Source organism: Dendrobates tinctorius, unplaced genomic scaffold, assembly GCF_039654945.1.
Source record: "Dendrobates tinctorius isolate UK_male_01 unplaced genomic scaffold, ASM3965494v1 ptg000082l, whole genome shotgun sequence".
NCBI classification, from domain to species: domain Eukaryota; kingdom Metazoa; phylum Chordata; class Amphibia; order Anura; family Dendrobatidae; genus Dendrobates; species Dendrobates tinctorius.
Window position 1 is genome coordinate 10361033 of NW_027361750.1, and position 126468 is coordinate 10487500.

The following is a 126468-nucleotide window of genomic DNA, read 5'->3' on the forward strand; positions in this document are numbered from 1 at the left end:
ATGGGCGGGCCTCTACACTCAGCCTTATATATATAGATATAATCATTATAATTTGTAATTATACTAGCTCCGGGCCCTTCAGCTAGTATATTTTAATGTGCCCCATAGTCCCTACTAGTGATCGTTCTGTTCCCATCATTCTTCCTCAGCAGGTGTAAACAGGGTCGGTTTTAGGCAAAGTGGGGCCCTAGGCAAAAGTTTAAAATGGGGCCCCAAATGCTAACATATTGCAAATTACACAGAAGCATTTCTGTTGTATTTACATGCGCTGAGTTCAGGCCGCTAAACGAGTGTGATCAACAATATTGAAGTTGTTCGACGCTTGTTTCCCGGCCTCTTTCCACCAGCTTAGGAATAATGATGGGGACAGAACAATTACTAATAGATCACTAATAAATCCCAATACAGTATCATGTTATCAGCAGCACATCTACTGTTTACACCGGAGATGTGCTGCTGAGAAAAGTGATTTTTGTTCCGGCATAAACAATCCAATCACTCGATGAATATGCAGCATTTTGGCTGTTTAGCAAACCAACAGAAACACACCGGAGTACAAGGTCCATAATTATAAAATTTAATGAAATTTCTTAAAATAATTTAAATTGACAATAACAATGAGTACAGAAAATACAATATAGTACAAAGATCAGGCAATCGTGGCTGGGGTCAGATAATAGAATTAGAGCAAATTTGCATAAGGTGCAGACAACATATGAGGAATAATAGGCTTACACCTCCTCACAAAAGAGGTAATTATATAAGTATACAGACAATAATCTGAGGTGTAAAAAAGTGCTCAAGCAAAGTGCTTACCCATAGTAAAGCTGCACAGGACCACAGACCGCCGCAACCAATGCGCTTTTCGCTCGCTCTTTATCAAGGTGCAGTGTGCCACAACGGGCCACTATTAACCCCTTTCTGACATGAGACGTACTATCCCGTCCATGGGACCCGGGCCCCTATGCCCATGGACGGGATAGTACGTCTACCGCGATCAGCGGCGCCCACGTGGTGAGCGCCGCTGATCGCGGCCGGGTGTCAGCTGATTATCACAGCTGACACCCGGCACAATGTGTCACGGACCGCCCCCGACACGTTAACCCCTTGCACACCGCGATCAAACACGATCGCGGTGTACCGGGAGTTAAAGGGAAGCATCGGCAGGGAGGGGGCTCCCTCCGTGCTTCCCTGAGCCCCCCACGGCAGCGCAATGTGCAGCGCTGCTGCGGGGGGCTCCTTTCCTGCAGGCCCCCGAATCCAAGATGGTGACGGGGGCCTTCGGGGGCCTGCAGGAAGCTGGCTTCCTCAGTGCCTGCAAAGCGCAGGCATGAGGAAGCCTTCGGCACTGCCTGTGACAGATCGCTGATCTGTCACAGTGATCTGTGATGTGACAGATCAGCGATCTGTCACAGGACAGTGATGTCCCACCTGGGACTATGTAATAAAGTAAAAAAAAAAATAAAAAAAAGTGTAAAAATAATTTAAAAAAAAAAAATCGCTAAATAAATTAGTAAAAAAAAAAAAAAATATTCCCCAATAAATTCATTTTTTGAAAATAAAAAAACAAAAAAACAATAAAAGTGCACATATTAGGTATCGCCGCGTCCGTAACGACCCGCCCTATAAAACTGTCCCATTAGATAACCCCTTTAGCGAACCCCTTAAAAAATAAAAAACGAAGCAAAAAATAATGATTTATTATCATACCGCCAAACAAAAAGTGTAATAACGCGCGATCAAAAAGACGCGTATAAATATCCATGGTACCGCTGAAAACGTCATCTTGTCCCGCAAAAAACAAGCTGTCACACAGCATCATCAGCGGAAAAATAAAAAAGTTAATAGTTTTCATTGCATAAAACCGACAAAACATAAAAAAAAACTACCTAAATGAGGTATCGCTGTAACCGTACTGACCCGAAGAATAAAACCGCTTTATCAATTTTACCACACGCGGAACGGTGTAAACGCACTCCCCCAAAAGAAATTAATGGAACGCTGGTATTTGTCCATTCTGCGTCCCAAAAATCAGAATAAAAATGTCACGTGCCCGAAAATGGTACCGATAAAAATGTCAACTCGTCCCGCAAAAAATAAGACCTCACATGACTCGGTGGGTCAAATTATGGAAAAATTATAGCTCTCAATATGTGGTGATGCAAAAACTATTTTTACAATAAAAAGCGTCTTTTAGCGTGCGACAGCTGCCAAACATAAAAACCACCATAAATAGTAAATCAAACCCCCCGTTATCACCCCCTTAGTTTGGGAAAAATAATAAAATAAAAAAAAATGTATTTATTTCCATTTTTCCATTAGGGTTAGGGCTAGGGCTAGGGTTAGGGCTAGGGCTAGGGTTAGGGTTAGGGCTAGGGCTGAGATTAAGGTTAGGGGTGTGTTGGGGTTCGGGTTGGAGTTAGAATTGGGGGTTTCCACTGTTTGGGCACATCAGGGGCTCTCCAAATGCAACATTGCGTCTGATCTCAATTCCAGCCAATTCTGAGTTGAAAAAGTCATATGGTGCTCCTTCCCTTCCAAGCTCTGCCATGCGCCCAAACAGTGTTTTACCCCCACATGTAGGGTATCAGCCTACTCAGGACAAATTGCAAAAAAATTTTTGGGGTCCAATTTCTCCTGTTACCCTTAGGAAAATAAAAACTTGGGGGCAAAAATATCACTTCTGTGAAGCACTTGGGGGTTCAAAGTGCTCACCACACATCTAGATAAGTTCCGTGGGGGGTCTAGTGTCCAAAATGGGGTCACTTGTGGGGAGTTTCAATAGTTTAGGTACATCAGGGGCTCTCCAAACGCACATGACACCCGCAGACCATTCCATCAAAGTCTGCATTCCAAAATGTCACTGCTTCCCTTCCGAGCCCCGACGTGTGTCCATACAGTAGTTTTCTCCCACATATGGGGTGTCAGCGTACTCATGACAAATTGGACAACAACTTTTGGGGTCCAATTTCTCCTGTTACCCTTGGGAAAATGAAAAAATTGGGGACTAATTGATCATGTTTGTGGAAAAAATACGATTTTTTTATTTTCATGCCTGGGCATTATAAACTTCTGTGAAGCCCTTGGGGGTTCAAAGTGCTCACCACACATCTAGATAAGTTCCTTAGGGGTTCTTGTTTCCAAAATGGGGTCATTTGTGGGTGTTTCCACTGTTTAGGTACATTAGGGGCTCTCCAAAGGCAACATGACACCCGCAGACCATTCCATCAATGTCTGCATTCCAAAACGTCACTACTTCCCTTCCGAGCCCCGACTTGTGCCCATACAGTAGTTTTCTCCCACATATGGGGTATCAGCATACTCAGGACAAATTGGACAACAACTTTTGGGGTTCAATTTCTCCTGTTACCCTTGGGAAAATAAAAAAAATGGTGACTAAAAGATCATTTTTGTGGAAAAAATACGAATTTTTTATTTTCACGCCCAGGCGTTATAAACTTCTGTGAAGCACTGGGGGGTTCAAAGTGCTCACCACACATCTAGATAAGTTCCTTGGGGGGTCTAGTTTACAAAATGGTGTCATTTGTGGGGGGTTTCCACTGTTTAGGTACATCAGGGGTTTTCCAATCGCGACATGGTGTCCGATCTCAATTCCAGCCAAAAACGTCAAATGGCGCTGCTTCCCTTCCGAGCTCTGCCATGCGCCCAAATAGTGGTTTACCCCCACATGTGGGGTATCAGCGTACTCAGGACAAATTGCACAATAACTTTTAGGGTGCTGTTACCCTTGGAAAAATAAGAATTGAGGGTGAAAAGATCATTTTTGTGGAAAAAATATGATTTTTTAATTGTACCGCTGTACGTTATAAACTTCTGTAAAGCCCTTGTGGGTTCAAAGTTCTCACCACATATCTAGATAAGTTCCTTGGGGGGTCTAGTTTCCAAAATGGGGTTACTTGTAGGGGGTTTCCACTGTTTAGGTACATCAGGGACTCTCCAAACGTGACATGGCGTCTGATCTGAATTCCAGCCAATTTTGCATTGAAAAAGTCAAACGGTGCTCCTTCCATTCTGAGCTCTGCCATGCGCCGAAACAGTCGTTCCCCCCCACAAATCAGGTATCAGCGTACTCAGGACAAATTGCACAATAACTTTTGCAGTCCAATTTCTCCTGTTACCCTTGGTAAAATAAAAAAAATTGAACCTGAAGTATTTTTTTGTGAAAAAAAAGTTAGATGTTCATTTTTTTTTTAAATATACAAAAAAATTCCTGTGACGCACCTAAAGGGTTAATAAACTCTTGAATGTGGTTTTGAGCACCTTAAGGGGTGCAGTTTTTAGAATGGTGTCACTTTTGGGTATTTTCTATCATATAGACCTCTCAAAGTGGCTTCAAATGTGATGTGGTCCTAAAAATAAAATGGTGTTGTAAAAATGAGAAATCGCTGGTCAACTTTTAACCCTTATAACTTCCTAACAAAAAAAAATTTTGGTTCCAAAATTGTGCTGATGTAAAGTAAACATGTGGGAAATGTTAGTTATCAAGTTTTTTGTGTGCCGTATCTCTGTGATTTAAGGGCATAAAAATTCAAAGTTGGAAAATTGCGAAATTTTCAAAATTTTCACCAAATTTCCGTTTTTCTCACAAATAAACGCAAGTTATTTGAATGAAATTTTACCACTAACATGAAGTACAATATGTCACGAGAAAACAATGTCAAAATCACTGGGATCCATGGAAGCGTTCCAGAGTTATGACCTCATAAAGGTACAGTGGTCAGAATTGTAAAAATTGGCCCGGTCATGAACGTGCAAACCACCCTTGGGGGTGAAGGGGTTAAATATCTCCGAGACCAGCTGAGTACAATAGCGGCGCGTGTGTCCGGGAGCCGCCCCCGGAACTTGCATCACCAGTAGGCATGGAAACACAACGCCGAAAGTTAGCGCAGACAGGAAGTCGTCACCGACATGCATTCATCATTTTGCCTGTTTAGTATAATACATCCCATAGTCCTCCATATATTATAATGTGCCCCATAGTCCTCCATATAGTATAATACACTCCCTATAGTCATTCATATAGTATAATACACTCCTCAGTCCTCCATATAGTATAATACACTCCTCTGACCTCCATGTAGTATACTACACTCCTCAGTCCTCCATATAGTATAATACACTCCTCATAGCCCTCCATATATTAAAATACACTTAGTCCTCCATATAATACACTACTCAGTCCTCCATACAGTATAATACTCTCCACTTTGTGCTCCATATAGTATAATGCACCACCATAGTCATCCATGTAGTACATTTCACTTCCCATAGTATAATGCACCCCATAGTTCTTCATATAGTATAATGTATTCCCCATAGCCCTCGATACAGTATAATGCAGCCACCCCACAGAGTATAATGCAGCCACCCAACAGAGTATAATTCAGTCCCTCCATAGAATACATGGTAGCCCCCTCATAGAATATAATGCAGCCCCCCACAGAATATAATACAACCACTCCATAGAATATAATGCAGCCCCCTTACATAGTATAATGTAGCCTCCTCATAGAGTATAATGCAGCCCCCATAGAATATAACGTAACCCCCATAGAATATAATGTAGCCCCCCATATAATATAATGCAGCCCCCCATAGAATATAATGCAGCCCCCCATAAAATATAATGCAGCCCCCCATAGAATATAATGCAGCCCACACATAGAATATAATACAACCCCCATAGAATGTAATACAGCCCCCCATAGAATATAATGTAGCCCCCCACAGAATATAATGTACCCCCCATAGAATATAATGCAGCCCACACATAGAATATAATACAACCCCCATAGAATATAATGTACCCCCATAGAATATAGAGGGGAATGATGAGAGAGGGAGCGCCATCTGACTCTCTCTCCTCCATCATTGCTTTGAACTGTACCGGCGTCTATGATGCCGGTATAGTTCAATGCAGCGGCAGCGGGGGGGAGTCGGTGCTGGCAGCAGGCGGGCCCCTTGCCTCACGGGCCCCATAGCGGCTGTGTGATGTGCCACTAGCTGGGGGCCCCTGGGAAAGCAGCGGCCCTAGGCAGCTTCCCGCTCTGTAAACAGACCGCGAACTCAACCTTAGGACAGCATCACACTTACTGTATGAAAAATCAGTCCGAGTCTTCCTGCCGAGAGTCGCAGGGGTATAATGTGATTGTTAAGGCTGGTTTCACATTTGCGTTTTTTTTCGCGGTAATTTAGCGCTAAATAGCGCATGTGGTTTTTTTTCCTATACTTTGCATGGGATGCGCTTATGTGCGCATACACATGCGTTTGTACGCGTTTTACCGCGCATGCGTTTTTTTGCGGTATGCGCTCGGGCGCACAAAATGCAACTTGTTGCATTTTTTGTGCGTCCGATTTGCCTCAAAAAAACGCATGCGCGCGCAATGCGTTTTTTTACAGCAAGACACCCATTATAAGTCTATGGTGAGCATATGTGCGCATTGGCATGCTTATGTATGCGTTTTTTTGCACATGCGTTTTTTTTTTTACCATTAGTTTAGACAATGGAATTTAGGGGTTTGGGTAAAGTTAGGGTTAGTTAAGGGGGTTTAGGGTTAGGGTTAGGGTTAGGGTCAGGGTTAGGGTTAGGGTTAAGGTTAAGTATGGTTTGGTTAAGGGTTAGGGTCAGGGTTAGGGTTAGGGTTAGGGTTAGGGTCAGGGTTAGGGTTAGGGTTAAGGTTAAGTATGGTTTGGTTAAGGGTTAGGGTCAGGGTTAGGGTCAGGGTTAGGGTTAAGTATGGTTTGGTTAAGGGTTAGGGTCAGGGTTAGGGTTAGGGTTAGGGTTAAGGTCAGGGTTAGGGTTAGGGTTAAGGTTAGTTAGGGTTTGGGTTAGGGTTAAGTATGGTTTGGTTAAGGGTTAGGGTCAGGGTTAGAGTTAAGTATGGTTTGGTTAAGGGTTAGGGTTAGGGTTAGGGTCAGGGTTAGGGTTAGTAAAGTCATGGTTTGGGTTAGTGTGAGGGGCCACCTTATGTTGGAAAAAAACGCAAACGCGGTAAAAACGCACTAAAAACGCATACAAACGCATAAAAACGCTGCGTTTTTTCATGCATGCTCATAAAAATGCTTGAAAAAAACGCAGCAGTTGTATGCTTTTGTATGCGTTTTTCAATGCGTTTTTTTGCGGGAAAAACGCGCTGCAAAAAAAAGCAAGTGTGAAACAGGCCTAAGCAAGTATAATCCAATTTCTCACACCTAGCATCTGATTTACAACTGAATGCAGTTCAATGTTTTCTAGGTGTCTGTGTTTTCTTACAATGTGACTATGGGGTTAGTAAAGGGGTGACATCAACCCCCCAACTATTACCCCACTTGCCACCGCTACAGGGCAAGTAGGAAGAGCGAGGCTAAGTGCCAGAATTGGCGCATCTTAGTGATGCACTTTTTCTGAGGCGGCTAAGAGCTGATGTTTTTAGCCGAGGGGGCCAGTATCCATAGCCCCTTCCTAGGCTATTAATATCAGCCTACAGCTGTCTGCATAGCCTTTGCTGGTTATTAATTATAGGGGGACCCCACATCATTTTGTTTTGGGGTCCCCTATTTTAATAGCCAGTAAAGGCTAAGTATACAGTTGTGAGCTGATATCAATAGCCTGGGAAGCTCCATGGGTATTACCCTCTTCCCTGGCTATAAACATCTTCCCCCAGTCATCAGCTTTCCCTCTGCTGGTTATGAAAACTGCACGGGAGCCCACGCCATTTTTTTCTGAAAAATAATTTTTTATTAAATACATGTACAGTAAGCTGCACACACACTGTACTAATTGTATTTGTCACTGACATTATATATATATACCTATTCTTTTTGTATTTACTGTACTTAATCCATCACTTCTATCTTGTTGGCTTCTGCAGTGATTTTACAGAACACTGCGGACGAATTACTGTCTTTTCTTCAATCTGTCTCTCTATGCAATATGAATCCATATATATTACATATATACATATATATATGTGTGTGTCTGTGTTACCACGGCTGGTCAGGAGACAAATCTCCAGGAGTGGACCCTCTGGACTGTGGCACCGAGGGGCCCCGGGTGAGCTGCCAGGTGGAGCTGACCCCTATACAGGGATTGTTAGGAGCAGGCCAAGGGGTCCGGGTGCCACGATAGCCGGTACCGAGAGGGGCGGCTCAGGACGGACTGGAGTAGGGGTGCGGGACTGAAGCGTAGACAACAGAGCGGGATCACTGGAGACTGGACCGGAGTAGGACTGCAGCATAGACAACAGGACGGAGCAGGAACACGGGAGGCAGGACTGGAGTAGGACTGAAGGACTGGAGTGTGGATAACAGGATGGAGCAGGAACACCGGAGGCAGGACTGGAGTAGGACTGAAGGACTGGAGTGTGGATAGCAGGATGGAGCAGGAACACCGGAGGCAGGACTGGAGTAGGACTGAAGGACTGGAGTGTGGATAGCAGGATGGAGCAGGAACACCGGAGGCAGGACTGGAGTAGGACTGAAGGACTGGAGTGTGGATAGCAGGACGGAGCAGGAACATAGGAGGCAGTACTGGAGTATAGATAGCTGGACCCACGGAGCACCGGACTGCGGAGTTACTGCAGGGACCACGGAAGGCAGGACTGCGAGGCTGCAGAGAGCACACGAGGAAGCAGGGCCCGGTGTGCTAGCAAACACAACGATCAGGTGCCTCCCTCAGGGGGGAATGGCCTGATATGGCCCTGTCAGGTCTGCCATTGGTCCGTAGGTGCTTCCAGGTCAGGGCATTGCCGGAGCACAAGTAACAGGAGGGAGGTGCAGCCGCGGCCTATGGCGCATGCGCATTGCATGCAGAGACCCCGTCGGCCGCGAGCCTGTCAGAAGGGACCGCCGTGGCTGTCGGGCGGCGGAGAGCTGCGGCGTGGGAGCGGAGGCCGGGTGAGTATGCGGAGGCAGCGTGACAGTCTGTCACTGACATATTATATATATATATATATACACATATATATATATACACTGCTCAAAAAAATAAAGGGAACACTTAGGCTGTGTTCACAAGTTGCATTTTTTTCACGTTTTTTCCGCGTATTTACCAAAAAAATCTGCTCAAAAAACGCCTAAAAGAAGCTTCCCATTCACTTTAATGCATTTTGCACTTTTTGTGCATATTGATGTGTTTTTTACCGTGAAAAAAACGCTTCGCGGTAAAAAACGCAGCATGCTCATTAATTTCGCGGTAAATTACGCATTTCTGGCTATTTTCTATGTGTCTGGGGACACTCCGGAAAAAATCGCGGCAAAACTGTGCAAAAATCGTGGCAAAAACGCGCGGAAAAAACGCCCGTTTTCATGGAAGGATTCCGGTTTTTATGCAGAAATTTTCTGCATACGTGTGCACATAGCCTTAAACAACAGAATATAACTCCAAGTAAATCAAACTTCTGTGAAATCAAACTGTCCACTTAGGAAGCAACACTGATAGACAAACAATTTCACATGCTGTTGTGCAAATGGAATAGACAGCAAATGAAAATTACTGGCAATTATTAAGACACCCTCAATAAAGGAGTGGTTCTGCAGGTGGGGACCACAGACCACATCTCAGTAACAATGCTTTCTGGCTGATGTTTTGGTCACTTTTGAATATTGGTTGTGCTTTCACACTTGTGGTAGCATGAGACAGACTCTACAACCCACACAAGTGGCTCAGGTAGTGCAGCTCAACCAGGATGGCACATCAAACGAGCTGTGGCAAGAAGGTTTGCTGTGTCTGTCAGTGTAGTGTCCAGAGGCTGGAGACACTACCAGGAGACAGGACAGTACACCAGGAGATGTGGAGGGGGCCGTAGGAGGGCAACAACCCAGCAGCAGGACCACTACCTTTGTGCAAGGAGGAACAGGAGGAGCATTGCCAGAGCCCTGCAAAATGACCTCCAGCAGGCCACAAATGTGCATATGTCTGCACAAATGGTTAGAAACCGACTTGATGAGGATGGTCTGAGTGCCCGACGTCCACAGATGGGGTTGTGCTCATAGCCCAACACCTCTTCTATGTGTATATATCTATTCTAACTGGTCACTCTATGATTCTACTGTATGCGGCAGATGATTTTGCGGCTTTTCTTCTATCTATCTAAGCAATATAAGTACATATATACATGTGTGTGTCACTGACTTCTATATGTATATATCTATTCTGTTCTAACCAGTCAGTGTGATTTTACTGTACATAAATTGCCAGCTTTACAAAGGATATCGGTGCGTAAACATCGGACAGCACTCGCATGGTCCGTGTGGTGCCCGATTTTTTTTCTCGCACCCATAGGCTTGCATTGACGAGACTCGACTGATATACACGTAAAATTACAACATACTGCAATTTTACACGCACGTAGAATACGCCCGAAAAAAAAATATGGCGATGTGAGCTGCCCCATAGATTAACACTGGTCCGAGTACTATGCAATGTTTTCTCACATAGCACTCGTTTGTATTCTACGCTAGTGTGACTCTGGCCTTAGGCTGATAAACACATGATGAGCCTGATATAGCTTTTTGAGCCAACATCCTATTTTGCTGCCTCTACTTTTGCCAGGAAACTGCATGTGTGGACCCTAAGATGTTTTTTTTCTTCTTTTCAGAATATATCAATTTTCTCTGGTGTTTTGTAAACCTGATTTTTTTAAACATTTTTTTAAAGTATCCAGTATTTTTAGGGCAACTTTTTTTTTTCTGAACTTTTTTTTATTCTTCATTCATCAATGTAGAAATAGCAAGAAAACACTGACCAAAGGCTCAAACAACAAATATGGTGTCTTTTCAGCCTTCCCCTTGACTCATATTGTAAGTATAGAGCATTTTCAGAACAGAAGATGCCTGAAGAATGACCTAGTCACTTATTTTAATCACTTGGCATCTTCCAAACCTAAAGTGGTTAAAAATGCTCAAAAGCCTGAACATATGAGCAGAAAGTCGTTTTTACACAGGTATATGTTTATCCTTTTGAGCGTATTATTACCACTTTTTCATGAAAGTTTCTGATGGTTTCCCACCATCTCTAAGTAGGTAACACATTTAGAATAAAGTAAAACGTGAGAATAAAACCAGTGGATAGAAGATGATCTCAACAACATTGACAAATTTAATTTGAGGCAATAAATAATTAGTGCTAAATTCTACATAAACACAAAAGGAGAATCTGATGGCCTTTTGGCTTTGTGTGGGTGACAAGAACAGCCCATGAATAGCAAACATCGGACTCATCAGACAACTAATATTAATCTTCTCTAGTTCAGCGCCTATGTAGAGATATTGGAGACAATCGGTTTCAAATGAGATGGAAGAAAATGCACCATATGGCCAGACACAGAAATGTGGAAATGCCACAAAGTGCAATTTCTCAAATTTGGCAGGCTGTGTTTTCACTAATGATGAAAAACTCTATTTTTTGACCTGGGGCATTGCTGATTATTAGGCTTCTCTTTTTACTAAAAATCCCAACTATAATTCAGAATCATGAAGGCCCCAATTCATTATTTTTTATCTTGTCTCCATTTGCGCTGGTGAACTTTGCATCAATACTAATACTTCCTATCCTGGAGGAAATCAAGCTTTATTACAAGACCAATATTTCTAATAATACCAATAATATTGCTATATAAGATTAAATAACTATATCAAAATAATAATATTGCAATATTACAGACAAATACCAACAAACCATAACCAAATATTACAAGCATATAGTTATAATAATACCACCATACTGATCGTTAAAGGGGTTGAGGTTAAAGTCTATGTAACTTCAGACTTCTGACTCCTCATAACACACACAGTGAGGATTCTCCGGTGCCGGTATTGGGACCGGGTTGTCATGGCTTTGCTAATTTCACTTGTATTGAGCGAGGCCGTGCACATCTTGTCAGCACGTTACCACATTTATGCAAATTACATACTTATGGGAAAATGATCATGGGCAAAACTATAGTAAGTGCAAGGGTTGCAATCGCACCTGAAGCCTAGGGGGCTCCAAAAGTCCCTTTGGCCTATATAAAAAGACTAATCCTATTAAAGGCTTGCAATAATTGGGGGCCCCATTAGAGAATTTGCTGTTTTGCCCAGGAGAAGTGACATATCAGGACAGGGACCCAACTTTGAAGGACATCTTGGCAGTTGGGTTCACATAAATTGGCCATTCTACGTGCTAAGTACCTTCTTGTTTTCTTTATTTTTCATAGCAATTTTGCTGATGAATATTTCATATACAAATATGAAATCCATTTGTCACCGCTACAGGGTAAGTGCGAAGAGCAAGGCAAAGCGCCAGAATTGGCGCATCTAATAGATGAGCCTTTTCTTTGCGGTTGCGGGCTATTTTAAGACTGGAGGGGGTCAATATCCGTGGCCCCTTACCAGCCTGAGAATACCAAAACCGAGCTGTCAGCTTTAGCTTGACTGGTTGTCAAAATTATTTAATTATTTAAATAATTAAAAAAACAGCATGGGGACCCCTCTATTCTTGATAACCAGCCTTGCTGACAGCTGTGGGTTGCAGCCCGCAGCTTTCAGTTGTGTCTGGTTGGTTATCAAAAATACAAGGGGACCCATGTTTTTTTTAAATTCATTTCTTTGTAGCACAGGTGGCTGCTGATGGGAGTATTCAACAGTCGCCACGTGCTCTCACTGTTATCACTTGAATATAACTCTCATCATTTTCCCCTGGTAGCATTGATCGCCGACAGAGCAGGGTCAAATGATGTGAGCCATCTTCAGCACCCAGCGTCGGCGAACAATAGAGTTAACACAGCCCGTTCAACATATAGCATTGATGGGCTGCGTTAACGCGATATGCGTTATGCTCTACCGCTAGCGCTGATGATTTATCAGCGCTAGCGGTGTCGGAGCGTCAGACGCTGCAGCCCGCGTCCGAGGCTCCATCAGTGCTTGATGGCATATCGCGAACGTGTGCCACTTTACGACATGCGTCGCGATGCGCCACATAATGGGGCTGAATGGCAGCATTAACGGACTGCCTTACACCGCGTTATACCGCGGTGTAACGCAATCCATTAAATGGACTGCCTAACGCAGTGTGACCCCAGCCTTACTGCACCACATCTTCCCTGGCGGCGTCGGTGCATGTGGTACTAATGCGGCATACAAGCAGCACACGGATGCCATACATATGCCACAAGTATTGCACACATGGACACGGATATCTCCGGTCCGGTTTTTCTGGCACCGGAAATATCAGGAAGTGTGAAACAGGCCTAAGCCTAAGAGAGCAAGCAAAATACGCAGCTTAACTAATGGAAAAGTAAAAACATAAATAAAAAATAACAAAAAAAATGTAAAATTGGTATCGTCATACAATCAGGCTTTCAGGCCATTTTTGCCATACAATCTACACCATAAAAAATAAAGTTGGAATTGCATATTTTTCACCATTTCATCCCACTTTAAATTTTGTTCACATTATTTTGTAAACTGTATGGTAAAATGAATGTGTTATTCAAAACTATAATTTGTCTCACAAAGAAACAAGACCCCATACAGCCATGTTAACACACTCAAAAAAAGTTATGGCTTTTGGAATACAAGGGGGGGAAACTGAAAAGGTAAAAAAATGAAAAATTGGCTGATAGTGAAGGGATTAAAGAGACTGAGTATGGAGTCAGTTTTAGATTTTCAGTGGGGTCAAAAACAATAAGTTTTCTAGAATAAACCACTGAAAGGGATTGTCCGGTCTACACCGATAAGTCTGTAGTCACCACTGGTTGGGAGTATGTATAACTCATACATGAAAATAGGGGGGGAAGCCAGCACTGCTTAAGGTTAGAACGCATAAATTGAAGTGCATATACACATAATATCCAGCTGTATTCAAAAATGAGATATTTAGCAAAAAAATTGATCAATTCAATTGAGACACCCCGCCGCGCCAAGGCAATCTCATGTGGGGGGGGCCTACTCTACACTTTTAATAATTACTGTGCCATTACGGCCTCCTAAGAGCATGACCACATCAAGTGTAATCTGTACCTGATCATTACTGGATCGCTCCCATGAAGCAAGTGCAGATGAAGGCCAACCAGGTCTGAACACAGACATATCAGGATTGACCTCCACACATTGCCCGTCCAGCAAACATAGATGAAGGGCGATGTTGGCCCAGACACAGGTGCACAATTAAATAAAGCTTGGGGCAGGGCGGGGCTGCCGTGTGTGTGCACAGCAGCCTAGATCCATCATAATGAACACAGAAAAATTATAGCGGACATAGCCAAGCGTGCACGGCAACAGTGGTGGTGAGCCACAAACCAACAACAAGAAAATAGGGGGGGAAGCCAGCACTGCTTAAGGTTAGAACGCATAAATTGAAGTGCATATGCACATAATATCCAGCTGTATTCAAAAATGACATATTTAGCAAAAAAATTGATCAATTCAATTGAGCCACCCCGCCGCGCCAAGGCAATCTCATGTGGGGGGGTCCTACTCTACACTTGTAATAATTGCTGTGCCATTACGGCCTCCTAAGAGCATGACCACATCAAGTGCAATCTGTATCTGATCATTACTGGATCGCTCCCATGAACCAGATGAAGCAAGTGCAGATGAAGGCCAACCAGGTCTGAACACAGACATATCAGGATTGACCTCCACACATTGCCCGTCCAGCAAACATAGATGAAGGGCGATGTTAGCCCAGACACAGGTGCACAATTTTTAAGTCCACGATTTTTAAGTCCTCTTTCTGTGCCGTGCTGTATTAGTATTTAGTGTTAGGTACCCGTAAACGTGGAGATCTTTGACGCAGGTTACGGGCTCACGTATTTTGGCCAAAATATCAGCTAATACTCCACATTTTTTGTAAATGTGTTTTTTGCACTTTTTATTCAGGGTGCAGTTGGGCCCATTTGGTCTTGTAAACTGCAGTGTCTGTGCCCATGGCATGCATTTTGATAGTACTGGGCCAGCCCGCCTCAGCTAATAGAAGAGTGTCACTACTAGGCTGGCCTGGATGCTGTGCGGGCCATGGTGTGAACAGCGCCGCATACAAGTTTTTTGTGCATCAATGTACCAGGCAACCGCCCCCTCCATGTATTGGTAGGCTGCGAGCGGTTGTTTCATTGGTATTTTTGCACCTGTGTTATCTTAATTATATGGGTCCACTGCATCCTGATAGTGCATTTGTCTGGAGGCCTGTACGGGTAAACTTTGTTGCTTTATTGCTGTTTTCTGCTATTGGAGGATTATTAAGTCCTCTTTCTGTGCCGTGCTGTATTAGTATTTAGTGTTAGGTACCCGTAAACGTGGAGATCTTTGACGCAGGTTACGGGCTCACGTAATTTGGCCAAAATATCAGCTAATACTCCACATTTTTTGTAAATGTGTTTTTTGCACTTTTTATTCAGGGTGCAGTTGTGCCCATTTGGTCTTGTAAACTGCGGTGTCTGTCCCCATGGCATGCATTTTGATAGTACTGGGCCAGCCCGCCTGAGCTAATAGAAGGGTGTCACTACTAGGCTGGCCTGGATGCTGTGTGGGCCATGGTGTGAACAGCGCCGCATACAAGTTTTTTGTGCATCAGTATACCAGGCAACCGACCCCCTCCATGTATTGGTAGGCTGCGAGCGGTTGTTTCATTGGTATTTTTGCACCTGTGTTATCTTAATTATATGGGTCCACTGCATCCTGATAGTGCATTTGTCTGGAGGCCTGTACGGGTAAACTTTGTTGCTTTATTGCTGTTTTCTGCTATTGGAGGATTTTTAAGTCCTCTTTCTGTGCCGTGCTGTATTAGTGTTAGTCTAACATGACCCCCAAGAATTTTATTCTGGGCTTGGGTATGAGATCTGATTTTGACCAATTTATGATCCATCCTAAACTCTGCAGCGTGGAGATTGAGGATTGACAGTCGACCCTGAGCTGGGTTGCTGAATCGGCTATAATTAGGAAGTCATCTAAATACGGGACCACCGTTATATTTCGGGCTTTTAGGTAGGACACTACCTCTATCATTACTTTTGTGAAGACCCTCGGGGCTGATGCTAGGCCGAAGAGTAGGCAACGAAACTGATAGTGGTATATTGTGCTGTCCCTTTCGACCGCGAACCTGAGGTATCTTTGGTGATCTGGGTGGATAGGGACATGATAATATGCGTTTTTTAAATCTAACGTGCACATTACCACGCCCTTCCCCAGAAGAGGAATCGTGGATTTTATCGATTCCTTTTTTAAGCGCCTGTAAGATACCCATCTGTTTAGGGGTTTGAGGTTTATTATGGTTTGGGTTTCCCCCGAGGGTTTTTTTACTGCGAAGAGGTTCGAGTAGTGTCCTCTGCCTTCTTCCTGGGCGGGAACCGGAGTAACTGCTTCCATGTCTAGGAGATCTTGAATGTCCAACCACATGGGGGAAGCTGAACTGAGATGTGAACTTGTCACTAAAAATCTGTTCGGGGGCAGGGAGTTGAATTCTATTTTGTACCCCTTCGAGATGACCTGTAATACCCAGGGGCTGGAGGTGACTTTCTGCCCTTCTCCCGTGAATTTGAGCAATCGCCCCCCCTACTCAGGTGGTGTCGTTTCTTCCGGGAGCTGGACCCTGGGCCGGAAAAAATGTTCTCTCTGTTCCTATCTCTACCCTCGCCTCCTTTGGGGTAGCTCCATCGACCCGACATCCCCTTCCCCCTGTAGTCCATTCTCTGGTTGTAACGGGGGTCTACGAAAGGGCTGGTATCTTTTACGTTTCTCCTCAGGGAACCCCTTTTTTTCATCTGATGCTTTCTCCAAAATGTCGTCGAGCACAGGCCCGAAGACCCTGCCCCCCGAGAAGGGAATTGAGCAAAGTTTATTTTTTGACTGCATGTCGCCCATCCAACTCTTAAGCCAGATAGCCCTTCTGGCTGTGTTGGACAAGGACTGGCTTCTGGCCGTGAACCTAACCGATTCTGCCGAGGCGTCGGCCAAAAACCCCGTAGCTAACTTAAGTAAGGGGATAAGGGGAGGGACTTTAGGATGGTTTCCCTCGGGGTTCTATCTGACAGATGCTCCTCCAGGTCATCTATTCATAGATGCATGGAGCGTGCTACCGATGTCGCGGCTATATTTGTCTTTATGACCGCTGCTGAGCTTTCCCAGGCCCTTTTTAAGAGCCCGTCTGCTTTACGATCTAGGGGTTCTTTCAAACTTGAGGAATCCTCGAACGGAATTGCCATCTTCTTTGATACCTTAGCTACGGGAATGTCTATTTTGGGGATCTCCTCCCAGACTTTGACCTCCTCAGGGTCGAACGGCAGACGCGACCTAAAGTCTCTGGGAATAGTTAACCTTTTCTCTGCCTCCTCCCACTCCTCCAGTATCATCACCCGTATGTGGATGTTTACTGGGAAGACCATCGAAGTCTGGGAGCGTAATCCTCCGAACATTTCGTCCTGTATTGAGAGGGAAGGAGGGGTTCCTCAATCTGCATAGTCTGCCGCACCACCCCCAATAGTTCGTCTGTGTCCCCAGACAAAAACAGGTATTTTCTTCCCCTTTCAGAGTGCTCTCTAATCTCTTCCTCTTCTGCGTCTGTCGGACAGAATGCCTTCAGATGACGTATCCGACTCCCTCTGTCTTTTCCTGGATGACTGGGGGTTCGCCTGCGGGGTCTGGGAAGTGGCTAGGCCGGATACCGAGGCTTGCACTTCTTCCCTAATTATCGCTATCATGTTAGACATAAAAGTAGCCTGTTCCTCCCCCATTATACGCCTTGCACATGCGTCACAGAGGGTCTTTTGCCACGTGTCCTTTAGCTTCTTAGAGCAAACCGGACACTTCTTATCCTTCCGCTTAGGCTCCTTTTTCTCAGAGCTAGAGGTTCCCCCCCTAGAACATATAAAATATGGGTTCTGAGGGGTCTATCTTTACGGGTGTCTGCAGTGACCTCTTTTAGAGGTTACTCACGTGACCCTGGCACTCTGCTCGTGCCTCCGTCTTAGCCTGGTCCTCCATCTTCCTGGTGGCGATGGAAACCGCTGCTGTCTGCTGACCACTGTGGAGACACAGACCTGTAAGCGGTGACGGGCCCCTCCTGCCACCTGGCCCTGTGGAGCAGAGCCTGCATACTGCTCTGTTGCACTGCCGATCCGGCCTCCGGATGCCTGCCCTTCTCCTGATGGGCCTATGCCGCAGCGGTGTGCCTGGTACCGGGTGGTCGCCGTCTGAGGCGCCTTAGTGGCTACGTGGCCGGAAGTGACGTGTCCGACCGGAAGTGATGTGCCCGTGATGCGCGCGCCGGAAGTGACGCGCCCCCCGGTCTCAGACGCGCGCCCTGGCCTGCGCGTTCTCTTTCGGTGGGGCGGCCGGCCCTGGGGCACCCCCGGACTATGATGCGGGCCTGCTATTGCGCGCTCCTTCCTCCGGGCATAGTGGCTCCTCCGGGCAGTAATCTCCTGTCAGTGGACCGCTTGTCGGCCCTGGAAACCCTAGAGATGGTCTGGCGGTGGTGGCGTCCAAGGTCGAGAGCCACCGTCAGGAGGAAGCGACCCGGCGTCCGGGAGCAGCGTTACACCGGAGTAGCTGAGGGACCTTCCATCGGGTGTCAGCTGCAGATCTCAGCAGGTAGGAAGGGTAAGGCTGGGCCCCCCGATCCTGACCATCTGCCTGGAACAGCTGGATATTCTCTCGTCGTTCCTATCCGCAGTGGGACAGGAAAAACACTGAGGGATGGGAAGGGGAGGAACCTTTTAAACGCTCGTGGTTTCCTGTCCCACTATGGATGAGAAGGACGTCCTCCAGTGTGCTGTCAGGTGGTGACCTGGAAAAAGTATTAAAATAATTGTAAAAATATTTACAAAAATTAAAAAAAATCTATATTTATTGCAGCAATAAATAAATTTTTGAATTAAAAAAATCTAAACAATAAAAGTACACATATTTGGTATCCCCGTGTCCGTTACGAGCCGACCTATAAAACTGTCCCACTAGTTAACCCCTTTAGAGAGAACCGGTAAAAAAAAAAAACTAGCCAAAAACCAATGCTTTATCATCATACCACCGAACAAAAAGTGGAACAACACGCAATCAAAAAGACGGATATAAATAAACGTAGTACCACTGAAAACGTAATCTTGTCATGCAAAAAACAAGCCCCCATTCAGCATCATCAGCGGAAAAAAAAGTTATAGCTCTCAGAATAAAGCAATGCAAAATTTCATGAATTGCTGTTTTTTGTTCATTCTGCCTCCCAAAAATCGGAATAAAAAGCTAACAAAAAAAAGTCATGTTCCTGAAAATGGTACCAATAAAAACGTCAACTCGTCCCGCAAAAAACAAGACCTCACATGACTCTGTGGGCCAAAATATGGAAAAATTATAGCTCTCAAAATGTAGTGATGCAAAAACTATTTTTTGCAATAAAGAGTCTTATTGTGTGTGACAGCTGCCAGACATAAAAACCGCTATAAAAACCTGCTATAAATAGTAATCAAATTCCCCTTTATCACCCCCTTAGTTAGAGAAAAATAATAAAATAAAAAAAATGTATTTATTTCCATTTTCCCATTAGGGTTAGGGTTGGGGCTAAGGTAAGGGTTGGGGCTAAAGTTAGGGTCAGGATTCGGGTTAGGGGTGTGTTGGAGTTAGGGCTGGAGTTAAAATTGGAGTGTTTCCACTGTTTAGGCACATCAGGGGCTCTTAAAATGCTACATGGCGTCTGATCTCAATTGCAGCCAATTTTGCATTGAAAAGTCAAACGGCACTCCTTCCATTCCGAGCACTGCCATGCACACAAACAGTGGTTTTCCCCCACATATGAGGTATCAGCAAACTCAGGACAAAATGCACAACAACTTTTGGGGTCCAATTTCTCCTGTTACCCTTGGCAAAATAAAAAATTGGGGGCGAAAAGATCATTTTTGTGAAAAAATATTATTTTTTATTTTTACGGCTCTACATTATAAACTTCTGTGAAGAACTTAGGGGTTTGAAGTGCTCACCACACATCTAGATAAGTTCCCTAGGGCAGTGGTCCCCAACCTTTTTTGCACCAGGGACCGGCTTGAACCAAGACCATTCTTCCATGGCCCGGCAGGGATGGAGGTGTGACAGGGGCGGGGCTTTGGTCATAAGGGGGCGGGGCTATGGACGCGGTTGTAGTTTAGCAGTGCATATTTATCGTTTAATTATAACATTTTTAATGTGACTCAACTCACCATAGGTTTTGAATGAGTGGGAGCACCTGGCTTGTTTCTGTTTCAGTGGGAGCACTGGGATACTTCTACTGATGACCGTCACTGCTAATGATGATTGGAACCTACAAGGAAATGGAGCATTGAGCACTTAAGAACAATTGTACTGGAGTACTGTACATGCTGATTATTTTCTAATCATCAGAAAATGTATGTGTGGTCCCACCCTCCCATCCTGTATACATGGCTCTGCTCCCATTCTCCCATCCTGTATACATGGCTCCGCTCGCATCCTCACATCCTGTATACATGGCTCCCCTGTCCCATCCTGTATGCATGGCTCCGCTCCCACTCTCCCTCCCTTGTATACATGGCTCCGCTCCCACTCTCCCAGCCTCCCTTGTATATATGGCTCTGCTTCCACTCTCCCTCCCTTGTATATATGGCTCCGCTCCCACTCTCCCTCCCTTGTATATATGGCTCCGCTCCCACTCTCCCTCCCTTGTATATATGGCGCCGCTCCCACCCTCCCGGCCTCCCCTGTATATATGGCTCTGCTCCCAGTCTCCCGGCCTCCCCTGTATGTATGGCTCCGCTCCCAGTCTCCCGGCCTCCCCTGTATATATGGCTCCGCTCCCAGTCTCCCTTGTATATATGGCTCCGCTCCCAGTCTCCCGGCCTCCTCTGTATATATGGCTCCGCTCCCAGTCTCCCGGCCTCCCTTGTATATATGGCTCCGCTCCCAGTCTCCCGGCCTCCTCTGTATATATGGCTCCGCTCCCAGTCTCCCGGCCTCCCTTGTATATATGGTTCCGCTCCCAGTCTCCCGGCCTCCCCTGTATATATGGCTCCGCTCCCAGTCTCCCGGCCTCCCTTGTATATATGGCTCCGCTCCCGGCCTCCCTTGTATATATGGCTCCGCTCCCAGTCTCCCGGCCTCCCCTGTATATATGGCTCCGCTCCCAGTCTCCCGGCCTCCCCTGTATATATGGCTCCGCTCCCAGTCTCCCGGCCTCCCCTGTATATATGGCTCTGCTCCCAGTCTCCCTTGTATATATGGCTCCGCTCCCAGTCTCCCGGCCTCCCCTGTATATATGGCTCCGCTCCCAGTCTCCCGGCCTCCCCTGTATATATGGCTCTGCTCCCAGTCTCCCTTGTATATATGGCTCCGCTCCCAGTCTCCCGGCCTCCCCTGTATATATGGCTCCGCTCCCAGTCTCCCGGCCTCCCCTGTATATATGGCTCCGCTCCCAGTCTCCTGGCCTCCCTTGTATATATGGCTCCGCTCCAAGTCTCCCGGCCTCCTCTGTATATATGGCTCCGCTCCCAGTCTCCCGGCCTCCCCTGTATATATGGCTCTGCTCCCAGTCTCCCTTGTATATATGGCTCCGCTCCCAGTCTCCCGGCCTCCCCTGTATATATGGCTCTGCTCCCAGTCTCCCGGCCTCCTCTGTATATATGGCTCTGCTCCCAGTCTCCCGGCCTCCCCTGTATATATGGCTCCGCTCCCACCCTCCCGGCCTCCCCTGTATATATGGCTCTGCTCCCAGTCTCCCGGCCTCCCCTGTATATATGGCTCCGCTCCCAGTCTCCCGGCCTCCCCTGTATATATGGCTCCGCTCCCAGTCTCCCTTGTATATATGGCTCCGCTCCCAGTCTCCCGGCCTCCTCTGTATATATGGCTCCGCTCCCAGTCTCCCGGCCTCCCTTGTATATATGGCTCCGCTCCCAGTCTCCCGGCCTCCTCTGTATATATGGCTCCGCTCCCAGTCTCCCGGCCTCCCTTGTATATATGGTTCCGCTCCCAGTCTCCCGGCCTCCCCTGTATATATGGCTCCGCTCCCAGTCTCCCGGCCTCCCTTGTATATATGGCTCCGCTCCCGGCCTCCCTTGTATATATGGCTCCGCTCCCAGTCTCCCGGCCTCCCTTGTATATATGGTTCCGCTCCCAGTCTCCCGGCCTCCCCTGTATATATGGCTCCGCTCCCAGTCTCCCGGCCTCCCCTGTATATATGGCTCCGCTCCCAGTCTCCCGGCCTCCCCTGTATATATGGCTCTGCTCCCAGTCTCCCGGCCTCCCCTGTATATATGGCTCCGCTCCCAGTCTCCCGGCCTCCCCTGTATATATGGCTCCGCTCCCAGTCTCCCGGCCTCCTCTGTATATATGGCTCCGCTCCCAGTCTCCCGGCCTCCCTTGTATATATGGCTCCGCTCCCAGTCTCCCGGCCTCCTCTGTATATATGGCTCCGCTCCCAGTCTCCCGGCCTCCCTTGTATATATGGCTCCGCTCCCAGTCTCCCGGCCTCCTCTGTATATATGGCTCCGCTCCCAGTCTCCCTTGTATATATGGCTCTGCTCCCAGTCTCCCGGCCTCCTCTGTATATATGGCTCCGCTCCCAGTCTCCCGGCCTCCCTTGTATATATGGCTCCGCTCCCAGTCTCCCGGCCTCCCCTGTATATATGGCTCCGCTCCCAGTCTCCCGGCCTCCCTTGTATATATGGCTCCGCTCCCAGTCTCCCGGCCTCCCCTGTATATATGGCTCTGCTCCCGGCCTCCCTTGTATATATGGCTCCGCTCCCAGTCTCCCGGCCTCCCCTGTATATATGGCTCTGCTCCCAGTCTCCCTTGTATATATGGCTCCGCTCCCAGTCTCCCGGCCTCCCCTGTATATATGGCTCTGCTCCCAGTCTCCCGGCCTCCTCTGTATATATGGCTCTGCTCCCAGTCTCCCGGCCTCCCCTGTATATATGGCTCCGCTCCCAGTCTCCCGGCCTCCCCTGTATATATGGCTCCGCTCCCAGTCTCCCGGCCTCCCCTGTATATATGGCTCCGCTCCCAGTCTCCTGGCCTCCCTTGTATATATGGCTCCGCTCCAAGTCTCCCGGCCTCCTCTGTATATATGGCTCCGCTCCCACTCTCCCTCCCTTGTATATATGGCTCCGCTCCCAGTCTCCCGGCCTCCCCTGTATATATGGCTCCGCTCCCAGTCTCCCGGCCTCCCCTGTATATATGGCTCCGCTCCCAGTCTCCCGGCCTCCCCTGTATATATGGCTCCGCTCCCAGTCTCCCGGCCTCCCTTGTATATATGGCTCCGCTCCCAGTCTCCCGGCCTCCTCTGTATATATGGCTCCGCTCCCAGTCTCCCGGCCTCCCCTGTATATATGGCTCCGCTCCCAGTCTCCCGGCCTCCCCTGTATATATGGCTCCGCTCCCAGTCTCCCGGCCTCCCTTGTATATATGGCTCCGCTCCCAGTCTCCCGGCCTCCCTTGTATATATGGCTCCGCTCGGCTTCCCCATCCTCCCCCATCATACTTACCCTCACATCGCTGACCTTCCTTCCCGTCGCTGCACGTCCCTGCATCTCGCGGCGCTTCAGCTCCTGTGCGGAGCGGTCACGTGCTACCGCTCATTAAGGTCCATGAATATGGACGCCACGCCTATGGGAGAGGAGTGGCGTCCATATTCATGACCTTAAATGAGCGGTACACTCGACCGCTCAGCGTTGGATGAAGCCGCCGCGGGATGCAGGGTGAGTATCAGCTGCTGCACCGCCGGCGGCTCCCCTTCTGTCCGCGGACCGGCAAGGGCACTGCAACGGCCCGGTGCTGGGCCGCGGACCGGTGGTTGGGGACCCCTGCCCTAGGGGGTCTACTTTCCAAAATGGTGTCTCTTGTGAGGGGTTTTCAATGTATAGGCACATGAGGAGCTCTCCAAACGTGACATGGCGTCCGATCTCAATTCCAGCCAATTTTGCATTGAAAAGTCAAACGGCGCTCCTTTCCTTCCGAGCTCTGCCATGAGCCCAAACAGTGGTTTACATGCATATATGGGGTATTAGCGTACTCAGGAAAAATTGTACAATAACTTTTGGGGTCCAATTTCTCCTGTTACCCTTGGTAAAATAAAACAAATTGGATCTGAAGTTAATTTTTTGTGAAAAAAAGTTACATTTTTATTTTTAAACATTCCACAAATTCCTGTGAAGCACCTAAAGGGTTAATAAACTTCTTGAATGTGGTTTTGAGCACCTTGTGTGGTACAGTTTTTAGAATGGTGTTATTTTGGGTATTTTCTATCATATAGACCCCTCAAAGTGACTTCAAAATTGATGTGGTCAAAACAAAAAATAGTGTTGTAAAAATGAGAAATCGCTGGTCAACTTTTAACCCCTTTAGCTTCCTAACAAAAAAAAATTTTGGTTCCAAAATTGTGCTGATGTAAAGTAGACATGTGGGAAATGTTATTTAACTATTTTGTGTGACATATTTCTCTGTTTTAAGGGCATGAAAATTCAGATTTGGAAAATTGAGAAATTTTCAAAATTGTCGCCAAATTTCCATTTTTTTCACAAGTAAACGCAAGTCATATCAAAGAAATTTGACATCTATTATGAGGTAGAATATGTCGCGAGAAAACATTGTCAGAATCACCAGGATCCATGGAAGCGTTCCAGAGTTATTACCTCATAAAGGGACAGTGGTCAGAATTTTAAAAATTGGCCTGGTCATTAACATGCAAACCACCCTTGGGGTAAAGGGGTTAATTAAACTGATAGGACTTGATTTGTAAAGGCATACACCTGTCTACATAAGACCTCACAGCTCACAGTGCATGTCACACAAAATGAGACACAAATCATGAGGTCAAAGGAACTGGCCAAGGAGCTCAGAGACAGAATTGCGGCTGCAACATCCGGAGTCTAGGACTCGGTACAGATACTACAGAGTTCCTTATTACAGAGGAAGTGGAAGTGAAACCGCGTTAAGAAAAGGTAAGGAATCCCCGTTGTACTGCGGGACTGGACAGGAAATCCCTGGAAACATAGTCCAGGAGGAACAGAGAGCGTACTGTACTAAAGAAACAAGGAATAAGAAGCGTTGTGCCCAAAACTGCTTGTTCCTTTCTGGTGAACTTGGACTGCCCAATAAATGTTTGCTTGTTACAATGAACTGGGTGTTCCCTGAGTTGTGTGCGGCGTCTCCTGAGGAGTGAGACCTGGAGAAAGCAGAGGCTTGCAGTCTACAGGTGAATGTGATGCACCCCACACTGGCCAGTAAGTTGGGACTGAGACATGGTTTTCCTGTAAAGAGCCAGGGTGCAATGGAGCATCAGCTCGACCATGGCTACCGTCCGCAGGCACGTTACATCAGCATTGCAGTGTGATCCTTTGTGAAAGTTTAATTAAATTTCTACCCACCTAGACAAACTGACAGCTCCTCAATGTCCCTTCCCCCTGTTAAAATGTTGCACTGCTCAGTACAAATTGCAGCGTCGTTCAGACTGGGTCAGTTTTTTTTTTCTCATCTGAAGAGCCCTATTGAATACCATTGGGCAGTGTGATACATAATTTTAAGTTTTTTTCTTTTTTCATTTTGTGTTATTTTTACACTTTTTTTTTTACTTAGTCCCTCTATGGGACTTTAACTTTCATTAATATGACAGCTGATATAATGCATTTCAATGTACCAGCACTGTAATACATTATACATGTCAGTGCTGCACTGACAGTAGCCTCTTAGACCATGCTCACAGCATGGTCTAACAAACCCACCGTAGCTCATAGACTCGGATGTCGCTATGACATCGCATGTGTGCCGATTGGTACAGAAGAGAGACAGCCCCCTCCCTCTTCCAGCCTCCTAATTGTTGTAATTGTTACCAGCCTCCTAATTTTTGCGATCGATATCAATCACATCATTTAATGGGTTAAATAGCCCGGGGCAATGTGGGTACCACTCCTGGCAGTGACAACCAGGTCTAGGCTATTACTTACACCAAGCTAGGGGTGTAAGTAGAGAACTTTCCACCAACCATGAGTGGGTTCAGATCCAATATAAAGTACTTTGGTGCCCTAAGCAGATGAAGCCAATGGTGCCCCCCTATCCCAAAGCAAAGGAATGGCTCAGAAATTAACGTAACAGGACCCTTAATGCACATCCCCATTTCCCCTCCGATGTGTTAGATAGCCAAATCTGATGACTACTTCCACTAGAATTGTTACCTTTTTCCCAAAAAATGTTATCAAAAGTAAAAAAAGTGGTGAAATGTAGAACCCATGGATAGTTGTGGAAACTAATAAAGCGTAACTACAATTGGGGCTGTTTGGATTCAATTAAGGTATCCAGCATTTAGCAAATACCCTAATGAAAAATTAACAGACCCCCATTTTAAATAAAGGGATACATCTGATGGTTTTTGTGCCAGTCATGCCACAGCTTGCACATTATCAGCTCTAAAAGCCACACCATCCTCCCTTATGAAACACATTCTATATCTCCACACTATTCTCCCACCATGCTAACCCCTCTCCATATTGTGCCTCCATTTTATGCTCTCCCCTCTCCATATATCCGTTCTGTGCCCCTTTTCACACTATGCCCTCATACTGCCCACCATGCTGCTGTAGGGAAGATGGACTGATGTACGGACCTGTCTGCAGTGGAAAGGTAAAGGTATAGTGTGCTTTAGGTGGATTGTTGCATTTATAGATGGGAGACAGCTGAAATAGTGGAGATGGGTGCAATACTGAAGTTTGGCCATAAGATGGGAGCAGAGAGAGTTGTGAGAAATGGACTTAACATCAGCTTATGGCTATGAAACCGCATAGTCATGGGGGGTGGGGTTACAGGAACTCTGGGAGGAAACCTCAAGGAGGGGGATAAAAAGCAGGAAGAGAGTTCTAGAAGGGGTCAGTCAGTCCAGGGAGAGGAGCTGAGAAGAGTAGACCTGAGGAAGAGAAGCACAGTAGTGAAGCTCCAGAAGGAACAGACATCTGAGACATTCAGGGGGGGTGGCCCTGAAAAGAGAAGCCGCAGACGGAGAGACAAGAGATGCCGCAGACTGAGAGAGCCTGGGGTGTACCACAAGACAGATGGACTCGGGCAGACGAAGCGCTGTAGTGGTAGGCCTAGGGCAGCTGCAATGAAAGAGCTGCGAGGGCCATCATGCAGAAGTAAGAAGGAAGCGAAGGTATCCGGGCCTGTGTGCGGAGAGTGTCTAGCTGCTGCTGTATGTTGCTGCGGTCGTCAAGAGGCCGGCCAATAAAGAGGACCTGTTGGACGCACTTCTGTCTCCGTCTCAGTCTGTTCGCGGTGGTAAGAGGACCACCCCCCAGCCGGTCACCTTACTACATTTGGCATAGTCGGCAGGATCACTGCCGCAAATACATCATCTTCTGCGGTAAGCCTGCACCGAAGAACCAAAGGACCCCAAGCTGTACAGGTTGAAGATTTGTCTCTGTGGATTACAAACCTGGACTGTGTTCCGGATTGCTGGTTTCTGTCAGTCGGATCTGGAGTGGAAAAGGCCTTGTCAAAATGGCTGTGGCATTTCAGCGCCAAAAAGAAGCACAGGAGTTTGCAGCCACATTGGACAGTCTGGGACTGTCCCCTGGGGGGAGCAGCCTACATCTGGAGACAGCAGCCCCCTCATGCTGGACCCTGGAAGATGGGTGGAGAGGCCGATCAACACTCCACCCAAGAATGGGTGTGACCCAGGTGAAGAGACTGGGTGTGCCTGCTTGGTGCCATTGAGCTTCTGGAACTCAGATGAGATGCGAAGCTGCAGCTGCCGTGACCTCGGATGCCTGGAAAGGAGATGGCGTCAGGAGATCGAGTCCCGTCGGAAGACCTGCCCCTGGGAGCCACTCAGTACCCCGGACCCTGTTGGAAGAGCAGCTGAAGGAATCTTCACGAGTACTCCCCGCGGAACCATCGGGCCTGAAGGCTGTCCCTGCCGGACGGCGGGGTGAAGATCAACGGCTGCTGAAGGAGCTGCGGGAAAGCCTGCCGGGAGCCACGGCGCCGGGGAAGGTGAGCGTTCCCCCGGCCCAGCCGGCGGCACCGCAGGCAGATCCCTCCCCCACGCCCCGTGCACAAGACAGGCCCCAGGGCCCCGACACCGGCCCTCTGCCTCCCCGCCCAACCTCCCGCTCTCCAGCGACACCGGCCCCGGATGACTTCGCTGCTCCTGTCAATGATCCTGAGCCCACCTGCGGCCGCCCCTGCCACGCTCCATCTTCCGGTGGCGGCCTATCCATCAGGGCCTGCCGCCACTTCGGTCCCGCCTCAGATCACTGCGGCCTACTCACCGGCATCTGCGGCGGCCGCTGCACTATCCGCAGCCTTGGCAGCTGCCTACTCGCTGGAGCCCGCCACCGCCTTGGTCCCGGCTGCGGCCTACTCCGCGGACTACCCGTCGATGCCTGTGGCCACCTCTGTCCCGTCCGTGACTCCAGTTGCGGCCTGCTCCCCAATGCCTGCGGCCGCCGCTCCGCTGCTCCAGGCCCCGGTTGCGGCCTATTCATCTGGACCCATGGCTGCCCCTGTCCTTCATCCGGCCACATCTGTGGTTGCCCCGCCGGCACTTGCCAGACCCCGAGGCCTACACCGGACCCTCCACCTGGGTTGCGGAGGTCATTGAGCAGAAGAAGGCCAAAGAGCGGGAGGTCTGGGCACTGCTGCATGCCAAGGGGGAAGCAGCCATGACCGTCCCCCGGTCTACTGGGCAGCTTGTGCACACCAACCGGGCCAAGGGCTATGGCTTTATTCGGGACCTCGCAACCGGCGACAAAATGTACCCGATTGTGGCTTCCATTAAACACGGGCGGGCTCTGCGGGAGGGAGACCTGGTCTCCTACTACAAGGAATACTGCCCCCGCGGCTACTATGTGGTGGCGGTCATCGCTTACCCCGAGGGGTATGAGCCCCCATAAAAGAGAAGAGGACTCCTGGGTCTCGGGCATCAGGGACACTCGGGGCCCAGAGACACTTCAAGCATCCCGGGGACTTCACGGCTGTGGAGTTCTCTGCTGATTGGCAAAACATCGGCCGCCAGGAGGTGGCCCGGAGTATCTTTATCAAAGGACTGCCGGGACAGTTGTGCGCTGTTGCACATCCTGGGGACAGTTCGACGTCCCCAAAACGGGTAGAATATGCTCGCTCCTGTTGTGGCAGGGATGCATATGGGGGAGTGCTCTCTTTAAAGGGGGCGCACCAATGTTTATGTCTTATTTTATCTAAAAAAGGAAAATGTTATGTTTTACTTGATATGCAAATAAAGTCCGTGGAGCCTCATTTAAGAGTCTCAAACACGGGACTAGCCAGATCTTTCTCCAGGGAAGGACCCTGCCAAGGAGTGGCTCCTTTCGGAAACCACCATTACCACCATATTAAGTGGCCCTTTAAGTCAATATCCAGCTCTTTACGAGTTTACAAATATGACATCATCAGGGAAGAAGGAATCCGTGTTATTCTGAAACGCGTTGGATTTTGGCTCCTGCATCACTTCGTAGCCAGGTATGACGTGACTGCGCGCGTCACGTGACCGCATCTTCAGCAAAGGACCTTTCAGGCATACACAGCGCTGATCGCGCGAGCCTGCATCCAGCAGCGTGGTTAGAGCGGCTGTTGCTGCTCACCACCGCCAAGTCTTGTTGGCGTCTAGCCACCTCATCCACCTCCCTGCACGAACGCGACCCGTGGAAGGCCCGCTATTGTTACCTGTTACCGCAGGGCGCACCAGACGTTTGGCTGCAACGGAAGCCTGTCACCGGCCGGGACAGAGCTCCGGGACTTGTTTTTTAAACAGCCAGGACTCTTCTTAAGATAAGTACCCGCCATTGGTATCTATCCATTGACACACAAGTGTCATTATTCAGGTAGCCACTCTCAAGGGGGACTTATTTAATCATCCCAGCTGCATTTATCTTCTTGGAGGCGCCTGGTGTATTTTTAGTCAGGTAATTAGAGGCCCAGTTGGGGTTAAATTAATGCACATGGTGCACATGTTTTATATGTATTTTATGACTTTGTTTAAAAATACTAGCACTGCAGAGCTATTATTATAGCTAGCTTCTAAGGTATTGTAGCGCACTCATACTTTTTTCCCCCCTTTCTGTAGTTTGATCGACTAAGAGTTAATCTACACATTCTCTGTTTATTGAACATTTATGAACCAACTGCATCAGTAACACAGGTATTTATAGAGCTGTATTGATTCATAGCGCAAGTATAATTTTATTAATTTTATTATTTAATTTTAACCCTTGTGGTATGGGGTATTACTTGCAGCTGAATCAATCATAATACATTAGCGCCGCTGGTTTACTATTTGCTTTATTTTAGTATTAAACATGGCATAGTTAAAACTATAGATAGTTGTTGAAATGTCATATGTATAAAAAAAAAAATGAAAATGTTCAACAGGTCCCGGGTACTGAGCGTGAAGAGAAACGCCGACCATGACTTATTTAATTTGACAAGACAAAGAGACGAGTGGAATAGAAACAGACAGTGGTCCCTAGGTCAGGTCTCCAGTACCATAAACACCCCAAAGCAAAGGAGGGAAGCGGTCTGTGACCTTGTAGGCTACAGCTCGGTCATTGCGCTCCAAATGGTACGATGTTACAGAAGGGGAGAAAAGTGGGAGGTACGCACCCGTAGAGAAGTCCGGGTGGACCTGGCTCAACCAGTGGGAATTGTTTTTAAAGCGTACGCGCTGGCGAGTGAGCCGTAAGCTACTCAGAGCATGGTGCTCCTGGTTTGGTTCAGCCCCCCGCAAATTGCGGGCGTGGCTCAACAACCAGTCCGACAAGACAAAGAGGGGAAGCTTCAGAATGACAAAGAAAGGGAAACTAGATTGTCGAGGACGACAATGGTCAAAGGAAGGGAGAGTGTAGGGGAGGTGGACTGACATACGGACCTGTCTGCAGTGGGAAGGTAAGGGTAGTATAGTGTGCTTTAGGTGGACTGTTGCATTTATAGATGGGAGACAGCTGAATTAGTGGAGATGGGTGCAATACTGAAGTTTGGCCACAAGATGGGAGTAGAGAGAGTTGTGAGAAATGGACTTAACATCAGCTTATGGCTATGAAACCGCATAGTCATGGGGGGCGGGGTTACAGGAACTCTGGGAGGAAACCTCAAGGAGGGGGATAAAAAGCAGGAAGAGAGTTCTAGAAGGGGTCAGTCAGTCCAGGGAGAGGAGCTGAGGAGAAGAGTAGACCTGAAGAAGAGAAGCACAGTGGTGAAGCTCCAGAAGGGACTGACACCTGAGACATTCAGGGGGGTGGCCCTGAAAAGAGAAGCCGCAGACGGAGAGACAAGAGAAGCCGCAGACTGAGAGAGCCTGGGGGTACGACAAGACAGACGGACTCGGGCAGGTGAAGCGCTGCAGTGGTAGGCCTAGGGCAGCTGCAGTGAAAGAGCCGCGAGGGCCGTCATACAGAAGTAAGAAGGTAGCGAAGGTACCCGGGCCTGTGTGCGGAGAGTGTCTAGCTGCTGCTGTATGTTGCTGCGGTCGTCAGGAGGACTGCCAATAAAGAGGACCTGTTGGATGCACTTCTGTCTCCATCTCAGTCTGTTCGCGGCAGTAAGAGGACCACCCCCCCAGCGGTCACCTTACTACACTGCCCACTTGAAACTTCAAATGATGGTCTCCATAGCTGTCCATATGGTATTATATCCACAACAGTCCCCCAACATATAGTATAGTCACCACCACAGCCCCCATATGATGTCCACTAGAGACCCCCATAAATAGTATGATGTTCTAAACAGCCCCCATGTATACGAAGATGATCTCCACAACACTACGTAAAGTATAATGGCCCATAAACAACACCCCAAATATTCCCCATAGCCCCCTATCCAGTATGGTCCCCACAGCCCCCAGTATAACGACTTCTACAGTCCCATATACAGTATGGTCACCACAGATACTGATACACTTTGCTATCCCACATTCACTGCCACTCATTTCATGGCCAAATCACACATTTCCTCATTTCATGGCCCAAAGGGACATCCCTTCATTAGATGGCTCCCGCACAGCAGCACTTTTCATGTCCCCCCTCCACCTCACTGTCTATCATGTAATGCACTTCTCCACAGACCCTCATTTTATTCCACCTGCACAGCCCCTCATTTTATCCCATTCTTCACAATCCCTCAGCTTATTCCCGAATCTGCACAACCCCTAATTTGATTTCCCCATCTGTGCACAGCCTCTCATTTTATTTCCCCTGTGCATAGCACCTCAATCTACCCCACCTCTGCACAGCCCCTCAGCTTATTCCCCAATCTGCATAGCCCATCAGTTTATTCTCACCCATCTGCCCAGCCCTTCAGTTTATTCCCCCATCTGCGCAGCCCCTCAATTTATTTCCCCATCTGTGCAGCCCCTCATTTTATTCACCCATCTTCATAGCCCCACATTTTACCCCCCTTGCACAGTCCCTCAGCTTAAACCCCCATCTGCACAGTCCCTAACTTTATTCCCACATCTGCACAGGCTGCCACTTTATCCCTCCATCTGCACAGCTCATCAGTTTATTTCCCCCATCTGCACAGTCCGTAATTTTATTCACCCATCTGCACAGCCCCACATTTTACCCCCTCTGCATAGCCTCTCAGCTTATTACCCCATCTGCACAGCCCATCAATTTATTCTCACCCATCTGCACAGCCCCTCATTTTATTCCTCATCTGTCCAACCCCTCAGCTTATTCTCCCCATCTGCACAGCCCTTCATTTTATTCCCCCATCTGCACAGCCCCTAAGATTATGTCTCCCATCTCCACAGCCGGTCAGTTTATTACCCCATCTCGACAGCCCCACACCTCATTTAATTCCCCCATTAACACAGCACCTCACCTAATTTTATTCCCCCATAAGCACAGCCCATCCACTCATTTTATTCTCCCCATATGCACAGCCCCTCCACTCATTTTATTCCCCCATTAGCACAGACCCTCACCTAATTTTATTCTCCCATCTACACAGCCCTTCACCTGATTTTATTCCCCTATCAGCACAGCCCTCACCTCATTTTACTGCCAGTCTAGGTAGGTGCCTACCCTGTCTACCCCCCATCCCAGCCCTGTATGGGTTATATCACTCTCTGCCTGCCCTCCATGTGGAGTCTGTCACCAGGGACAGACTGAGACTGAATTTCAGTCCTGGCATTTGAAATCGCAGAGGCCCATGCTGTCCCTGTCCATGAACCCCAGATGGGGAAAAAGCCAGATTACTTTCCGGTAATGCTCTTTTAATGAGTCCATGACAGCACCCACTGGACAGAGGGATCCACCCATAGGAACAGGAAACCTACAGAGATAAAAGAGGGCGGTCCGCCTCTCCTCCTCAGTTGGATTTCAGAGTACCCGGAGGACCGGCAATTATTAGGCCATATTATTATTCAAAGTTTTAGTTTATCAGTTTTATATCTAAAAAGGTGTATATACATTATGTTAACTTCTAGGGACGGTAGTGAGCGGGTGCTCTCGTGGACTCATTAAAAGAGCATTACCGGTAAGTAATCCGGCTTTTTACCGTTCGCCACGACAGCATCCACTGGAGAAACTTTCAGAGACCTCACCTGGGAGGGACCACCGTGTTGAGGACCGGTCTACCAAAGGCTAGGTCAGATGAGCATGATAAATCAAGCCTATAGTGGTTATAAAAGGTAGAAGGCGCCGACCAAGTTGCGGCCTTACATACAGTCATATGTTAAAGTATGGGCACCCCTATTAATGTTAACCTTTTTTCTTTATAACAATTTTTGTTTTTGCAACAGCTATTTCAGTTTCATATATCAAATAACTGATGGACTCAGTTATATTTCTGGATTCAAATGAGCTTTACTGTACTAACAGAAAACGTGCAATCTGCATTTAAACAAAATTTGACCGGTGCAAAAGTATGGGCACCTCAACATAAGTGACATTAATATTTTGTAGATCCTCCTTTTTGCAAAAATAACAGCCTCTAGTCGCTTCCTGTAGCTATTAATGAGTTCCTGGATCCTGGATGAAGGTATTTGTGACCATTCCTGTTTACAAAACAATTTCAGTTCAGTTAAGTTTGATGGTCGCCGAGTATGGACAGCCCGCTTCAAATCATCCCACAGATGTTCAACGATATTCAGGTCTGGGGACTGGGATGGCCATTCCAGAACATTGTAATTGTTCCTCTGCATGAATGCCCGAGTAGATTTGGAGCGATGTTTTGGATCATTGTCTTGCTGAAATATCCATCCCCTGCGTAACTTCAACTTCGTCACTGATTCTTGCACATTATTGTCAAGAATCTGCTGATACTGAGTTGAATCCATGCGACCCTCAGCTTTAACAAGATTCCTGGTGCCGGCATTGGCCACACAGCCGCAAAGCATGATGGAACCTCCACCAAATTTTACTGTGGGTAGCAAGTGTTTTCCTTGGAATGCTGTGTTTTTTAGCCTCCATGCATAACACCTTTTTGTATGACCAAACAACTCAATCTTTGTTTCATCAGTCCACAGGACCTTCTTCCAAAATGTAACTGGCTTGTCCAAATGTGCTTTTGCATACCTCAAGCGACTCTGTTTGTGGCGTGCTTGCAGAAACGGCTTCTTTCGCATCACTCTCCCATACATCTTCTCCTTGTGCAAAGTGCGCTGTATTGTTGACCGATGCACAGTGACACCATCTGCAGCAAGATGATGCTGCAGGTCTTTGGAGGTGGTCTGTGGATTGTCCTTGACTGTTCTCACCATTCTTCTTCTCTGCCTTTCTGATATTTTACTTGGCCTGCCACTTCTGGGCTTAACAAGAACTGTACCTGTGTTCTTCCATTTCCTTACTATGTTTCTCACAGTGGAAACTGACAGGTTAAATCTCTGAGACAACTTTTTGTATCCTTCCCCTGAAAAGCTATGTTGAATAATCTTTGTTTTCAGATCATTTGAGAGTTGTTTTGAGGAGCCCATGATGCCACTCTTCATAGGAGAATCAAATAGGAGGACTACTTGCAAGTGGCCACCTTAATTACCTTTTCTCATGATTTGATACACCTGGCTATGAAGTCCAAAGCTCAATGAGGTTACAAAACCAATTTAGTGCTTCAGGAAGTCAGTAAAAAGTAGTTAGGAGTGTTCAAATCAAGAAAATGATAAGGGTGCCCATACTTTTGCACCGTTCAAATTTTGTTTAAATGCAGATTGCACATTTTCTGTTAGTACAATAAACCTCATTTGAATCCAGAAATATAACTGAGTCCATCAGTTATTAGATATATGAAATTGAAATAGCTGTTGCAAAAACCAAAATTGTTATAAAGAAAAAAGGTTAACATTAATAGGGGTGCCCAAACTTTAACATATGACTGTATAGACTCAATTGCGACGTCTCCCCTCTCCGCCCATGAGGATGCCATAGCTCTGGCAGAATGTGCCCTGATACCCTCCGGAGGATCGTCATTTCTCGCGGAGTATGCCAGACAGATCACGTCCCTGATCCATCGAGTTAGGGTACCCCTTGTGACTCCATAGCCCCTCTTTTGGCCCTGGAAGGAAATAAATAGAGCCCTACTCTTCCTCCAGCTGCTAGACCTCTCAATGTATTGTAATACTGCTCTTCTCATGTCTAGTGTATGGAATTTTTCTTCTTCTGGAGTAGAAGGGTTACTAAAGAATGAAGGGAGGTGGATCTCTTACGCCCTATGAAATTTCCCCTCTAATTTTGGCAGATATGAGGGGTCTGGTTTTAATATCAACTGATCCTGGAATGTTAATAGGAACGGAGGTTCTATTGAAAGTACCTGTATGTCACTGACCCTCCTGGCTGAGGTTAGTGCCACTAGCAGTACCGTCTTAAGAGATAAGTGCTTAAGGGAAAATGAGTCTAACGGTTCAAAGGGGGACCGTGTAAGGGCATCTAGTACCAGATTCAAGCCCCAAGGAGGTACTCTGGGTATGTGTACTGGTTCGCTCCTTTCACAGGCAGAGATGAATCTGGCTATCCATCTATTGACTGTCACGTTATAACTATAGAGGACCCCTAGAGCAGACACTTGAACTTTTAGTGTGTTGACGGATAGCCCTAGATCTTTCAACCTATTTGTAGAAATTCTAGAATGGGTGTTATCGGGATTTCTCTAGAGTCTGGAGATGTGTGGAACTCTAGGAACTTTCTCCATACCCTGGTATAAATATTTGTAGTAGTCAATTTCCGACTCTGTAGGAGGGTATTGACTAACCTCTCCGTGAACCATCTTGCTCTCAACATTTCACTCTCAAGTTTCAAGCCGTCAAGTGGAGATTGTCCTATTGAGGATGGAAGAATGACCCCTGAGAGAGGAGCTTGGGGGTTGAGGGGAGCACCCAAGGGTCTGTCACTGACATTGCTTGTAGACATGAAAACCATGGCCTCCTGGGCCAAAATGGCGCTATTAAGATTATTCTCTCCTTTTCTGCCCTGATCTTCCTGATGACCTGCGGCAGTAGTATGATTGGGGGAAAAGCATATGCCAGTCTGAACTGCCACGGGGATTGGAGGGCATCCAGAATTTCCGGACAGTCTGCCACGTTCAGGGAGGCGAACCTTCGCACCTGTCTGTTTTGTCTTGTGGCGAAGAGATCTATCTGGGGAGTGCCCCACAGTGACACGATGTGTTTGAATATTTGCCGGCTCAGGCACCATTCTCCTTGCCGTAATGTGTGGCGACTTAGGATGTCTGCTTCCGAATTGTCTCTTCCTTTTATGTGGCGAGCCGAGAGAGACAAAAATTGTTTTTCGGCTAAGATTTGTCTTGCGGAAGACATTAGGCTGTCCGATCGAATTCCGCCTTGCTTGTTCAGATATGCTACCACTGTGGTGTTGTCTGAAAGGAGTCTCACGTGTTCCCCTTGTAGCTGCGGAAAGAAGTGATATAATGCATGACTAACAGCATTCAGCTCTTTTAAGTTTGAGGAATCCTGTCTCTCGCTTATATCCCACCGGCCTTGGGAGAAGGTCCCTCCCATATGAGCCCCCCATCCTGTAGGGCTGGCATCGGTAGTAACTACACGGGAAGGTGTTATCACCCATGGCACTCCTCCCGATAGATTGTTGTCTTCTAACCACCATGCTAGGGAAGTTAGGACTGTTTGGGATAAGGTGATTTTCTTTGCCAAATTCCCTTGGGCACAAGCCTCCTCTGGGAGAATTTGGTGTTACAGTTCTCTGGTGTGGAACTGGGCCCACTGAACCGCTGGGTTACAGGAGGTAAGGGACCCTAAGAGGGACATTGCTTCCCTCAAGGACATGCATGGTTTGTCCATTGCTAGTGTGATCTTTGTTTTGATCATTGCAATCTTTACCTGTGGTAGCAGACATTTTTGCTTTATGGAGTCTAGTTAGAGACCTAGGAAGGACTGGACGGATTGTGGCTCGACTCTGGACTTCTTGAAGTTTATTATCCAACCTAGAGCCTGTAGGGATAAGATTGCATCAGCAACTCGTCTATTACATTGTCGAGTTGAGTTCCCCATTATTAAAAAGTCGTCCAGATAGGGTATTATCAAGGTATCCTTCTGGCGTAGGAAGGCCATTACTTCTAGCATCACCTTTGTAAAGACTCGTGGTGTGATGTAGAGGCAGAATGGCATGGCTGTGAACTGGAGATGGTGTATGGTGCCATCGAGGGAGACCGCGACTCTGAGGTATTTCTGATACCTGTAATGGATGGGAAGATGATAATAAGCATCCTTTAGATATAAGCCAGCCATCATACAATTGGGGAAGAAAAGCTTAATTGTAGATCTAATAGACTCCATCTTAAATCTATGATTTTTGACAAATGTATTTAGCTTTTTCAGGTTGATGATTGTCCTAAAAGAGCCATCTGGCTTAGGTACCAGAAAAAGAGGGGAGTAAAATCTTCTCCCTTCCTACCCTTTGGGTACATGGACCAATACTTTTTTGTACAACTTAGAATCTCAACTTCCAGGGCCTGCTGTTGGATTGGCGAGTTGAGAGATGTTATAATAACCGAGTTATGGGGAACATGATGGAACTCTATCTTTAGCCCATTTCTAACAATGTCCAGGACCCAAGAACTGGCTGTAATTTTTTCCCATTCTTGGAGAAAAATTTTAGTCTTCCTCCTACTGGAGGGACTGGCTCTTTAGTTTCTGTCTCTACGGAAGGAGGATCCTTTAAATATGACACCTTTGTTTTTGTCCTCCTTTGTGGACCAATGATTCTGGTTTTCCACTGGCTTTCCTCTGCCAAATGGCCGTCTCCTAAACACCCTCCTATAAAATGGGAGAGGGGGGTTAGGGAAGCCCTTTTCTCTATCTTTCACCTTGGTGAGGATCTCATCTAAGGTTTTCCCGAACAGAAACTCACCCTCACAAGGGATGGCACAGAGCTTTGCCTTGGATTGGGTATCGCCTCTCCAGCTTTTAAGCTACAGACTACGCCTGGCGTTATTAATTAAGCCTGCTGTTCGGGCTGCCAAGCGTAACGAGTCAGCAGAAGCATCTGCTATAAACGCAGCAGCGCCACGGATCAAGGGAATAGCGGCTCGTAGTTTGTCCCTGGAGGTCTTTTGGTCTATTTGCTGGTCCAGTTAATCAATCCAGACCAGCATAGAACGGTCCGTGCAAGTGCTGGCTTAAATGTGCCGGTAGCTGCCTCCCATGCCCTTTTCAGTGAGGCATCGGCTTTATGGTCGAGTGGATCTTTTAGTATGCCTGCGTCCTCTACCGGTAAAGAAGATTGCTTCGAGGTTGAGGCGACCGTAGCGTCCACTTTCAGGACCTTAGACCACGTTAACAACTCCTCGTGACTGAAGGGGTATCTTCTCTTTGAGGCCGAAGGAAGGTAACCTCTCTGGTCCTGTTTCTCCCATTCTTCCTAACCAGACTTTTTATGGCTGGTATAACAGGGAAGGCTCTCCTCTTCCTATCAGTTAGTCCTGCAAACATTACTTCTTGTGTTGTTTGCGGTTCCCGTGTCTCTGTGCACCCCATGGTGTTTCTCACGGACTTAACTAAATTGTCCATGCTCTCTAAGGGAAAACACGAACGTCCCTCCATATCTGAGGAGGATGGCGATGTGCATGCATTGGAGCTATCAGAGATCACAGCCTCGTCCTCGTCAGAGTCTGAGCTGACCAGTCTTTTTTTGGTTTAGTGGGTGTACTACTAGACTGGGTTAGGACCTGTAACTCTTCCCTTATCATTGCCCATATGCCTGTGGCCGAAACCGATGCTTGTTTCGCAGTGTCACTAATGCATCTTTTACAGAGCCTTTTAGTGTAAGTGTCCGGTAGGAGGCCTCTACAAAGGACACATTCTTTATTTTTGGATTTTTCTTTTTTCTTAGTCTGAGGGAGGAGATGTAGCGAAGAAGAGAGAGAGAGAGAGAAAGAGAGAGAGGAGTATTTGTCAGCTTGATGGGCAGAGAGTCGTCCACTCACCCAGAGAAGCTGTAGGAACTGGATCAGGAGGCTGAGATGGAGACTTGTTGTTGGCGTGGCTTCTGTCCGAGGAACCTCTGCCAGAGTGGTCCTTGGATGCCGCCGTATCACCTGCTGGGGGATGCGTGCCTTGTCCTGGGGAAGACATGCTTGCACGCTGGACCCCCTGTAGCAGGGTTTTTTATGTGCTCCACCATTTGCCTTCCTGGTACCTCCCCCCCGGGGCACCTCCTGCAAGTGGGTGCGGCTTGATTGCGCGTGCCTGGCCTGTACATAGCTGCCGGGCCGAGCTGCTAAATGCCCCCTTTTTTTGTGAAGCTGACCCGGAAGTTCCCCCCTTACCCGGTGTCAGCGCTGCATGTGTGCGGCCCCTTCGCTTCCTTATGGGGCCGCGCTGAAGCCATGGGGGAACGGATGCTGCACCTTTTTCTTCTGGTTCCGCTCCCCCACACGGGCCAGGACGGCCATCCCCGGACCCAGGCGGCGTGTGTCTTGCAGAAACCGCGGGCGGCCTCACCCGGACCCGTTGTTTTGCCAGTGCTGCTGCGGCTGTTCAGACGAGGAGGGAGCCGGATTACAGCACTCCCCCGTCACTGCTTCTGGACCGGAGCCCCTGCACTTCCCACAGAGACTGCACAGGTGGCTCCCTGGCCCAGGTATGTCTGTAGAAGAATCCTGCGGTTTCCCATAGGAACAGGAAACCAACTGCGGAGGAGAGGCGGCCCGCCCTCTTATCTCTGTAGGTTTCCTGTTCCTATAGGCGGATCCCTCTCTCCAGTGGGTGCTGTTGTGGCAAAGGGTAAAATATTACTAATATTACCCTGTCTGACAGAAATCAAGATTTATTAGAAGACCAATACCTTTAGTAATACCAATAATATTGCTATATAAGATTAAAGAATTATACCAAATAATAATATTGCAATGTTACAGACAAATGCCAACAAACCATAACCAAATACTACCAGCATATACAGTTATAATACCACCATAGTGAACGTTAAAGGGGATGAGGTTAAAGTCTATGTAACTTCAGACTTCTGACTCCTCACAGCGCACATGGTGAGGATTTCCCCGCTGCTGGCATTGGGAGCGAGCTGTCATGGCTTTGCTAATTTCACTTGTATTGAGCGAGGCTGTGCACATCTAGTCAGCACATGACCACATTTATACAAATCGCATGCTTGCGGTAAAACAATCAGGGGCGAAACTACAGTAGGTGCAAGGGTTTCAAAACCCTTCTGCAGGCACCGGCAGTGGCGCCTGCACTGTAGCTTGATCGCATGTGTAATGTGTAAATAATTTGCTGTTCTCCTGATATTTATAAAAAAAAAAATTAGTTTGAAAATGGTGCCAGTCGTGCCTGCGTAATAGCAGCTATCGGAGATCTGATAGCTGCTGCTGTGCAGGTGCCGTTATCTTGCTAGAGAAAAAAAATGTCCTCCTCCAAAATGTCGCTGCGGGCGCCTGTGCTGCTATTGTGCAGGCGACGCCTTTTTTAATGAATATCAGGAGAACAGCAAACAACTTGCATCACACATGCAATTATGCTGCAGTGCAGGTGTTACCACCAGCGCCTGCCTGCCTGGAGAAGGGTTTTTTCCCCAAAGATATATATATAAATATTCAAAATGTAAACTAGTCAGTGATGGATCAATGATCGGTCAGCAGTCTGCATTATGAAAATATAAACTCTGAGCACCACATGAAGACCCCCACAGGCCGCCCCGGAGCATATCATTAACTCAAAACTGAAACTAAAGAACAACCACAAGACAGATTTCATCACCGAGGTATCATTGTAATCAGTATAACAGCGCTGACCTGACACTGTCTGTAGGTTACACAGCACAATCCTAAAGACAGGTTCCCTTTAAGAGGATGCATGAAAACACAACACTTGCCCAGGAGCAGTGTCTTAGATTGCATTTTACAATACCAGTCACTACTTATGTATAAGAGTGGAGCTGTTTCTGGAAAAAGGCAGCCCAATTTTATGTTAATGTCATACAGCTATTGATCAATAATTCCCAGATAAAATATGTAAATTTGTTTATTTTAGCATTGTGTTGTAGCTAATAGGATTAGAATAAGGCGGCTAATAACATGCCTCATTCCACTGGCAGACACAGACAGGAGAGGGCCCCTTACCTCTTGGGCCCCTGCATAGTTTGCACCGATGATATGTCAGCCCTTGCTTCATTCTGTAAGGCATTGATCTCTCTAACTTTTGCTACAACTTCCAGCATACCATGACAGTCATAAAGGTTGGAGCCGTCATAGGTTGGAGGTCAATATTGCAAGACTACATTCAGCCTATTGGTAATGGTTGATTCAATTTTCGCTGCCTTCTAGAAGGTAGTGAATTCTAGCATAGTACTATACTAGGCAATGGCTATTTATGGAATTTCCTTATTTAGTGTCCTCGTTTATACAGTTACAGTGAAAATAAAAAAGTCTACATCACCCTGCAAAAAATGCCAGGTTTTTGTCATGTAAAAAAAATCATACCAAGAAGAATAATTTCAGAACTTTTTCAACCATTAATGTCACCTGTAATCTGTATAACGCAATTGAAAAACAACCAAAATCTTTTTGAGTGTTGAAGGACCTTTTGAATTTATGACACCATGCAGTCTTTTTGGGTAGGAGTTGATCAGCATGGCACAACTAGAATTTCCAATCTTTCACACTAGCCATTCTTTTGTTGATTTGGAGGTATGTTTAGGAGCATTTTCGTGCTAACAGGATAAATTCCATTATTGTATTCAGATTTTTAGCAGAGGCCTGAAGATTTTGTTGAAATTGACTGATATTTGGAAATGTTTCTCAATTCCATACACCTTGACTAAAGCCCAGTTCTAGCTGTTGAAAAACAAGTGCAAAACATAATGCTGCCTTCACCATACTTCACTGGGGTTATGGTTTTGCACTGAACAAACCATTTGGAATTATGGCCCAAAAATTTCAACCTTGGTCTAATCAGACAATAACATGTTTTCTCACATTCTTTTTTCAGACTTGATGTAGATTTGGCAAAACATAGCCAGTCTTGGAAATTTAAGAAAAGGTATTCATCTTGCCACCTAACCCCACAAGTCAGACATATGAAGAAAACGGGGGACTGTTGTCACATGCAGTACACAATCAGTACTTGCCAGAAATTTCTGCAGATCCTCTAATGTTGCTGTGGCAGCCTCCTAGACAACTGTTTTTCTTATCTTTTCATCACTTCTCGATGACCATATTCACAGTGTTCCATGTTATAGGTAATGTCTTGGAAATTTTTTGTACACTTCTGACTGAAAACTTTTAACAATGAGATCCCTTTGATGTGTTTCAAGCTGTTATCAGACTATAACTTTTGCTATAAAATGCAACTAAAAACATGTCAGAAAAATCCAATGGGAATATATATACTATATGTAGGGTTACTCAGAATCACTGTAAATGATGACAGTAGTATAATAACTACTATTTAACATGAGTTTAGATATGATAGGATAATTCTGAACTCGACCACACTGCCAATCATAAGAGGATATTAACACGCATGTAGCCATAATATTTTAGATTTTGTCATTTTCATTTCCACCCTCAAAATTATTTATAATGCTGTAGATAAACCCCCGGTCCGACCTGAAAGATAAGAAAAATAAGTTTTATTATATTCACCCCGGGGAGGAGGGGTGGTCCGGTCCGATGGGTGTCGCAGGTCCGGGTCAGGCGCCTCCCATCTTCTTGCGACGTCGTCCTCCAGTTTGCTTCATCGCTCCCCAGCATCGCGCTCCTGCGCAGGCGTACTTCTGTGCCCTGTTGAGGGCAGAGCAAAGTACTGCTTTGCGCAGGCGCTGGGCCTCTCTGACCTTTACCGGCGCCTGCACACTGCAGTACATAGGCCGGTTTCACATTAGCGCTTTTTAAGCGCACGCACGGCCGGGGGTAGCTCCGCCCCCGAGCCGGCTCTCTGCCCGGCGTGCCCGCCCCTTGCTTGTAGCGCCGCCTCCTAGCGGACAGCGGCGCCTGCGATCGGCGCACCCTATCTTTAGCATAGGGTGCGCAGATCGTGCGCAGGCCGTGCGCTAGTTGCGCTTTGACCTGCGCTGCACACTTTTGACGGTGCGCCGTGCGCGCCAAAATCAGAAAAGTTTGATTTTGGCGCGCACGGCGCACCGTCAAAAGTGCGCAGCGCAGGTCAAAGCGCAACTAGCGCACGGCCTGCGCACGATCTGCGCACCCTATGCTAAAGATAGGGTGCGCCGATCGCAGGCGCCGCTGTGCGATAGGAGGCGGCGCTACAAGCAAGGGGCGGGCACGCCGGGCAGAGAGCCGGCTCGGGGGTGGAGCTACCCCCGGCCGTGCGTGCGCTTAAAAAGCGCTAATGTGAAACCGGCCTTACTCTGCCCTCAACAGGGCAGAGAAGTATGCCTGCGCAGAAGTGTGATGCCGGAAGCGAGGAAGCAAGCAGGAGGGCATCGTCCCAAGAAGATGGGAGGAGCTGGACCCGGACTTACGACACCCATCGGACCAGACCGCATCGGACCACCCCCCCCCCGGGTGAGTATAATAAATCTTATTTTTCTTATCTTTCAGGTCGGACCGGGGGTTTATCTACAGCATTGTAGAATACTGTAGATAAGCCCTGAACAGCGGTGGCTGCATCTTATTGCGGCCAAAACAGGTTACAGGTTTCTTTTAACAGGAGAGTGTAAATAAGGTTGAAAGAAAGAAAATTCTTAAAGTCTACATTTTAAAGAAACATTTATTGTAATGTACAGTACAAGGAATAGATACAACTTTAATGGAAAATTGCCGCTATGTTGTTGCTATATTGTACCGTACCTGCCATTCGTTAATCAATTTTCCCCATTAAAAAAGACAATGGATGAGTTTAGTCATTTTATAACAACTTTTGCAATTTGAATTCAGAATACTCAAATATATACCCAACTGGTATATCCGATATGGCACATTGTAGGTTAAATATTCACAGCTTTGAAATGTGGGATACCAGTGAAATTATCAACACTCCAAAATAGAAATCTATTAGCATGGTATCAAAAGGATTCCTTGTGTTTTTATAAACAAAGCTTTTTGACACAGCAGCATTTCATCTACAGTACACTTAAAGTGAACCTGTCATGTAAAAAAAACGCTACTAATGTGCAGATATGGGTTCAATCTGCAGGTTAATAGCATTCTGAAGGTGCCAGGTGCCTGCACTAACAGCCCCACTACCGGGAGGAAATGTTCTTTATTCCTCCAGGCAGCCTCGGACTTTCAGTCATAGGGGTGCGACTCGTGCGTTTTCAGTCACCGTGCCCTCAGCACTGACTGACAGTCGGCTTAACATTAGAGCTGGATGTCAGTCAGTGCTGTGGGGAGGTTACACCCACCGCTCACTGTATACTGAGAAGTGAATGAAGCTGCGACGGTGACACCCACATGTCTGAAAACCTGGAGGAATAAAGATCATTTCCTCCCAGCACGAGGCTGTCAGTGAGGGCACCGAAGCAATAAAACTGCAGATTAACCCCATACCTGTTTTTCACATCACAGGTTCCCTTTAATATACCTATTGTAACACGTCTTTCACACTAATTCACGTCTATGAGATCAAGGACTAAAGCGCAGGATGACATATGAATATAAGAATGAATGCCGATATATAATTCTACATCTGATTTGCCAGCTGTCTAGAAATTCCTGCACAGCCCATAATAATAAAATAATCAACTGATCTGTCCATTATTTTTTTTAAAGCTGGAAAAGCTTGAACTGGTTATTATTCAAAGTAAATGCGGCTAATTTTTTCACATCAGTATTCCAATCTGTAGCTACTTATCTGTATGACTTTTCATATTTTTCCACTGTGTTCAGAAAAAGAGAAAAACTGAAGTCGGTAACCCTGCTCTATATACGTACATACTCTATACTATGTCTCCAGCATGGTCATAGTACCTATGCCGAGGTCACAGACTATTCTTATTAATATTCTCTTTGTAAGAGACATCATTTACTACCCAGAGAGCCTCCTCCATCCAGCATGTGAACTCCAATTCAATAAAGTTTCATTGATGCTTCGAACAACTTTGACAGGTCTTCTTCAGAGTGAAGTCTTGGGGACAACTTTGTAACTCGCTCCTAAAATGTAGAAAAAAAATAACAGGTACTGAAAATTATCACAAAATAATAATGATCCTGTAATTATACGACTGTATTTTGTGTTCACAAAGTAAAAATGAGTCTCCACATTTTACAAGTCTACCTGGTAACCATCAGCAAGTAGGTGCTGCTGATGGATCCTATTACAGTCTTCAGTTTATCCTAATTTCTGGCTGATACTAGGTGAACATGCACATTTTTTAGTCTACTCTATTGCCCCCACAGCACATTAATAGACTATGCCTTGCCTGCCATCTGAAAGGCTAAACATGAAGAATTTGGGATCTACTTATAGATATTACACTGGGCCCTCACCTAACATGTGCCATCAATAATAATGGTGTCCACTTTTGAGGTTTGCAGACCCTTTTGGGCCATCTTTGCACCCCATGATGTGGGGCCGTATGGTTGCGACTGTACTTTCAGCTTGCAGTGATGTGCTGTATGTCACCTTGTGGTTTTGTGAGCTGTTTCCCCCTGAGGTTTATATTCTTTAAAAATAAATTTGCTTATTAAATTTGCATTTTTTTTTTTTAAATTCTGGAGTAAAACGTTTTATAGTCTATGCACCTGGCATTGCGGCAGACCCAGGCACTGTACAACCGGACGCGGAGTGACGATTACAATCTGTGCTGCTGTTTGGTCACAATACAACATGCAATGACTTTTTTTATTTTCTTGCAGATTCTTGAAAGAAAATTCTCTATAAACAAAATTGGAAACACAGTGGACCAGTATGGGCCAATAGAAGGGTATGGGTGCCACATTACTGGTTTGTACAAGGCACAAAGGTAATAAATACCTGGGAATTAAAGATCTTTGAATTTTAGCAATAATAAGCCAATTTGACCCCCTATGCTCTTGTACCTAAGAATGTTTTAAAAATATCAATTTTGAATAAAATTTTACCTCTGGTTTGTGCAGTTTATAAAAATAAAATTTTAAAGAAATGAACTAATTAAAATGAAAACATTCTTCAAATTCAGGCAAAATAGAACATAAAAAAGAAATGGAATTTAATTAATTATTTCCCTGAATAAGCTAACCGAGATTTATTAGCCTATGAATCCTCAAATTGAGCCTGGAGAGTACATCTATCCCTTTACACTATGGGTATGCTGAGCTATAGGCATTAACCGTTGCATCTTTCTATGGAACATGCATACGCACGGGTCTTTGGGAACAATCACTACATGTATGATATGAGCACTTGCACTTTGCACTAATGTAACTTGCTTCTGATGCATTCTTGCTTTTCCTGTGTTTGATACTGGATATTGATGTCTCTCCATTTCCATCTTCCTCCTTATTGGACCACGATATTCTGCATGTTCGGTTATTTTAAACTTACTTCAATAAAAAAAAAAAAATATATTCTCTTCGTGGTTTGTGGCTACTCAATCAATGGCGGGTACACAAGTTTTCAGAAATTTGATTAAAGAAGGTGTCCACTACTTGGACAACTTCTTCTCATACGCCTCGCTTGGCCCCCACAAAATAATCAAGCATACACTCACCTCCCGTGCTGGCGCAGTTCCCGTGGTGTTGGCTTTCAGTTTCCTGTGGCTTTTCTGTGGTGTTGTGACACGTGACACCAGTGCCCAATCAGCTCTAGTATCACTGTCCCTGCCTCCTGTCGAATGGAGCAGGAAGAGGTAGTCTTAAATCAGTGGCAGCCCGGACTTCCTCTTCATGTTCAGTTCATTTGAAGGCGGAGTCAGTGACGCCATCACTGATTGGGTGCCAGCATCACATGTCAAAACACACCATGAAAGGCCTGGGGAGAGTCAGTGCTGACACGGCGATAACGGCGCCGGCACGGGAGGTGAGTATAGGCTTATTTTATCGGGGTCAAACATTTTGAACAAGAAGGAGACAACCCCTTCAATTATTTGTCTGAATAAGCTAAGAGAAATTTATTAACCTAGGAATCCTTGAACTGAGTCTGCTTTCCATACGTTACTGTCTGAAAATGCTAAAAAATCAAGGTGAGCGTGGGCTACAGGGAAGGATACATGTACTGTATTTATGACAAGTGAGGAGTCACTGCTCGGGGGGCTAAAAGGTAGTATGTCAGCATCTAGGCAAATAGTGACAGATGTGAAGTATTATCTAATTTCTTATAAGAAATGCAAATGATCATATATCTACAGCAAACAGGACACAAGACACTGACAGCTGCTTCCTTCTGAAAGACGCACAGAGCTCATCATGTGCGCTCCTCCAACCCTGTAGATTGGTTGAGATGTATGTGTAACGAGGATGAGCCCCCTGCCCTCATTATCCTTCACTCCAGCATACACTTTGTGAGACCACCCAAGTTTACTTTATAGATACAGTCCACTATTGAGTATTACACTTAATACTTGCTTTATTGTTCACACTTCATTGTTGGTTTATAATAGAAAATGAAAAAAACAGATGGAACCATCACATATTGAATATCACCATTGACATCCCATTGTTATTTCTGCTATCTTGACATGGCAAAATAACCACCAAATCTGCCAAAATTGGGCAATGAAGCCTCCAAATAAAGCCTCTGACATACATGTGAACAAAGCCTTAAGCTGGCTATAAACATTAGATAATTATCATTCGGTTGACTGCCAGATCTCTCGACTCCCCAATACACTCAGCTTGTCTGACGCTTAGAGAGCTGCTGTTAGACCCCTTTCAGACTCCTCCGTCCCCCTCCAGACTATTCTGCCAGAGGCTCATCTCTGCGACTAATAAAAGGACAACATCTGTCTGTAGAGAATAGGAAGGTCCCCATACCCATTAGATCATAGCTGACTTTTACGCAATGTATATGGGGGCACGTTTTCACCAGCCCATACTTTATGTTTTTGTATAATTCTTATTAGTGGCCCTGACAAAGCGAGGAACATCCAGATCATGGGACTATCTCTATAAAACAAGTGATAAATAACATGTTCATTACTGCTCTCTTTCATTCACCCTGAATCCAGTCATACAAAGATTTGACAGCTCAGAAGGTTCTGAGGGTTCTGCGTCCTGGTGTCAGAAACTATGGTAACAAGGAGGACAATACATTACAGTTTATAGTACAGTACTACATTTGGAAACTGCACCTGAGGCAAAGTTCCTTTCACTAATGCAGGAATATCAGCCATACTGTAGCCCACAGCTGACAGGCCATCATCTACATTCAGGTCAAAGAGAAACTTCCGTAGTGTGTCTGCCAAGATAAGCCCAGCGTCTTTGACTTTGGCGGTCCGGATGTCAGCGCCTAAATGAAAACAGACAGCTTTAACTGTGGGTTGTTGATGTGTGCAGAAGGCCCTGGATCATACAGAAGGTTCAGAGAGAGCCTTTCCTTGAGTGCATGTGCAGTGGTACATAAACTGGAAATATTACGATCCGTATTAAGTCCGGCATTCAGGGAATACTGCCCTTGAGAAAGCATACACCAAACGCGCGTTGGGGACTCTCCCTGAATTTTGCACAGGGACTTTCTTATCATAGAAGAATAAGGGGAAAATCAAGCTTCACGGGTGCAGTCTTCTTTATTCAGTAAAAAATTTGAAATTGCATTAAAACCATTGCTAAAATAGTAAAAGCATCCTTCAACGCGTTTCCTGCGTCAAGGCACGCTTAAAGGGAATCTGCCACCGCATTTTTGGCCTATAAGCTGCAGCCACCGCCATCAGGGGCTTATCTACAGCATTCTGCAATGCTGTAGATAAGCCGCCGATGTAACCTGAAAGATAAGAAAAGCAAGTTAGATTATACTCACCGGGGGCGGGATCGAGTGCGGTGGGGGTCGCGGTCCGGCGCCTCCCATCTTCTAGTGATGATGTCCTCCTCCTTACTTCTGCCGCGGCTCTTGCGCAGGTGTAATTCTCTACCCTGTTGAGGGCAGAGTAAAGTACTGCAGTGCGCAGGTACCGGGAAAGGTCAGAGAGGTCCGGCGCCTGCCCACTGCAGTACTTAGCTCTGTCCTCAACAGGGCAGATAAAGTACGCCTGCGCAGGAGTCGCTGCAGAAGTAAGAAGGAGGACGTCATCGCTAGAAGATGGGAGGCGCCGGACCGGACCCCCAGGTGAGTATAATCTAACTTGTTTTTCTTATCTTTCAGGTAACATCGGTGGCTTATCTACAGCATTACAGAATGCTGTAGATAAGCCCCTGATGGCCGTGGCCGCAGCTCATAGGCTAAAAATGGGGTGACAGATTCCCTTTAATCATTATTTCTGGCAGAAATGTTTCCTTTCTCCGGACTGCAGTACCAAACATATTGTAGTGAGCTGGATTTTCTATATACTTTCTTATCATGGATAAGCGGTCTATACGATTTACTTTTATGCTTTTTGTTTATTCATTTGGGGCCTTCCCTCTGGGATCTGCATTTATATCATACACTTAGGAAATGTTGAACAATATCAAGTGGAAAACATGTCCAAACAGTTCATGGCCGCTTTTACCACAGATACATATTGATCTTTTCCTCAGTCATTGTCACTTCTTTTACATATCAGGCTTTGTTCACATGGTGCGTTTTTTTTCTGCAGGTAAAATTTGCTCTCCTGGAAGTAAAGAAGCTGCATACAAAAAGTATTTTTTGCTGCGTTATTGTTGTCTCTTGTGCACGCTGATAAAGTTTAGGGCCCCTCAAAAAATCATGATGCAACATCCTTAAGGTTTTTGCACCAAAAACGCAGCAAAACCTGATACCTGTGTTTTTTGCGCTTACTCATTGGTTTCTATGGGTGAAAAAATTGCTCCAAATATGCTGCAAAATGCCGAAAGCAGTGACATGCTGCAGTTTTCCAAATCAGGAAAGAAAAAACCACTGTGTGCATGAGAGATCTGAAATCTCATAGCTTTTGCTGGTGCTGTAAAACGCAGCTTAAAGTTTGCATTAAAAAAAACGCAGCGACAACGGAACGTGTGAACAGAGCCTCATTAGATACATTGCCTTTTGACTGTGTGATCACACAATTTGTGACTTCCTTATTATATGTGACGTATGAACTGTTTTTTATTGTCTGTGACCTGGCTATATTTATGCTGCAAATCCTTGGATTTTCTTGGATCTTTTTATTTTTGGCATACTTCTTAATATTTTTTGATTTCATTGTTATTACTACATATTATATTAATAAAATGTTGTATTTTTGCCAAATGAATGCAGTCCTCCAGCCTGTGTGACACGTGTAGGTCTTATATCGTTGGAGCGCATTCCATACTATCTAACAAGTTAAGGGGATCATGAGGTTTTTTTTACAACATGCTCCTAACCAGGATAATATATTTATGCCCTGTGAGTATAACTATACTTTCTTAATGGTCAGATAGCTTTTTCAATTCATCTTAAGTGAAAAATCAGCATAAGAAAGATGTCCCTGCAGACTATCGTATGTGAGCTGTGCCATCAATATATCAAAAAGCTGCACTAAACGCTTGTAACTAAAGTTATCAACTAGCCAGAAAAAAAAACAGCAAGAATTAAAGGAGTTATCTGGGACTATTTTTCTTTTACTATGGACCTATGAACTACCAGGCAAAGTTGCTACCTACCTTCCTGTTGCGCCATGCACCACTCTGTTGGCGATTCTGTGGCTTATGCTGGCGTCACTTCGACAGAGCGGCAGCTTCTCTTTCACTTGGCCGACATCATGCTGACTGACAGCCAGCTGCAGGGAGTCTGTCAATCGGCATGACGTTAGCAGTCACGCCCCTTCGACAGAGCAGACTGGAAGAGGAAGAGCTGCTCTGTTGACGTGAAGCAGCAGAATCACTAGCAGGAGCGGTCAGTGGTCGCTCTGTGCAGGCGTCATAGGGAAGAAAAATAAATCTTGGTTATACCCTTTAACACTGGCAGCTGGAGGAACTTTTCTGTATAGTAAGACAGAGAGAGAGTGTAAGGGTGTGTGCACACGCTGCGGATTCTGCTGCGGATTTTTCCGCGCGTATTTTGCAAAATCCGCAGGTCCAAAGACCTGTGGTTTATCTGCGGATTAGCCTGCGGTTTGACACCTTTACAATGGAGCAGGTGTGAAACCGCTACGGATTCCGCACAAAGTGACATGCTGTGGCTTTGAAACCGCAGCAAATCTGCGCGGAAAAATCCGCACCGTGTGCACTGCGGTTTTTGTTTTCCATTGAAAATAAAGGTACTGTACAACGCAGCAGAAACTGCTGCAGATCCGCAGGGCCAAATCCGCTGCGGATCCGCAGCAGAATCCGCAGCGTGTGCGCACACCCTAAGATTACTTTCTATTTCCTCTGGATATTTCTTCTTTCTTTTCCAGGAATAGGGAGTGGAAAGAGTTGTGTGACTGTGGGCAAACTTGGGACGTAATTTAAGACAATTAACAAGTGGTGTCAATTCAGACCAAATTTATCAAAAGCCACTTTACTATGAGTAAAGTATAAGGCGGATGAGCCACTTTATGATTTCCGGAGTATGTGGGTCTGCCCCATTATTGGTCCCAGCTGTCATAAATACGAAGTCATGACCATAAACCATATCCAATTATTACACGTTTTAGGATGTGTCGTTTTTTGCCATTTATCTGTAATTTTCAAAAATAAATAAATCATTAAAAAAAAATAATACCACAAAACTAAATTTTAGTTAAAAAAAAAAGTCACCATCATACTTGTGACACTTAAAATACTAAGAAGTTTGCCTTTCAAAAGATGTGCCGCATGCTTCGTAGGGTCTAGCCATGTGCCACATTTCTCATGAGCCATGCAGCATTTTACATTTTTTTCCCATGCACTGCTATAATGACTATCACGTCCTTATGACATTTCATTATTAACGTCTGATTCTCTTCTGCGCCAAATTTCAAAGGATGATAAGTGATTACACAGTGCCACCTAGTGGAATAACAGATATTGAGACCAATAATGACAGGTTGCTCTCACACGCGCTAGGTGCCTAATAGCCAAGAATTGGCAGCTACAAGCACGACCATCAATAATGGAATTATACCGCCATATTAATGACGTTAAGAGCATGGAGCGCCTTACAGCTTTAGGAAATAACTAGCTTGTGCTATCTGATAGAGTATGGGACATTGAAAAGGGGTTATAGTGGACAACACCTTTAAAGTATTGCTGCCAGGAAAGAAAATTAATGATATACTAAGCTCACAAATTCTGGCCTCGTTTCAAGCTACAAGCTTAAAAAAATAAAAAATAAATTTATATATAATTTTTTTTAATCCAGTGAACTTAGGTCAAGCTGGTGTTTTGCCGCTCCGTTTGTCTGTTTCATTTTCTTGGTAACAGACAAATGGAATTAATGTAAAAAATTGACCAGCTGCATAACTAAAAAAAGAGGGGCCCCGTAAATTATTAACGGGCCCCTCAAGGTATCACAATGCGCCAGTTTTCATAATGGACAAAAAAAATGTTCTGCACGGTGCACTTTTTAAAATGGAAACATTAATGAATCCAGAAGGATCCCAATTATGATCAGTGAGGCTCCTCTGCTCCCATGGTCATCAGTTATGCAATGGTATAGGTATAAAAATGATTAATGGCTCTATCACAGTTGCCACAATGATATGAAAGTGGAAGTGAAGTGGATATGAAAGATCGCTTCGTTATTGTACACAATATGTCACACTCAGGCATTTATTTGCCACAAATTTTTAATGAACAACTTGTCAAAAAAGTGAGAAATTTTAAGGGCAAATTAAAATTCACTCAATATTTCTTTAGTGGAAAAGTGAGAAATTCTTACCAAGAATCTCCGCTGCCTCTAGGTGGCGCTCTGGGCACATGGATCCAGTAAATGAAAATACCGCTGGTGATGTGAGTACTACTGAAAGTCCATGAGGCTGCAGAAGACAAATCATTAGTTAAACAAAAATAAAGATTTTTTGGAACTCACCTTAAAATCTATTTCTCTTTAGTCTTCATTGGGGGACACAGAAAACCATAGTATAGTCTGCTGCCACCTGGAGGTTGACACTATTATTACATTCTAAATGAAAATTGTCTGCTGGCCTGAGGCTCCCTCAGTTCAGTGAAAAAGCAGTGGGAGAAACAAAAACATTAAAAGGAAAAAATTGAATTACACCCTGAGAGAAAAATAAGAAATGAATGCCAGACCATGTAAACAGATTTTACGGTGAGTACCAGAAATCGTTATTTCTCGGTCGCTTCACTGGGGGACACAGAGAACCATGGGACGTCCTAAACCTGTCACCTGAGGTGAGAAAAATAAATAGTATACTGTTACTATCAAATTCTGAATTCTTTCTCGAGACACAGTCTGAGCAATTACCGCCTGCAATATCTTCCTCCCAAGACTTGCATCTGCAGAAGCAAAAGTGTGAACCCTGTAAAACTTTGAGAAGGCATGTACAGATGACCAAGTACCTGCCTTACAGAGTTGCAGGACCCACTCCTGGTGATGAACCTCCCAGGAAGCTCCCACCACTTGCGTAGAGTGCGCCTTAACCCTAAAAGGAGGCGCCCTGGCCTTCGCTTTGTAAGCCTGAATGAGCGCCATTCTAATCCAACGGACAATAGTCACCTTAGAGGCGGCAAGGCCCTTTGTGAGGGCATTCTCGTATGACAAAAAAGAAATCAGACCGTCTGAATGGAGTGGTGGTTGAAAAATAGCATGATACAGCCCTGACACACAATTTGTGCAAAGCCTTCTCGATCGGATGAGAAGGTACAGGGCAAAAGGAAGACAAGCTATTGTCCGCGTTAAGGTGAAAAGCCAAGCTCACCAAGCAATCAAGATGGAACAGGTCTCAACACTACCTTGTCCTGGTGCATGATGAGTTACGGAGCGCAACAAGAGAGCGTCTCAAGCTCCGATATCCTCATAATGGATGTCATGGCTATAAGGAAAGCTGCCTTTTAAGCAAGAGGAAGCCCCAAAACTTCTCTGAGGGGCTCAAAAGGCAGAGACTAAAGAGCTTTCAAGACAAGATTAAGGTCCCATAGATCTATCTATATACACCATTATATCCTGATCTTACTTCTGCAGTGGTACAGAATGCCAGTGACTCTTTGTCCGAAGTTTCCAACATCATGTCCGCTTTCTATCTGAAACGCAACCTTTCCAAAACTGAACATCTTCTGCTCCCACCTTCTACTCATCTTTCTAAATCTGACATCTCCCTCTCTGTGGGTGGCACCAGGAGTCATCTGGGTGTTATGTTTGACACCAATCTTTTCTTCACCTCCCATATACAATCTCTTGCCCGCTCTTGCCGCTTAGCCCTAAAGAAATGGAAATAACAAAAACCCTCACTGTCGCCCTGATCCACTCCTGCCTTGACTACTGTAACACTCTATTAATTGACCTCCCCCTCACTTGACTTTTCCCTCTCCACTTCATCCTTAATGCATCAGCCAGGGTCATCTACCTGGCTAATTGGTTCTCGGACGACTCGGCTCTGTGCCAGTCAATGCACTGGCTGCCCTTACATTATAGGATTCAATTTAAACTGCTTGATCTTACCCACAAAGCTCTCCACAGTGCAGCACCCCCGTACATCTCCCACCTCATTTCTGTTTATCCGCCTACCCGCTCATTACGCTCCGCAAGCGAACTTCGACTAACATCCGCACTAATATGTACCTCCCATTCCCGGCTCCATGACTTCTCCAGAGTTGCACAAATCCTCTGGAAAGCTCTACCCCAATAAATTTGGACTAACACAACTTACACAGTTTTAGGTGCTCCCTAAAAACACATCTGTTTAGGGCACTCTATCACTTTCCCTAATCAAAGTCCTTTTGTATATAGGCAATTCTCCACTTCACTGATCATAATCCTCCTTCAAACTCCATTACTCCCAAAAGCACTACAAATACTGGCTGGTGAGCACCTTATGCAGCATTTATCTACCCTCACTTCCTCAAGATGGCTGGACCATTATTGTAAATATGCACCTGTCCTTTGTATCTCCCCCCCCCCACTTCATTGCAAATTGAAAGCTCTTACGGGCAGGGTCATCATTATATATATATATATATATACCAATGGCGCAAAAGCGTGCAACTCCAGGACACAAAGCAGCAAGTATTAAAACAACCCGCCACTCAAATTGTCTCTATGAAAATAATAATAAATAAACCTTATACAAGCTTGCGCTAATAGGGTATGTCCTGATTAGGTAGGAGATATCTTGTGAGGAGGTCTGTTACCTTTACTGAAGCTTAATATGGCGAGCCAGGAGAGACAGAAGTCCAGGTCCTTCCCAGAGATGCTCCCCGGCACAGCGATGTATAGAGTTGCTGGAGCTAAAGGGTGCTACCTCCTAGCATACCGCCGTCCCGGCCGGTGACTGGCGTGCAGCTGGAGGTATGTATCGGCAGGCTGTACAGATACCAGCCGCCGCTACAAAAACATGCCTGCAAGGTCCGAGAACGCTGAAGGACCTTGCGTGACGTCACAGTCACGTGGGAAGTCACGTGACAGGCAGAAAAAACACTATGAAGCGCTGAAGGGGCCAGAATACAATGGTAGATCCAAAGCCGATACATACCTCCAGCTGCGCGCCAGTCACCGGCCGGGATGGTGGTATGCTAGGAGGTAGCATCCTTTAGCTCCAGCAACTCTATACATCGCTGTGCCGGGGAGCATCTCTGGGAAGGACCTGGACTTCTGTCTCTAATGGCTCGCCATATTAAGCTTCAGTAAAGGTAACAGACCTCCTCACAAGATATCTCCTACCTAATCAGGACATACCCTATTAACGCAAGTTTGTATAAGGTTTATTTATCATCATTATCTTTGCATTAATTATTGTATTATAGTTAACTTTGTTATGATTGTTGTATATGAACTGTTGAATTGTAAAGTGCTGCGGAATATGTTGGCGCTATATAAATAAAGATTACTATTATTATTATTACTCCTTTAAGGCATAAAATGCAACGAATGGCCACACAGTTGCTTGTCGCCTCAGCTGAAAACTCTGCCGCATCCAAAGATGCCGTTTCTGCCTGTGCGATCTGATCCACAATCTCCGCTAGTTCAACCTCCTGGGAACCAGCCCGTATACTCAGCTGTAAGTGCTTCACCCAAGCAGTAGCAGCAAAAGCAGGGCAGAGGGCAAAGTCTGTCGCTTCAAACGCAGGCGTAGCCAAGGTCTCTATATGTCTGTCAGCGTGGTCTCTAAGAGCTGCACTCATCACTGTATCATCACTAGACTTAAAAACCAGAACAGCACATGTAATAATAGATAACAGACAGAAAAACTAGGAGAAGGGTAAGAAAGGGGGAGACTGTAGGACCATGTCCAACAGATAGTAGTGTATAGGATACATAGGTGGCCGGTACTTATGCCAGTTGCTCACATCCATGTTTCATGGTCTGCACTCAGAACATACCGTATATACTCGTGAATAAGCCGACCCGTGTATAAGCCGACCCCCCTAATTTTGCCACAAAAAACTGGGAAAACTTATTGACTCGTGTAGAAGCCTAGGGTGGAAAATGCAGCAGCTACTGGTAAATTTCAAAAATAAAAATAAATACCAATAAAAGTAAAATTAATTGAGACATCAGTAGGTTAAATGTTTTTGAATATCCATATTGAATCAGGAGCCCCATATAATGCTCCATACAAAATACACCCCATATAATGCTGCACAAAGGTTAATAATGGCCCCATAAGATGCTCCATATAATAATATGCCCCATAAAATGCTCCATAAAGGTTATGGCCCCATAAGATGCTCCATAGATTATGCCCCCATATGCTGCCCCATAGACACGGCCCCCATATGCTGCCCCATAGACTATGCCCCCATATACTGCCCCATAGAATATGCCCCCACGTGCTGCCCCATGGAATATGCCCCCATATGCTGCTCCATAGATTATGCCCCCATATGCTGCACCATAGAATATGCCCCCATAGAATATGTGCCCATATGCTGCCCCATAGATTATGCCCCCATATGCTGCCCCATAGAATATGCCCCCATATGCTGCTCCATAGATTATGCCCCCATATGCTGCTCCATAGAATATGCCCCCATATGCTGCTCCATAGATTATGCCTCCATATGCTGCCCCATAGAATATGCCCCCATATGCTGCCCTATAGATTATGCCCCCATTTGCTGCTCCATAGAATATGCCCCCATATTCTGCTCCATAGACTATGCCCCATATGCTGCTCCATAGACTATGCCCCCATATGCTGCTCCATAGAATATGCCCCCATATGCTGCTCCATAGATTATGCCCCCAAATGCTGCCCCATAGAATATGCCCCCATATGCTTCCCCATAGAATATGCCCCCATATGCTTCCCCATAGAATATGCCCCCATATGCTAACCCATAGATTATGCCCCCATATGCTAACCCATAGATTATGCCACCATATGCTGCTCCATAGAATATGCCCCCATATGCTGCTCCATAGATTATGCCCCCATATGCTGCTCCATAGATTATGCCCCCATATGCTGCTCCATAGATTATGCCCCATATGCTGCTCCATATATTATGCCCCCATATGCTGCTCCATAGAATATGCCCCCATATGCTGCTCCATAGAATATGCCCCCATATGCTGCTCCATAGATTATGCCCCCATATGCTGCTCCATAGAAAATACCCCATATGCTGCCCCATATATTATGCCCCCATATGCTGCTGCAAAAAAAATGCCATACTCACCTCTCCTGCTCAGGACCCGGCATCTGTGATATTCACCTGTCCGGGGTCCATCGCTGCTCACCACTGTCTGCGCATCCTCTGTCAGTGACTGTTCAGCCAGGAGAGGGCACGGCGCGCACTAGCCACGTCACCGCGCCCCCTGCTGGCTAAACATCATGGACACAGGAAGCAGCAGATGGTGGTGAGCAGCGTGGGAACGAGGACAGGTGAATATCGCTATACTCACCCGTCCTGGAACGTCTCTGCAGCCTCGCTTCTCCACTGTCTCCCTTCCTGCCTTCAGCGGTCACGTGATACGGCTCGTTACCACTCATGAATATGCGCATATTCATGACTTTAATGAGCGGTACCACGTGACCACTGAAGGCAGGAAGGGAGACAGTGGAGAAGCGAGGGGGCTGCAGAGGGTGCCAGGACGGGTGAGTATGATCTGTGACACCCCCGCCCCCCCTGACCCCCAGGTATATGACTCGTGTATAAGCCGAGAGGGGGGGACTTTCAGCCCAAAAAGTATATACGGTAATTCATGGACTGGCCGCGGATCTCTTGATTTGAAATTAGCAGCCTCATATACAGTGTGTACGGAAAGTATTCAGACCCCTTTAAATTTTTCACTCTTTGTTTCATTACAGCCATTTGTTAAATTAAAAAAAGTTCATATTTTTCTCATTAATGTACACTCTGCACCCCATCTTGATGGAAAAAAAACAGAAATGTAAAAATTTTTGCAAATTTATTAAAAAACAAATATCACATGGTCATAAGTATTCAGACCTTTTATTCAGACACTCATATTTAAGTCACATGCTGTTCATTTCCTTGTGATCCTCCTTGAGATGGTTCTACTTCTTCATTGGAGTCCAGCTGTGTTTAATTAAACTGATAGGACTTTATTTGTAAAGGCACACACCTGTCTATATAAGACCTCACAGCTCACAGTGCATGTCAGACCAAATGAGAATCATGAGGTCAAAGGAACTGGCCAAGGAGCTCAGAGACAGAATTGTGGCAAGGCACAGATCTGGCCAAGGTTACAAAAGAATTTCTGCAGTACTTAAGGTTCCTATGAGCCTCCATAATCCTTAAATGGAAGAAGTTTGGGACCACCAGAAGTCTTCCTAGACCTGGCAGTCTAGCCAAACTGAGCTATCGTGGGAGAAGAGCCTTGGTGAGAGAGGTAAAGAAGAACCCCAAGATCACTGTGGCTGAGCTCCACAGATGAAGTAGGGAGATGGGAGAAAGTTCCACGAAGTCAACTATCACTGCAGCCCTCCACCAGTCGGGCTGAGTGGCCCGACGGAAGACTCTCCTCAGTGCCAGACATATGAAAACCTGCATAGAGTTTGCTAAAATACACATGAAGGACTCCCAGACTATGAGAACTAAGACTCTCTGGTTTGATGAGATGAAGATAGAACTTTTTGGTGATAATTATAAGTGGTATGTGTGGAGAAAACCATACACTGCTCATCACCTGCAGGGACAGGATGACTGGTTGCAATTGAAGGAAACATGAATGTGGCCAAGTACAGAGATATCCTGGATGAAAACCTCTTCCAGAGTGCCCTGGATCTCAGACTCACCTTCCAACAAGACAATGGCCCTAAGCACACAGCTAAAATAAGAAAGGAGTGGCTTCAGAACAACTCTGTGACCATTCTTGACTAGCCCAGCCAGAGCCCTGACCTAAACCCAATTGATCATCTGTGGTGAGACCTGAAAATGGCTGTCCACCAACGTTCACCATCCAACCTGACGGAACTGGAGAGGATCTGCAAGGAAGAATGGCAGAGGATCCCCAAAAGTTGTAACTAGTACTAATGGTGGTACCTTTAATTGTAATGCTGTCTGTGGTGGTAATAATGTGACGACTGAAAAGAGTATGCACTGAACAGGAAGCCTAATATCAGATTTCATGTTTGGTATGAAAATGGCAAGATTTGTATACAAATATTTAAATATATATATATATATATATATATATATATATATATATATATATATATATATATATATATATATAGATAGATATAAAAAAAAAATATATATATACATAAAACTTTTATGTACCGGGGCGGCACGGTGGCTCAGTGGGTTCGAATCCCACCAAGGACAACATCTGCAAGGCGTTTGTATGTTCTCCTCGCACTCACATGGGTTTCCTCCCACATTCTAAAGACCTACTGATAGGGAATTTAGATTGTGAGCCCCATCGGGGACAGTGATGATAATGTGTGCAAACTGTAAAGCGCTGCGGAATATGTTAGCGCTATATAAAAATAAAGATTATTAAAATAAAGATTTTAAACAATATGTCATTTTCTGATGACACATTGCCAACAATAAAGTTCTGCTTTATAAAACACAGCCCTATCTTGCAAAGTTTCAGAATTTTATCATCCGGCACAGTATCTTAATGGGAGTGGCACTTATTAGAGAAACCCACTTCTTTCTCTGCCAGAATTAATCAGTCATTATCAAAATGGTCAAATCTGTATTCAGTGAAGACAGACTGTGACATTACTGAAATAGATGACGGATGCTACGGATATAATTCTACGCTAACTGAAGGAGGAGCTAGAAGAGCTCCGCCCTCCTCCCTGCCTATCCACATAGACACATCAGGAGCAGCCGCCATCTCCTCTCAGTAATGTCACAGTCTGTCTGCACTGAATACAGATTTTACTTTAGAAAAGGGAATTTTGATAATAACTGAACAATTTTGCCAAAGATAGAAGCAAATTCCTCTGATAAATATATTTTACTTATTTTCATGTCCTATTGATTTATGAAATAAAAATGAAGACGATGGTTACTCTTTTAAGTAAAATTAGAAAAGAAGAAAAAAAAGGATGGGACACTCTATTACGAGTGAAGGCAATACTGTGGAGGACATACTTACCACTATTGGGTGATCCACATTGTAATCCTTCGCTCTGTACTTCTTCACCAGCCCTGCAATAGGGTATGACATCCCATGGCTGGAAGCATAAGATATTATAGAGTACTATGATCTTAGTTACAATTATTTGTTATTTTCTTTACATTAAAAATACAAGTTTTATGATATGTGTCGAGATTTCCATTGCACAGCCACAGATAACTTTGCAGCCGTCTCTAGACAAAGCTTAGGAGCTAATGATGGGTCAGTACAGCCACCATTGAACACAATGATAAATCTGTCTTTTGTAGGCTCCTGAGCTCCCCCTATTGGTGGATGCAGCCCGGCACAAATATGTAATTATATGGCCATATTAGGGGATTTGTAGCTCTGTAAGGAAACAAGTGCCATCTGCTATAAAGATATTTAGCAGTACAGAATTTAGGACATATTTGTATAAAAAAAAAAATACACTTCACACTTGGGATTTAAGAGAGATCATCAATATTTGATCAGTGGGGGTGGTGCAACACCCGGCACCCCTGCTGATCGGCTGTTCCTGGTGCTGGATGGAAGTGATCAGCTGCGAAGCTGCACAACACAGCTTTGTTAACTGAAATATGGCCCTTGGCGGGTACTGCTGATCCGCCTCATATTTGAATCAGTAGGGAGTGGAAGTGCAGTACTCAGCTACGGCCACTATAAGGCTGACACAGCTGTGTAGCGCAGCAACTGAGCACTTCTGGTCTCCACTGGAACAACTGATTGGGAACTTGGGTGCTGGGGGTCGCTCCCCCACTGATCAGATATTGATGACCTATCTTAAAGGATAGTACATCAATGTAAAAGTCCTTGAAGGTGTATTGCTATTACTCCTAATATGCAGACAAACCTTTTTAGGGAAGATGCAATAATGGTATTTTTTTCTGTCTGTATTCAGTAATCTACAAGGTTTCAATATAACTGCAATGTTTTCTGCAAGATGTGCCTTATATGTTCTGCATTTCACACAGTTTTGGAGAACAGATATATTCTGATCTTGGTTTCTCTGGAAAGGCGACTGAAATGCTCTATTAAAAGTAATTAGAGTTACAACCACTTGTCAGTGTTCTCTCGGCATTACCATCACAAAAGCTGGACCAGCACTCATCTGACATGTCTTATGGCTGGGTAACGTGACAGCTCCTGCAGGAAAGGCTGTAGCTAAGCTTACTGGATATTGTGTGCCATGGAATGATGATATGAGGGATGTATAGAGAATGACAAGAGTGTGCACCAAACTCACCAGAGATGAACCCCGGCATTTCCAAAGCCTATTCCAGCAAATGAGCTTGCCAAATGCATTGAGAAACGAGCTTCACGGTCATCTGGATTTTTAACAGCTCTATTGACAGTAGAATTACAATTATGTAGCTATAATCTCACTGTATAGGAATAATGTTTTTTCAGTTCCTAGAATATATTATACCAGCAACATTCAATCCTTCTTGTTTGAGCTATCTCTTTTAAAATGTCATTCCCATCTTAAGAAGTTATCAGGTCGGGAGAACAGGGATCTGAAATGCCCCTCCTGAATTCAGCAGAGGACAGACAGGTGAACCACAGTTCCATTCATTCTCTATGGGCCTGCCCGGAAAAACACACGCACTTTACTCTGCAATGTCCAGAAGTCTCATAGTGAATAAATGGAGCAGGGATTCGCATGTCGTCCGCGGCTGTATTCAGGCGGGGCATTCCAGAGCCCTGTTCTTCGAATCGGTGCGGGTCTCAGTAGCCAAACACCCAGCAATCAGCAAGTTGTTAAGATAGGAATAACCCTTTTAAGTGAAAATAGAAGCTTTTGTAGAAGTCAGAAAAGCCAACCCACCGTTTCAAGTACTTAGCGACGATCCTCAATGCATGTACGGCCCACACATCGCTAACAGGGTTACTGCCTTGGTAGGCTGGACGGTTGATTGGATTGGTAGGACAAGGGCTACGCATATTATATGGGATAGCAGTATAGGATTCCAGCGAATGGCTGTTAAACACAAAAATAGATATTCTACTAGTTATCATATCACAGTATAATAGTAAGTACAATGGGTATATAAATATACGCACCACAATACATCAAATCCACTGTTGGCAATCACTCTCTCCGGCATATGTAATGTGTGCTCCGGGTCAATCAGGCCTAGAGTTGGCTTTATGGCTCTTGCTGCTATGCCTAAAAAATATACACATCATAAAAACGTTACACTGCACATATATGAGGCTGTATACAGATTGTCTATATCAATACCACTAACATTCTTGCAATATCAACATTGGATCACATTGGGTACTACAACAGAATCCCCATCTAGGAATGTTCTTCTGATCTCTGTTCACATTACTTATTTGATCACATTCAGTATCGATGAATAACCACTGCAGCCAATCATTAACAGTATGTACAGCACGTGACTGGAGGGACCAGTGATTGGGTGCAGGAGCAGTAAGAATGGAATGTCATTGCTATTATATTGATGGGGTGTTCCCATCTCATAAAGTGATGGTCTAATACTTGGATATGCCATCAATTTAGGAATGGTGGGGTATGAAGTCTGGGACCACCGTATGTTTTCCCGGTAAATTGCCACTCCCAAACGCTCGGTTGTAAAACGGGACGCTCTCCAGCTTTTTACACAGTCCGGTGGCAAATTACTGCTTTGCTGGGTAAAAACCGTGACTGGGATGCAGGACTATGTCCTTTTTAACCTTAGAGGCTTAGAACCCCACCAAAGTAATGTATATATTGCAATATGACATTACTTTGTGAGAAGGAAAAATCTTAAAGCACTACTCCAGAGCTTTTTTTTTTTTTTTCAGCGCTGGAGTGGTGCTTCTAATGTAAGGTCCCTGTCACTGGTCTTATACCATCTGAAATCAGAAGTAACAATCACAAGCTCTCAAGTCTATGAGAACAGAACGAGGCTCTCATAGACTTGTATTGAGCTGTGACATCGGACTTGCACAGCAAACACTGAAGCGATCCAGCAGGTCACAAACGACGGGGCGACGGTGATAGAAGGGGAAGACGGCGGCAGGTAAGTATCAGACCAAGTGAAGGGATCTTAGATTCAAAGCGCCACTCCAGTGGTAAAATAAAAAAAAAAAAAAAAAGGGAACCACAGGCCAGGGGAGTTGGGGCGAGTAGAAGCTTGTTGTTTTTTGCAATTACCATCTACCATGATTTGTTAACCCTTTTAAAAAGAAATACTCTTCATAAAGACATGAACAAAGTCACATGCATCCGTTTACTTGTCACAATATCACATTCTGAAAAATGTTTATGTATTCAGAAAAAACATTCCGGAATTATAGTATCTAAGACATAAACCTTCTGTGTCAGAAAAGCTCGTCAACAATTTCACCACATTTGTTTAAACATTGTCCCGAATTCCCTAACCTGCAAATATTTAAGAAATTATTAACTATAAGGTGAGTAAAGGCCTTGTCCTTTCTGCATTACCGTCCAAAGGAAATTTATCATCAGAAAATGTCCTACTGTTTAAAACAGGTTTTTGAGTTACATTTATTTTTTTACTAGGGTAATGTTCTTTTTTATTTTTCATATTGAGATCTGTATGAAAAAAATAGAAATCTTCCAATTTTCAAACTGTCCATTGGAGCTATTCTACACTTCTACTTCCTGTTCTTGCAGAAAATCCATAGGTACATTAATAGCAATACATAGACCTTATCAATTGCATGAAAGCATCTGATGAGCATGTGAAGGGTGATGGAGATAAGGGTCAGCTGTGACATTATACCCATTGTGACTGGTGGATCCTGTGCTATCAGCTGTGTACAGAGGTGTTACCTATCAGTGTAATCCTGCCTGTGATAATAATGAGACTTCTGAAAAGGCTTCTGGAAAGAACACAAAGTATGAGACTAAAAGAGCCACAGTGACCAGTGTGAAAATTGCTAGATTTCAATATTTTTTGTTAAATCCAGGTTGTGGTATAATAGAAAATAGCCATAAATAAAAAAAAAAAAAAGACCATTTAACTTTTTGATGATACGTTCCCTTAAAAGCTAACCTGTCTCCTCGAAAAAAACGCTATTTACCAGCAGATATAGGGTTACTCTGCAGGTAAACAGCGTTTCAATGCTGCCCTGTCACCTTACAGAAAGTACAGCTCGTGGGAGAAAAGGAATTGATTTTCTCCAGGGAGCTGCAGCTTTTAGTCATGAGTTGTGCATACAGCGATCACAGTCACTGCTCATTATACTGTGAGCCGCAGCTGTAAGCACACCCCAGCACTTTGATTGACAGCTCTCTCTGCACATATGTGCTGCACCGCAAGCTGACAATTAAAGTGCCGGGCGTACTTGCAATATAGTGAGCAGTGCGAAAAGTGGTGACTGTAGTTGGCTCTGTGCACACCCCCATGACTAATAGCTGATGGCTCCAGGGAGGAATTCAGTTCACTTTCAGTAAGAAGGCCAAACAGCATTGTTATACTATTTATCTGCAGATTAATCTCATTGTTACAGATAAATAGCATTTTCTATGGTGACAGATTCCCTTGCAGACATATGGAAGTTGTACGTGTGGATAATGGAGTACCCAACTCAGAGGGACTTAAGTACACCTGATGCGAACATAAGTTTCACCATTGCCAAGTTATAGGGTATCATTTAATACTGCCTTTTTCTCTACTGTGGAAGCAGAGTATAAATAGTATCTAAATGTTTATGCTTTTTTTTACAAATATTTATTGATCAGTATTTGGAAAGTTATGATTTGTTGTAATATTCCTCATTACCTTATTTTGCCACTCTCTTTGCCAAACACTATTCTGCAATTTTGTTTCAGTGCCATGTTCATGTTCCTTTAGAAGCTCCTTACATCTGCTGCTCCATGAGATCCGTACACTGCATTCAAATATGTGTTAGAACATTCCCTTTCTCAAAAAGTGGGTGAAGAGCAGAGAGGCTTAGATAGGGAGAGTCCTGTACAATGATGGTTTAAATGCAGTGTAAAGATCTTACAGAGCAGCAGCTAAAAGAAAATTCTAAAGGAGCATGATTTTGGCATTGCAACTGCACAGAATACTGCAGTGCTTGGGAGAAAAGGAGGCAAAATAAAGTGAAACGAATCATAAAAATTCATAAATTTAAAAAGTAAGTTCAGTTACTCTAAAAGAATGAATGGCTTGATTGCACTTTATATTTAAAGTTCACGTGAAAGAGCTGCGTCTACAAATCAAAAGAGACATCAAGAAGAGAACATTTTATAGAATATATACGGTAACTAATTCCTTTTACCAGTTTTTGCTTTAAGTTCTTCATAATCAAAGATCGCAATCCCGGTGGTCTCACTTCCAGTTCCAGAGGTTGTTGGTACTATTAATTAACATAGCGAGAAAGATTAACAAAATAGTCCTACCTGTTCATCCTACAGTGTTGATTCAGAGGACGCAAAACCCAAGACCAAAGCCAATTTTCCTTATATTAAGGGAAATAATTTCCTTCTAAACATGTGCAAAAAGATTTGCAGTAACCTGGTCAAGGATTCACTTTGGTACTTCATGTCAGCTGAACCAGGGTAGCGTAAACTCCCTTGGTTGGCGTAAGAAAGTCTGTATCCCGGGGGAGTTTCAAATCACAATGTTGCTGAAAGTCTTGCAATCGTGAGAGGAGCCCAGGATACTTACCAGCAGTTACGTACTGTCCAAGGAAGTTCGCACTGCCCTGGGCCAGCTAAGGCTGGTTTCACATTTGCGTTTTTTAGCGCTGGAAAAAAACGCTAACCTGCGCATGCGTTTTTTCCCCTATATTTAACATGGGTGCGCATACCTGCGCGCTTGTAAGCGCATGTATGCGATTTTCATGCGCTGCGTTTTTTTGGGGTGTGCGATTGGATTTTCCAGACGCATCATGTTGCATTTTTTGGCCCTGCAAAAAAGCGCATGCGCACATATGCGCACGTTTTGCACTAAAAATGGCCATTATAGCCTATGGATGCGCATATGTGCGCACTGGCATGCTCATGTAAGCGTTTTTTTGCATATGCGTTTTTTTTTTTTAACCATGGAATTTAGGGGTTTGAGTTAGAGTTAGGGTTAGTTAAGGGGGTTTAGGGTTAGGGTTAGGGTCAGGGTCAGGGTTAGGGTTGGGTTTTGGGTCAGGGTTAGGGTTTAGTATGGTTTGGTTAAGGGTTAGGGTCAGGGTTAGGGTCAGGATTAGGGTTAAGTATGGTTTTGTTAAGGGTTAGGGTCAGGGTTAGGGTTAGGGTCAGGGTTAGGGTTAGGGTCAGGGTTAGGGTTAAGTATGGTTTTGTTAAGGATTAGGGTCAGGGTTAGGGTCAGGATTAGGGTTAAGTATGGTTTGGTTAAGGGTTAGGGTCAGGGTTAGGGTTAGGGTCAGGGTTAGGGTTAGGGTCAGGGTTAGGGTTAGGGTCAGGGTTAGGGTTAAGTATGGTTTTGTTAAGGATTAGGGTCAGGGTTAGGGTCAGGATTAGGGTTAAGTATGGTTTGGTTAAGGGTTAGGGTCAGGGTTAGGGTTAGGGTTAGGGTCAGGGTTAGGGTTAAGTATGGTTTTGTTAAGGATTAGGGTCAGGGTTAGGGTCAGGATTAGGGTTAAGTATGGTTTGGTTAAGGGTTAGGGTCAGGGTTAGGGTTAGGGTCAGGGTTAGGGTCAGGGTTAGGGTCAGGGTTAGGGTCAGTTAGGGTTTGGGTTAGGGTTAAGTATGATTTGGTTAAGGGTTAGGGTCAGGGTTAGGGTTAGGGTCAGGGTTAGGGTTAGGGTTAGGGTCAGGGTCAGGGTTAGTAAAGTCATGGTTTGGGTAGTGTGAAGGGCCACCTAAAAATGTTGGAAAAAAACGCAAACACGGTAAAAACGCGCTAAAAACGCATACAAACGCATAAAAACGCTGCGTTTTTTTCATGCATGCTCATAAAAATGCTTGAAAAAAACGCAGCAGTTGTATGCTTATGTATGCGTTTTTTCAATGCGTTTTTTTGCGGGAAAAACGCGCTGCAAAAAAAAGCAAGTGTGAAACTAGCCTAACATGGAGCAGTGAAGTGGCTGGTGGACCATACATCATTTTGCTCATGTCCATTTCCTTTCTTGTAAGCCATATAAAGCAATAATAAATACATTTCTTGATTAACGACCCATCTCCATAAATCTTGTAAAATCGTGTTACTGAATTAACCACCACAACCAAGATTAAGGCAATTCCATTTTTTTTTAAGAAACAGTGCGTGTGCTGGGGGGGGGGATCAGGAGTCTGCAGTCACAAAGAGTGACTCCAGACTTATCATTTTGGACCGGACAACCCCTTTAAGCCAACTACACCTTCTCTTTTATGTCATACCCGGAGTGGTATCACTAATGTAAATTACCTGTTACTAATTATATACTTACCAGCCACCATCTTCACCTCTTTCCATCGCCTATCCGATCCCAATCTTCTATTTTGTGTAACTTATGATTAGCCAGAAGTCAGCGGGTAACGGTCACAAGCTCGCATGTAAGTCTATGAGAGCCGCGTTCTGGCCTCGTTCTGGCTCTTACAGACTTGCATTGAGTTGTGACTTCCGGCTCACTCAGCAAACACTGGAGCATCCGGCAGGATGGAGACTGCTGGAGACAGCCGAAGCGGCGCTGAGAACAGATGAAGACGGCGGCTGGTAGCTATTACTAGAGGCTGGGAACTTACATTTGTGACATTACTGTGGTGGTGACAGTAGAAAGAAAATGCTTGTTCTTTAATGATGGTCTGGAGGAGTGCAAGTGTTTTTTGGGAGGCCACAGAGGAGGATATTGCAGTACTTGAGATGGGAAAAGTCTATAGGTGCTGTATGGAAGTGTACATACATTTTCACTAAAGCAACCCATATATATTAAATTAATGATGTTCGATCTTACATGTGCGAGTGTCTCCTAATAACAGGTGTGCTGATTTATGGGGAGGAGAGCTAGCTCAAACAACAACTATATTGTGAAAGATTGAGGGGTCTGTACCTGCTCCAGTCTCAAGTTTCCTATAACCTAAAAATAACTAAATTCCCCCCAAATTATGTATTTTTACCTGCAATGAGGGGCTTAAGAGCCACAGTAACTGGCTTTCCTTTTCCAATTGGGGCATTGACATAGTCCAGAAATTCAGCATCAGGACTGGATGCATAGAGATTAGCAGCCTTACATGTGTCCATTACAGAGCCACCTCCAACTGCGACATAGGCATCAAACGACCCACTTTTCGCACACTGTATCGCATCCTTGAAGCTGCATGCAAGTATGGATATCAATTTTAACTGCTTGCCATTAAAAGCGTGGTCATTACTATACACTGCATTCAATAGATATTCTTTCCAACGTACTACACATAAAACCCTTACACACATTAGACAATCTGATGTATCCATGTTCCTTCCAACTGTCCCACAATAGATTTTCATGGAGAGGAGGACTGGGCAGTTAACAATTAAAGAACCACTCCTCCCATTAAAGCTTTTATCCTTTTAATATATAGCAGTCATCATATGATATAGCATTGTGTACTCACAATTGCTCATTTTGCCTTTCTACCCAGTAAATTCTTCTCTTTTCTCTGCTCTATGTAGAAACAGGAAGTATCTTGTCCCTGCATTTATAAATGCCCTCTTTAACTCCTGACTAGAGATGAGCGGACACCTGGATGTTCGGGTCCAGCAGAAAAGTTAGAAAAAGTTTTGGTTTTGGTACCAAAAACAGAACCCGGACCCAACCCCCATTCACTTGATTGGTGGGCCCAAACATCCAGTGCTTCCCACGCTGTCATGCACATGACAGCGCGGCAAACACCGCTTCTGATAGGCGGTAAAATCATCACTGCCAGTCAGACAGCCACAGTTCTCGCGCTGGTAAAAGAAAGCGTGAGCATGCAGCCGTTATCGGACTTATAAAGCTTATCTCCGGTCACTGTTGTCAGCTGATGGGAATACTGCTCCCATCAGCCGACACTTGCTGCCGCTAATAACAGTGAGAGCAGGAGCGGCTGATGGGAGTATTCATCAGCCGGCGTCTGCGCTGTAACTAAATAGGCGTCTATAAAACACCTATCCTTTACTAATCCTATAGTTGTATTGTAAATAAAGAGACAGCACGAATAAAGTCTTTTGTTTGAAATAAAACAAAACACTTTTACTTTTTTATTTAATAATAACAAACATAATTATACGCACCTAATGCCCAATAACACTGAATCCATCGACTGCTGTAATAAAACAAAAAAACAAAAAATAAAACACAATATCCCTCACCTGTCTGTCATTCTGTTCCACGCCATAATCCATATCTGGGGGTTAAACAGTTTTCAACCTGAATGGTGCCAAGGTGTGACCGTCCAGGCTGAGAACCATTCATGAATGAGCTGCTGCGAGCACAGCATCAGTGACTAGTGGTGATGTCACATCTAATAGATGTGACTTTTCTGGGTGGCTGTGGACTGCTATTTTTAGGCTGGGGGAGCAATATCCATGGCCCCTTACCAGCCTGAACATATCAGCCCCCAGCTGTCTACTTTAGTAAGGCTGGTTGTCAAAAATACGGTGGACCCTATGCCATTTTTTTAATTACTTAAATAATTAAAAATACGGCATGGGGACCCTTCTATTCTTGATAACCAGCCTTGCTGAAGCTGACAGCTGAGGGTTGCAGGTCCCAGCTGTGAGTTTTACCTGGCTGGTTATCAAAAATACAGAGGAACCCACGCCGTTTTTAAAAAAAATTATTTATTTAAAGTGCAAGCGCTGGTTGAATATTCCCATCAGCGGCTCCAGCTCTCACTGTTATTAGCGGCAGCAGGAGTTGGCTGATGAGAGCAGTAGTCCCACCCAGTATTCGGTGTCTGTGCCTGAACAGTAGGTGTTCGGTACAGACACCGAAGTTTACTGTATGGGTTTGCTCATCTCTACTCCTGACCAAGCTGCTACCTCCTCCTACTGCCATTGACTTTTGCAATGACTTATGACTCATACAGGGAAAATTGACCTCCTGTTTCTACATAGAGCTTAGAAGGATTCAGCTAGTCAGTTTATAATCACACAATGTCATAGACCTAATGGAAAAGAGAAAAAATTAGCAATTGTAAGTATGATGAATGATGACTGCAATATATTAACCCCTTTACCATCCCCAAGGCTGTTTGCACGTTAATGACCAGGCCAGTTGGCCAATTATTACATTTCTGACCACTATCACTTTATGAGGTAATAACTCTGGAACGCTTTAACAGATCCCACTGATTCTGAGATTGTTTTTTTCGTGACATATTGTACTTCATGATAGTGGTAAAATTACTTCAATATAACTTGCACTTATTTGTGAAAAAATGGAAAATTGGCAAAAATGTTGAAAATTTTCAAACTTGTATTTTTTATCAGAGAGACATATTACACAAGATAGTTAATAAATAACATTTCCAACATTTCGACTTTACATCAGCACAACTTTTGAAACAATGTTTTTTGTTAGGAAGTTATAAGGGTTAAAAGCTGGCCAGTGATTTTTAATTTTTGCAATGAATGCAATTTCTCCAGAGTGCGCCGATACCCCATATGTGGGGGAAAACTACTGTTTCGAGCACAGCAGCGCTTAGAAGGGAAGAAGCAGCATTTGACTTTTTGAATGCAAAATTAGCTGGAATAATTAGCAAACGCCATGTCGCATTTGGAGAGCTCCTGATGTACTTAAACAGTGGAAACCCCCCTACAAGTGACAGCATTTTGGAATCTAGACCCCTCAGAAAACTTATCTAGATGTGTGGGGAGCACCTTGAATTCTCAGGTGCTTCACAGAAGTTTATAACATTGAGCCATGAAATGTTTTCCCCACAAAAATGTTTTTTAGCCCCAAATATTGCATTCTCGCAAGTGTAACAGGAGAAATTTCACCATACCATTTGCTGTGCAATTTCTCCTGAGTATGCAGATACCCCATATGTGGGGGTAAACTCCTGTTTGGACTCATGGCAGGGTCAGAAAAAAAGTGACACTATGGAACCCAGACTTTTATGGAATGGTCTGCCCACCGGTGTTATGTCTTGTTTGGAGAGCCGCTGATGTGCCTAAACAGTGAACCCCCCACAAGTGACACCATTTTGGAAAATAGACCCCTCAAGGAATGTGTATATAGATGTGCGGTGAGCACCTTGAACTCCCAGCTGCTTCACAGACTTTTATAACGTATATTAGTGGAAAAAAAAATCCCACAAGGATGTTATTTTAGCCCCAATTTTTTTTTATTTTCACAAGGATAGCAGGAGAAAACGAACACCAAAATTAACATTTTGCTGCACTGGTTTGAGCGTACCATGTCATAGTGGCAGAGCCCCTTAGCTGCCCAACAGCAGAATCCCCCTATAAAAGACCCCATTTTACAAGCTACACCTCTGAATTCACATAGGGATGAAGAGATCATATTAACACCACAGGGGAGGGGGGCACAGAATTTTATACCATTGGGCAATGAAGAAAATGAAAAATTACATTTTTTACCACAAAAAAAAAATCAGTTTTAAAACCAGATTTTTCGTTTTCACACTGGAAAATGGATAAATATGGCACCAAAATTTGTCCCACAGTTTCTGTTGAATGTAGAAATACCCCATATGTGGCTGTACTGTACTGCTTAGTCATACGGCGAGACTCGGGAGGGACAGAGCGCTACTGGCAAAAAGCGTTCAATTCCTCCCAAGTCTTGCCGTAAGGTTAAGGCTACTTTCACACATCAGGTTTTTTCTGACAGGCAGGATCCGGCTATTTGTTAAAAAAACGGATCCGGCGAAAGCTGCTGCCGGATCCGGTTTTCTCTCATTGAATTGTATTAGCGCCGGATTGTGCCGCATGGCCTACCGTTTCTTCCGGTTTTTGCTGGATCTGGCTAAATGTTTCATTCTGGCATCAGGTTTTTTAAGTCTGCGCATGCTCAGATCCAATTGGCCAGCCCCCAGGAAACAGATATAAACCTGCTAGACGGATCCAGCAGAAAAACTGATCCGTTTCTTCAGTTCTCCAAAATTTACACCGTATCAGGTTTTTCTAAAAATAGCCGGATCCTGCCTGTTGGAAAAAACCTGATGTGTGAAAGGAGCCTAGTACTGCTATATTTTCTATAATAGTTTGTGAACTCCATATACAGAGCCCCTAAGTGCTAGAATAGGAGAATCCCCCCTCAAATGACCCCATTTTGGAAATTAAACCCTTATAGGAATTTATCTATAGGTGTAGAGATGATTTTGACTTCATGGGTGTTATCTAGATACAAGCAGCAGTGGATGTTGCGGAGTGAAAATTGCAAACTGCCGATGTAGTGCCCGTACATTGTGCCCAGCTCATGCACCCGTAAATTAGGCAAACATGCCAAATATGTGGACACTAACTGCGGTTTAGGCACAATGGGGCTCAGAAAGGAGGGGGCATTTGGATTTGAGAGCACAGAATTTGCTGAATTTCTTTTGGGGGGGCGAGGGCCATTTTACGTTTCCAGAACCTTTATACTACCAGTAACGTGGAAGCCCCCTATATTTCCGCTAACAAATTACGGACCTGAGTACTTGCTTTTTTTGTGGATTGAGTTGAAGCTTTTATAGGGACCATTTTACATAACATTTGGAATCACATTTATCCGGCGACCTACGCTGAGCCCTTACATCGGGGTTTCCCTTTAAATCTCCGAATGATGTAATTCAGATGAAACCCGAGGGACCCACTCACTATAATGAAGCAACAGAGTTACTCTGGACTTGGTCTGCCCTCTGTTTAGAGGTGTCCTTTTTTTTGCACAAAACTGTGGCAGATGGCACTTTTATGCACTCCTAATAAAAAAACGTACTCTGCCGGATCATAGGCCCGACAGCGTCCACAGTGCCTTCATCTGCCTCATTATAGGGAATCTTCCACCGGGGGTTCCTTCTGAATCCCTTATTTCAGAGATTTAGATGGAAATCCTGTTGTAAGCACTCAGTGTAGAGCACAGGATGAATATGTGCCGAGCCTTACTGCTATCTTTGGGAGGCAGAATGAACAAATATCGCCCCCATCGTGCCCCACGATACTCACCGGTCCGGTGCCATAGTCTGGTCTCTCCCTGCGGTCGCGGCATCCTGTGACCGGCCCGCGACGTCATTGCATGCTTTGCGCATGCGCCGTAGGCCGCGTCCCTCTCTCGGTTCTTATGCTCCGGCGGTGCCATGAACCGGAAGCACCGCCGGACCAATGGGGATTGCGTCCTAGGTATTTCAGGCCGCCCTCCTGTAATAGAGGCGCCTGATTGTGGTTGTTTCTTCCACACGTTAGGTCCCTGTGCCTTTGCCCCGTGCCCTGCGCCGTTTCTCACATCTTCCTCTGCTTCCATTGCAGTCCTACTCCGGTCCTGTGTGTTCCTGCTCCGTCCTGCCTGCCCGTGCCTTGCTCCTACAGTCCTACTCCAGTCCTGTGTGTTCCTTCTCCGTCCTGCCTGCCCGTGTCTTATTCCTGCAGTCGTACACCGGTCCTGCCTGCCCGTGTCTTATTCCTGTGGTCCTGCTCCGGTCCTGCCTGCCCGTGTCTTACTCCTGCAGTTCTACTCCGGTCCTGTGTGCTCTTGCTCCGTCCTGCCTGTTCCCCTTTATCTCCAGCTGTCCTACTCCAGTCTCTCCACCCGAGCTCTACGCCTACTCTGAGCTCGTGGTACCTGGTCCTCTGTCTCGCTCCAGTCTATTCCGAACCGCCCCTCTTGGTACCGTCAACCGTGGCATTCGAACCCCTGGGCCTGCTCCTAATCGTCCCTGTATAGGGGTCGGCTCCACCTGGTTGCTCGCCCGGGGTCCCCTCGGTGCCACGGTCCATAGGGTCCACTCCTGGAATCCTGCCTTGCCTAGCGAAACCCTAACAGTACGATCAGGCTATGGATTCCGCCGGTGCTTCTACACCCGCTCAAAAGGAGTTGCTCTTTTTATGGGAGAACCAGGGGCGCATCATGTCCGTAATGAAATCCATGGAATCGCGCTTGTCAGCTCTTCAGGCCGCCGATCCGGGAAATGCCGCTCAGCTGTCCAGTCTCAAACAGGAGCTGGGCCAGCAGCGTGACGCTCAGTCCCATATCTTGACTTATATGGCCTCTGTAGACAATCACTTGGTCGCTCTCTAGTCCGCCTCCGCAGCATCTGCCTCTCCCCCAGGTCCCTTTTCTTTTCCTTCTCCTCGCCTTGCCAAACGACCCTGGTTCAATGGCGACCCCAAACATTGCAGAGGGTTCTTGAACCAATGTAGCCTTCACTTCGAGCTGCTACCTCACCAGTATCCCTCCGATAGGGCCAAAGTGGCCTTTATCATGTCCCATCTTGAGGGAGAGGCCTTGTCCTGGCTAAACCCCCTCTGGGAGAGGGACGATCCTGTGGTCTCGAATCTTCCGGTCTTTTTGTATACATTCAGGAGGGTCTTTGACGAGCCAGGTCGGCTACCATCTCTTAATGAGTCCCTTTTTAACCTCCACCTGGGCGCTCTCACCATCGGACAGTAATCTATCCGGTTCCGCACACTTTCCTCTGAGTTGGGATGGAATAATGCGGCACTGGTAGGGGCATTCTGGCGTGGTCTCTCAGGGAGGATAAAAGATGAGTTGGCGGGTCGAGATACCCCCACCACTCGAGGACCTGATTTCTCTGGCTACCCGCATAGATCTCCGGTTCCAAGAGCGCACCCGGGAATTGGCTAGAGATAGGAGACCCACGAGACCCGCTCTTTCCTCCAACCAGTCCTCTAGTTCTCGTCCAGCCGGGTTGACCGTGTCAAGTTGGCCGCGGTCCGGCAAAGAGAGAGACGGGCACAAGGTCTGTGTCTCTATTGTGGAGGAGCTTCGCATTTCATCCGTTCCTGTCCTGAGAGACCAGGAAACTCGTCCGCCTAGGCCAGGTAAGAGAGGCCTCCCTAGGTGTCCATGATTCCTCTCAACCACTTACAATCTCCGTTCTTTTAATTTCGGGGCAGAGGCGTGGCTCCGAGGTGGCCTACGTGGATTCAAGCGCAGCAGGTAACTTCATCCGGCGTGAAGAGGTGGAGAAGTACCAGATTCCCATGGTCACTCTGAAGAATCCTCGGCTAATTGCGTCGGTGGACGGCCGACCGCTACCGGAATCCATCACCATGGTCACCAAAGAAGTAGGCTTGCAAGTCGGCGCCTTACACCATGAAAGAATAGCCTTCTACGTGCTCCCTGGTCTTTCCCATGCGATCCTCTTGGGACTTCCGTTGCTACGGACACATCAGCCAGTTCTCGACTGGTCATCCGGAGAGGTTCTTCACTGGGGTCACTCGTGCCATGATCGGTGCCTGAATCCTATTCGGCTGGCTACTTCTTCACGTCCACCCTCCGACCTCTCGGCTTTACCTTCAGCCTATAGGTCCTACGCAGACGTCTTTGATAAGAAGGAAGCAGAGGTCCTTCCCCCGCACTGGCCTTTTGATTGTCCTATCGAGCTAGTTCCCGGTTCCACTCATCCTCGGGGTAGAATCTACCCACTGTCTCCTGCAGAGACCTTGGCCATGTCCGAATATGTCAGGGAGAATCTTGCCAGGGGCTTCATACGGAAATCCTCCCCTCCCGCAGGAGCCGGCTTCTTCTTCGTCAAAAAGAAGGACGGCTCTCTGCGTCCGTGCATTGACTATAGGGGCCTGAACAACATCACCATCAAGAACAGGTACCCCCTTCCTCTCATTCTGGAGCTGTTTGATCGCCTCAGAGGAGCACGGATTTTTCCAAGTTAGATCTCAGAGAAGCCTACAATCTGATCCGTATCCGCGCAGGCGATGAATGGAAGACCGCTTTTAACACTCGAGACGGTCACTATGAGTACCTTGTCATGCCTTTTGGTCTGTGTAATGCTCCCGCTGTGTTTCAAGAATTTGTCAATGAGATCTTCCGGGACCTCTTGTACTCCTGTTGTACTGTACTTGGACGACATTTTTGTTTTCTCGCCATACCTTTCGTCTCATAGGAGGAGTGTCCGCTTGGTTCTCCAGCGCCTTCCAGAGAATCGCCTGTACGCTAAGATGGAGAAATGTCTCTTTGAGCAGACCTCGTAACTATTTTTGGGCTACATCATCTCCGACGCTGGATTGAAGATGGATCCGGAGAAACTGTCCGCCATTCTCAAGTGGCCTCGTCCCGTCGGCATAAAAGCTATCCAACGGTTTCTTGGATTCGCCAACTATTACCGGCAATTTATTCCTTTTTTCTTCAATTACCAAACCCATTTCCGCCCTCACCCGAAAGGGGACGAGCTCCAACTCTTGGACCACGGAGGCTGAAGAGGCCTTTCTGACATTAAAACGGGCATTCTCTACAGCTCCAGTCTTGTCCCATCCCGTGAGCAGCAAACCCTTTGTGCTGGAGGTGGATGCCTCTTAAACAGGAGCCGGGGCTGTCCTATCTCAGAAGACCATCTCTGGTCGCCTACACCCCTGTGGATTCTTCTCCAAGGCCTTTTCTCCGTCCGAGTGCAATTACTCAATTGGCGACCTTGAACTCTTGGCCATAAAATTAGCCTTGGAGGATTGGTGCCACCTTCTGGAGGAGGCTGTCCACCCTTTTGTGATTTACTCAGACCACAAGAACCTGGCCTATCTTCACTCTGCCCAGAGACTCAATCCTCGACAGGCTAGGTGGTCCTTGTTTTTCGCTCGCTTCAATTTTGAGCTCCATTTCGCCCGGGTGACAAGAACACCAAGCTGACGCCTTATCCAGAGTCTTCCAGCCGTCCGAGGATGGAGATGAACCCGCTCACATTATTGAGCCCTCAAGGATAATCACCGTGGCTCCGGTGAATCTGCTTTCTCCACCCCCAGGCAAGACTCTCTTGCCCGAGGATGCCAAGAGAAGAGTCCTACTCTGGGGCCATTCTTCCAAACTGGCAGGCCATGCCGGGACCAAGAAGACTCTCATCTCTCGGTACTACTGATTGCCTACCCTCCACCAAGATGTGGCGGACTTCGTGGCCTCTTGTCACTCCTGCGCAAGAAATAAAGTTCCACGACGACCTCCGTCCGGCTTGCTCCTCCCCCTGCCCATCCCTACAGTACCTTGGGAACAAGAAAGTTCATTCGGCACATTGGCATAAATGAAAAAAAACTATTAGGCTAGTATGCCATATTAAAATGCAAAAAACACCTGACGCGTTTCTGGTGCACAAAGGCACCCTTAGTCATAGGTAAATAAAAACAAGATGCATAGAAAAATATATACAGGTTACAAACCAATCACAAAGCTTGCAATTAATTACAAAAACTGGCAACACATGAAAGGAAGATTGAGCGGTTCCCTGCAACGAGACAGATCACTCCAGGATCGAAGCCCCCAAGAAAAAAAAAAAGGAAAGAAAAATAAATAAATCAATCATACAGTCAAACACATAATTAGTCGATATTAGACAGATCATACTTGAATTTTATACAACTGGAGAATTTAATTGTACATAGACGAAAAAAAAAAAATTTCCACAATAATATAAATGGATATATCTAACAGTAATTAAATAACTCCAAAATTATCTTCCAATAGGAAATGGATTTTCTGCGCAGAAATAAATGATTCCATGCGAAGGGTGTGAGTGAGTGCCTACGAACAATATATAGAATTAGTCAGAATCAAAAGGAATTTTTACACCTCAAAAATAATTTGTAGTCGCCTACAAGTTGAGGTTGCCTGCTTCGCTTAGAAACCCGAACACCTTCCACGTTTCTCTCCTGAAACCTGTGGTAGTAAGTCGGTTTCACTCTTCACCCTGTTCCGTTCCTCGGCCGGTTGGTACCGACGACACCTTTGAGGTAAGAGATATCCTCGCTATGAAAAGAATCAGGGGTAGGCCATTTTTTCTTATTGACTGGAAGGGTTTAGGCCCTGAGGAGGTGTCTTGGGAGCCTCGGAAGAACATCAACGTTCCCTGCCTTCTAAGAGATTTTTCGTCAATCACAGGAGGGGGCGGCTTAAGGGGGGGGGGGGTACTATTATCGCCCCCATCGCGCCCCACAATACTCACCGGTCCGGTCCCGCGCCACAGCCTGGTCTCTCCCGGTGGTCGCGGCGTCCTGTGACCGGCCGGCGGCATCATTGCATGCTTTGCGCATGCGCCGTAGGCCGCGGCCCTCTCTTGGTTCTTATGCTCTGGCGGTGCCTTGAACGAGAAGCACCGCCGGACCAATGGGGGTTGCGTTCTGGGTAGTTCAGGCCACCCTCCTGTAATGGAGGCGCCTGATCTTGGTTGTTTCTTCCGCATGTTAGGTCCCCGTGCCTTTGCCCCGTGCCCTGCGCCGATTCTCACATCTTCCTCTGCTTCCATTGCAGTCCTACTCCGGTCCTGTGTGTTCCTGCTCCATCCTGCCTGCCCGTGCCTTGCTCCTACAGTCCTACTCCAGTCCTGTGTGTTCCTTCTCCGTCCTGCCTGCCCGTGTCTTATTCCTGCAGTCGTACACCGGTCCTGCCTGCCCGTGTCTTATTCCTGTGGTCCTGCTCCGGTCCTGCCTGCCCGTGTCTTACTCCTGCAGTTCTACTCCGGTCCTGTGTGTTCTTGCTCCATCCTTCCTGTTCCCCTTTGTCTCCAGCTGTCCTACTCCAGTCTCTCCACCCGAGCTCTACGCCTACTCTGAGCTCGTGGTACCTGGTCCTCTGTCTCGCTCCAGTCTATTCCGAGCCGCCCCTCTTGGTACTGGCAACCGTGGCATTCGAACTCCTGGGCCTGCTCCTAACGGTCCCTGTATAGGGGTCGGCTCCACCTGGTTGCTCGCCCGGGGTCCCCTCGGTGCCACGGTCCAGAGGGTCCACTCGTGGAATCCTGCCTTGCCTAGTGAAACCCTAACAACAAATCAAGAGCTAGTGAAGAATTGGTTTTATTTCTTTTTTTTTTTACACCATTCCTTTTGCATTATAAGTAATTAGACAACTTTATTGTTCGGGTCGGTGCGATTACAGCGATACCAGATTTCAATTTTTTTTATGTTTGGCTGCTGTCACACACTAAAAGACACTTTTTTTTTTTACAAAAACTATTTTTTCGCATCACCATATTTTGAGAACGATAATTTTTCCATATTTTTCCACATTGCGGCATATTTTTTGTGGGACAAGTTAACGTTTTTGTTGGTACCATTTTCGGGCTCATGACATTTTTGATCACTTTCTATTCCATTTTTTGGGCCGCAGAATAAACAAAAACCAGCAATTCAGGGTTTTTTTTTTAATGCCGTTCCGCATATGGTTAAACTGATAAGGCACCTTTATTCTTCGGGTTAGCATGATTACAGTGATACCCCGTTTATATAGTTTATGTTTTGGCGCTCTTACACAATAAAAACTATTTTATAGAAAAAATAATTATTTTTGCACTGCTTTATTCTGAGACATTAACTTACGTCGTGGTAAATTCCAGTCTTCAGACACAGTGATCGCAGGAAGGTGCCTGCTGGTTTTGTTGCCACTGGGAATTTTGCCACCCCCTGAAACTACGATCAATGTGATGTCCATGTGCGAGCGCGCACCCCTACGTGTGTTTCGCTGTAGCTTCCTCATGGGGTCCTGATGTCAGAAACATACTTGTGGGTACTTAGACCGGTATACCATGTTTTGGTGGGTGAAACAGGGATAGATCCCCATTTATTTGGGTCAAAGTTCACATTGTCTATTTTGGACATTTATATGTATTTTTGGACATATATGTGGGTCTGTATAGGGTACAGTATTTACCTGTGTTTTGGTGCTCATGATGCGGCACGCTTTTTTCTAGTTTTGGTGCATTCTGACCTGTGTCAAATGGCTCTGTAATTGTTTGTGATTCTTCTGTATATGATCTTAAATATTCACACTATTAAATGCAAGCTTTATAATTGACACTTTTGTGAATTGGTATGGTTTATATGCTCCATTTTTCTGTGTATTCAAGTGCGACATGGAGCCTCCACACAATTCCATCAAAGCCTGCGCTCCAAAACATAGCTCCTTCCTTTTGGAGCAATGTCCCCAAACACTAGATTTCCATCATAAATGGGATCGCTGTACTCAGCAGAAATTGCACAACAAATTTTGAGGTTCATCTTCTCCTGGTACCCTTGAGAAAATGAAAAATTTGGGTCAAAAGCAATATTTTTGTGGGAAATATATGTATTTTTTCATTTTCATGGCTCAACGTTCTAAATTTCTGTGAAGCAACTGGAGGCTCAAGGTGCTCACCACACATCTAGATAAATTCTTTGAAGAGTCTAGGTTCTAAAATGGGGTCATTTGTGGAGGGTTTTCACTCTTTAGGCACATCAGGGGGTCTGCAAATGCGACATGGCATCCACTATCGATTCAAGCCAATTTTGCGTTCAAAAAGTCAAATGGTGGTCCTTCTCTTCCGAGCTCTGCCATGCTCCCAAACAGAAGTTTTGCTCCACATACGGAGTATCGTCATACTTGGGAGAAGTTGTAAAATAAATTGTATGGTCTATTTTCTCCTGTTACCCTTCTAAAAATGCAAAATTTGGGGCTTTAATTCCTGTGAACCATGTAAAGGATTAATACACTTCTTGAATGCTTGAATGTGGTTTTTAGTACCTTGAGGGATGCAGTTGTTAGAATGGTGCCACTTTAGGGTATTTTCTGTCATATAGGCACCTAAAATTCACTTCAAATGATATGGTCCCTACAAAAAAATGGTTCTGTAAATTTTGCTGGAAAAGTGAGAAATTGCTGGTAAACTTTTAACCCTTCTAACTTCCTACCCCCCAAAAAATTTATTTTTCAAAAATGATATTGATGTAAAGTAAACATATGGTAAATATTATTTATTAAATATTTTGTGTGACATAACTCTTGTTTAAAGGACATAAAAATTGAAAGTTGGAAAATTGCAAAATTTTCACCAAGAGGAGAAAAACCGCTGCCATGTCCTTCTCTCCTCTCCACACTGAAAAGACGAACACTTGGCCAAGCTGAGCATTCATGTGTATGAGTCAGTAGGAAAAGATAGTGGTCAGGCGAACAATGTCAATGTCATAGCTTACTAATCACATATTGACATTACCGTGCACATTTTATATTAACTGCCATACCTTCCGATCATATTGAACGCAGGATATCAGGTCATACATTACTTTTTATCTAATATGTTATCTGTAATATTTAACGCATGCTACAACTTTTTCGCCATACTCCGAACAAGCAGTTAGCAAGGCACTGTGGTCTTTACCTTGTATCTGTCGGCTCCACCCTGACATTGTCATACATGCAGAATCTGATGTTATTCTTTGTCAGTGAATTTATCACAGCTTTAACAGGTGGCAGACCTGCAAGGTTCTTGTCTGTCATCACAAATACATTTTTTGCACCCATATTCTGCAAATCCTTTGTAAAAAACAGAATACAAAGAAATAAGTGATAGGATTGTGTCAACCCCTCTATAACCCAATATATCTATACGTTGACTGACATGAAAAAAATTTTAACACTACTTTTTGCATGGAATTTTCATGATAATATGTGGTCAGGTTTCCAATTATCCATTCACCAGAACTGAATTAAGAGCAGCCTCTTCATGCCCAAAACTACAGTATATAGTAGCAGCAATCAAACCCATGGCTTTCTGAGAGAGGGGTCTGTCTGCTATCATTCACTGACTACAGAATGATATTTTTATCTACTTTAAGTTCTTTTCAAATAATGCTTGAACGAAACCATGAATTCACATACCGTAATTACAAACCGAATAGGTTTATGGACCATGCCTAGTCATAGATAAAGAAATTCAATGCATCTATGATTTTTCTAGCAATAAAAAAGAAAACACCAAACATTTTGGTAAATAATATAGGGGCTATGTTCCCAGAAAATGCATCATCCTAATAGACCTGAGAAACACAAGCTGGGTGTCCGTTTGGGACCCAGAGACTCTGCCACTATTCACACTAGGTAGGTTTTACCGTTAGTGTAGTTACTGTCTCAAATGGGTACACCTTGCCGTGGTGGGACAGCTTTATACTTTTTTGATCAAAATAGTGTTTACCAAGTACCCTATGTTATTTAATGCACTTGCTTTTTTACTTATTTATTTTCATTAGGGTATATACACACATTGTCTTTTCTTTGGATTTGCTAAATTAACCTGCAGTCTACAGAACAGAAAGCGGTAATGCAGGTAGATTGTGTCTCCTTGCTCCACTACAGATTTTAACTGTAGCTCCTTTGAATTTGATACATTGTTTTTTCCTTTGGTTTTGCATCCTAATAGACCTGCAGCATGTCACGAGTTATAAAGCGCTTCTGAACTTTTACGAACTATGACACAATTGCCCTGCTATATTCCGTGTTGACTGAAAATAAAGATCAAGCGAGATTTTGCCCTTCTGCTCCATGGGAGGTTTCTGGCCTCCCTGAGCTCACCTTAGGACACCTGCGTTACGGTTTTACAGGTACCGCCCCAGTCAAACTCCCCACTTGCCACTGTCCCCGAAGCGGGTCACACTCCCGCCCAGCCCCGCGGCGTGGGTAGCCGGGGAAGGGGGAAAAAAGTGTGCTTGGAGCCAGAAGTGAGAGCCCCTCAGGACTCGCCTCCCCGCCTCACTGAGTAAGTGAAAAAACAATAAGAGTAGTGGTATTTCACCGGCAGCATCCCCTTTAAGTTATAAAGTTGAGTTATAAAGTGCTTCTGAACTTTTACGAACTATGACACAATTGCCCTGCTAAACTCAGTGTTGACTGTTGTATCTTCTCCTTACCATTCCCACTTCTTTTGTAACACCTTCTCCATATCTGATGTTAGAAACAGACATCTGAAAGATGGAAATAAATCCATGAGAAATAATTGTGCGTAAGTGACAGGACCGTTGTCAAATGTGAATAACAGACACGAAAATACCATGTTAATTATTACCTACTATCTAAAGGTATGCTACATTTATCCATGTGAAACACTAACTGTGACCGCACACCAAGAGACCACAGGTATCTGTTTCCTCAAAAATAAGCCCTGGCATGATGTTACAAGATTTTTGGAGGGTGCTTGAAATATAAGCCATACTCCAAAATTAAGCCCTAGTTACAGTCAGGACCGGTGTTAGAGGGGAGGAGAAGAAATCTGGGCATTTGACCAGGACCTCCACTCTTGGGGGCCCCTAGCATTTCTATTTCGAGGTTAAAACTCTTTAAAGTACCTTTGGTGACATCATGGTCATGTGACTATGATGTCACCAAAGTTCCTTTAAATGCAGGAGGAACTAAAGAGGAGACAGGCTGGTATATGCCACGTGTGCAGTGTGTATATACATGTGTACGTACCCCGAAAATAAGACCTACCCCAGAAATAAGCCCTACCCCAGAAATAAGCCCTAGAATCATTTTACAGGATTTTTGGAGTATACTTGAAATATAAGCCCTACTCCAAAAATAAGCCCCAGTTACAGTTAGGGCCAGTGTTACGTAGGAAGGGGGGAAACTGGGCAATTTCTCAGGACCCCCACTCTCTTAGGGACCTGGAGAAATTGCCAAAGGTCCTTTTTACTGCAGGAGTCTAGAGGAGCTAAAGAGGAGACAGGATGGTATGTACCGTATATGCAGAGTGTGTATATACAGGTGTATGTATGTGCTGTGTGCATATACATGTGTATATGCAGTGTGTGTCTAATCATGTGTTTAGATTTGAATAATCGTTGATTTTTTTGTTCAAGACTAAATATGGATTGTTGTTCATAAAAAAAAAAAAAAAAAATAAGACATTTAGTGAAAATAAGCCCTAAACCAACTTTTGGAGCAAAAAGTAATATAAGATCCTGTTTTTGTTTCCCATGGTATCATAATGACAGGGGCATTCATTGAAGTGAGTGGGTCACATATACCAACAGTATGACCTCTTGGTTTAATTTCACATCACTACACCCTTTACACCCAGAGATAGTGCTTGTTTGTTCACATCCACAAGGCCACCATACACATTAGATAACAGTCGGTCAAATTCACAGACTTCGATGGGAACAGAAAGGGGCCTCTCCACTCTTCTCTGACAGATGACCAATGGAAAATCTTTTTGCAGCTCTTACAGAGAACACATGAGTGCTTGACCGAGTGGAGCATTCCTATGTATTGGGTGAGTCGGGAGAAATAGCTGCCAGCCGAACAATTATACGGCCGACACATAACTAATGCATATGGCCAGCTTTTCTATTTACTAAAAAGAAGGGTCACTTTCTCCTTTATTATATTTGCCTATATAATGGACTTGCAGAGAGAGAAATCCCTAGTTAGGTCCACGCTGAGCATGCGATATTTGGAAGAGACAAATATGTGCCTAATCGCCAGTGGGCACTAAAACACCTAGCTCATCTCCACATAGTATGTACGTCACTGGTTAGCCATCAAATAGTGACAATGGGTCAATTCTTTATAAATCGATTGATAATGAAGAAACGTTCCCCGTCAGTGTGTAAACGGCATGTGCTGTCGGCAATATGTAAACTGTATGGGACCGAACTCTCATATTGACAATATTTGGTCCCATACTATTTTCATTAGTCCGTGTAAGACTATGTGCCCACGTAGCGTTTTTTTCCGGACACTAAAAACCGGACTCCTTCCCAGAAATCGCGTGTTTTTTTTCCCCCCGCGCGATTTTACCGCGATTATGTTCGCGATTTTGCTCCGATTTTCGCGTGCGATATTCAAGCACTTTCCAAGCGATTTGAAGCATCGCTTGGAAAGTGATTGACAGGTTGGTCACACTCGTCAAACATAGTGTTTGACAAGTGTGACCAGATTTTTACTATTGAGGCCGCCTATGCGGCATCAATAGTAAAAGACAGAATGTTAAAAATGAGAAAAAAAATAAAAAATCGGGGTATATTTACCTTCCGACGTCCCGCGCAGTCTCAGCGATGCCTTGCGAGACCTGTGATGACGTTAGTCTCGCGTTTCTATAGCGATCTCATGAGACCGCTAGAGTCACGTGAGACTACGTCATCACAGGACCTTGCCGCAAGGCATTACTGGGAACGCTGAGGCCCGGGATGGCAGCGCGGGACATCGGAAGGTAAATATACCCCGATTTTTTATTCTTTTTTTTTTACAGGGGTATGGTGCCCAGGGCCTGGAGGACAGTCTCCTCTCCTCCACACCGTGGGTACCAACCGCACATGAGACGCTTAACTTCCCGCATGGTGGGCATAGCCACATGCGGGAAGTAAGCGATTCTCATGCATTCCTATGGGTGCGGAATCGTGGAAATTCTTTGCGATTCCGCACAAAAGAATGAGCATGCTGCGATTTTTTCCACGATGCGATTCCGCCGCGGAAAAAAGCGCAGCATTAGCACAGCATGTGCGGAATGCCATAGAAATGCATGGGGTGCGTTCTGTACACGATTTTTAAACGTTTTTGCAGCGTTTTCACGCCGAAAATCGCGGCAAAAATGCTTAAAAATCGCTACGTGGGCACACAGCCTAAAAGGATCTTTCAAAAACCGTTGATTGACTTCTTAGATGATCTATTAGTGCTTTATCAGGGCAGAAATCTGCCAGTGTAAATGCAGGTTTACGCATACTACAGCAAACTTATTTTTTTCACTTGACCTGCTCTTGAGAGAACACGCAAGCACCCAAAAGGCCGTGGTGCCGTCTATTGTGGCACTTAGCTACGAGCAACTCAAAAACTCATACTACATACAGACAGAAAGTAACTTAGGTGATAACATCACCTGCAGATCACACGCTCTGCTGAAGACGACCAGTATTGTTCAGCAACCACAGATTAAGCCTTTACAAAGCAGGAATGAGCATACATAAAGGACACATACCTCAAATGCATAGTCTGTTGTTATTGGAGATGATGGAGCTGAAAGTAAAATATGTTAAATGCATGAATGTATGGTAATGTTATGTATCTGACCAAATATTATACATCCTGCTCCATTCTGTAAGCATTAAAGAGAATGTGTCATCAGAAAACGGTCTATTGTTTAAATAAGGTTTTTGTGTTGCATACATTTTTTTTTCCACAAATTTTTGGCAATGTTTTTTTCTCCATATCGTGACCTATATTAAATAACACTTCTTTTCACAAAGAGTTTTGAGCACGCTTCTTATCATCAGAGGTATAAAAAAAAATGGCCAAAACAATCTATGTATTAGCGGGTAACTCACAAGTAGTATACAGATCTGAAAAAAGGGAAGCACTAATACCCAAATTTAAAAAAAGAAGATAATCTTTATTCAAAATTTAAGCAAAAAAAAAAAAAAATTAAAAAAGGAGTGTCGACATAATAACCCCATTTCCCCCAGGATTTGTAACTAGACAAAATACACCCAATGAAGAGCCTGAAGCGAAACGCGTGTTGGGGTTCCTGCACCTCATATCCCCTGGATTTGTATGGATATCATTTGAACTGGGTTCATGTCTCTGTGTATTTTATACATTACTTGCGCCTGTTTGCACAGTTATGAGACAGCTATTGGTCTAGATACCTAATGTGAATTTTTGAATTTCTCACACACAGTGTTCACATTATTTGCCATACCTATGTCTGTATAATACATGCTGGTTTGCTCATAAAACCTATATGCTGATAGCTACTTATATCTATCATAGGAACTTGATTTTTATGTATAAATGATTTATATATTTGTAGGCCATTTTGAGCACAAGTCATGTCATTTTGAACTTTATAACCTTTTAGAGCTGTCTATATATTCTGCAGAGACATTTATTTATGTATTTTTTTTAATCATGTTTGCTTACATTTTGAACAAAGATTATCTGCTAGTATAAATTTGGGTATTGGTTCTTGCTTTTTGGATCTGTTCTTATCATCAGGGGCAGGATTACTCTGACCGGTAAGGCTATGTGCACATGTTGCGAATTCTCCAGCGGATCCGCAGCGTTTTTGGCCCTGCGGGTCTGCAGCAGATTCTGTTGCGTTGTACAGTAGCATTAGGCTGCGTTCACACAACGGTTTTTTTTCTCGAATTTAACAAATAATCCGCTTAAAAAACTCTTAAAAAGAAGCTTCCCATTCATTTTAATGCATTTTGCACTTTTTGTGCATATTGATGCGTTTTTTCCGCAAAAAAAAAAAAACGCTTTGCGGTAAAAAACGCAGCATGCTCATTAATTTCGCGGAAAATTCCGCATTTCTCGCTATTTTCTATGTGTCTGGAAACACACGTTTTTTGGGAAGGAATCCTGTTTTTATGCAGAAATTTTCTGCATACGTGTGCTCATAGCCTTAAAGTCAATGGGATTTGAAAACCGCTGTGCACATGCTGCGGAAAAATCCACGCGGATTAGCTGCGGGTTCATTTCCGCAGCATGTCAATTCTTTGGGCGGTTCTGCAGCGTTTCTGCACCCATTGACTTGCATTGACCCGCAGCAAAACCGCAGATCTCAAAAAGATCTGCGGCTTTGCTGTGGATGAAATGCTGCAGATCGGGAGGGGGGGGAAGAGTGGGGGCGGAGTGTGGGCGGTGAGTGTGTGTGTGGGCGGTGACTGGGCGTGTATGTGTGTGTGGGCTATGTGTGTGTGTGGGGGTCTGCGGGGCTCATCGGGCTGGCCGGGGGTCTGGTGGGGCCTGTGCGATGGTCATCGGGATGTCGGGGGTCCGTGCGGGGCTGTCGGGGGTCCGTGCGGGGCTGTGGGGGGGCTGTGCATGTATGTATGCATGTATGTGTGTGTATGTGTATGCAGGCATCGTCCGATGGGACTACAAGTCCCATCCGGCCATGCCTGCTACCCTGAGAGTGATTGACACATTAGCCAGTGATGGGACAGTAGTAGTCCCATCATCCGGCTAATGTGTTGAATGTAAAAAAACAAAACAAAAAACAAACAAAAAAAAACCCAACAACATAAAACATAACATACAAAGCATACATATAACATACAGAACATATAACATACGGAACATACATATAACATATAGAACATACAACATATAAGATACAGAACATACAACATACAGAACATATAACATACAGATAACATACAGAACATACAAAATATAAGATACAGAACATACAACATACAGAACATATAACATAGGAACATACAGAACATACAACATATAACATACAGAACATACAACATACAGAACATACAACATATAACATACAGAACATACGGAACATACATATAACATATAGAACATACAACATACAGATAACATACAGAACATACAACATACAACATACAGAACATACAACATACAGAACATACAACATATAAGATACAGAACATACATATAAGATACAGAACATACAACATATAACATACAGAACATACAACATATAACATACAGAACATACAACATACAGAACATACAACATATAAGATACAGAACATACATATAAGATACAGAACATACATATAAGATACAGAACATACAACATACAGAACATACAACATATAAGATACAGAACATACATATAAGATACAGAACATACAACATACAACATATAAGATACAGAACATACAACATATAAGATACAGAACATACAACATATAAGATACAGAACATACAACATATAAGATACAGAACATACAACATACAGAACATACAACATACAGAACATACAACATACAGAACATACAGAACATACAACATATAACATACAGAACATATAACATAGAGTACGTACTCACCGCACACACCTTGGTCCCCAAAGCTATCGATCTCCCGTAATAAATATAAAATAATAAACCAACCTATATTTACTTTTCCGTTGTAGTCCAATTAATATCGAGGGTCCCACGACGATCTCCCGTGGAGAAAAGCCGCATCAGCTGATGCGACCGCTCTCCAGGGGCTCCAGCACTGAAATGACAGGAGAAGGTAATCCTCTGCGATGTATATCCCTCCGCGGGGAAAGACGTCCTGTAACCCTAACCCTATCTATCCATCTATCTATAAATCCATCTATCTATCTATCCTTCCATCCATCCATCTGTGTGTGTAATAAAGTGTGGGTTGGACCAATGTAAATGAGGAGGTTGGACAGAAATGACATCACAAATCTTTTTTTTTTTGTTTGTTAAATAACATCTTTATTTAGCTTACAAAAATGCATACAAATCCGCAGGGAAAAACGCACTGAAAAACCGCATCAGATCCGCATCAAAAACACACATGCATTTTCTGCCAAGAGCTGCGTTTTTTGTGCAGAAAAATCCGCGGGAGACTCAACAACATGTGCACATATCCTTAGGCTATGTGCACACGTTGCAGATTCTGCTGCGGATTTTTCCGCCAGATTTTCCTAAATCCGCAGGTAAAATGACCTGCATTTTACCTGCGGATTTAATGCAGATTTCCTGCGGATTTAATGCAGATTTCCTGCGGATTTAATGCAGATTTCCTGCAGATTTTTTTGAGGATTTCCCCTGTGTTATGACACCTGCGGATTCCTATAATGGAGCAGGTGTAAAATGCTGTGGAATCCGCACAAAGAACTGACATGCTGCGGAAATGAACTCGCAGCGTTTAGGCTGCGGATTTTTCTGCAGTATGTGCACAGCGTTTTTCATTTTACATGGGTTAAAATGGTACTGTACACCGCAGGAGAATCCGCAACGTGTGCACAGACCCCAACACCTCTATACACAGCTGATAACACAGGATCCACCAATCACAGAAGGTGATGTCACAGCTCCCCCTGCTCCCTCCCTTCACAATTACCTTTGTACACGCGCATTAGATGCCTGAACAAAAAATATCGGGTCGGAGTTAGTTTATTGCTACTAATGTACGTTAACTGATTGAAACAAGAGTCTGAACTAGCCCCAGTGTGAATATTGCAAGGTTTCTCATTTTCACTTTTTTTTATACAGATTGTGATTTGGAAAAAATATATACTGTATATATTGCCAAAATTTTTAAATAATTCACTGTTCTAGAGCCAAATTGGTTTAGAAATTAAACCAGTTGAACTTAACTACCGTATTTTTCGCTTTATAAGACGCTCCGGATTATAAGACGCACCACAATTTTTGAGGAGAAAAATAAGAAAAAAATATTTTTTAATAAAATGGTGGTGCCTCTTATAATCCTTGCATCTTATTGCTTACCGGGGTTGGTGGCTGCGGTGTAGAGGGATCCCAGGCTCGCTGCTGGAGGAGGCAGGCGTGGAGTGATGCTGCAGGCCGCATTCAGGGATGAGGGGGGGCTCCGATGTGTGCTGTTGCTGCTGCAGAGTCTTGTGCTGGTGTCAGGTTTCTCCACTTGTCCGGCGGTTGGAAGCCGGTGCTCCGGTGCGGCGTTGTGTGCCCATCGATGCCCGGGGCTCTGCCGACATTGTTCGACAGACCAGAGCCCCAGCATTTCCTCGGTTCCCTGTATATGTGCGCTGAAGTGCCGGTAAAAAAAAAAATGGCCGCCGGCGCGTGCGCAGATGGGATCTCGGGACCAGTTCTCGAGAGATGAGATCTGAAATCTCATCTCTCGAGAGCTGGATCCCGAGATCCCATCTGCGCACGCGCGGCGGCCATTTTTTTGCAGGCACCACCGCGCGCACACAGGGAACCCAGGGAAAATGGCCGCCGGCGCGTGCGCAGATGGGATCTCGGGACCCACCTCTCGAGAGATGAGATTTCAAATCTCATCTCTCGAGAACTGGGTCCCGAGATCCCATCTGCGCACGCGCCGGCGGCCATCTTTTTACCGGCACACAGGGAACTGAGGAAATGCCGGGGCTCTGGCCTGTCGCTCAATGTTGGCAGAGCCCCGGGCATCGACGGGCACACAACGCGGCACCGGACACACCCGCAGCAGCGGCCAGCAACCGCCGGACGCCCCCGATCACAGCCTAGGTAAGGCATGTCCGCTTTGTAAGACGCACCCCTGTTTTCCCCCCAAATTTTGGGGGGAAAAAAGTGCGTCTTACAAAGCGGAAAATACGGTAATTTTGTGGTGCGGAAAACGAATATGATGCTTAAATTTGCTGATTGGCTTTAATTTTCAAGATCCAGAGGAGGTTGTAATTACTTCTGACACCTTTCATGCAGGTTTATAGAAAAATTGCGTCTTTACCATTTCATCATTATTATTGCATTGTTAGTAGCTCGTCTATTACATCATCTATTTAGTCTTCAGTATTCTATCAACTTAGGGTAACAATCAAAAAAAATGCCAACTCCGCTCCGATGACGTAATCCCAATTACAGTTACATCGCCTACTTCTATAAATGCTCTCTGTGTAAGGTATACGGTTTTAACAGGTCCTTAAAGAATAATATGAATCTAGACTCGTGGAACAGTGAGCGATGGACATGGTGAGCTATTTCACCAAGATATTGCGGCAGTAGAGAAAAGATATCAAGGAAAATGGAATCCGTCAATGCTTGCAGATTAATGAAACTTTTATGCAGTAATTATATGTAGCAGTAAAAGAAAAACTCTTTGATGTCATAGAAGCAAGAGCCAACTAAAAATTTCATTGAGGGCTAGAGAGAATGGAGTGCTGACCTCATGGGTATAAACAAATATATTTTACTAGCTGAAGAGCCCGGCGCTGCCCGGGCATAGTAACTAAGTGTGGTTAGTCATAACAAATTATAATTATCCTCCATCCCATAGTCCCGTACCCATATACCCATCATACATATCCTCCATCCCATAGTCGAGTGCCCATATACCATCACACATCCTCCATCCCATAGTCCCATGCCCATATACCCATCACACATTCTTCATCCCATAGTCCCATGCCCATATACCCATCATACATATCCTCCATCCCATAGTCGAGTGCCCATATACCATCACACATCCTCCATCCCATAGTCCCATGCCCATATACCCATCACACATTCTTCATCCCATAGTCCCATGCCCATATACCCATCATACATATCCTCCATCCCATAGTCGAGTGCCCATATACCCATCACACATCCTTCATCTCATAGTTCCATGCCCATATACCCATCATACATATCCGCCATCCCATAGTCCCGTGCCCATATACCCATCATACATATCCGCCATCCCATAGTCCCGTGCCCATATACCCATCATACATATCCGCCATCCCATAGTCCCGTGCCCATATACCCATCATACATATCCGCCATCCCATAGTCCCGTGCCCATATACCCGTCATACATATCCTCCATCCCATAGTCCAGTGCCCATATACCCATCACACATCCTCCATCCCATAGTCAACCATTATGACATCATAATGAGCGGCGGGGCTTGCAACCTATGATGACATCAGCGTCGCCATGGCAACCATTATGACATCATAATGAGGGGCGGGGCTTGATACACACTTTTTCCCCATTATGTAGATAGGGGCAAAATTGTTTGGTGAATTGGAACGCGCGGGGTTAAAATTTCGCCTCACAACATAGCCTAGGACACTCTCGGGGTCCAGACGTGTGACTGTGCCAAATTTTGTGGCTGTAGCTGTGACGGTGCGGATGCCAATCCCGGACACACACACATACATACATACATACATACATACATACATACACACCCACATTGAGCTTTATATATTAGATTAGTCAAAAATAATCATAAAAAATATATACATACAAGGTGTAAATCAAGAAGGAAACAACAAGTGTCAACAAATGTCACCTGGGGAATAGTCCATGTAATCGGGCTGTCACAAGCACAGAGGAATTGTTTTAGCATACTGTATATGAGTTAAATGTTGTGAGTCAAGCATATAGAAATCCCTACCATTACATCATGTAAATACACCAACTAACGAAAGGGGGGGTATCAACACAGGAGAAAAATGTTATGAGTATTTCTCAGGTACATCCATATCCTAGTGATATACTTTTCCCAAGAGAAATGATATGCATAGGTAACTCATATAGACGTTACTAGGGTGCTTATTAGATCATTGCATATTCCAATGAGAACACAACTTACCCATGTTTAAAGGCGCAAGTGCAAATCAATGTTCCATGTGCACCGCCCCGACGCGCGTTTCGCATTTGCTTTCTCACAGGCGTCTCATTTCATTGTCAGATTTGAACTCAGGAGGTCAAAATCATTAAGAAATAGCTAAATATGTAGAACAAATATCAACAATGTAGATCAAATATTAACATAGTAAAGATGTTAACAAAAAAGCTGATTTAAACAATAGGTCATTTTCCGGTGACACGTTCCCTTGAAATAAGTCCCTGACAATCTTAATGGGGATGTATTAGATTTGGTTTACAGTTTTATTTATTTTTTTAAATCTTGCACAACCTCTTATGTCCTCCAACCAATCAGCTGCCAAACATATGGATGTGCTTGTTTTACCTTTAAGACTACTGAGTTCAAGTTTATCTTATGGGTTTCCATTCCTACCTTGGGAGTAAGTATGAGAATGGGCTGGACATCTGCACCTAAAATAGAAAAGAAGGACAGGCTAGGCTACTTTTTTTTTTTTTTTTTAAAACACTGTGCACACTTAGGCTGGTTTCACATTTGCGTTAAAGGCCGCAGCGTCGGCCTGCGCACGGCCGCTGCTAAGCCCCGCCCCCTGCCGCGCCTTTGCCGGTAGCTCCACCTCCGGGCGCATGACGCTGCATGCGTCATGCGTCCCCTATCTTCATCACTGAGGACGCAGGCCGTGAGCAGTATGCGTTTGACGGCGCCTGCGTCCTTTTGATGGTTCGCCTCCCGCAACCAAATTGCAACAAGTTGCGTTTGGCGCTGGTCGGCACACGGTCAAAACGCATACTGCGCATGGCCTGCGTCCACAGTGATAAAGATAGGGGACGCATGACGCATGCAGCGTCATGCGTCCGGAGGCGGAGCTACCGGCGGAGGCGCGGCAGGGGGCGGGGCTTAGCGGTGGCCGTGTGCAGGCCGACGCTGCGGCCTTTAACGCAAATGTGAAACCGGCCTTAGCCTACCTGTGTACCGGAAGTCTGCCAAAAGCATATGAAGATACAAAGGATTTACACCTCTACAAAACAGAGCAGTAGTAAAGCCACAAACATGAGTCCTAAGGGTTTGTGCGCACGTTAAGTATTTGCAGCAATTTTTCTACGTAAAACATGCTGCATAATATGAGCATTTTTCCCCCCCATGTTTTACTTGCGTTTCTGCCCCATTAATATGAATGGATAAAAACACTGCAGAAACACTGTAAGAATTGACATGCTGCAGAGCTGGAAAAACAAACAAACCACGCTCTGATGGGTCAAAACCGCAATGAAAAAATAAGAAGCATGTGCAGGAGATGTCAGAAATCTCAGTCACTTTGCTGGCACAGTAAGGTGCAGCTTTTTTCCTTTAAAAAAAAAAAAAAAAAAAAAACCAGGGCAAAAATACAGGGTGTGAACAGCCCCTTTAATTTTATGACAGGTAAAATAAATGCACATTCTTATGGCTGAACAGAAATACATGAAGTGAAAAGCTTACGATGCTCCGTGCAGTAGTCTCAGGAGGTGAATCACTTTGTCACGTCCAGCAGCCATTACGGTACAGACAGGGCTGATCTGAAGACTCTCCTCGAGAAATAAAACAATCACTAAAAGTAAAAGCAAAACTTTATGTATGTTTGCCTGTCTATCCCCCATCTGGGGGTCTCCCTGTCTTCACAGGGGGATTTCTTTCCTATTCCTAAGCCTTCCCTTTCCTACCTTCCTTTCCTGTTAAAATTTTTTAAAATTTAATAAAAATTATTGGAAAATAAAAGTAAAAGCAAAAAACAAACATTTGTCCACAATCCTGGATATGACGGCCTCATGCTGCAGCAGTGTTCCCATGTAACCTGCAGGGTTTTATAATGGTCGATCAATTGCTTGTAACAACCGCAGATCCACAAAACAGCAAATCGATCAGTGAGCCTTTATGGTTTTATATTGTAAATGCATTATGTTATACTTTCCATTTCAAATTGACGTTATGTGGGGGTTTTTTGTGCTGCAATCGTGGTAAAAACGTAACAATTCTATTACGATTGCAGCAAATAAATGCACCGTGACTGCTGTGTGTGAACACTACCGTGGTGATTTCACTCTTGACAGACGTTTTCTACACCAACCACAGGTCAACAAGCTTAGTTCACGTTTGTTTTTAAGGCCTTATTCAAAACTTAGCTAGCCGTGCCCACATATTGCACATGGGACTGTCTGTGTGATTGTCCGTATTGTGAATGGGTGCCAGAGCTGCCTTTAATTCTATGATCTGATTGCAGATCAAAGGAGTGAAAGTTGTGAAATCGGCCATGAGCAATGGCACACTGGATATAATGGGTCCTTGTGCTCTCCAAGTGAGATCCATGGTGCATATGGATTGATAAAACAGTCTGGCTTTTCTTTACTCCATCATGGTGCCAGGGTGTATGAATTCTGGCAGTTGAGGCACCTCAGGAGCGTGTTTGCTTCCCTGCAAGACATTCAGTGCAGGCATCCTTCTCAGTGCTTTGGAGGATCACGCTGTGTGTCCTGCATAAATACTACTACATTGTGGGCCTCCCGTATTGTGCCAACAGCAGTAACTCCTCCAGCACAGTAGTGAGACTAGGCAGCGCTACCATGCCGGCTCTATGGGTTTCAAGAGCCGGCACAGCAGGGCTGCCTACTTTCTTTCCACAAATTTTGCATCATTTTAGTGGAACATGTGACGAGTTGCAAAAAAGGTTATAGACAAAAATGAAGAGCATTTTTTATTTTGGGCAATTCATGAACCACACACGTCATTTTGAAGAATTTGGCACAAAAAAAAAAAAACCAACAAATTCCACAAGACAAGAGAAAAGTGACTAAAAATAAAAAAACAAAACACAAAATTATGAAATCAGCCCAATTATCTAACAACATTCAAGATATGCAACTTTGGATTTGGAGCTTTTTTTTCCTTTTCTGGTCGTATCCTTCCTTGAAGTCAGAAACATTTGTGCTGTCATTTCAGACTGCAAAAGCAGGTATTGAAATAAAGAAACCTCAGATGGAGTCCGAGTTCAGTGTTTTGGACTCTGAGGCTGTGTGCACACCATGCGGATTCTCCTGCAGAATTTTCTGTGCGGATTTGTCTAAATCCGGAGGTCAAAAGACCTGAGGTTTATCTGCAGATTTTTTGCGGTTTGACACCTGCCATGGAGCAGGTGCCAAACCGCAGCAGAATCCGCACAAAGAATTGACATGCTGCGGATCTGAAACTGCAGCAAATCTGCGCAGAAACTTCCGCACCGTGGGCACTGCGGATTTCATTTCCGATAGACTAAAAGGGTACTGTACAACGCAGCAGAACCTGCTGCGCATCCACAGAGCCAAGACGTGTCCATGTGATTGTGCCAGCTGCATAGCACCCAATAGTTCCATTCACACTGCAGTGCCCTCAGTTATGCCACCATGACACAACGCCGCTCCCAATAATCTCGCAGAGCTCTGGGCAGGTTTATGTATCAATCACCAGCCGTATGAAAGTCACAGATCGCACTGCACATAGCAAGGTGGGCAGAAGTGTGGTGTTCTAGGACAGGACGAGGGCTCCTGGACACTTGTCCGTTATGGGACCAGATAGTCACGTGCTGCGTACAGCCCCTAAACGTCTTTGCCACTTATTACCACTCTGCTACCTCAGTCAATGGTTATACGTCATGGGAAGAAAGCAGCTTTTCAAACTAAACCAAGTGATATAGTCTACAGGTAAAGTCCAGCTACTGTGTCCAACGAAAACATACGGCTCGTAGTGATGAGTGAACGTGCTGGGATAAGGTGTTATCTGAGCATGCTCGGGGGCTATCCGAGTGTCTTTGGCGTGCTCGAATGATATGTTTGAGTTCCCAAAGCTGCATGTCTCGCGGCTGCCTGTGTTGTGGCTGTTGAGCAGCTGTGAGACATGCAGGAGAGAGGACTCGGACATATTTTTCGAGCACGCCGAAGACACTGGGTTAGCCCCCGAGCATGCTCAGATAACACCTTATCCGTGCACATTCACGCCTCACTAACAGCTAGTATGTAGACAGACAGATGCAGTATATCCTCACAATGTATAGGTTTCCTCAGTCGTGCCTATCTGAGCTCGCTTACTAAGTCTGCTTTCTATTCTTCAGTTGGTGGTCACATTGCTGCACATTCCACTGGGCAGAGACTAGGAGACAGACTGCGGATAGGAATACCTGGAGCAAAAGTGGTGTGTGGTCATAGGACAAGACGGCAAACCCTGCTTCCTCCTCGCTCCCCGTCACTGGAAAGCTCTGCCTTTCCCAGCATTCAGTGCTGGCGTATTCTCACTGGCAGTAATGTGATCTGTGGTATACTCCCCCAGCTGTAGACCACTAGTCCCAGGACAGCAGCCACCGTGTGCTCATTCCCTACAGGACAGCAGCAGCCACCGTGTGCTCATTCCCTACAGGACAGCAGCAGCCACCGTGTGCTCATTCCCTACAGGACAGCAGCAGCAGCCACCGTGTGCTCATTCCCTACAGGACAGCAGCAGCAGCCACCGTGTGCTCATACCCTACAGGGCAGCAGCCACCGTGTGCTCATTCCCTACAGGACAGCAGCAGCAGCCACCGTGTGCTCATTCCCTACAGGACAGCAGCAGCAGCCACCGTGTGCTCATTCCCTACAGGACAGCAGCAGCAGCCACCGTGTGCTCATTCCCTACAGGACAGCAGCAGCAGCCACCGTGTGCTCATTCCCTACAGGACAGCAGCAGCAGCCACTGTGTGCTCATACCCTACAGGGCAGCAGTCACCGTGTGCTCATTCCCTACAGGACAGCAGCAGCAGCCACCGTGTGCTCATTCCCTACAGGACAGCAGCAGCAGCCACCGTGTGCTCATTCCCTACAGGACAGCAGCAGCAGCCACCGTGTGCTCATTCCCTACAGGACAGCAGCAGCAGCCACCGTGTGCTCATTCCCTACAGGACAGCAGCAGCAGCCACCGTGTGCTCATTCCCTACAGGACAGCAGCAGCAGCCACCGTGTGCTCATTCCCTACAGGACAGCAGCAGCAGCCACCGTGTGCTCATTCCCTACAGGACAGCAGCCACCGTGTGCTCATTCCCTACAGGACAGCAGCCACCGTGTGCTCATTCCCTACAGGACAGCAGCCACCGTGTGCTCATTCCCTACAGGACAGCAGCCACCGTGTGCTCATTCCCTACAGGACAGCAGCCACCGTGTGCTCATTCCCTACAGGACAGCAGCCACCGTGTGCTCATTCCCTACAGGACAGCAGCCACCGTGTGCTCATTCCCTACAGGACAGCAGCCACCGTGTGCTCATTCCCTACAGGACAGCAGCCACCGTGTGCTCATTCCCTACAGGACAGCAGCCACCGTGTGCTCATTCCCTACAGGACAGCAGCCACCGTGTGCTCATTCCCTACAGGACAGCAGCCACCGTGTGCTCATTCCCTACAGGACAGCAGCCACCGTGTGCTCATTCCCTACAGGACAGCAGCCACCGTGTGCTCATTCCCTACAGGACAGCAGCCACCGTGTGCTCATTCCCTACAGGACAGCAGCCACCGTGTACTCATTCCCTACAGGACAGCAGCCACCGTGTACTCATTCCCTACAGGACAGCAGCCACTGTGTGCTCATTCCCTACAGGACAGCAGCCACTGTGTGCTCATTCCCTACAGGACAGCAGCCACTGTGTACTCATTCCCTACAGGACAGCAGCCACTGTGTACTCATTCCCTACAGGACAGCAGCCACTGTGTACTCATTCCCTACAGGACAGCAGCCACTGTGTACTCATTCCCTACAGGACAGCAGCCACTGTGTGCTCATTCCCTGCCTTGCTGGCTACTGGAGACACAATGGTGCACAGTGTCACCACAGATGTTATCATATGAAAATGTGCAGCTTTTCAGCAACGAGACGTCACTGCATTTCCCCATGTGGGAGAGGACTCCTGAACGAGCATGTCACTTCTTTTAACCATTTCAGAGCTTAAAGAACGCTGAAATGGTTAAAGAGTGACTTAAAGGAACCCGTTACCAGAAAAAAACGCTATTAATCTGCAGCTATGGGAATAAGCTGCGGGTTAATACAGTTACGAACCCGCCCTTACCCAAACGCTGCGGGGAGAAAATGAAGTTTATTCCCCCCGGCAGCATGCCCGATTCAGTCACCTCTCTGAGAATAGAGAGCAGCGGCTATAATGTGCCACCGGCCCTAATGCAGAAAAGTGTCAGTCAGGGCTGAGGAGCATTATAGCCGCTGCTCTCTATTCTCAGAGCGGTGACTGAATCTGGCACGCTGCTGGGGGGGGGGTAAAGTTAATTTTCTCCACGCAGAGTTCGGGTAAGCGCTGGGCAGGATAACATTATTAACCAACAGATTAACTCCATATCTGCAGGATGATAGCATTTTTCTGGTGATAGGCTCCCTTTAAGAACCATGTGCACAGCAATGTCATTTTGACATTGTTGTGTATTGCATTCATTTTATAAGGCCGGGATCACGCATGCGAGAAACTCGGACAAGTCTCGCATCTTAATACCCGGCACTGCCGCCGGCACTCGGGAGCAGAGCGTGCAGCTGCATAGAAATAAATGTAGCCGAACACTGCGCTTCCGAGTGCCGGCGGCACTGTCAGGTATTGACGTGCGGGACTCGTCCGAGTTTCTTGCAAGTCTAACCCCGGCCTCAGGCAGGGTCTGCCCGAAAAGACGACGTGTACACATACCCTTAGATCAGGGTTCCCCAGCTCCAGTCCTCAAGGCCCACCAACAGATCATGTTTTCAGGATTTCCTTTGTATTGCACAGATGAAGCAATTATCACCTGAGCAATACTAAGGAAATCCTGAAAACATGATCTGTTGGTGGGCCTTGAGGACTGGAGCTGGGGAACCCTGCCTTAGATTGTTAGAAAGAGATCGTTGTCGGATTCTCAGTCAGAGATCAGCCGCATTCTCATTCGTGCAGTTTCCTCACACACTCACCAGCACTTCTGTCCATAGAATATAGGGCAGCACGGTGGCTCAGTACTGCACATCCACCCCAATTCAATAGGTGGCAGATGTGCAGTACCTGGCTGCGGCCACTATGCAGCGCAACACATCCAGCAGCCGGCAGGAACAGCTGATATGTAGGTTGGCAGGTGTCGCACATCCACCTATCAGATACTGATGACTTCGCCTAAGGATATGCTGCAGTGATGATAATGTGTGCAAACTGTAAAGCGCTGCGGAATGTTAGCGCTATATAAAAAAAAATAAAGATTATTATAATATAAGCATGGTTCCAATGATATGCCTTAGGACATGTCTAGTAATTTTAAATTGATGCCCTATCCTTAGAATAGGTCATCAATATCGGGTGGGGTGTGACACCCAGCACCTCTGACGATCAGCTGGTCCCTGGTGCCAGTGGCGTCCGGAAATGCTGAGCTGCGCATACAGAATAATGACGGTGGCCGAGTACTGCACATCCACCCCAATTCAATAGGTGGCAGATCTGCAGTACCTGGCTGCGGCCACCATGCAGCGCAACACATCCAGCAGCCGGCAGGAACAGCTGACATGTGGTGTGGCAGGTGTCGCACATCCACCTATCAGATACCGATGACTTCGCCTAAGGATATGCTGCAGTTCCATTTAGTTTCCTCTATTAATGTCTTGTGAAGAATTAAAAGCTGCTGCTGCTGCTGCAAAAAAAAAAAAGCTCATATACAGGCTGCACACAGATGACAAGTGAGAAAACAATCGTCCAAGTTTTTGGGATGGAAACGGAATAATATATATATACACACACACACAAGCTTATGTGAATCTACCCTAATGAGCATTACTGATTTATCTAAAGTTTGCAGAATTAGCAGTCTTCCTGACAGCAGATTGGAAATCTATCATACCTCGAACATTTAGGCTAAAATCCCTGCAAGTAAGCCAGAGACAGCAGTCAAGAGTTTTAACAAGAAGTCCAACTTGGGCGTTTTTTTTTTGTTGCCTTGGCCACATTATGACGTGGACCCTCCTGATAAATACTGCACTCGGACAGAGGCCGGCACCATACTCATGCACCAGTGTAAAGAAATGTCCCCAATGTCTAATTTACACCAGCTCCTAAATGGATACAACCTACAACAGTATTGAAGAACTTGTCTAATTTAAAACTTCCAAACAATTTCTTACTTGAGCGAGAAAGGGAAGAGAGGAGGGAAAAAACAGGATAACTTCTCTCCACTTGGTACTGTGTGTTCCCCACTGGTCTCCGGACATCAACATTCAGTAGGGGCAACATGTGACCACTGAAACAGATTATCTTCCCGACAGATAATGATGCCAAGAAAAATTCTTCCTCCTTTCTCCCATTAACAAAATCAGAGTACAAGCCCCATAGGAAATCTTGCCCATTGTGTGACAAATACAGGCTAAAAAGTCTTCTTTGACATTCTTTCCAATGCGGTGTCTTTTTTTTTTTTTTTTTTCCTTCTTTTCCTCTTTAAATTTCATATAAAAGCGAGAGGGGGCTCCAGGCAGAAGCCACCTGAACAAAGGTCAGGGCTAGTGATGAGCGAGTATACTCGTTGCTCAGGTTTTCCTGAGCATGCTCGGGTGTCCTCCGAGTATTTTGGCGTGCTCGGAGATTTAGTTTTCATCGCCTCAGCTGCATGATTTGTGGCTGCTGGACAGGCTGAATACATGTGGGGGTTGCCTATTTGTTAGTGAATTCCCACATGTATTCAGCCTGTCCAGCAGCCACAAATCATGCAGCTGAGGCGATGAAAACTAAATCTCCGAGCACGCCAAAATACTCGGAGATCACTAGAGCATGCTCGGGAAAACCCAAGCAACGAGAATACTCGCTCACCACTAGCCAGGTCACTTTCAGCCGCTTCATAGATTAAAATGCCAGAAGTCAAAATAGTGACAAAAGACAGAACAAATGCACAACAAGTCAGTTAGACAATGCTATGCATATGTTCATTATTTGTGATAAAAACTATCAGTTTTTACCATTTCTTCAGGGGGGGTTCCATTTATAATCTATCCCAAAAAAGACATTTTGGCCAAATAAATCCTACAAAAAAAGGAAATACCAATAATGAACAAACTGTAAATCACAAAAATTAAAGATGCAACCAAAAAAAAAAAAAGTCACCGTCTCTAAATACTCTTTTTGGGTTGTGTTTTGACCAAATAACCTAAGAGTACATACATAGGGATTTTAGTGTTTTCTTCTGGCATATTTTGTAAAAATATAGACAGAGATAATAAGGACTGTTTGCTAGGAGTCAATAGATACACTTTTTATGTGCTGCATACACATCACATACACCTCCATTGTATGTTTGCTTTTACTCCCCTTTTTAAACGCTGGTTAATATGACTGGCACTTTTTGTTGCCTTTAACAGACCTGTAACAATTATATAAAAAACAAAAACCCATTTAACTTCTTTGACACACAAATTGAGATCAACTGTTAGGCCGGGATCACACACAGCGAGATACGGACGAGTCTCGCAGGTTAAAACCAAGCTCCGCACTCCGGAGCGCAGCTCCAGGTATTGCTGTGCGGCTGCACGCTCCGCTCCGGAGTGCCGGCGCCAAAGCTTGGTTTTAACCTGCGAGACTCGGACGTATCTTGCTGTAGTGCGACTCCGGCCTTACCCTCTCTACGTCCAGTGCTGCTCACCCTGGAGAGGTGATCACTGCAGAGGTGGAGATGCAGCACAGGACCTAGGGAGGGTGAATAACGGATTATTGTATTCACTTTAACACAGGCATGCCAATGGAGTAAATTAAACTGAGTGTGAAAACCCTTGCGATGTCAGATTACTTTGATAATGAACGCTGTGAAAACAAGACCTAAAAAACAATAGAGGAATTGCCTTTTTTTTTATCACATTTGGATTTTTCCCCCCAAGTTTCAGTACATTTTATGGTATAATAAATGGTGTAATTCAAAACTGCACCTTTGAGACACAGAAAAAAATCAAGCCCACAAATGGCTGAGTTGACAGAGGGAAAAAAAAAGCAGCACACAATTAATAATTGGACACAGTGGAAGGGGGCTAAACGCAGAAAAACTGGCATACGAACACCAGCGTTGAGGTAAAAAACCCAATGTCAGTAAAAGCATCTGAAGAACGCCCATATCATGCCCTTACACACACGGTTACGTACGACGCGCCCACCTTATAGAAGAGAGCTAACATTTCCATCCACACTGCGATCAGCATCTGATAGCAGAGACTAAGGCACATAATGACATCAGAGACACTTTATGGCCCCGGGAGCCGGAGTCACGCTGTGAGGAGCACATATTAACCATATAAACATTAGTAAATGAAAAACTTCGATACTAGACGCGAGTTCAGAGCTGAAGGTGCCACATCCCCAGCTACAACAGAGGAATCCTGCAGCTGGGGGGCACAAGGGCCATCGCACTCCAACAGGCGCATGTAGTGGTTCACAAGTCCCTTCTACTTTCTTTTCCCCTTCCCTCTCCTGGCTGGGACTTTGCCTTTGCCCTTTTTGGCCCCCCCCCTGTCTCTGCCCCCTTTGCCCTTCTTGGAGGACTTCTTCCTCTTCTTGGCAGAGGCCTCGGCGTCCTCCTGCCTCATCTGCTTGTTGACGGCTTTGGTGACATCCATCTTGGGCTTCTTACTGTCCATGATCTTAAGGATCTCCAGCTGTTTGCTTCTCTCCGCCCCAAAATCTCCCACCAGGGGCTGGAACTTCCTCTTCTTGCCCGTGTTCTTGGGCTCCTTCTCCTGGGGTAACTTGGCCTGGAATCTGCCCAGTGAGGCGGTGGAGCGCTTGGCCACGTGCAATGCTTTGCCCAGTTGGTCCTTGGAAGGCTGGCTGGTCGGGGCGAGCCCTACACCGGGCACTTTGCCCTTGTGGGCCCGGGCGAGATTTCTCAGGCGGTGCAGTTCGTTTTTGGCCACTCGCTCCTTCTTGGCATTCATTCTCTTGGCGAACTGGTCCTCGTTGGGGTCCGCGCTGCCCGGTACCTCGATCAGCCAGTCCTTGGTGCCATCCTTGGCTCTCTTGTAGCCCCAGCGCCGCCGCCATTCCTTGTGCTCCTCATCCCACACCAGGTTGGTCTTCTTCTTCTTCTGGATCCCCTTCAGTTTAGCGAACTCCTCCCAGCGGGTGGGCGCCCGGGGCTTGGGCACCGGCTTCTCCCGGGGCAGGCGGGTGCTGGGCTCCGGCAGTGCCGCCACCACACTCTCCTGCACCCGCTGTGTCGGCAGCGTCCACAGCTGGTTGATGAGGAGCTGCGTGTTATCTCGGGCGAGGGCGCGCAGGAAGTCGGCCCTGTTCTGCTGCCGGAAGGCTTTACCGTCCGGAGGATTGGGGTCTATGGCCAGCAGGTTCCCCAGGTCAAACTGCAGCTCCAGCTCCTTGGTGACAGTGATGAGCTTCAGCTTCTCCGCCCCATCTTTCTCCACCTGGGCCAACACGTCCTCTATGGTGGCAGCCGCCATGTTTACAGCACGAGAGCGGAAACACGAGGAAGCAACATGGAAGGACACGTGACTTACCTCAGGTCAAAGGTTTCCTTCCGATGGAGCCCATTGGCTGTGGCTGATATGGGGCGTGCTAAAGATAAAGCGAGACTGCGCTGCTAATACTGCGTGTGGCCACGAGAGTGCGCACTGCGCCGGATAATGCATGACTGCTTGCACTTGTAGTTCCACACTCAGTCACTGGAAAGTTTTGTAAAATTTTCAAAACCTTGTTCTAGCCCTTAGGCTACTTTCACACATCAGGTTTTCGGCGTCAGGCGCGATCCGGCGTCGTGCCGGAACGCCGTATCCGGCAAATGTTTAGTAAAACCGGATGTGACGGATCCGGTTTTCTGCCGGATCCGTCTTGTTCTTGACAGACAAAACCGGATCCGTCTCATCCGGTTCATCCGTTTTTCTATCCGTTTTTCGACGGATTACGCCGGATCCGGTTTTTAAAATTGACCCTTGTGGCCTTCCGAACGGGATTGGCTACTGGAAAACTATATATAGCATGTTCCTACAGCCCTTCTTTGACAGGTTGTAGAGGAGAAAGTGCAGGTTGGAGAGAAGAGCAAGTTACTGGCGAAGATGGATGTTGTGATTGGAAATATTTTGAAGAATTTGGCGGATTTTACAGCGGAGGCGAATCGTTTGAGGGTGATTGTTCTGGAGAAGGAGAGAGCGAGACAGCAGTGCATCAGGCATCGTAGACGACGTTTGTGGATCCACCCCATCACAGCCAAGAGAATGACGCGTGGGGTCTATTCTACACTCTGCATGGACCTTCGACGAAACCCGGATAAATTTTTTGGATATGTTCGGATGAAAATGGAGAATTTTGATTACTTGGTGGAGCGCATTGCACACCTCATAAGAAAAGCGGACACCTATTGCCGCTTCTCTGTTTCACCCGCAGAGCGTCTGATGGTGACTTTAAGGTAAGCCACATTTATTGGATGTGATCGCATCAGAGCACACTTTCACTGCAATCTTGTTGGTGGTAGTTTGTATCTCCAAGTGTTATAGCTCAGTTTTGGTATGTAATGCTGTGATTTAAAACTAATTTATTGTTTTTTAATTCCTCACAGATTTCTTGCAACTGGAGAATCCCTTTCGTCACTGCATTTCCAGTACAGACTCTGGATTTCCACCATATCTGGAATAGTGAAGTACACATGCCGTGCACTGTGGGACTCCTTAGCTGAAGAGTTTTTACCAGAGCCCACAAGAGAGAGGTGGATTGAAATTGCTGACAAGTTTCAACAGATATGTCAGTTTCCCAACTGCTTGGGCGCTGTGGACGGGAAACATATCCGCATTGTAAAGCCAGCCGGATCGGGATCGGAATATTTCAATTACAAGAAATATTTTTCAATTGTCCTCATGGCCATCGCTGACGCGGAATACAAATTTATTGCGGTTGATATTGGGGCCTATGGCCGCTCCAATGACTCTCAAGTTTTCAAACTGTCTGCCATGGGGCGTAAACTGTATGGAAACACCTTCCAGTTCCCACCACCTAGACCGCTGCCGCAAACATCTGGTCCACCTATGCCATTTGTCTGTGTAGGGGATGAAGCCTTCCAGCTGTCAGAACACCTTTTGAAACCGTACTCTAGCAGAGGATTGACAAGACCAAAACGCATTTTTAATTACCGCCTCACAAGAGCAAGAAGAATGGTTGAATGTACCTTTGGTATTCTGACAGCCAAATGGCGGGTCCTATTGACTGCGATCAACCTCAAGACAGAAACTGTTGACGAGGTGATCAAAGCTTGCGTGGTACTCCACAATTTTGTTATCTGCAAGGAACCCATTTCCATTGAGGACACCTCTGAAGAAACCACCTTGCAAGATTACCATGACATTACCACTAGAAGTTCTGTGACGGTTTCAGTAATGAGGGACAATTTTGCACTATACTTTATGTCACCTCAAGGCAGAGTACACTGGCAGGATGACAGAGTGTGAAAGATTTGTGCCCTTAACCAAACTTGTGTGCCTTCTGTACCAACAGTATATACCTTTGCCAACCAAAGTTGGCTATCTTGTCATGGTCTCTATTTTTAGCTTTAGGCCACAGGTGTGTACCTGGTTGTGTTTTATGCAAAGTATTTAACCTTTTAACAAAAGTTGTGTACATTGTTATGAAATCACCAACAATAAACACAACTTTTTAGGTGAAATACTTTGCTTCAAACACAACCAGGAACACAACTGTGGCAAAAAGCTAAAATTTACCCACAGTTATATACCTGGTTTTGAATACCTTTTTACCTTTTAAATACCCTTTATTTAACCTTTTTTTTAAACATATTTCGCCGCAGAAAGAAATGACAGACAACCAGTGTAAACAATAATTTAACTTTTATTTAAAATATTTTTTTGTTTGTAAACTGTTTTTAAAGTTAAAAAAACTTTTTTAATAAAGGTTTGAAAAAAAACTGGGCATTTTTATTACAAAACACATCATAAATCTGTGTAGTGTGGGGTGGAAATACTGCTGGAGGGGCTGCGGGACACTTCGACACTGGGAGTGTGGAGAGAGGATTGGGATCGTGGTGGGGAAGGAACAGTTAGAGGTGATGGTGTGGAAAAAGCTACAGAATGGGTGGACATGTGGGAGGCAGAAGAGGTGGTGGGCAGTGGAGTGGAGGGTTGGGCAGGGACTGTAGGAGCAGATGATGTTGATGGAAAGTTGTATGGGGAAGGAGTTTGGTACGCGGAAGGAGTTTGGTACGGGGAAGGAGTTTGGTACGGGGCAGGTTGCTGGAAGTGGGGAGATGTCTGGTACTGGGGAGGTTGCTGGTACTGGGGAGGTTGCTGGTATGTAATAGGAGGGGGAGGATGGAAAGTGGCTGGAGGGGGTGCAGATGTAATAGGAGGGGGAGGATGGAAAGTGGCTGGAGGGGGTGCAGATGTAATAGGAGGGGTAGGATGGAAAGTGGCTGGAGGGGGTGCAGGTGGAGGAACTACAGTGGTGGGAGGTGGAGGTTGGGAGGTAATCTGCTGTAGAGCACCGTGGCACGAATGCATTACATGCATCTGCTGGGTAGGAGATAGTGTTGCCATGCGCTCCACAACAGACCTGAAAAAGGTGTGGTTTGGCGAAGATCTTGCTTCGGAATGCATGGTTTGCAGAAGTGTCTTCACCTCCAGAATGCTGGAGTTGATCTGCTGAAAGCCTGCGGAGATTTGCTCTGACAAGACTTTTAGACAGTTCTGGAAAGATGCATTCAGATGCAAGAACTCTGGCGCATAATTCTTTTCCTGACCCCTCTGCCGCTGCCGCCCAGTACCCGCAGGTGTACTAGAGGTGGCAGGGGCAGAAGGGTGGGGTAAAGGGAAAGCGATCTCCTCACCAGCAGCTTCATGTAATGTAGGCGGCCACGATGCTCCTGTGCTGGTGGATGGGACAGATGGGTCGAATGTGTGGGAAGGCTGGGAAGGTGCAGATGTACCGGGGCGGTCGAAGTGTCCCTCGGTGCCGGTCTCCTCAGGGATCGCCTCAGAAGGGTCCAATCGTGCAGGCTCCCGAGTGCTGCTCACCGTGCTGTGGAATAAAGAGAAAAAAAAACAATTAAAATAGTGACATGGTATGGCCCTGGCTGAAAAAAAAAAGTTACATCTAAACATTTTTTTGTCACATGTGGTGTGTAATATTTACCTACTGGTGAGCATTGTCTCCCGGAGGAACGACAGGGCTCGTGCGTACTTGTACTTGCTCCTGCGTCCTCCAGATCCACTCGGGGCCCGCATCTCTTTATTGAACTCGTTCTTGAAACGATCCCTCACAGACCGCCACCGCTTCACAATTCTCTCCCCTGAAACGAGAAAGGACAAAGTGGTTAGTATACAACATCAGTGTTTCCCAAACTCCAGTCCTCATGGTCCCCAGGGGTCATGTTTTCAGGATTTCCAAAGTAAATAGAAATCCTGAACACATGATCCATGGGGACCACGAGGACTGGAGTTCGGGAAACACTGGTTTAAATCAAGCAACCGGTACTGTATATACTTACGCTCTTTAATCTGGGCCCGAGCTTCGAGGTCCTCCCAGCGGTCCACAAGGAGCGAACAGATTTCCTCCCAGAGTCGTCGGGTAACGATCAGGTCAGCGTGGCGGCGGTCAGCCATATTCCAGAGCGGCTCCCTTTCTCTGACGAGATCGATGAGGCGGTCCACATCAATCCCTCCATCCTCACCGTCAGAGTCGGGAGCACGCTGTGAAGGCTGTTAAAGAAAAAGACAAAAATAACATAATTAGCCTCCACAAAAGAAATGAAATAAAAAGTGCAAAAAAAACAAAGCAAAAATATTTATACTTACACGCTGGTGACCGCCGCGTTGCTGTCGCCGACGACCCTGGGAGGCACTGTGAGGACCTCTTGGCCGAGCACCAGATTGGGAAGACTAGAGAAGAAAACAAAAAATGCTATGTCTTTGGATGTAGGCATTTGTTTGCTGTGTGTGGTCTGCAGAACATTGTTTTCTATGTGTTGTGTGTAGTGTGATGTTGTGTTTCTGCGTTTGATGCAAAAAACTTACCAATTGTGAGCCCACTCCAAGTGTCTGTCCACCCCTTCCTTCTTCTTCTGGGAGCTCCTCTTCATCTTGTGATTCCTGTTTTGAAATAAAAGGCAATGAATACACATATATTACAGAGATGATGGATTTTGGAAATAAAAACTTACCGTCAAACGCTGACGATGCGAGGGAGGGCTCCCAGAAGAAGATGTGCTGTCTTCCTCATGGCCAGACTCCATGGCTGTGGGTGGTGTTTCTGCTGCTGCCATTGCTGCTGCTGCTGCTGCTACATCTATTGGGCGGCTGTTGAATAAAGAGAAACAAAGGGCCAATGAATATCTTGATATTCCATAGCCCTAGTTTGGAGGAATGGGGGATTTGATAATTACCGTCTCTCATCTGCTGCTGGACTCCCCTCCCGTTGTTCAGCATGCTGCTCCATTTGGGGTGGTGCTGATGGTGCTGCTGCTGCAGATGTCTGCTGCCTTCTCCTGCTCCTGGTTCTTGGCTTGGGTGGCATGTTGGGTGTGGCTGAGGGTCCCACTGTCTTGCTTTTATATATGTCTTGTGGGCAGAGCTACTGAGCATGCTCAGACCAAAGAAACCGGATCCGGCCGTCGCCGGATCAGGCGCATTGCGGCGCTCATAGGCTTTCATTGTATGAAAAAGCCGGACACGCCGGATCCGGCGTGTCCGGCTTTTTCGCCGGAGACAAAAAACGTTACAGTAGCCGTTTTTTCCAGATGCCGGATCGCGTCACATTGCCGGATCCGGCGAAAATCGGATGAAACGCATGGCCATCCGGCTCGATCCGGCTCTAATGCAAGTCAATGGGGGGGAAACCGGATCCGGCATTGCATTTCGCCGGATCCGGTTTTAGTCAAAAGCGCCGGATCGCGCCTGACGGCGAAAACCTGATGTGTGAAAGAGGCCTTAGTTACCTACGTGCACACACACTTTGTTCTGAAAAAGTTGGGAGATAAGGTGTTATAAGCCCATAGAGCCCAACAATACACTGTAATATATATATATCACGAAGAATCTGTGCAGTAACAATCTTCTCGGGTTCCTTCACTTTAGTTGCATACTTTGTTTTTTTTCCCCTTTATTTAATGAGTTTTTGGTGCAGATCTAAAGAAGCATTTTTATGTTTTTTTTTTTATATAGGACAGAAAAACTTTGATTCTCCACTAAAATAAAGCAACTGTGTTTTTTACATGCGTTTTTTTCAGGATTTAGAGAAGAAAAAGCTCCAAAACCGCACCGTTCAGCAGCGTTTTTAGATGCACAGTGGGCCGGAGTTTGCAGGACATTACATTCTGTCTGATCAGTTACACGCAGCAGAATTTCAGCGCAAAAATAAATCACAACAGAAAATAACACAACACGGCATTTATGCTACATGTGAACACGGCCTAAATGTCCGAGCAAAGTGGATGTGATTTACTGAAAACATCTGCGCACACTGCTGAACGGGCCGTCTTGGTGCATGTTTTCTGCATAGGCTTCTATGTGAACCCTGAAAAAAAAAACCACAAAAATTTGCAGAATCAAAACTTTTCTGTACTGTAAAAAAAAGCATTAAAAACCCTGCCCCAAATCTGCACCAAAAAGTATTAAATAAGCGGAAAATGTATGAAAAAAACCTGCAGCGAAATGCAAAAATCAGGGAGGATTTTTATTGAGTCGTTTGGTGCGGACACCTGCTTAAAATAATCGGAAAGTAAGCAGCAGAAAAAGCGCAGCATTTACTCTATGTGTGAACGCGGCCTCAGCGTTACATCTTTATTGTATTTTTTATGAGTTGAATGGATGAAAAAAAATAATCATGCCATTTACTGATCACCATAAATAATCTGGTCACTGTGTTGTATGACTTGTTACTACCGTATCACAGGGACAACAAATATGTTTGTTATTTGCTGATTTGTAATTTTTTTTATCGCATTAAAATGTCATTATTGTAATTGTTTTTCATATTTTTTAAATAATTTTCTAGGAAGAAAAAAAATCTCTGATTTTTATTTTACCATTAGAATACAGGTATACAGAAATGCACGGATATGCAGAGATGTATATTTATGGACCAGTACGAACCACCTGCAGTTTTGGAGAATTCTATGCACATTCGGATAGAGAAAGTTCTTCCATATCGTTGCTGCAGTCTGTATCTGATAGGCAGGGTCGGCGTTAATGGCAGGCAGACCAGGCAGCTGCCTAGGGCTCCCACTCTCCCAGGGGCCCCCAGCCAGTGGTGTGCCGCTAATAGCAGGGGGGCCCGCCTGCCTCCAGCGCCGACTCCCCCCCGTGCCGCCGCTGCCGCGTTCAAAGCAATGATGGAGGAGAGAGTGTCAGATGACGCTCTCTCTCCCATCATTCCCCCCTGCCTCTAACAATGCGGGTGCGCGATGATGTCACTTCATCACGCACCCACTGCGTGCCATTGTTGAGAACAGAGCAGAGGATGGAGCAGCGCGGGGCACGAGGAGAGGTGAGGATTGTGGGTTTCTTTTTCTTTTTTTTCTTTTAATATATTCGTGCATGAGTACTAGACTGTAGGGCCATTGTCGGGGGGGGGGGGCTACATTATACTCTATGGGGAGGTGGGCTGTGTTATATTCTATGGGGGGTACATTATACTCTATGGGGAGGTGGGCTGTGTTATATTCTGTGGGGGTACATTATATTCTTGGGGAAGGTGGGCTGTATTATATTGTATGGGGGTACATTATATTCTATGGGGAGGTGGGTTGTATTATATTCTATGGGGGGGCTACATTATATTCTATGGGGAGGTGGGCTGTATTATATTCTATGGGGAGTTGTGATGTATTATATTCTATGGGGGCTACATTATATTCTAGGGGGGGCTGTATTATATTCGATGAGGGAGGATGGCATCATACTCTTTAATGGGGCTACATTATATTCTATGGGGAGGTGGGCTGTATTATATTCTGTGGAGGGCTATATTATATTCTATGAGGGGTGATTGCATCATACTATATGAGGGGGCTACATTGTATGCTATGGGGGGGCTGCATTAGATTCTATGTGGGGCTATATTATGTTGTATGGGGGGCTTTATTATACTCTATGAGGGGGCTACATTATATTCTATGAAGACTGCATTATATTTTATGGGGGGGCTGGAATATATTGTATGGGGGCTTCATTATACTCTGATGGGGCTACATTGTATTCTATGGAGGGGCTACTTTATACTATATAAGGGGGCTGCATTTTACTCTATGGAGGGGCTGCATTATATTCTCTGGAGGGCTGCATTATACTCTATGAGGGGGCTACCATATATTCTATGGAGGGGCTGCATTATACTATATGAAGGGGCTGCATTATATTCTATGGGGGTTACATTATATTGTACGGCAGGGCTGCATTATACTCTGAGGGGGCTACATTATATTCTGTGGGGTGGCTGCTTTATCCTCTGTGGGGTGGCTGCATTATACTCTGTGGGGTGGCTGCTTTATCCTCTGTGGGGTGGCTGCATTATACTCTGTGGGATGGCTGCATTATGCTCTATGGGGTGACTGCATTATACTATATGTGGGCTGCATTATACTGTATCGAGGACTATGGGGAATACATTATATAAAGAACTATGGGGAGCCTTATACTATGGGAAGTGAATTGTACTACATGGATGACTATGGCAGTGCATTTTACTAAATGGAGCACTATGAGGAGTTTATTATACTGTATGGAGGACTGAGCAGTGTATTTTAATATATGGAGGACTATGAGTGAGGGGTGTATTAATCTATATGGAGGACTGAGTAGTGTATTATACTATATGGAGGACTGAGCAGTGTATTTTAATTTATGAAGGACTATGATGAGTGTATTATACTATATGGAAGACTATGGGAAGTGTATAATACTATATGGAAGACTAATGAGTGTATTTTAATATATGGACGATTATAGGGAGTGTATTATACTATTTAGAGGACTATAGGGAGTGTATTATACTATATGGAGGACTATGGGGAGTGTATTATACTATATGGAGGACTATGGGGCATATTATATTATATGGAGGACTATGGGGCGTGCATTTTACAATATGGAGGACTGCGGTGCACATTATAATATATGGAGGACTATGGGGTGTATTGTACCAAGCAAGCAAAATGCTGCATATTCATAGAGTAATTGGATTGTTTATGCCGGAACAGAAATCACTGTTCTCGGCAGCACATCGCCGGTGTAAACTGTAGATGTGCTGCTGATAACATGTGACTGTATGGGGACAGATTGATCTAATAATGATTTTTCTATTCTCATCATTCTTTCTCAGTTGGTGTAAAGAGGTCGTAAACAAGTATTGAACGACTTCAATATTGTCGATCACACTCATTTAGCGGCCTGAACTCAGCGCATGTAAATACAATAGCCTCTGTGTGATGTGCAATATGTTAGCATTTGGGACCCCATTTTAAACTTTTGCCTAAAACCAGCCCTGCTGATAGGTTTTACTTCTGCCTCCAATGATACAGGTTGGGTGTATAAATCCCAGTTATACCAGATCTCAAGAAGAAAGAAAAATGCGTTATTTAATTGATAAGTATGTAGAGAGAAAAGTGATGAAGGCCTCGCCCCCGGAGTCAGGGGAGGAGGTAGAGGAGGAGGAGCAGGAGGACCTACTGAATAGTGAAGACAGCAAGAGTATAGATGGGCGAGCCCAAACAGTAAAGTTAAGCGTCTGTACCGAACACCTACTGTTCGGGCAAGGACACCGAACATGGACTTCACCAGGAAGTCCGTATTATTGTTCGGGTGTTGTGCTGTCATGTGCATGACAGTGTGGCAAACACCCCTACTGATTGGTGGTAAAATCTTCACCGTGGGTCAGACAACCGCGGTTCCCATGCTGTCAAATGACAGTGTGAGCCCGCAGCTTTGATCGGGGGTATAAAGTTTACCTCTGGTCACTGGTGTTGTCTGATGGGACTACTGCTTCCATCAGCCGATGCCTGCTGCTGCTAATTACAGAGAGCAGGAGTGGCGGATGGGAGTATTCTTCAGCAGCTGGTGCCCGCGCTGTAAATAAATAATAAAAAAAATCCTATGTATATACAGACATCTCAGTGTAATCCGTGTGATGTGTATATAGTAGTCTCAGTGCATCCTATATGATGTGTATCCAATGTGATGTATATGCAGTAGTATTAGTGTATCCTATGTGATGCATATATAACAGTCTGTGTCTCCTATGTAATGTATATACAGCAGTGTCTTTGTATCCTATGTAATGTATATACAGCAGTCTCAGTGCCTTCTATGTGATGTATACTGCAGTATTGCTGTATATAGCAAAAATCACGGACTCTGATGAATGCCAGTCATGGTCTGATGTTCACAGGAGTACCGTCATGACAGGCACGGGGAATTTCTGCAGACCCTCAGATTCCATAGCAACCTATCAGCACCCTGCTTTCACATCATGGGTGTATTCATGGATGAATAAGAACAGCGCTCCCTTGGGGGAACTCACTGTAAATGCAACTGTCACAGCGTCATCTAACAAGTTATCAGCCATGGGCGGAGCTCAGCTCTACGTGCAGCTGTTAGAGACAAATGATGGCTGAATAATACAGTCATCATCTGTGGGAAAAGATGTGGGTGCAGGAGCTGGGACGTCATCGCTGCATTCAAAACAGCAAGACCCGAGCAATAGCAGGAAGATTGAACCCACCTTGGGTGGGTGAGTGTCTCATCGCAATTGCAGGTATTTTAGAGTGTCTGTGGTCCGCTTTTCTGAAAGAGGAAAACCCCTTTAAATATTTATTGCAGCTGATTTTGAGCTGTGTCTATACACAGAGATTTGAAGAACAAAAAAACGGGGGTGCCCACAAATAAACACTAGAGGTCATACATGAGTTAGAAAAATAATATGAAATTGCAATGAAAAATGATACATTTCCAACCCAAAATGACACAAAACAGTGTGTTCAGTTGTAAAGATCCGGTAGAGTCTTGCTCAATATAAGATATAAAGGAAGATATCACTGATGTACGCCAGATAAATCTCAAATGACAATACATCAGCCTAAAATCTGGTGTACAGAGCAGGCAGATCACCCCAAACAAAAGAGGGCTAAAGGAGGTCCAGATAACCAGTGTAAGTCTCCATAACCACCCTCAACAATTGGCATACATGCAGTTCAGCACAATACAAAACCCATGGGAAGTGGAGTGGAGCAGGCAGGGCCAGAGACCCGACGCGTGTCGCCACTCAAGGTGGCTTCATCGGGGTAGATACCGTTAGTCAGCTGTGCCAATTTATATGATTATGTAATTAATGCATAAGGAGCAGCTGCGCTAATGCTTGCCACAGCCAGGTTAATGTCCAGACATACCTGAAAGTCAGCGTCTTGTCAGTAGTCAGTGGCAATGGCTGATAGTACTTAGCGTCGGCGTGTGATGTCACACAGGAGCAACTGCGCATGCGTCGGCGTCTATGAAACAGAACTCCATCCCAATGCAAGCAATGTGAAGACGCAACATTGCTCCTGCGCAGGCGCCTGTAAAGTGCCTACTGCCCAGGCGTCGGCACCGCGCATCACAAGTAGGAAGTAGGGAACCCAATTACACAAGCGCTTGCGGTCATGTGACCTGTTGGACATTAGAGACGCGGTTGCTAGGATAAAGGACGTCACACATCGCAAATAAAATGATGAGGAGACACACTGCACAGGCGCTTACAGGCATGTGACCAGTTAGACCAATTACACAAGCGCTTGCAAACATGTGGGCGTTTAAACATTAGAGGCTCAGTAGCTAAAATGATAAGTGTCGCACATCACAGATGGAATGGCGGGGAGGCCAAATGCGCAGGCGCTTGCAGGCATGCAACTAGTACAAACATAGTTGCTAAGATGAAAAAAAGGGAGAAAGACCAAGTTACATTCACCAGGTACTTATAGCCAGTTATAACAGAGGTAACCACTGCATTACTGGTTATTGAGCTGCCATCATTATATATAGTTATACAGGCTCAAATTCCAAAGCAAACGACTAAAAGTGCTTAATACTGATAATAAAAAATAATAATAATATAAAAGATAAAAAATAAAGCACCTATGGTCATAAGATAATAAAGGATAAACCAGACGAGCCCAAGGCAAAGTTGCTATGAGGGACAGTTAAATAGAGAAGTAAGCAGAATAATATTGCGCATGCATGTAAATTTTAGCCAAATGGGCGGAGCTTACACATCCACACACTGACCTTGTACAAAACTGATGATCGGAAAATGACCAAAATCCTAATTGGCGGTCAAAGTGTTAAACCAATTATGAAAGCCAAAATCAAAAATAACAAAGAAGAGGTGAAAATGACGGTAGCTTTGTGAAATAAACTACTTCGTCTAATGTGGCCATTTGTGCAATTGGTAAAAAAAAAACAAATAAATGGGAGTAAATCTCCCAAATAAAGTCCCCTATAGTGTATATGATGTTACTTGGATTCAATTAATATAACTCATAATCAAAAATATACATGAAAGATGTCAGAAGAGTCCCAATCACATGACAACATATAGAACAAATTGAACGAGTCCCAATCACATAACAGCATCAGAGATTGCAAGAGAGGCCCTTACATAGAAGCCTATGCACTAGTCATAAAGATAGACGAGTAAACGCAACCTAATGGCGCAGTATTGCTTACCAAAGAGAATTCCGTATAAAGACAGACCAGAGCCACAAAATAAGGCCATATGAAGGATAGTAAGGTGAAACTCATTTTTATATTTATTATAGAATTGAGCAGGCCTATACATAAAGTCTTAGGCCCTAGGGTCTCTAGAAGACCCCATGGCGGTCATGAGCCAAGGAACAAGGCAAAGGTCAGTCAACCATAGCCAAAGTTGAATATATTTGAATTCTCATCCATATCAGAAGCGATCACAACATTGTACCGTCTGGTGCCCCAGACGGTACACACAAAAGCCCCCCAGGAAAGAACTATAAAGAGTAGTCAATAAATGTTATCCTTGGTGAGGAAAAAGACCCACATAGAGAGTCATAAGCTGCACATCTTAAAAGTGAGCAGGGAGGAGTATAAAGAGGGAAAAACGGGTGTGGATGATAAGCCGCCACTATCCTGAATCCAAAACACAAAACAGATGTAGAAGAATGGTCAAGAATAGACATCATTTAACCATAGGCCATTCCATTGTAGTTTACATGGACCGGGGTAACAAACAGGAAATCTAGATACCATTTGATTAGATCTGTTTATAAAAGCCAGTAAACAATAAGTCCTCATTCAGGCCTGACGGGGTCAAACTTCCAAGATTGAAGATCTACTTTCATTCTCATCTCAAAAGTTCGAGAGTAACATCACCCCCTTATGTCCAATTAAACAGTCTCAAGTCCTAAGATCCCTGTACCATTCCACCGAGATTCATGCTGATCCAGATAGTGTGATGCTACCGAGGTGAGAGTTTTGACCTTTTCCAAATCTTTCTTAGCTGTTGTGATGCCCGAGAAATGATGTATCCTCCTTCTCAACCCTTGTGTCGTTTGCCCAACATAAATCTTTGGGCACGGGCACACCAGAGCATAAACAACATTACGAGATTTGCAGTTAAAATAACTCTGAGTGATGACCTGAAATGGGAAAGCAGGCAGGATAAGTACATTAGGACCAATGGTAAAAGGGAAAATGTTGCAATTGCCACATGGGTACGTGCCAGTCAAACGTATACCCCTATTCAATCAAGTGATTGGTTGCTTAAAGTGACTATGACACAAACGATCCTTAAGATTAGTAGCCTTTCTTGCAACAAGACTTGGTTATGCCGAGATATGAGGTTTCAATCTCGGCTCACTTTGGAGGATCCCCCAATGTTTAGTAAGAATTCTTCCAATATCCCGCCACTGATTATTAAATGTAGTAATAACCCCAAGTGGTTTAGGGGGTCCCTTCACCTTAGACACCAGCAAATCATCCCTATCCGCATCCCTTGCTGCCATGAAGGCTCGTGATAGTACCTTTTTAGGGTAGCCTCGGCTCTTGAACCGTTTAGTATGGTCCTGTGCGTGGGTCAGAAAATCTTCTTGCATGCTACAGTTCCTTTTAACACGGTAAAATTGCCCATTCGGGATGCCGTTCCCCAGGTGTTGCGGATGAAAGCTTGTAAAGTGCAGTAAACTGTTGGTAGCCGTCAGTTTACGGTATAGGGTAGACAGAATCCGAGAACCATCCAAACAAAGCTTAAGATTCAAAAACTCCACTTCAGTTTTGGAGAAGTGGGAGGTGAGTCGTATGTTTAGAGCATTGCTATGCAATGTCTCAACAAACCGGTGACATTCATCAAGGGTGCCTGTCCAAAGAAAAAGAATGTCATCAATGTAACGGTACCATCTGTTGACATGAGTCGAAAAGGACTCAAGACAGTACACCCTGGTGAGCTCCCACCACCCCAAAAATAAATTTGCATACGCGGGCGCACAACGTGCACCCATTGCAGTGCCAGTCACTTGCCTGTAGTGGACTCGATCGAGGACAAAATGATTTTTATCGAGCACAAAATGTAACAGGTCTAGCAGGAACGAGTCATGTTTTCCATTGCCCGATGTGTTCTGGTCCAAAAAGAAGGAGACCGCCTGGATCCCCAAGTCGTGTCGTATACACGTATACAATGACTCAACATCAAACGTTACAAGCCAAGTATTCGGGGGGGGACATCAAGATCCCGTAGCTGTTGGATGAGAAAAGTGGAATCCCTTACAAAGGAACTGAGGGAAAAGACAAGCGGCTGGAGAAAGAAGTCAACATAGATACAAGGACGTTTCAATAGCCCTCCCATCCCGGACACAATAGGCTGCCCAGGCGGCACCTGTAAAGATTTATGTACCTTGGGTAACATATAGAAAGTCGGTGTCCTGGGATGGTGGTTCGTCATAAACTCCTTTTCCCTCTTGTTGATGATATTACACGTGAATGCCGAGTCCAGTAAATGGTCCAATTTGGCTTTAAAGGCACTGGTTGGATCTGAGGGGAGAACCTGGTAGCAGTTAGAATTTGATAATTGTCTTTTAGCCTCATCCAGAAATTAAAGCCCTGAGGTTAGATCCTAATAGGGATAGGAATCTATGTAAACTTGAACAGGCCACCATTGCCAAGCTAGGGTCGAATTGTAAATTTGTCGTCCGTGAGGCTGATAAGGGGGGAATCTGGTGATTTGGCCTGTCAAATTATATCTGGATGAGGCTAAAAGACAATTATCAAATTCTAACTGCTACCAGGTTCTCCCCTCAGTTCGAACCAGTGCTTTTAAAGCCAAATTGGACCGTTTACTGGACTCGGCATTCACGTGTAATATCATCAAGAAGAGGAGCAGGAGGGTTGTTCTATTATGAGTAGAGTTGAGTGAAACGGGTCGAAAAAATTCAAAAGTCGCCGACTTTTGGCAAAGTCGGGTTTCATGAAACGAAACCCGACCCTAGGATGAGGTCGGCCACGAGATCGGCGACTTACGCGCCAAAGTCGCGTTTCAAAAGTTTGTTTTGCGCTCTTTTTCAGCCAATCAGGATCCACGGACACTGTGGGCAACGTGATGACCTAGGCACAGGTCACCACCATCTTTCAGAAGGGCATGCAAGTGATTGGCTTGCTTTGGTGGGCGTCACAGGGGGTATAAAAGGGCGTGCACGCCGACCGCCATCTTACTTCTGCCGATCTTAGTATAGGGAGAGGTTGCTGCTGATTCTGTAGGGAGAGCGTTAGGCAGGGAAGAAGACAAAAAAACTGCTTCTGCTGCTAGCGATTTGGCCTGCACAACACACAAGTCACTGTGTGTGCAGTGCAAGGGGAGGCTATATAGTGGTGTATCAGTGGTGTTGGTTGTTGGGCTGCCTTTTAAGGCTTCCTGACACGCTGGCATTGCTGTTTACCCACTGCTCCGCAAACTGCTTTTTTAAAAGCAATCCAATCTCCCTTATCCGCTAGTCACTTTTGTCACAGCTGTGCCATCGAGCGTGTCACATAGCGCTCAGATATCAGTGGGCCTCACACAATCCACAAGTGTCCAGTGTCCAAAAGTGTGCGCAGAGATTCAAAATCTCCATTATCCTCTCGTCACTTTGGTCACAGGCAGCTGTGCCATCGAGCGTGTCACATAGCGCTCAGATATCAGTGGGCCTCACACAATCCACAAGTGTCCAGTGTCCAAAAGTGTGCGCAGAGATTCAAAATCTCCATTATCCTCTCGTCACTTTGGTCACAGGCAGCTGTGCCATCGAGCGTGTCACATAGCGCTCAGATATCAGTGGGCCTCACACAATCCACAAGTGTCCAGTGTCCAAAAGTGTGCGCAGAGATTCAAAATCTCCATTATCCTCTCGTCACTTTGGTCACAGGCAGCTGTGCCATCGAGCGTGTCACATAGCGCTCAGATATCAGTGGGCCTCACACAATCCACAAGTGTCCAGTGTCCAAAAGTGTGCGCAGAGATTCAAAATCTCCATTATCCTCTCGTCACTTTGGTCACAGGCAGCTGTGCCATCGAGCCTGTCACATAGCGCTCAGATATCAGTGGGCCTCACACAATCCACAAGTGTCCAGTGTCCAAAAGTGTGCGCAGAGATTCAAAATCTCCATTATCCTCTCGTCACTTTGGTCACAGGCAGCTGTGCCATCGAGCGTGTCACATAGCGCTCAGATATCAGTGGGCCTCACACAATCCACAAGTGTCCAGTGTCCAAAAGTGTGCGCAGAGATTCAAAATCTCCATTATCCTCTCGTCACTTTGGTCACAGGCAGCTGTGCCATCGAGCGTGTCACATAGCGCTCAGATATCAGTGGGCCTCACACAATCCACAAGTGTCCAGTGTCCAAAAGTGTGCGCAGAGATTCAAAATCTCCATTATCCTCTCGTCACTTTGGTCACAGGCAGCTGTGCCATCGAGCGTGTCACATAGCACTCAGATATCAGTGGGCCTCACACAATCCACAAGTGTCCAGTGTCCAAAAGTTTGCGCAGAGATTCAAAATCTCCATTATCCTCTCGTCACTTTGGTCACAGGCAGCTGTGCCATCGAGCATGTCACATAGTGCTCAGATATCAGTGGGCCTCACACAATCCACAAGTGTCCAGTGTCCAAAAGTGTGCGCAGAGATTCAAAATCTCCATTATCCTCTCGTCACTTTGGTCACAGGCAGCTGTGCCATCGAGCGTGTCACATAGCGCTCAGATATCAGTGGGCCTCACACAATCCACAAGTGTCCAGTGTCCAAAAGTGTGCGCAGAGATTCAAAATCTCCATTATCCTCTCGTCACTTTGGTCACAGGCAGCTGTGCCATCGAGCGTGTCACATAGCGCTCAGATATCAGTGGGCCTCACACAATCCACAAGTGTCCAGTGTCCAAAAGTGTGCGCAGAGATTCAAAATCTCCATTATCCTCTCGTCACTTTGGTCACAGGCAGCTGTGCCATCGAGCGTGTCACATAGCGCTCAGATATCAGTGGGCCTCACACAATCCACAAGTGTCCAGTGTCCAAAAGTTTGCGCAGAGATTCAAAATCTCCATTATCCTCTCGTCACTTTGGTCACAGGCAGCTGTGCCATCGAGCGTGTCACATAGCGCTCAGATATCAGTGGGCCTCACACAATCCACAAGTGTCCAGTGTCCAAAAGTGTGCGCAGAGATTCAAAATCTCCATTATCCTCTCGTCACTTTGGTCACAGGCAGCTGTGCCATCGAGCGTGTCACATAGCACTCAGATATCAGTGGGCCTCACACAATCCACAAGTGTCCAGTGTCCAAAAGTTTGCGCAGAGATTCAAAATCTCCATTATCCTCTCGTCACTTTGGTCACAGGCAGCTGTGCCATCGAGCGTGTCACATAGTGCTCAGATATCAGTGGGCCTCACACAATCCACAAGTGTCCAGTGTCCAAAAGTGTGCGCAGAGATTCAAAATCTCCATTATCCTCTCGTCACTTTGGTCACAGGCAGCTGTGCCATCGAGCGTGTCACATAGCGCTCAGATATCAGTGGGCCTCACACAATCCACAAGTGTCCAGTGTCCAAAAGTGTGCGCAGAGATTCAAAATCTCCATTATCCTCTCGTCACTTTGGTCACAGGCAGCTGTGCCATCGAGCGTGTCACATAGCGCTCAGATATCAGTGGGCCTCACACAATCCACAAGTGTCCAGTGTCCAAAAGTGTGCGCAGAGATTCAAAATCTCCATTATCCTCTCGTCACTTTGGTCACAGGCAGCTGTGCCATCGAGCGTGTCACATAGCGCTCAGATATCAGTGGGCCTCACACAATCCACAAGTGTCCAGTGTCCAAAAGTTTGCGCAGAGATTCAAAATCTCCATTATCCTCTCGTCACTTTGGTCACAGGCAGCTGTGCCATCGAGCGTGTCACATAGCGCTCAGATATCAGTGGGCCTCACACAATCCACAAGTGTCCAGTGTCCAAAAGTGTGCGCAGAGATTCAAAATCTCCATTATCCTCTCGTCACTTTGGTCACAGGCAGCTGTGCCATCGAGCGTGTCACATAGCGCTCAGATATCAGTGGGCCTCACACAATCCACAAGTGTCCAGTGTCCAAAAGTTTGCGCAGAGATTCAAAATCTCCATTATCCTCTCGTCACTTTGGTCACAGGCAGCTGTGCCATCGAGCGTGTCACATAGCGCTCAGATATCAGTGGGCCTCACACAATCCACAAGTGTCCAGTGTCCAAAAGTGTGCGCAGAGATTCAAAATCTCCATTATCCTCTCGTCACTTTGGTCACAGGCAGCTGTGCCATCGAGCGTGTCACATAGCGCTCAGATATCAGTGGGCCTCACACAATCCAAAAGTGTCCACTGTCCACAAGTGTGTGCAGAAATTCTAAATCTCCCCTGTCCTATAGACACCTTGTACCTTGTTTTACATTACTATATAGTTTGTTGGATTTTGTCTACATTTCTACCAAAAATGAGGAAGGCTTGTGGAAGAGGCTGTGGAATTGGGCGGGGGTTGGCAGCTGGTAATGATGGTGTTGGTGGTGGATCTGATGGTAGTGGCAAGAGCAAAATAGGACCGAATGCAGGAGGTGCTGACCCTGCGTCATCGTCTGTCTACATAAGGCCTCGAACGCTTAGTTTTCTAGGAGTTGGCAAACCGCTTTTAAAGGCAGAGCATCAGGAAAAAGTTTTGTCTTACATTGCTGACTCAGCCTCCAGCTCTATCGCCTCCTCTTCTTCAGTTGTAAAAAGTAAAAGCACTGAGTCGTCATTGGAGGCTCATGTTCATGAACCACACCTTTCCTTGTGTCCTTCACCCCAACCAAGATTGAAGGATGACGCAGGCCATACTACTGATTACTCCATGGAGCTGTTTTCACATACCATGCCTGGATTATCAAGTCAAATGGTGAATTACCCAGGCCAAGATGAATCTGACATGGAGTGCACTGATGCACAGCCGCTGATGGATGATTCTGCTGGTACATTCACTCAGAGCACTACATTGTCCTCGCAGTGTACAGAGCCAGATTTTGACCCTGATGAGACTCAGGTGCCCCTTCCCGCACACTATACCACCATACACGGTGACACAGAGAAAGGTGCACATGACATAGAAGAGGAGGTGATGGATGACCCAGTTGTTGACCCAGATTGGCATCCATTGGGGGAAGAGGGTGCTGCTTCCAATAGCTCAGATGAGGAGCATCCACAGCAGACATCGACATCGCAACAGCTGTTATCTGGCAGGCCCGGAGCACTCCAAAGACAGGTTCCAAACATCAAAAGAGTTGCTGGACAGCTTGTCCAGAGGGTCAAAAGATCACAGCGTGCTAGGCCGCAAAATGTCTGCCAAAGTAGGAAGAGTGCAGTGTGGCACTTTTTTGAACAAAATCCTCATGATCAGGCCAAGGTTATCTGTAAGAAGTGCGCAAAGACCTTTAGCCGAGGGAAAAATCTGAAAAATTTGAATACCAGTTGCATGCTTAGACATTTAACCAGCATGCACTTGCAAGCGTGGACACAACACCAAACCTCAAGTGCCACATGTGCAACTGATCACAACGAAGGTAGTTAGCAACGCTACATTGTTTCCCCCACTGTAAGCCCACCGGTTAGCACAGCAGCAAATGTTGAGGTGTCGTTGCAAGGCCACAGCAGTCAGGGAATCCCACTGTTATATCAACGAAAAACTGATTCTAGGCCATCAGAAAGAACACCAACTCCATCACCATCATCAACCCTCTCTCAGTCCACCCTGTCCACCGCTACTTCCACCATATGCAGCTCTCAAGTCCAGCTCACCCTCCCAGACACTATGAGTAGGTCAAGAAAGTACTCAGTCTCTCATCCGCGTACACTGGGTTTGAACGCCCACATTGCCAAACTAATCTCGTTTGAGATGATGCCCTTTTGGTTGGTGGAAAGCACAGCTTTCCGCGAACTCATGGCCTATGCAGTACCACGCTATGACCTAACCAGTCGCCACTTCTTCTCTCGCAAAGCCATCCCAGCCCTCCACCATCATGTGAAAGACCGCATTGTCCATGCACTCAAGCAGTCAGTGAGCGGAAAGGTGCACCTCACAACTGATGCATGGTCCAGTCGGCATGGCCAGGGCCGTTACGTGTCCATCACTGCGCACTGGGTTAATGTGGTGGATGCAGGGTCCACAGGGGACAGCGGTGGTGGGACAGTGCTGCCTAGCCCACGGTATAGGAAACAGTTGGCTGTAGGCGTTCGACCCTCCTCCTCCTCCTCCTCCAGAAGCGAAAGCTCGTCCACAGAGCGCAGTCGTACGAGCACTCCATCTGCAGCTGCCACTGTTGCACACGATGTGTCCCCCTATCGAGCAGCTAGTGGAAAGCGTCAGCAGGCTGTGTTGCAGATGATGTGTTTGGGCGACAGACACACCGCCGAGGTGCTGGCCGAGTACTTGAAGCGACAAACTGAGTCATGGCTGGGCAGTGTACATCTTGAGGCAGGCAAGGTAGTTAGTGATAACGGGCGTAATTTTGTGGCAGCCATAGCCCTTTCAAAACTCAGCCACATACCTTGCTTGGCTCACACCTTGAACCTGGTGGTGCAGTGCTTCCTCAAAAATTATCCGGAGTTAACAGCCCTGCTCCAGAAGGTGCGAAGACTGTGCGCGCACATCCGCCGGTCGCCTGTACACTCCGTTCGTATGCAGAAGCTGCAGCGATTGCTCCACCTTCCCAACCACCGCCTCATTATCGACATTGCAACAAGGTGGAACTCCACCCTGCACATGGTGGAGCGGCTGTGCGAGCAGAGGCAGGCCATAATGCATTTGTGGGAGGATACACGGCCAGGCACTTTGAGAGCAGACATGGAGTTGACAGGCGTGCAGTGGTCGAAGCTGAAAGACCTTTGTAAAGTCCTTCAGTGTTTTGAGGAATGCACACGGCTGGTAAGCGCAGACGACGCCATCCTAAGCATGAGCATCCCACTTATGCGTCTGCTCATGCAAACTTTGA

General features: G+C 45.5%; 2 protein-coding genes across 10 annotated transcripts; both read right to left on the reverse strand.

Annotated features, from left to right (window-relative positions):
• Nucleotides 1-44101: 44101 nt before the first annotated feature.
• ADHFE1 (alcohol dehydrogenase iron containing 1) lies at nt 44102-116477 on the reverse strand. Of its 9 annotated transcripts, none has more exons than XM_073583903.1 (15): nt 116355-116477; nt 95433-95541; nt 94371-94408; nt 86856-86893; nt 83791-83844; nt 82266-82420; nt 69117-69313; nt 66347-66424; nt 63149-63254; nt 62913-63065; nt 62331-62429; nt 61067-61145; nt 53246-53342; nt 48618-48775; nt 44102-45501 (listed from the first exon to the last, which is right to left on the reverse strand). In XM_073583903.1, the coding sequence occupies exons 2-15, from the start codon at nt 95486-95488 to the stop codon at nt 45418-45420; spliced, it is 1392 nt and encodes a 463-aa protein (XP_073440004.1). In that variant the 5' UTR covers nt 95489-95541; nt 116355-116477; the 3' UTR covers nt 44102-45417. The 9 variants fall into 9 exon arrangements, with proteins under 9 accessions (XP_073440004.1, XP_073440006.1, XP_073440003.1 ...); XM_073583905.1 differs by lacking the exon at nt 116355-116477 and adding an exon at nt 114918-115030; XM_073583902.1 differs by lacking the exon at nt 116355-116477 and adding an exon at nt 105475-105516.
• RRS1 (ribosome biogenesis regulator 1 homolog) lies at nt 103803-105457 on the reverse strand. The gene has a single exon (XM_073583911.1). It carries the CDS (start codon nt 105415-105417, stop codon nt 104407-104409), a length of 1011 nt encoding a protein of 336 aa, XP_073440012.1. The 5' UTR covers nt 105418-105457; the 3' UTR covers nt 103803-104406.
• Nucleotides 116478-126468: the final 9991 nt, after the last annotated feature.

What these genes read in the sequence shown, in the direction of transcription:
- ADHFE1 (XM_073583903.1), bottom strand. Translation starts at nt 95,488, where the DNA reads ATGGCTGCTGGACGTGACAAAGTGATTCACCTCCTGAGACTACTGCAC. An exon ending in GTGGAGCCGACAGATACAAG is followed by an intron (nt 69,314 to 82,265) that starts GTAAAGACCACA and finishes ACTTGCATGCAG; the next exon opens with CTTCAAGGATGCGATACAGT. An exon ending in AGAACTTAAAGCAAAAACTG is followed by an intron (nt 63,255 to 66,346) that starts GTAAAAGGAATT and finishes TATATTTTTTAG; the next exon opens with GCATAGCAGCAAGAGCCATA.
- RRS1 (XM_073583911.1), bottom strand. Translation starts at nt 105,417, where the DNA reads ATGGCGGCTGCCACCATAGAGGACGTGTTGGCCCAGGTGGAGAAAGAT.